At 38.7% G+C, this 144,179-nt stretch overlaps 3 protein-coding genes across 6 annotated transcripts; all 3 read right to left on the reverse strand.

Annotated features, from left to right (window-relative positions):
• Nucleotides 1-2,673: 2,673 nt before the first annotated feature.
• On the reverse strand, nt 2,674-53,297 carry PLOD2 (procollagen-lysine,2-oxoglutarate 5-dioxygenase 2). 3 transcript variants are annotated; one of them, XM_065844398.2, is made up of 20 exons: nt 52,943-53,297; nt 37,020-37,111; nt 35,402-35,538; nt 29,647-29,810; nt 28,565-28,677; nt 26,518-26,581; nt 25,651-25,748; nt 22,912-23,013; nt 19,982-20,107; nt 18,363-18,484; nt 13,442-13,546; nt 12,078-12,203; nt 10,759-10,900; nt 9,501-9,563; nt 8,006-8,119; nt 7,537-7,602; nt 6,397-6,501; nt 5,339-5,485; nt 4,975-5,100; nt 2,674-3,897 (listed from the first exon to the last, which is right to left on the reverse strand). In XM_065844398.2, exons 1-20 carry the CDS (start codon nt 53,043-53,045, stop codon nt 3,742-3,744), a joined length of 2,271 nt encoding a protein of 756 aa, XP_065700470.1. In that variant the 5' UTR covers nt 53,046-53,297; the 3' UTR covers nt 2,674-3,741. The 3 variants fall into 3 exon arrangements, 2 of the variants coding, with proteins under 2 accessions (XP_065700470.1, XP_065700471.1); XM_065844399.2 differs by lacking the exon at nt 9,501-9,563; XR_011740524.1 differs by lacking the exons at nt 2,674-3,897; nt 4,975-5,100 and adding an exon at nt 5,810-5,995 and having other exon boundaries at nt 5,376-5,485.
• Nucleotides 53,298-68,201: 14,904 nt separating this feature from the next.
• LOC136105276 (phospholipid scramblase 1) lies at nt 68,202-85,761 on the reverse strand. 2 transcript variants are annotated; one of them, XM_065844966.2, is made up of 9 exons: nt 85,616-85,717; nt 80,816-80,847; nt 79,921-80,022; nt 77,391-77,560; nt 76,372-76,414; nt 75,091-75,311; nt 74,125-74,286; nt 72,891-73,052; nt 68,202-71,678 (listed from the first exon to the last, which is right to left on the reverse strand). In XM_065844966.2, the coding sequence occupies exons 2-9, from the start codon at nt 80,820-80,822 to the stop codon at nt 71,619-71,621; spliced, it is 927 nt and encodes a 308-aa protein (XP_065701038.1). In that variant the 5' UTR covers nt 80,823-80,847; nt 85,616-85,717; the 3' UTR covers nt 68,202-71,618. The 2 variants fall into 2 exon arrangements, with proteins under 2 accessions (XP_065701038.1, XP_065701039.1); XM_065844967.2 differs by lacking the exon at nt 80,816-80,847 and having other exon boundaries at nt 85,616-85,761.
• An 11,368-nt stretch (nt 85,762-97,129) lies between these two features.
• LOC136105162 (phospholipid scramblase family member 5) lies at nt 97,130-112,438 on the reverse strand. The gene is made up of 9 exons (XM_065844761.2): nt 112,192-112,438; nt 111,383-111,609; nt 108,667-108,818; nt 104,294-104,336; nt 103,175-103,395; nt 102,052-102,213; nt 100,889-101,050; nt 99,880-99,958; nt 97,130-99,793 (listed from the first exon to the last, which is right to left on the reverse strand). The coding sequence occupies exons 2-8, from the start codon at nt 111,393-111,395 to the stop codon at nt 99,920-99,922; spliced, it is 792 nt and encodes a 263-aa protein (XP_065700833.1). The 5' UTR covers nt 111,396-111,609; nt 112,192-112,438; the 3' UTR covers nt 97,130-99,793; nt 99,880-99,919.
• Nucleotides 112,439-144,179: the final 31,741 nt, after the last annotated feature.

The raw sequence follows: 144,179 nt of genomic DNA on the forward strand, positions 1-144,179 counted from the left end.
CAACTGGGACTTCCTGGCCATTGTAAATCAATTACTCATCCCTGCAACTCTACAGTTAGCTGTACTAGTGAAAATCTCAGCTCTAAGAACTGCCAACATCAATTCTACAGATGCATTTTATAAAGGCTCTGCCCTCTAATTGATACAGTATGGAATGAAAATATCCCATAATTAAAAAAAATAACAGTTAAGCAATTTACATGACACCTCACTCACAGACAGCTGCTTAGACAGGTATTTTGTACCCTTTCAGTCAGAAAAATAGCAGAGTAGTCTATGCTGGCATGCAAGAACGTGCTAATTCAAGGAAGTAAAGTTTCAAAAAATAACTTGCTTCTTTCAGAACTGAATCCACTAGAGACCAGATCAGAAATAAATCAAAGGAAACTGCAATGGAATATATTTTATAAAGCTTATTGTAGTAGTTGAAAAGAAAAATCTGAATAAATCCTTTCAAGCAGAAAAACAAAAACAAAACTAGTGCATGCACACAGGAGGAAGGAATTATATGGGTCTTTTCTAGACCTTTCTGTCTCTTCAAGAAAATTTATTCATCTCCTTATTTCTTGCACTCTGCAAAAGAGAAGCTGTTGTGGAAGCCCTGCATTGAATTAACATTTATTCCATGAATACAGCAGATGTGGGGGAAGAGTCATTAGAGAAGAAAAATGCACAATCACATAGATTTCACTATTTTTGCCTCACTGAAAAATCTATTTTCTTTTGGGACGTGACACAGTCTTATTCCTTATTACTGTGGAACAGTAGCCCTTTGGGGAACAAATGGAGTGACAAATACATACTGGAATTACTTGTTGCACAGTGATGTTAAAGAAGACTAAATTTGTAAAATACTACTGAATGCCCTGAACATTTTTTAGGAGTATCGGAGTCAGAACAGTTTATGATTATGAAATAAAATCAACCTATACTCAGTCTTCTTTTGGTTAAAAAATATTAAGAAATGCCCACATACTGCTATCCTACCTCTTACCCACACCACAGTCTCAAATTCAAGGACTTAAAAGTGAAAAATAAAGCTAGAGAAAAGCAGAACAAATCAAATACTTTACAAATGTCTCATCTGTTGCAGAGCACCTTCATGTCCCTGTACTCCTGAGGTTTCTCAGACCCTGCTGCAACTGAGGTTGCTGCTTTCCTCCTGATGCATTTATCGCCTATGCCCCAAAACAAACTTTGTTAGGAGACACAAGAGTCTTTAAGTGCTTTTTAAAGAAGTAATGAAAATTATGAGTAATTTCCTAATAGTGACAGTTCAGTTTAGCCTGTGTGAGCTCGTGTACTCACATGCCAGAAGTACAGCAAAGCTTTCAGAACTAATTCAGGTGAATTGTTAAGAACAAACTTTCCTCTGGTATTTATCAGTTCCTAAAAAATCAGACACTTTCATACATGTTGTCATTCAGCTGAAAGGCAGTTGTTAGGCTTTTGCAAAGGCTTCATCAAAATAAAAAAGAAGAGAGAATTTTAGCAATGTAAGCATGGTAAACACATTTTTCTCTTCCAGCAGATGTGCAGCAGAGTAAATGAAGCATTATGAGTCACTATGTGACAGAGTAAATTAACAGTTGCAAACACAGATGTTTAACAGTAAGTAAAGCCCTTACCTATACGTTGAAGAAAAACACACACATTAAAAAAAATCAAATGTGACTCAGAACTAAAAAACAAATAATTAAAATACAAGTTATGTAAAAAAAAAAAAGGCAAAATAACTTCCCCTGTGTGTTTGTACAAGAGTGTATTTTTGTGTATTTTTTTTTCCCAAGAAAGCTCTTTATAACAGTAAACTGTCTGTAACTGATCCACTGGTAAAATATTATTCTGTTCTGAGTTAGCCTAAAAGACCACAGGCAAATGCTCAGAAAAAGGTGATTAACAAAGGCTGCTTTCATTCTGCAGGCCTGAAGACCTGTAAAGGTTTGCCTAAGCATGGGCTACATAGATGAGACACCACTAAGGTTGAGGTGTTCCATGTCTGGAAACAAAGTCAGAGGATACCAACCTCCAAATATTAGCGTGTAATAAAGAAAAGTTGACAGTCTAAAGAGAAATGAAAGGACAGCAAAGAACTTTGGGTGAGAAGCCATTCCTTTTCAAGCCAGTCCACTTTAGTACATTACTGAAGTTATCACATTTTGATGTGTTTACTTCAGCATAACTAAGTCCAGCTAGAACCCACTCCTCAAAACAGCAGAACATGGAAATGAGCAGACATGCTTATTTTCACTAATGGAATAATCTCTGAATTCCTCTCCCAAGCCTTTCAGCTCTAAATAAAGCTTCTGTTTAAGGAATGTGATTTGAAGTTTCTTCAAATATTAGCAGGTAAAAAGCAAACTACTGATTAGATAATAAAAAAGCTTCTATATAAAAAGTAAGGCTGCTGCAGAAAACAAGACACATCCATGCTGCTGGGGTTGTTCTGAAAGTGTACTGCACTTTCTGTAATGTACGCAGGCACCACCTCACATGAGAAATAATTTCAATAGTATAACAGAGTAAATAAGCCAAAAACTGACACTTAGAGAAACTTCCAATCTAAATACATATGCGACCCCTTAAAAATATTCATCAATAAATATAATTTCTGTAAGAACAATAGCAACATGCAAAGAAGCTACCTAATACAGTCAAGTAAAAGCTGTTACATTAATTTAAAGTTACCTTTTATTTTTCACAAGTTTTTCCAACACATTGTGCATTTTGGCATGGTAGACTTTGAGATAGTTTGCTTCAAGTTTCTTTAAATTACAAACAGTAGATACAGTAGGAATATTTTAAACCGATCTCTTCAAAATAAACGGCAAGTTAAGACCCTTAGCTTTAAAACAGAGACTGCCACAATTTCATTTTCCTGATACAAAATTCAAGTAATTTTAAGTAAGAGTATAAAATTGTCTTTATAAAACATACAATTCTTAACATTTACCAGCATTCTGAAAATAAACATCAAATTTCCAGTATCAATTGGGTGCAATTACATATCTAGAAAAATAACTCATTTTAAATGAAGGTCACTTAGTGAAGAAAAGTAAATTTTCAAGAGGAGTTCTCCAAACAAATGATAAACCGTTTTCTCTTCGCTAAATTATTTCATCCTTGTTTCATCTGCACAATTAATTTATTTTTCTTCTAAAGGTGTACATTTCAGTATTGAAAATGAATTAAGAAAACAGGCTACTGAGATGTTTCCCCTTTAATATATACCAGCATATGGAACTATTACTTATGCCCAACAGCCCTACACAAGATTAACTTGATTTTGGTTTTATGCTGTGGTTTTCAATTGGTTGGTACCACATATATGCACCACAAAAACTTTACTGTGTCACTTCACTGAATGAAAACCATAATAAATAGATAATTTTGTATCAAGAGTTGTTTGGGTTTTTTTTTCAATAAATGGATTAATTATAAAATGTTTTTCCACTTTCCTCCTTGGGTGCTCTTTTTAGACAGCAAAATGGAAAAACAAGCAGGACATGTTTACTTTGTGATTCAAGGCTCAGAGCAGATATTGAGATCTCTTCAACAGTTTTACAAGATTTTCTTTCTTTTATTTTATTTTCTTTTTTTTTTTTTTTTTTTTAAGCCCAAAGTAACTTTGATGTCCAAGAACAGTAACTTGAAGTTTCTTTTATCACCATCTTCCAGAAGAAATCTATAAATAAATGTTTGTATAAAGAATCAAACATTGTTGAAGAGGGGGGAAAAAGATTAAGGATCAATAAATGATACTGCAATGTATCTAGTGCCATTCAAGATAGGAAGTCCTTCATGTAAATGAGTGAGTCTTCCTGGGTGCATAAAGCTCCAGCCTTTCCTGGGAGACTCGATGGAGCAGTTGTACCTCAGAAACTTACAGCCTCCTCCCTGCAGCCAAAACAAAGGAAAACAAACACCCAAACATTTACCTTGTATTTTAATTAAGTTACTTTTTATTTTTCCACAACTTAAAATATTATGCTATTATTACTAGGTTGCTAACAATAATTTTTCTTTACTATCCCTACTAACAAGGTTATTTAAACAACATCATCTTCAAAGCGAAACATAACAGACATACATTTGGAATCAAAGATTGCCCCTTGCTTTGCTTCAGCATTCCCCAGATAGCAACTCATTCAAGCAGCAGCTCTGACAAACAAATCTTCAATTACGTTGCTGTGGATGATACTAGGGAGAAGCCAATCATGTTCGCAGGCTTTGTTCCAGGACTGCATCCCTATCCAGGATGGCATTTAAACAAATCTTAAATAAATTGATCTGGCTGTTGCTTTGACACTGAAGGTGTGTCTTCTAAAGTAGTAAGTTTGGTAAACTCATGGGTGTTAAGTAGGACTGTGAATAATACAGGTTTATAAACAAGTAGGTTAAGTTTCTCTGCTAGTCAAACCTGGATATAACTGCCATAAGCCCTGCCTATCTCCACACTCTAGGGATTGTTTCATTTGAATCAATATCAGAGTAGAAAGCAATCTCAAAAGACACCAAACCAAAACAAACCCAACAGTTGAAATTTTTCAGTCTGTGGCTGATCTAAAAAAGGATCATTAAAAAAAACTGTAAAGAAAATAAACCATTTGAGACAACCTGGGACCATTTACAGTATTTTGAAAAATTGGTTTTCACTGTACAGAAATTAAGCATTTCAGAAATGCTGAAAGTAAAATGGCTAATGTCACCAAAGTTGTTCTTTAAACTCCATCTCCCCCACTACCTGCAGCGATTTTGACCAATTCAGCTTGACTGCATCAACAGTTCTGGATCCTGCAATCAAGCAAAATCAGTACTTATCAAAAACCACCAAGGAATAATATATCCTAATTCGTGACCCACATCTTTTCCTTTTCAACATGGTCTTTAAGTATATCCATCTAGGCTCTAGTTTGGAAATAATATAGGTGCTCAAAGGACAACATTTTTTAAGTCAGTAAGTTATCAACTTACTTGAAAGTCCTCTCCTACTTTGTTGAGAGCGATGTTGATTGTGAATGTAGAGGAGTCATGATGAGGTCTGAGTGACCGTTGTCTGTCAGGGCTATATTTTACAACAAAATTCAATAAAGCAAACCCCTGAAACAAAATATACAGTCAGATGTCAACATGTGAACTTCCAAGTCACATACAGGGTTCTTGTTTTCTGTGTGGTTTTTTTTTTTTTAAAGATGAGTAAACAATTCAACAACATTCACCTATAACTAGTTCTACATTATGTATAAGCTCCCCAATCAAACAAAAGTGTGTATTAAATAAAATACTTAGAATTACTCATGCCATACAGTAATAATCTGCAAAAGTTTTAAACACATACCTTGGTATAATAGCCAGCAAACACTTTTAGCGTTACCGGTGCAATGAACTCTCTGATGAAATGCAGCCATTCATTATCCAGTCCAATTTGCTTCATATGAATATCATCAGTTGGGACATTTTCATAACCTCCAGAAATACGGCTGTCCTAATGAAAACACCATAAACGGCTTTGAAATATGGACATGGAATGCTTCTGGAATTTCTACAAATATTTATTTGAAATGTGTAGAATCACAAAACGCAAAAAGCAATGCTTTAGTGGGCGCATGTGAGCTTGCTGTGCAGTAGTTTCACAGCTAACTGCTGTGGAAAAAATGCTGAGCTATCCATGAGCAAAAATTGGAAATTTTTTAAAAGGTGAGTCTATACTTGGATGTGTTGCCTGTCAATAAGCACTTCCTGGAGTAATGGTTTTATTTATTGAGATGCAGAGGCAACTGAAGTTATACCAGATCAAGAGAGTACAGACCTCAACCTGACGTGGTAATAAACGTTGAAATAATTTGAAGATAACAGTATGTTAAAATCCTTTCTGGAGGTTCCTCTCTGCAGTAAAATAATGACTGTAATTTATGTCATTTCCAAGGTACCAAGTTTGTGAATATGACAAACGTTCCTCCGATTTTAGCAGTAGTTGCTGAATACCTTGAACTTTCTGCAAACAAACACAATAGCTCATAACATTTGTGGGTAACTGCTTAGGTGGAAAAGTCTGACAAATTAGTACTTAAGAGGTAAATGAGTAAAACTTCTCTGAACATTTATCAACAACCATTCAAGAACAGGTTTGGACAACTACCAGACAATTACTGCAGCAAGGACACCACTGCTGGTGTCTGAATTTGCTAGTTCAAGGTTCATTGAGGAATGTCACTATATTTACTGAACAACAAGCTATGTGGTAGACTAAACGAAGTATTTTATACCATGAAGCAGATGTATTGGTTCATTAGCAATTGTTGGAGTGTTTGTTTGTTGCAGTACGCTGTGACATATTATTACAAAGGTAAAAGCTACTCACTCATCAAGGTCATGTTTATATATGCTGATACTTACTTGGTGTTTTCCACCAGACCATTGTCCAAAATGTTCCATTTCTTCTACCAATTCATCACAGGCAGTGTCAGAAAATATGGGAAACCAAAACACATCTGGACATGGCTACAAAAAAAACCAACAAAAAAAAAAAACACAACAAACAAACAAAAAGAAAAAAAAAACACACAAAATCAAAACCAAACCATTCATCTCTTTCAGTAGAGTTAAACTTTAACATCTATCTTATTTTCAACTGCTAAAAAAAGGACATCTTCACTTTTCTTGGTCACTAAAGAATATCAGCTGTTCTAACCTGAGCCATAATTCAGATACATTTAAATAATAATATAATTTTGGCTTGAATCACATGCACATTCTCACAGAACGAAGCAAAAACTATGAGCTACCTTGTGAGTCACGGCCCAGCATAAGCAATGGCATCAGTGCACCCACAGATCCTGTGCCTTGGTTGCTTCAAATAACAACTCTGATCTTCTACATTACAAGCTATTACAAAAACTGGTTTAAAACCTAACACTATTTTAAACACAATTTATTCTGGCTTTTTAAGGAAACACAGTTTATTAAATTACTGTCCCTCATTGTCACAGAACTGATCATCCACCACTGCTACAACATCATCCTAGAAGCGCTTTGTCTAGATCAGTTGCATGAGAGCGAATAGCCAGGCAGACAGAAAATTTTAAAAAATAATTTAAAAAAATCTCTTAGTATCCAGCAAGAGGCTTTACATTGGATTAATGGTTGTCAGACCTTAGGAATCCATAAGGACAGGCACAACCCAAGGAAAGTGTCTGGAAGAGCCTGCCTTTGCTAGATACCAGGAAACATAGCAATCTGCTGTAGAAATTCTATTAGGCCTTCTGCTAGTGGTATTAGCTAGTTCAAATAAATAAGCTAAACACATCTGTATTTTGGTGAAGGCAGTTACTTGGATGACATTATTCTGAACAATCTAGCAGTTATTTTTTTGATTCCTCTCATGTAGTTTTCAAAATGGCAAAGATTCAGTTCTGACTCAAATCATCACACAGCTGTTCAGCCACAGACCAAAGAGCATTTCCATGGAAATACTTGCTGTATGCCACTTTATTATCAGCCAGTCCCATACATTTTAAGGAAACTACTTATACCTACCTGTTCTACTATATTATCAGTGAAGATCTTTGAGTAGTTGGGATTTATATAGGTTTCCTTCCAGTCCTAAAAACCATGATTTTAAAACATTAAAACAGAATAAATTAATTTATAAGTGACAAAAAATAATTTATCCATTTGCTCTACTGAAAGCTCTGGAAACAATTAAACAATTTCTTATACCCATAAATGAACTGGCTCTCATCAGGTCAAAAGTCATGAAACCTGTTACATCAAGACCATATGTCCAACTCCTTACTCTGGTCATCAGTTGGCTTGTTGATATGATATATTGTCGTTTGCTTAAACAGGTGGCGGAAAACACCTTTTAGTACACAACCAGTATTTAGCGTATAATAACCAAATGTTCTCCACGTAAAGTCTTTAAATCCCAAGTCCTTTATAATACATAAACTTTATCATTTTTTTTCAAATCAAACAACTGTTTCATCAATAATTAGATACATACCACAGGATTTTCAAATATCTGCCAGAGGTCATTGTTGTAGTGAGAGGTATTGTAATTGGCTGTAGAAATAAGTCTTCCAAATTCATGTCTGTTGGTAATGTACATGAAAACACCCTACACCAAGCAGAGAAAAATGGCATTAGCAAAACTGTCCATCTTAGCAAAAAAGATGTTTTAAGAAAGCCTGTTTGCTTATGTCTGTGCTTTCATAAAATATATCACGTGCTTGTACATACATACTATACACGTGCTGTTCATTTAAAATCCTTAAATTTTGCATGGTTAATTCTAATCACCAACTAGTGTTCATAATTCCTTCTTTACAGGTATTTGGTTGAATTTATTTTCCAAACATATTAAACCAAAACATATACTGTTCATAACACAAACCCACATGCAGTTATAGAAAGGAAAAACAGAAAAGTAGTTGGTTGTTTTGTTTTCCAGAAAACCTAAGCAGACACACTGGAAGCACCTGTTTTCAAACTGAAAATACTCATCCAAGAAAACCAGCATCTAGGGTTTAGTTTCTCATTAAAAATTGAAAGAATAAGCTAACGATAGACAGGCTACTGGAAGTCAGAACAAGAAACTTATTTCAGAGTATTCACTACATGATCCGCTGATGAATTAGCCTGAAATAAAAATATAGTGGCAAATACAGCATAAAGTAATATTCAGATCATGGTACAAAACAGCTGAGCACTGTGAAGTATGTTTGCCTAAGCAAACATTGCAAAATATGTGCAAGATATCAATATGGTAAGATACAGCTTTATTGTCAAGCTATTAACAGAAGATATTAACAAAACTCTCTTAATTAGAAATAGTAGGAGAAAACAGTTCCTTTTAGAGAAACTTAGGTTTTGTGGGGTCTTTTTCTAAGTTTACTGTTTTTCAGACTAAAACCACATTTCAAAAGTGTTTGTGACATTCAGATTTGCAGCAGATGAAGACATTCTTATTTGGATATTTTGGTATTTCTGTATATGTTTCTGTCTGAAAAAGAGTTAAACTGTTAGAAAGATGATTATTATGTTAAACATGTGCCCAGTTTGGGGCACTTACCAAATCATAAAATAGCTGCAGCATTGCGAATAAGAAAGGTCTGGGTCAAGAAAAACAGCTTAAAATGACACCGATTACACAACAGCCCTGTGTGGTCACCAAGGGAGCCTGGCAGAGCTGCTGGCGACTAGAGCTGTAGTCCTTCCTAGGACTGCGGGAACAGTTTTAGCTACAAAGAAAGGCTTCAGCACACCTGGACCTCAGGATCCCTGAGAAACCTCCCTGAGGAAAGGACAAGCCTCTCTAAGACATTTTGAGCTGGTCATGAAGAACGTGTCCCTGGCCAAAACTTGAACCTTGAGAAGACTGAAGAGAAAGGTAAAGCAGTACTTCATTAGAGTAAGTGGACAGAGGAGAAGTATCTTCCCATGGTAGAATAATACTGCACGTAATAATAACTAATCAATTAAAAAAAATAAAGCAACACCTTTGGGGGTCTGAGCATATGGAATGTTTCCGAAGAGGGGGAGTCTTTTTCCCTTTGTAAACTCTAAAATGAAGGAGAATCATTACATCAGTTTTCTGATACATAATCTTTCTCTTTTCTGACTACTATTAGGTTTCCACAGTTACATTAGGGTAATAGCAGCCTTTGATCAAGAGCTGATATGCCTTCACAGACAACATGCATCATCAAGCAAAGCTCCTAATACACATGTCAAAGCTGTTTCCACCAGCCCCTTCTTATCTGCTGCAATACAAAAACAAGCATGGACCAGACCATCTTGCAGCATAGACTGGGAAAGAGGAGAAGAGAAAGCAATTTTTTGATGAGCCAGTCAGATTAGTTTAATGAGCACAAAGGAAGCACACATTTGCAATAACTCAGCTGAGAAGGTTTGAATACAAGAGAATGGGATGGGGATGTTCTGAATAATCAGTACAAAGGAGATCATGCCTTGTTATGAGGGAATAAAAAAATTAATACTTGCCAACTTTTCTTGTTCATTTCAGCAAAATTATTTTTCAATGCTATAGTGTCTGGAAATAGGTCTGGTTTAGGTTTTATTTGTTTCTGTGCTGAAACTAGTGTAAATATCAGTAGAAATGTGGATTTACATATTCATATTTTTACAGTACAAATACTTTTTCTCTCATTACTTACAGCTTAATGCAAGTAACAAGTTTCTGATACAGTTTTAATCTATCTGGAAAAATCAATGAGTAACTCATGCTCCCTAAGAACATACGTACAATTTCATAAATCACTTAGGCTTTTTATATCAACACTGCCCATCATTAGTTCAAATATGTATCTAAATATAAAACTGCAAAATATTCCAACTTCATCTGCTAGAAGTTTCACACTGTATAAAAACATGCATAATAGAGATGCTCTAAATGCATTGATAAGTTTGAAGTCACAAACAGTACAGAAGTTGAGCCCTCTTTCATCCTGTTGAGGTTGCATCAACAAGGAAGGTATTTTAACCTCAACAGGAATTTTCAGTCCATTTAAATAAAAACCATCACGCAGTCAGCGCACCAGTGCCTTGCAAACACTTCTGTTCTCGACAATTTAAAGAAATACATCTAAAATGCTCTACGTCACAAAAATTGGCCAGTACTTTGAAACAGAAGTAAAAATAAAATATCCAAGATCAATCAAATGAAGCAGTCACGTGCAGCAGGACATAAAGAAGGCTGTGTGTACTTAACAGCAAGCTGTTATAGATACACCTTACCATTTCCCTGGCATTCCTGCAGAGAGCCATATCAGGATCCAACTTATCACGCATAAAGTAGTTCTTTTCTTTCATCTCAGATCTAAGAGTTTGTCCTTTAATTAAGTATATATTAGCCATATAAGGAATATTCCATACTCCTCTGTAAAAAAAAAAAAAAAGGCAAATAGTTTAAAGCCGTGGAAACTAATTTGTTGCCTATTCTATCAAATCAGCATCTCCATATTTGCTGACAAGACTAAGCAAGTTTTAAGGAAATGCAGCTGAAAGGTTCCCAAGACATTTGAAAAACCTACAGCTGGACAATGTGGACATCTCAAACGTAGGCGTAGGCAGTAATTCATCTTTTATGAAGGATTGTTAAAAAAAGTAGAAAGGTCAAATTCTCTAAAGAGTCATAACTACAAACATACTTCATGTTTCCATAGTTAAGACAATCTGTCAAACCCTTCTAATATTGTTCTACACTACCAGATGGAGAAATTCTAAAACAGAGTTTTAAGTGAGTTTAAAGACTTTACTGAGGCTTCACACTGCTGGTCTGACCTCCTCACACAAACACCCACGGATCACAGCAGGCCACGTATTCATGTCACTTGGGCCAATATCAACAGAGAAGCACTGCTGTGACAATGCTCACTCTGCAGTTTTCCTCCCTCCCAGCACCATGAGCACATCTTTCAGTGCAACTGAAAACGAGCCAGTTCTATTCAAGCAGTCAGTCTGTTTCAAGACCTTTTTGTTCTTCCAGGGCAATGAAAAGGCATCACCACATGGGAAAGTCAAGCTTAGAACAACTTACATCACATTCATCTAGGGGAAGGAGAAACCCCAAAGGCTACGTGACAAAAATACTTCTCAAGAGCTCATTGGGATACATCTGACAAAATATACAAGAAGAAACACATGAAAAATTACAGTCACTCAGCTGATTAAATATTTGCCCCAAAGAGAAGTAATTTGATGAAAGCACCAATAATTTCATTTGACTGGTTCCTGGGATAGAGTTTTGAGTTTGCTATTTGTTTGTCTTACCATTTTCTGCATTATGCGCGGCTAGAGCAACCAGACACAATCAGACAGGCACCAGCAATGACTATGTCTACTACTAATACCAGCACATAGTGTTAAACACTTTGATTTTTTTATTCAAACTGCAAATGGGGGAAAACAAATGCATTCCTATGAAACAGAAAAAGGTAAACAATAAAACTAACCTAGGCTATTCAGTAATACGAGATTGCATGAATATGTAAGAATATGTTGCTAATAACCATACTGGGTGCCTTGACTTCAAAAATTAGCTTACAGTTACTTACATTCTGTTCCCTTGGACAATATCAACATAATCTTCTGATCGAGCATAATAGCCATCTGGACTCAAAGCACCCCAGAAATTGGACCAAAGCTTCCCATGACGAGTTACAAGTGGAGCAATTATCTTTCTGTGAAGTGACATATTGAATAAGAAAATATAAACTGCTACACATATATTATATGTCAAAATATACTAGCTTTCCTCAGTTTGGACTTCAGTGTAGTTAAAACACCAATGACTGTCAAGCCTTGGAACAGCTATTCTGAACTTAAGGTGGAAGAAACAGCATTGAAGTAACCACAGAAACAACATCAATGTAACTGAAGCAAAGACTCTTATAAATCAGAGGTGGCTTGATTTTCAGTCAAGAAAAAAAAAAATACTGCCCATAGTATAATGACAAAAAGCATCACAAAGATATCAGAAAAAGAACCAAAACAAAACCAACACACACTACAGCGAGACCTAGCTTACCCAAAACTTAGTAGAGTCAGAAGGGGAAATGTAAGTTGACCAGAATAAAATGGCACTTTGTTTCAGAGGGTGCCTACTGGTAGATATATTTTGCAAACCTTCTGTTTCTTCCACCCCGTGTACCTGGCTTTTAGCCTCTTTCTACAACAGTAAATATTACAAGGAATATAATGCAAAGGACTGACAGTCACATCTTTACTTAAGCTCCATCCCTTCTCACTAGTAGGTCAAAACAGACATTGACAACTTATCTTTATGTGACACACCTGAGATTCGCAGATTTGTTATGACCAGGCAAACACCACCTACCTACCCAAAAAGGAAACTCTCAAATTGGCAGGAGAAAGTGCACAGTGAGCCCTGTCTGCTGAAAGGTATTGCTGATGAAATCACAGCTTTGTATAGCATAAAAGATTGCATTAATACAAGGAGAAACTGATCATCGTAGCTGCTTAATTTCCAATACCTTTCCACTATTCTATTGCACCTCTGATCTTAAAAGAAAGTAATAATACTGCAACACTAGAGCCATAAACTCTAGAGTTTTTGTTTGGTTTTTTATCGGGGCTTTTTGTTGTGTGTGACCAATTTTGAAATCATTAGTCAGCAAAATCTTAAATCATTACATAAAACCTGCTTACACCATACCATTCTCCTCAGAGGAACTTTGAAGCATTTGAAATTCACACCAGGAATTGTTGCTTGACAGGAACAAAATGCCTTGTGAATTGCTGGCCTCCAAGCCCACTGTGAACTATGGCAACCAAATACCACAGTTAAACAAAGAGGATCTAACTGCAAGGAGAGATGAGATCTTATTTTTTCTGGATGGGACCCAGAAAATCCCTTCAAGTTGGAGGAAATTCTGCAAAATCAAGAGATATACTACACCTGTTCTGTTCTATCAGTATTCGTAAAGTTTTGGGGTTTGTCAGCACAACATCTGCATCTATGCTGAAGTAATATTCACATGCTTTATCCTGGCGACAAAGGTCCCTAAAAAGACAAAAAGGAATGGTAACTCACAGATGTCCAGAAAAGAGCCACAAACAAAAACCCAAGAAAAAAACAATCAAAATAAAACAAAAACAAACAAAAAACCCAAACCAAACAAACCCCAAACCAACAAAAAACAAACAAAAAAAACCCCAAACAATCAACAAAACCACAACCAAGTGCTCTACTCATACATTACATTAAAAGCCCTGTGTAGTGTAGTATAGTAAAATAAAGGTGTTTTTGGAATACAGTAGTGTGAGGAACTAAAAGAAGATTTAAAACCAGGGATCACATGCCTTATATTTTTCTTTTACTAAACTAAGTGATCTCTAACCTTTACCAAGTTCAGTAAGAGCTACTATGCACTGCCCCAGTAGAAAACAAGGCAGAGGGAGGGCAGGGGGAGAGTATGGAAATCATGCCACTAATTTATATAGCTGGATATCAGTACAGTCACTTAATAGTGAAGTATGAGCTTATTAAGTAGGCTTCTCTAGTAAGTAACTGCATGTGGCTATAACACTGTCTGGGCAAGGATGCTACAGATGTGATCTGCTGATCTGAATAGTAATTGAAACCTTATGGATAGAATAAGTCAAAAAGTATAAAGAGACCTTTTCTTAGTGTTCTTGTAACTGACAAGAACAACACAGTTTTTAAAGAGAAATATAAAACAATTGCACAGGCAGTGAACAGAAATTACAAAAAGGAACTGAATTTGTCCCATACACTATTTCTATTATTTGCATAGATTCCCACACCTTCAGCAGAAAGCTTTGACCAAGCAGAAGACATTCTACTATAAATATAAAAGACACATATTTGTATAATTCTGGCACGGTACACATGCTAGGCTAAGATCTGGTATAGTGAATTCAGCTTTCCTATGCCAAGAGAATAGTAGGAGATTATAGTCAATCAAACATACTTTTAGAGGAAGTGGAACAAGCAGTAGCTTTCTATCATGCAGGTGCTATTGATTTTGTCTATTTTCCCTGGTATTATTGACAGAACTTGCATTATTTCCACCATAAAAGCTTGAAACAAGAAAAATATTTTATTTTCTTTCTTTAAAAAGTCTATAAACACTGTTTAAGTTCCACATTAATTTATTGCCTGCAACTGTTTTCTACAAAGATCTGTCACTTCAGGAGATCTGACAAACAGTGGATATGAGGGGGTACAGACAAGCCAAGGCAGCTGCTGGCTGCATGCCAGCTCCTCCGTTCCGCCCCCCCACCCAACACGGCACTTTATCGGCATTTAGCCCATCTCCTGTAAGAGTTACTACTCATCAACTTCTTGTGGACCTTTTTGTTCAAGCTTTTCTCTGCTCAAAGGACTCTAAAGCTATGACTTTGTTGGAACTATAGGAGAAGGCAGAGCTTTTTTATTCCATAAATTTAAGCTATCTTTCATTATCAAACTTAACCACTAAAGATGCAGTAATGATTTGAGACAAATTTTTAAAATACCCAAAAGACCAAAATGGTCTTCCCACTCTGTTTGGACACACACACACAGTTTAAATCTTTGGTCAATCTCTAGTTTTGCTTTAAATGACATCTCCTTCACTGACAGTTTTGTACCTTCATATAAGATTTTTTTATGACAGCAATTTCTTAATCAGCACTTTCTTCCATGATTGCCCCAGCTGAAAGCAATAGGTTTTATTTTGGTCATAACATGGACCAGCAATTAAGTCTTTATGGCATTTTCCATTACTAGCCTATTCTGTTCAAAGCTTTACAAGTATGGAACACAATTCACATGTAGCTTTATCATTAGCCTAAGTACAACCATTAACCTGACTTTTATATTGCACTTGACATTAGCTATTGCATTTCTTCCAAAAAATATTCAGCTCCTTTAGCTTTGTTCTGTTAATGAGGAAACTAAACCTGACAGACTATAGACTCCATGCCAACCCAGGGTTCCAGCCACAACACTGGCCAGCACCTCCCCAAAAGCAGCAAAAACTTTGGTGCTAACAAAAGTATGAACGGTATTAATGCTTTTTAATTACAAAAATGTGAAAAATAAATAACAAATAGAACATATTTGTATTTAGTTGTAGGCAAATGTGACTGGAAAAATTAATAAAGTAAGCCTATTCTTAAAAAATTCATGCATCTTCTCTTCAGGCTTTCGGTGCTGTCAAGTAGCTTTCCCAAGGAAACAGAAGTAATCCTGGATATTCTTACACTTTAAAGTATTACTTTCTTACAATGTATGTTAGCCTCTCCAGATGCAGAAATCCCAGATCATACATGACACTATTTATTATGTGTATCCAGGTCACAGCAAGGAACAAGTGGAAAGTGCTTTCTGGCAATACTCATAGGTATAGCAATATACTTCCTAACCTAAATCCAATGGCTAAAACTTTCAACCTGCCTGTTTTACACTCCACATGCTTATAAGCTAAGACTGAATATTGAAAAGGAAGTTATATTTTTGTACGTAACTTAAAACGGTTTCAGTGTAATAATTTAAAAGCTTTAGTAAAAGGCCAAGATTTTTTGTTGGACGTGTGAAGTCAAGCTCAGCAGATCAGTTCACAGTATTTTGCAATCGGAGCGATGTTAACGTTGCTTACAAACCATGAGCCCATCTGGAACAGTGACCTCATCTGAAAAGGAAAAGCGTCACTGCTCTTCAAACTTTCCACTGAGGTATTCCAAGGGCTGAGTTGTTTATAGCACTGAGACATACAGTCTACTCAATTTCTTTACTATTGAGTTACTTACACTTTCTTTACACATAGCTTGAATTTGCAATTAATCAAGATATAATTTTTATACTACTCATAGTTTGAGAATACAATTCCCAATGTGAACTGTGAGCCCAAAGGGAGAGCACTCACACCTTTTGACAGACCTATGAAGTAAACAGTGCCCCAGATACAAGTCTGCAACACTCATTGAAAGACTGGGGGACATTGCCTGCCACTTAGGATTACATTTTGCACCTCTCCAGATAGTCACAACAGTATAAAGAAACTCTTATCACCCATCACTAAAAGGAAACAAGTGTAGCCACAAAACAGATAAATGACTAATGTCTAGTTTTTCATCTCAGGCTTAAGACTGTTACCACGGTTACCACACTTGGAAGCTACTGAAATCAGATATGGGTGGGAAAGTTGTTTTTCTTCTGCAACACTCAAAGTTCAAAAAGGTTGACAGGTTTAAAGATCTTTTGGTGAGATTTAGTAACAGTATAGAAATTGTCTACCCTAAAAATTCTGCCATATGGTGTCTATATAACAACAAAGAGGACCTGGTGACTCCAGAAATTCCACCTCAGTTACATGTAACATATAGTGCTTCACAAAGTTTGCAAACACTGTACAACTGCTTTAGAGACCATTAGAAACAAAGAAAGAATTATTTGTAAACATGCTGAATGGCTGCTTACCCTACCACTGCACATCTGCAGTGTTTCCTAGAAAGGCTACGGGCAAGGTTTGGACCTCAGCCAAATATCAGCTTCCCAGTGGCTTCGGCACAACAAAACCCCATTCAAACAAATAGCCAAGAACACCTCAGAGACTCAGGATTAATTCCTCATTCTTTCAGTGGATGCCATGAATATATTAAAAGAAAAAAAAAAGGCTTTTTGAAAATAATTTCTCGGTTCTGACGCTCATGGAAAATTTGCGAGAAAAGAGAATAGAAGAATTATGCGAGAACGATGCCTGCTCATGGGTCACAGCAAGGTGTTGGTGGGATCCTGGTCTGTAAAACTCCATATTTTGATGGAAATACTGGGAGAGCCATGACAAGCTCTGTGATAGCTGCAGGCACTAAGGAAACCCCTTTGCAGGCAGGTCTGAGATGGAATCTACACTCCAAGGTTCAGATTTAGGCCTGGCAAGTGCCAGGTTAAAAAGCTAAAGAGTTGGAATTGCTAGTAAGATGGGAAGGAAGAAAAACATTTAAAAAAAAAAAAAAAAAAAAAAGGCAAGACCAAGGAGATAAAATCAGTTCCTTTGCAAGCCCTGTTTTTCTCCTGAAAGCAGAAACTCCTGCTAGAGCACTTCTAAAGGATATTCCTGTCTCTTTATGCCATAGAAATAAATATAATTCTGTCAGCTGTATGCCCAGGTCCAGCTTTAACCATATTTTTACTTAAATGATGGCGGACTAAGACAAAAAAGTACAGATGTTAAATGCATATCCAGTCCAAGAGGTGCTTCTATGCCATGAAATCCCTTTGTGATAAGTTAGCTTGAAAAGGTTTTGGATAAAAAGAAAAACCAAATAAATTTTTTGAAGATAGACTGCAATTAGAATTTCCATTTACATTTGCACCTGTTTCCACCTTCTTCTTTTAAGAATTACTGCCATATATATTTGTCTGCATAAACTTTAATAGTTCGCTGAAATATATAATCTATTTTATTTCAACAGCATTCTTTAAAAAAATATTTAAACTTTACAGTTTATGTTCCTCATGTTTCAATATATATCCATTTGGCCTAACCATAATGTAAAAATAATCTGACAACTTTCTTTGTAGCCTACTATTGTCTATACTTTCACTAGAAGACAAGATGACAGACTATCAAAGTAGTCTAAACCAGAGAGATATTTTCACAGCGACTAACAGCTTTTTGTATCAGACAGAAACCAGAAAATACTCCATAGTTCATATCTTACATCTAGAGCTTGTTCTACCACAAAAGCTCTCACTTTTTTATCTTAAGATGTGAAGTTGTTAGTATTTAAGATGCAAAATAATATACATAAAGGATGAAAAACATGTTAGTGCATGCATCATTATAACAGATTTATAAATTAGAAATTACATTCCCATGTTCCGGGCTTCTGCTTGACTCAGATTTTCTTCAGGTCCAACAATTTTTATATTTCTGATAATGTTCTTGGCTTTTTCCCAGAATTTCTTGATGTGCTTTTCATGGTAAACCTCCTGTAATCATGTTAACATTGTTTATAATAAATTAAAAGTACAAGTTGCTGTGAAATCATAAACATAGTGTCCAAGAACACATTGTATTCTATCCTAAACGAACAGATGGTAAACAGTATTTGAAGATATTCCAGTATATCTGCCATTAAAATCAAGCCCTTCTGTCCAAAATTTTAGCAAAAGAATCCAACATCAGCAATTGAAGCTGTACATCCAGAATAATGATGCAAGACTCACAGACTGTTTATGTGGTATTTTTTCAAGATATTTTTTTATGATCTTCAAAACCCATTCTGCAATGTCAGTGGCACACAGGAGGTTTTTATACCATCCCAGATGGCTTTAGAGAAGGAGCTGCTACCTGTACTCAGGTGGACAGTCACAGCCATTGTTTCTTTAAAACACAGTCACAGTGATTGCTTCTTTAATTCATAATTACCCTACCTCTAATTTAAGAGATCTCAGCTGCATGCAATGCTTCCAAACCAGTGCCCTCACTTATAGCTTTTGCATATTATGGTTGACTTCAGAATAATTAAAATATTGGGTGTTGGGTTCCCTCCTGTGATAAAGAGTTGTTCAGTCTTTTATATTTGTTTCAAATATCATATGACATCTGACTGAAGCAACAAAACCTAGCAGCGCCTACAATTCCTATGTGCATATCTCATTTATACCTTCAGCGTTCCCTTAGAAAAACACACTGAAGGCCTTAAAGATAAGCTGTATTTCTATTACTCAGGCCTTTTGTGCTATGGTATCAACAGTAATTCACACCAATGAAAAACGGCAAAATTATAATATATTCTTCCAATTTCTCTTGCAGCATTTTTTCCAAAAAACCTACATCTGTCACCTCATTCATGAAAACAGCAATACTGAAGTCATTGGTGAAGTATCAGCAACATTAGATCATTAGGTAATAAGCAAAAAGCATTCAAAAAAATATTCAGAAAAGCAACTCATCTGTACTGCCATTTAAAATATACCTGGACACACCAGTCTTTCCCACACCACCCAGCAGGAGCACCAAGAGAAATATAAATACACTGGAGTATCAACAAGATGAAAACCAAATCCCATGTCAACTCTTGGATAACACTTACTAACAACATGCTTTAACTTCTGGTTCAACCCTGAAGCGGCCAGGCAGTCAAACTAGATCATTGTAGGTCCCTTCCAACAGAAACTATTCTTTTCTTAGTCTGTTATATTTTCTTATGACAATTAGTACTGCTCCCAGAAGCATATGCTTAAAATACAATTTTTTTCATTACTAAAGAATCTAAGAATTTATTTAAACAGACGTCAGTAAGCACCGCCACAATTTCATTTAATTAGTGTATTTTTCCACTTCTGCATACTAAATTCTGAGATTATCTCTTCCTATGCAGTTTAACTGTGTACATATGTAGAATCCATACATTCCCACACTCATTTTCATTCACATCATAACTTCCAAATTGAAGCTTTACACAATAGTAACATCATACTTACATTATTATGAATGAAGATACTGAGTGTCTCCTTTGGGTAGTCCAGAGACAACAGTCTGTCTAAAAATTTAGGTAGGAAAGGGGTGGGTTGTTCAATGAAAACACCAATTTTTACTCTTGGATATTCCTAAAAAAAATGATATTTTGACACAACCAGTAAGACTTGCCTCCTGTCTAAGATTAGTTATATTAAAAAGCAACTAATGTCATGTTGTAGGAACTTAGGCCACACAGCTTCCAAAGAATCAAAGACAACTAGCTCAAAAGTGCTATGTCCCATATTTATTTTCATTGACTTCATTAAAAAGGCAAAGATAATGGATTTAAACTCTCTGAATTCCAATAACAGAAACAGGAAGTAGAAAATAATGTGTTATGGTTTTCAAGAGTCTTACCCTTAAGAAAAATAAACCAGCAAAAAAGTATTTAAGAACTGCATGGCAAATTCATTTTTTGAAAGCAACCTACCTATATATGTTAAGTTTACAAGAAAATACAAGGAAAACCAGGTTTTTATAAGTAGTTAAAGAATAAATACCACAAAATATTTAACTCATTTGTATGTTAAGCAAAAGACTACAATATCCTTCCATACAATAATATGTGCTGTTTCCCCCAACCATTATAAGTGGGCTCTGCATTACTTCCCTAGTCAGTGATTTCATCAAGACCTTTGATGAACTAAGTAGAGCTTCTCTCCTTGCATCCAAGGATGCTGAAGTTTTATGCATCTTATTTTAATGTGAATTCACATCTTTTGAACAGTCGCATTAATTCCTGCTTTGCCTGTGCTTGATATAGAGATCATGACCACTAAAACAAACCTAGACAGCACTTTTGTGTATTTCTAAAATATACTATTACATTATGCAAGACAAAGAAATCTGACCTTCAAAGGCCTCCGCTCTTACACAAAGAAATGCACTGATTAAATAAAGTTTTTTTTCCACCTCTAAAGCAGACAGTTAGCATAAACGTCTAACCCACTACAAGGCTCGGAGAGAAACCTTATATGAGCATAAAAGGCTGCAAGTTAGCTTTCCTTAAGCAAGCCAACACCCACTTGAAAAGTGTCTGGATAAACCATCAGTGCATGGTGAGATTTCACAATGTCACTGTCTGCATTCGAAATCCAGAAACATACTGGCAAGTGCACCGCATCGGAAGCATTAGGAAGCAATGTTTACCCTGACTGCTAAAGTTAAGGTCTGTTGGTAAGCCCAGCCCAAAACATTGAATCCACAACACCTGAGCTCATTGAGTTAAGGATCCATTCATGCCAGAATTCATCTAAAGGAACTCAAAGCCCAAAACCTAGTTGGTATCAACAAATCCGATTCTGTATATGCTTACGAGAACAACATGCAAAATGCTCAGAAGATATGAACGTATCAATGCAGAAATTTAAATAAAACAATATGGTAAGAATTATTAGAAGCACAGAGCTGGTATTGCTCTTTTCAATGAAGATTTCTTGTTAAGTAGCAACCAGCCAGGCCTGAACAGAAAGCACTTTCAGAAAATGAAGTATTGCTTTTACTCAGAAATGCCTGAAGTAAACACTCCCGCTGAGGCCAAAGAAAAGTCTCGTTATTTCTGCTGGCAGAGTGGGTGAGGTATGAAGTCCAAAGAATTAATTACAGTAAGGAAGACACATTCCAAGTAGATGCACATAAACTATAGAAAGCTTTCCAGTAAAAAACTGCAAGTTACTTTCCATTACTGGCTTTAAGATTTAACCGCTCCCCAACAATGTTTTAATTACCAACACCATTAGGAAAAACTCAGACAACTTCTTTTGTTATGTAAAATTTATGTTGGGAATGCAAACACTATTTCAGTAGAACACCATTTGAATGTTGTATCTTCAAAAGATACAAAAAGAATCTGAAAGTTATTACAAATCCAGCAATAGCTTTTAAAATTTATATTCCAGTCCATAAGCTGCTTATTGTCCAGAAATTCTTTCACTTTGTGCTTTCATTACAAAGATAACAAACCACTATTTCTTTCATGCTATCCTTGACATGACCTTCTAAGACCCGTTCTCATTCAAATCTTCAATACATAACAGATATGAAACAGCTGCTGGAAACAGCCGGTTAAGAATAATCAGAATGTTCTTTTAAGTACAGGGCTTACATCTTCCACATGGTACATCTTGGTATTTACTCTGCCTAAAATTTACTGAGTACAAGCTGATATCATCATAAAGACAATGAAGACATCATGCTGGGAGCCAAGGAGCCGATGTAAGTTCCCAAATATTGGACACACACACACCCCATGTGTACCTGTATGTTTGTCCTGTAAGAATTCTGAAGATTGTACTGATATCTGACTTCAATTACATCAGATTTGTTCTACAGAAACATATTTGCATATACAATACAGGTATTTGTATCATCCTTTACAAGCTAAAGCAGTTTTGACTATTTCTCTGTATCTCTCAGAAAACAGTAAGTGTAACCACGTTACAGTTAACTATTAACCTCTAGCTGTAAACAGAAATTGTTGAACTGATGCATATCCAGTTTTTTTGTAGGTCTGCACTTAAAAATCTGAAATACGTAAAGAGTATTTTATCTATCTCCTCAAAAATTCTAATTATTTACTTGAATCTTACATGACTCAAAATTGATTGATTCAAGCTCAGTGAACACAGGTAAGGATCCGGATGGCTTTTGGGGACTGCATCATCTTCAGTAATATTGAGGAAACCTACATTAACATGCATGCATAAAAATATTTCTAAAAGTAAATAAAAATAAAAATTCCATCTTTAGTTTCATATACAAGAAAACATGCCCCAAAGCATCTACAAGACATAATATTGGATACTGAAGCTACTTTGCCTCAGAAATCGCTGTACACCTGTACACCTATTAACTGCATTCAAACAGGTTTTGTTCTAGTGAAAAGTACTCTTACCGTCACTGTTGACAGGTCTAGTAAGTCTAAATCACAAATAGTGCAACCCGTTTCCCGTGTCCAAGCATTAGGAATGTAGTTTCCCAAATAATTCAAATGAATCTGGTGAATAAATGAACAATTCACATTAATGAAAGGTGCATGCAAATGGTGATTTGTACCTTTTAAATAATTCAGGCTTATTCATTGAATCTCATACCTACAGGAAATTGACTGTATTTTTCAATTTCCAATTAAAACAAACAAACAAAACAAACCACAAAACAAATAAGCATACAAAAATAGCTGGTAAAAGCTTTTTCTTCTTCTTTTCATTTACAAAACAGGTTATATTCTCCTAGCATCTACATTTGTTTTTTCAGTTAAACCAAAAATCTGCTGCAAGTATAACTACCAACTAAACGCTTTTATAACTTACAAGACACAGATTACAGATTATACTGGTCTCAAATCTGCATGGCTCGATTTTGATGGGAAAAAAAAAAAAATCTATATAGTTTATTCTTTCCCCGAATCTAAGAATCATCAATACATCAAAACACAAAGAGTGACCACATGAAAAACACATAGAAAGTTTAGAGGATACATGCCCAAACGATGTATTTTTGACAGGTTATGCCAAAATTCAGAAGCCAGCCCAAGGGACACATTTTAAAGCAGCATCTAGCTTCTTAACACGTTTCAAATTGGCACTGAACAAATTATGCACTTTTTCTGTCAATGGGCTGCCCTGTCCTCCTGGATTACACAGGACATTTGTGCAGAACTTTACTCTTCTCCAGTGCCATTTGCAATGGGTAAAGGATCTCATCTGCTGGGGAAAGTCCGCCTGAGGAAGGCTACTATTCATTCCTGCTCTACTGCTCTCATAAAAAACTGGAAGGAGAGAATATTATTTTGAATAGAAAACACTCCAGTCCAATAATCAACCTGGGTTTTATCATATTTTGGGTGTTTGTTTCTGCATGTTGAAAATAATTTCAGACACACCATAAACAGAATTACTTGAACTTAATTTCAAAGATGTACAATAAAGTTGACAAAAATTAATATTTCATAAAAGAGGCAAGCACTTGAGGGGAAAAAGGAAAAAAAGAATTCCATGTCAGGATATCAGGATAATTTGGTATCCATTTCAAGGTGTCTCTGACCAATGCTATTTACTAATCTGCAAATTGAAGAGATCAAATACAAACCAGAAGGTTCTTATAAACAGAACTTCTATTATCTGGAGTTAATTCTGGGAATTACTTTCATATTAGTTTATTTACCTACCAGAAAAAAAGTTTTTCCCATCTATTACACTATTGTCATCTTAGTACTACTCTATATTTAAAACAGACAAATCTAGTCACATTGGCAAAGTCATATATAACAAGTTTCCTCTCTGCTTTTAAAACTACATCATTATATGCAGAGATTGAGTTTTGTTTAATGTAGCGTAAATTGTGTTAGTATAAAGAGTTCCAACCTAAACTGCTTGCCCAACTGTAAAACACAGCACCTTTCTTTTCACGGGCAAAGTGTCAACAAAGCCAATGATGAGAGATAACTTGAGGCCAAAATAACTGGAGCAACATGAAAGAAATTGGTCACATATTTCACTGCTACTCAGTAGATATAAGCCAAAAGATAACAGGATCATTATCTTCACTAATTCCAAAGATGAAATTCAGTGCAAAAACTAAGCAGCAGCAGTTATTGGGATATTAATGAGTTTGAAACTTTATTTCATTCTCCCAGGAGCAATTTTTCTGAAAATAAGGAGCTGCAGTAAGGAACACATATTCAGAAGAAGTTAGGCAGTATCCATGCCCAATCCTTCAGACAACAGAGGCTACTAGAAATTATACACCTCTACACTTTTTTTACAATGTAACAAAAACATGCAACTGCCATATGATCAAAACATAGCTGTTTCTCCCAGAGAAACTGTGCCAGGTCTTCTGGACCACTGAATCCTTACACACGGTCAGAATCTGCCAGAACAGCTGTTCCACAGGGCAGACAGTGCTCTACAATGAACCAAAGCTCAGGAACCATGAGTACATCGCAGGCAGTGATCAGTGACACTTCTGGACAACACCCTCAGACACATGGTGTGAACTGTGGGGTTGTCATATGCAGGGACACGAGTTGGAGTCAATGATCCTTGTGGGTTCCTTCCAACTCAGAACAGTCTATGACTTCTACAAAGATGCAACAACAAAAACTAGCCATGCGTGTGTATATGTATACACACATACATATATATATTTTTGCCTACATACAATATATTTTTTATATATGTGTATACAAACACACACCAAGTTCTGCAGTAGGATCAGATGTGTTACTGTTTTGTACCCCAGCCTGCAACTCTTGGTCAGATTTCTTTCCCCCTGAAAACCTGTTCTTCTGATTATCATTTAATAACCAGATAGACATTCTTCAGTAGCTTCAAGAACTGTTTTGTGACACTGAACAAATTAATATAAGCTTACTTGCTTCTAATATCTCACGCTACAATAAATTTGGAAGCAGAATGAGTTGTTTCAGCAGTGACATCAAGTTACAGTGACAGCAGAATAACATGATGGAGAGAGCTAGTAGAATGGGTTTATCTTTGCAATTCTTATTAAAATTAATTGGAAATGAGCAGTGGTTGTGTGCTATGACTGTTTCAGACTCTTCCATCATTATTTTGCCTCTATTAAAATTGACATCTTTGCACAAAAATAAAAACAAACTGCCACTCACTTTAGTTGGACCATTTCCATGAACAGTGATCGGTAACGTGTCATACACTGAATTCCTTGCTCTCACTTTTCCTTCTTCAAATTTCAATAGAACTTCATCTGCAAATCAATAAAGATCATACAGTAATAAAAGTTTATAAATAAAAGCTAAAATTTCTGAGTTATTTCAGTTCTTACTGATACCTTGCTGTCACTATCATTGTGAATGTTACTTATTTGGAAGTTTTTGTTCATTTTTTAACTAGATCTTCACTTCTAAGCTCTTTATGCTAAATAAGGTTACATCAAACTTCAGAATTTGTCATCAGCAGCCTTCAGTATTTGAATAAAATCTGCTTTAAAAATAAAACTAATTTTGTGGAAATGCTATTTATAGAGAAATTATGGTTATTTCAGATACAATAAAAAGTTGTTCCATAATTATAGGTTAAAGGTAAGAAAGGAAGTTTGCACAGGTATCAGTTTTCAATTGAAATTCATGACAACTGAATAAAGGAACTTCTACATTATTCCACATGCTATTGCATTATGTACAACTTTTTCCTTAAGAACATCTAAAACGCAATTTTAATTACCATACTCCTATAATTAACTTTGTAAAAGGTAGATGGAAAAATGGTTCTTTGCATTTATTGCTAACTTCATTTATTGAAAATTATTTTTTCTATTTTAAATCAAATATTTTAATCAATGGGAGAAATCAATTAATATTAAACCCAAAAGACTTGTAACCAATCTGGTAATCAGGTTCACCCATCCAAATATATCTTTAAAACACAGATATGTTTAGGGAATGATATTTACAGTTGAGCAAAGAAACCATTAATAACAGTTAATAAAACACACAATGTGCAAATCCCATGCTTACCAACAGCTCCATTTAGGGTCTGGAAAATTGTACATTTGTGATCCAAAGTAATGTTAAAGCGTTCCTGAAATAAAAGTACTAAACATGTTAAAGCATTTTAAAAAGCAATGTTTTTAGAGTAATACTGCAGTTATAGGGCAGTAGCAGCAAGCAATCAGGCAAAACTATGTATTCAGCTCTTAGATATAATCTTAATTATATATTGTTAAGTTTTTCTATATTCCTGAGTTGTGCACCCCTACAGCAATCAGTTTTATGTATACAAAAACTTTACCAAAACTTGAAGGATAAAGGTCATAACTTTCCAACGAAACTACAATTTGGCAGTACAAGATAAATAAAATTTGTGTCTTGGCCAAGCAACAAAACATACTGTGTTTCTCAATCTCAAAAATACAAAAGCCAAATTTAAGTACTATGTCAGAAAACACTAGCGGTTTTAAAACATGTTCCTAATATTGTATTATTAATCCTACCTAGCTGCTTATTTAAAGTACCACATTTTGAAGTTTTAACATGTGGATCAAAGCATATAACGCTTAGAACACTCTTAAAAACTCTTATATAGATAACACACTCTGTTTTGGTCTTCTAAGATTTTGTTACATGTTCTACAGCATAGGACATGACCATACAGATAATAGTGCTAATGTATAACACAGTATCCTATACTATGCCATGGAGGCATTTTGAATTGCAGCGCAGTTGTGCACTGTGCAGAAGTACACATTTTTCTCTAGAAGACAATCTGTTTAGACAGCTAATTATATTTCTTCTGACTTTGGTGCAGAGTCAGCTTTAAAGCCTCTACACACCGTCCTTTCAATTGTATATCTAGCTTCTGACTTAGCTTGTGTAAGATGAATTTGAACATTAAGGGCTGGAAGGAATGTCCTATGAGGAGCAGTTAAGGACTTTGGGTTCATCTAGGCTGTAGAAAAAAAAAAAAAGGACTTAGGGGTGACCTCATTGCTGTCTACAGCTTCCTGAGGAGAGGACGTGCAGAGGGGGGTATGAGATCTGCCCCCTGAGATCCAGTGACAGGATGTGTGGGAACGGCTCCAAGCTGTACCAGGGGAGGTTTAGACTGGACACGGGGAATCTTTTCTTTACCAAGAGTGGTCAAACACTGGAAGAGACTTCCTAGTGAGGCGGTCGATGCCCCAAGCCTGTCAAGTGTTTAGGAGGCATCTGGATAATGCCCTTAATAACATTAATTTTTGTTCAACTCCTTGAAGAATACAGGGCTGACCTAGGTGATCATTGTAGGTCCCTTCCAACTGAAATATTCTATTCTATTCTAGTAACTGTGTCTAAACATGCCTGATTGTTTCAGGCGTAACTTAATGGAAAAATATATATGGATTTCAGAAACTTCACAACTGCCCAAGCTCAAAATCAACCTCGAAATTCCGCAATGTCATATTCTAAAAATCTTTTTGCATCAATACATTGTTAACTTTCCTTAGCCCTCTTTTTCCAGCATCAGGGCCACGCCTCTGACATCTATCATGCTTTAATGCTGCTACTCAGCAGAGAACTTTGTTAAGCTAGGGCACTGAGAGGTCTTCACCCAAAATTTACAATGCAGGTATCTTGAACTTATCTGCATAAAAAGCTGAAGAGTCAGAGGCAGCTGCAGGCAGGATCTGAAATGGCAGCAAGCCAAAATATAAAACACTGGATCAGCAAGTAGTTCAGTGACACCCTGGAAAAATGCCACATTCTCCAGCCGTCAAACTGCCAAGTACATGGCACCCTCATTGAGATGAATGTGTCCAATCACATCCCTCACACCTATTATTTCTAATAATGAAGACAACCTGCTTGGATCTGCAGATAGTATGAAATAATAGATCAAGTCATGACCCTTTGGAAGTCTGTTCATCAGTCCTACAGCAGGAACCTCCAGAGAACAAACACAACCATCAACACAGCACTCCGGAATAAAGAGACAGCACTGCTTTTATTTTTATCTCCTGATGTTTTATGAGGAGCAAGATGTTATTTCAAGAAGAAAGAAATGAGAAAGCCAGTCACTACCTACCCTTGCCAATGGGTCAACATAGATTTTGGTGTAAAACAGCTGGTCATCATCATTATCCTGCAGATTCCATTGCTGCACAATACTATTTATATACGGAGCATAACCAATAAATCCTGCAATATCACACACACATAAGTTATTTCCATAAAAAGCATTACTCTGCCAATGCTGTCCACCAGTCAGGAACTTCATTCTGACTGTTTGGTGCCAGCAAAGTATTAAATCTATACAACTTGGCTCAAAATACAGTTTTCTTCCTGTGATATGTACCAGTTCTGTTGTGAAGGGTTTATAATTAATGGTTATTTTTATATTAATGTTATTTTAGGTGAAAAAAAATAGGAAACGGATCTGTTTAGGATGGCCCTGAGAACTACAAAGCATGAGATTAGAGTACTACTGTTCCCAAAAAGTCTATCTGTGGAAAAAGTTTCATTTTCATCAATCACTTGCTTCTGGCAGAGAAGCCTGAATCTAATACTGCCAGAATTACAAAGAGAATTCAACTCAAAACCAATATACATTAAGTTTAAGCCAAAACAAAAAAAAAAAAAGATAGGGCAGATAGGTGAGTTACAGAAAGGAGGGAAAGGAACAGGTACAGTCCCAGATCTATACATTGTCCAGCACCATGTACCTCAGAGAAGTGACATTCTGTGCTCTGTAGCAGCTAAACCACATTAGTCAGGAGATTCTGTGACCCAGCTAAACTGTGCCTTTAAATAGCACATACTGCTTTGACTGGGCTTGTACACTAGATTGTTTCTGAAGTAGATTCAATCAGTGGCAAATGGGTCATCCCTGCACAGCATTTCACTGCAAGGCACAGCTGCTTGTTAGGCAGTTACTTTATCTGCCTGCTTTTTTACATGGGATTGACAACTAATACTATGTAAGTTTGAATGAAAACTATTCTTGAGCACAGAAGAGGAGCTATTCCAGTGGGGAGGGAGAGTGGAAGAGGAGGATGGCAAATCCAGTCCTGGATTTTATACTTGGGGAATTCAAGAACAGTTCCACAAACAAATACATAAATCAGATAACAGAAGTGAGCCATGTTCAAGTTCAAGAATCACACTTGCCTCCTGAGTTCAGGAATCGTTTTCCACTCCGGACAACAGGATATTTGTCAGCTAGCCTTTTATCTGGCCAAATGAGTCCATCTGCTGCAAACACCACTTTATGATTAGTTTCCTGAAATTTCTTTAGCAGCTCTTCAGGGCCTCCCGCAAAGATAACATCATAGCTAAAAATACATAAAAGATATCCATTAGATTATTTTTAATGCTGCTGTGTTCAAAATGACAAGTGGTTGGACTATTCAAATATTATAAATCATACAGACAGTCCTTTTATTCTGATAAATGACTCTTAAATCATGTTTTGGAACCATGTAAAACCATATACCCTTCTAGGAGAAAAATTTCCATCAATACTATTTATCCAACACAGTCTCCCTTTCTTTTTACATTCTTTTTTAACCTTCCACATTTTGGAAATTCTTTTTGCTTCAGATTTTGTCTACCTTTCTCATTTCATGTATTTTGAGTAAAAAAATACATTTACCCCTTTAGAAAACTGTTTGTGTGTTTAAGAACCACAACCAAACCAAAACAAACCCCAAACAAACAAACAAACAACTTTGTAGTTGAAACAGAGTAGGACTGAAAGATTATTTGATTCTCACTGGGAAACTCTAGATGATCTTGTTCCAAAACACAACGGCACCGACTTGCTTCTGAAAAGTCTTATCATGAAGGTACTTAGATGTTTCTTAGTAAAGTCTAGTTGCCCAGAAACTTAAACTGTATAGCATCCTCACAATATACGTAATATATCATAATATTATATCCTGACAATAATAATATAACATATACAATTTCTCCTTCAACCTCTTTCATGAGCCAAAGTCTTCAGAAGGCTCTAAACTTCACAATATCTGTCTACAAAAAACTTCACCTGCCTATATTTGTTCATCAGAACTGACTCCCAGCTTCTATTGGGGACCTAACGGTGGAGGGCTCATCTCTAAAAACTGCAGTTACACACAGCCAAAGGTCACCACTAGCGCAAAACAGAAAGAAACATGCATGGGTTTGGCAAAGGTCTCATGAGAATGTAGTATCACAACCCTAGTGGTTTCTTGTTGTTAAACCATATCTAAATCAATGCCCCTGGGAAACAAGCAAGCAAGCAAGCGAACAAGCAAAACACCAACTTCAAAATATGTGTGATTAGATTATTCAGAGGATAAGGTTCCTTTGCTTGTAATTTAGATCTACATATAAAAGTCATTAATGTGCAAACCACTTCAAGGTTCATTTTACGCAGAATGAAACCATGACACACCAGTATTGGAATCACATCATAGACTAACCTCTGTCTGTATGAGAATATTTGGGTCTGATGGCAGGATCTCAGCCTCACAGCTTCCTCAGCTGAATGCACATATATCCTTACTGTATACATTTACCTTAGAAACTGAAAATCATCAGCCCTGATATAGGGCAAAGGAATGGCACAGCTACCAAAAATCAAAAGTTCTAGCCTTGACTAAGATTCCATTCTTGCAAAGTCTTTTAGCTGGGCTAAGAAGGACAGCAGTACCCACACTGGCAGTACACAGAGCTTTTTGCACTGCAATGTATTAATCAGCAGGAGTGCCAACAGATCAACCATTACTGACTTGTGGTACTTCTTTATTACAGTTCTGAAATTATTTACAATGTCCATTCTTCAAAGGGGATTTCATGCAGTTGGCCTAAGAGAACTGAGCAACAGCTGGCTTACAAATGCAAGAGAATACTTCCACCTCAGAGCAAAGTATGAGCCTTGGAGAGGAAGTGTGTTATGTTGTCTGTATAAAGTAAGTGGATTTCTGAAAGCTCTCACTGCTTTGTTTTTCTGTAACTTTGGCAGAAGAATGTATGAAAAAAAATACTGTACATTTTGGAGCTTCCCCAGTTTTGCAAAAACTGTCTGTTTCTGCCCAAATATACAGGAATACACTTCCCTCCCTTTTCCATTCAATTGGTGTAGCCCGTTTCAAAGTCAGAATGAGCCTGAAGAACAAGCAAGAAACAGGAGACAAGTTGAATACAGACAAAACTAGAGATTTGTCTGAGGCTTTAACTTAATAGCTCATGGCAGGCTGTGCTTCTCCTCTTTTACCAGGTTGGTGCTGCTGCTGCAATGACTTAGAGCTGTGGGAAGGAACCAAACACCCCTGGAACATTGCTTCCCAGGACTTTCATTCTGGAAAAGCAAGCCAAAGTTGAGCACATGCTGGGCTAGACACAGGCTCTGCTTGTGAAAGGAATATGCTACTTAATACAGCACAGTTTAGAATAAAAAAGAACAGCGCACAGCTGCAAAACTGCATTACCAATTATTGTAAACTTCACACACTAATGGATATTATGCAGGAGAATTAATCCATACATTTTCCACTAATTTTCATGGCCCTCTGTTTCGTCAAGAGGTGACTTACTGCCACCAGACCTCCTCCTAGGCAGGATCTCCACCAGCCTCCCCACCAGCTGCTTTATGAGGCTCCTGCCTTTCTCTCCAGGCAACAGGAAAACTTCTAGAGTCAAACGAAAACCTATAAATCCATCATTTGTCTTGCTTACCTGCTATGTCAGATTATGTTCAGTCTATCAAGCACCCAACTCCTACTGTAACAGAGGATTCACCTCAGGTCTACATCACTAAGAACATCACAAAATGGGCCTCAGGACTATTCTTGACAGTTTATACTGTTAGTATGGGTGATACACATTACTTACTTTTACCAAGACTTCAAAATTTGACAGGGGGGAAATAGACTGGGTAAATCCAGGAAAAAGCAGGCTGCCTTGGCAAGCTGGAAAAACTCAGATACTCTTTTTATTTATTCTTCATGAATCCTTCTGACTAAGTAGAAAGCAAGAAGGGGGAAGAAAAAAAAAAGAGGCACACACCAGTAACTTTCCACAACTCCAATCCCATTTCCTGTATCTCCCAGATGGCAGATGCTTGGGGCTGGAATCTACCCAGCTACAGGCTCAGCACTCCCAGCAACACAGGGAAACGCTGAGGATAGCTCAAGTCCTCTAGAACTGAACATGCAACTCCTGAATTCACAATTTTTACACCTACAAGGACTTGTTACTATTTGAGCTGTGGGTTAAGAGCTTAAAATACAAAGACGAGAGGGCTTACTAGTAACCAGCAATTCAGGTCCTGTATCTCATCTTATTTAACTGGGCTGTTCAGCCACACAGTTGTTTTGTCATTTACACTATACCCTCACCAGGATCACACCTTAGCCATTTTGAGATACGTAGAAAATATAATTATCCTTTACTTTCTGACAAATGTTAAAAAGAAATAAAAAAGAAATATATATATATATAAAAGGGGGTGGCTTCAAAAGTCTTCCATGATACAAAGAGATGGTTGTGGGAGTTCTGGATGAACAGTCACAGCATAAACTATTTTATCCAGTCTATAATGGCCATTAGCCAGTTCAATCTGAAATTGTCCAAAGTAAACCTGTTGTTAGCTCTTGCAAATACAAGCTGAATTTAAATAGCGTTCCATCTACAGGCAAAGCATTTTGCTATCTGTACCTAGACACAAGCTGTCCACAGAAGTTCAAACTTTTTCCAGAATTGTGAGATATATTAAAAAGTGTTCAAAAGCAAGAAGCTAACTTTGTTAAGCAAACAGTTCACTATAAATTATTTGCCTAGTTACAGTAAGTAAACCAGACATTTCCTTTCCCTGCCCTCAAGATTAATATTCCAAATGCTTCACAATTAATATAATAAGAAACACTTGAAAAAGAAAGGAAGTTTGCTATATTTATCTTCTCCAAACTTACTGCTACATTGATCAACATTTAAATTGCAAACCAGGATTCCTGGAAATGAGAAAAGCTCATCAGAATTAAAATATAACGCTAGAATGAGCAAACCATTTTTTTCTCCTATCTGGAATCAGTTCCACCAGCTTTAAATCAATATGTAGTTGGGATTATGGACCTCAAAAACTTGAGAGGCCTTAAATCCTGTGATTTTTTCATGGCAAGAAAGATTATGGCATCTGCACTTCAACACACATGGTCCTCTGTACTTTCCAGCAGACAGCTTGCCCCTCAAGAGAACAAATTTTGTTGGAGAAGAATTAGAGCTATACCCAAATCTGATAACAGATTTGCATATTTTACCATATAGGGAAAAAATACTGATGAATCAGGATAGCAAATTTGAAAACAAATAAACTCAATGTAAGTAGGAAACATTTGGGAAATATTTGATACATCTGAGTGTTTTGTAAAGACAAAAACCTCCCAAATAAATATTCAAAAGTTTCAGTTATTGCATGATCATTAGGACAAAATTATGAACAAACATATAGTATTTTTACTTTTAGAAAGATACTTTTTGCACTTACCAAATGCAAAACTGATCAAGTCAATAAAATTCAAAAACAGAACTCTTTTGTTACTTTAACTGTCAATTAACCATACAAAGAAAATATTCAGCGTAATAAGTTTCCCTTATAAAGCTTGTTCATCAACTGGCTTTCTAGCTCTATCTTCCACTTAACACAAGAGGTAAAAGAAGAAACTGAGTAGCACCTTTAAATTTGCTACCAGGCTAGTAGGCTACTCCAACTTTCCTAACCTCTTAACTTATACAAAACAACAAATGAACTTTCCAGTCAATACCACTGTCAGACCACTTTCTTGTGATGGTGTCTGCTGTACAAATCTTTCCAAACCTCTACCCTGCAAAAGGGTCCCTAAAATTCTTCATCTGACAATTTTTTTGAAGTAAATAAATAAATAAAGGCAAGTTAAAAGCTGAAAGAAAATTCTGGAGCAGACATTCCCACACAACTCGGTAACAATAGCATTAAACATTGCTTGCACTCTACTACCTCCCCAAGGCTGCCTGTCTGCAATCAGGGCTCCATGTCCCCAATGCAAGACTTGGTCCCACACCTTCATTGCAGCAATTCTTATAGAGCTGTGACGCCACTCTGGTTAACGCTAATGTGGAAGAGCTTGGCAGCTGCTGTGAGCTGGCTCATGCTCTTATCATAGGAGTAAAAGAAGAGGAGGAAGGAAAGAAAAGAAGCAGAGGGAAGCAATGGAAAAAGTGGGATTTGAACATGTCTGAGCTTCCTGTTCTTTGTGACAGGGAGAATCCTATCTGGCCTCCAGCAAGGATGTTCAAGCATAGCTGTGCTATGAGCTATAATCTGGCACCTGCAGCAGCATTGTCTCTCCATCCTTCTGTCATAGAGACAGCACAAGCATCAGAAGCATATCTGGCACCAAGCTTCTCATTTCAGTTCTCTAACATGTAAAAGAAATTCTGTTAAGTGCTTTCCTCAGGGGCCCATCTCCAGCTTCCTCCATATCACTGTTATTTCAATGGAACAAGGTCATGCTCTGGTCCCTGCTGGCCACTTTATTTCTGGAGCTGCTTTTGCTCTCCCCCATTCCACACTCCCAGCCCACAGCCACGTCCTGCCACGTCCAGCACAGCTGAACAGGGAGAGGACAAACGCTTGCCTAAAAGCCTGTCAGCTCCCAGTAACATTTTTTCACCCCCTTGAGGCAGCAGAACTACAAACAACTCTCACATCTGTAAATTCATTAAAAAAGGATTGCTCCAAGAGCAATCTACTGTTTTTATGAATGAAGAAAAATGGAGGCACACTCTCTCAAATAAACAGCAAGGGAGGAAAGCAGCATACAGTTTTCAGCATGTCGCAGCAGCATGTCACTTTTGCATGCCTACCCAGACTAAAATGTAAAGGCAACAAGACAGGTTTGCTCACCATTCAACAAACATTACAACCAAGTCCTCTTGATCAGCATAGCTTTCTATGCCTTCTTTTAGCAGTCGAACTTTCTGCCCTCCACCAATCGAGTTAGGCAGCTCACCACCTTTCCACTCTTCACCTTTTCCTAGTACCTGGAATAAGAAAAAAAACACTTTTTGCTACTACCCAAAACCAAGAGGCTTTTTAAAGCAGACCCTTATTGAAAACAGATGTTAAAGCAGAAGCAACACATTAAAGTATAACAAGCCAGCATTTCCAGCATCATAAGTTTTCCATGTCTGAAGCAGCATTCATCACAATGACATCATTGCAAAAACATGAGAGACACATTTCTTAACCAAATAAGAATTGGGAAATTGCCTTCTACCACCATTTATTCAAATGTGCCTCCTTCAGAAGAAAAAAAAAAAGGCAAAAAAAAAAAGCTAATAATTGTTTCAAAATTTGTATTAGAAAAACATTCTGAATGAGACCTTTAAAAGTGAATATAATCACTTTAGGAACAGGAAGTATAAGAGACCTTGGTGGACCAGGGTATTGCTAAAACAAATTGCAAGCTCCAGGCTTTCTGAAATCCCTCCAGAACACTTCTGTAGAAGGGAAGGATAGGTTCCCCAATGTACTGCTGGCTGCTACAGTCAGCTAAATAAAACTCCTCCCTAGCCAAGCACTATATCAAATTACATCTCAAAAAAAAGAAAAAAAACCCTGAAACTTTTTGTGGGTTTTGGACATAATGTGTTTGGAACTTATAAAACCTGAAAGAAGAGTGTTTTGGACAAATCTGCGAAGCTAATAGATGTATCCAGAGCTCAGACTTCTCAGTTGCTTTAATACAGCATTATCATATTAGGAAAGGTTCTCTCTGTCTTCCAGATTCAGTGGTAGAAGTCAAACTTCAGAGACCCAAATAATTTCCTATTTATAGTGTAGACACTGTGGTAAGTAAGCAGAAAAATTTCATAATGCCATCTGAATTCCTGGATTTTCTCTTGCAGAAGCCATTTGTGGGGAAAGTTTAGAAGAACGTTATTGCCCTTTTTCCCAAGGTCAGACAGAGGCTAACCTCAGTACGTGACATACAGAGACATGGAACAAGGCAGAAAAGGCTGGCAAGAACGATAGAAATGTTTTGTCCTCTCAGAGAATTACAGGTTCCTGGGAAACATAGTGAAACTTTCAGTTGCGATCCTCCCTCCTTCCCCACAGCTGGGATCCAGCCTCGTTTAAGGAGGAGGAAGACATCCAAAGCTCTCTTGAGTGCAGCGCCGCTTCCACAGTATTCATGCAAACAAAATCAGCCACACTGAAAAGTGAGGCTGTATGATAAATCATAACAGAACCTGCAAGTGACTGAGGACGCAGATCACAACAGCTACTGATCTATAAAACAGTTCCTAAGGCAGTGGAAGAAGCCTCCTCCCATGGTTGTTCAGAGGGGGTCAAGCAGGTAAGCAGCAGGGCCATGTAAGTGCCCTGCCTGACCCCAAGCTCTGTAATAATTTTACTTTGTTCCAGCATGCAAGGAAGCTAATGCAATTTTAGTCACTACCGCACTATTTCCATATAAAGGCTGTATAGTATGAATATTTGCTAGGAAAACATACGATACCTTTACTGTGTAGTTGAAGTGCTTTGCAGTTTGCATGAAACGGTGAAAGCCATCAGTTTCTTTAGTTGCTACAGTAAAAACTAGTAGTTTATCTGAAGGAGAAAGAAGGAAAATGTATTAATATGTCTTCAAGCCACAGTTTATAACAAAAAATGCACTGAACGGCACTGGATCTGGGGGCTTTATGACTTCCCTGCATCTCATTCAAAGAGAGGAGGCAAATACACTGTCATATTACAGGTGTGAGACATTATCCAACAAAAACTGCTATGGACAATAGTGCTGTATTTAAAATTATCCTCAAGAAGAAGAAGCAAACAAATCTATCTAGCCAGTAAACAACTAGCTCAAGACATAAAAAAAAAAAAGCTAGTATGACTACTGGACAGGAAGGAATCTTTAAAACAAAAATAACTTACTACTTTTCAGTCTGAGCTAATCCTGTGACCTCTTATCACAGGACTGAATGGTACCAGAGAACTTCACCCAACGTCAGTAACTCCCCTGAAAGTGGTTCATATTCTTCATGCAAATAGGGCAAAAACCCAAACCATGGAAGACAGTCAACCAGGACCCCAACAAGCAGCATTTAGTGCTTTTAAATCCTTGGGCAGAAAAAAGATCAAGGGTTTTGTTTGATTTTTTTGTTGTTGTTTTTACTCAGAGCCTCTGTAAATTATAGCAGTGCTAATTTTGCCCTCTTACTACATTGCAGGTAAATGACTGTGAAACCAATTTCCTTTCCATATCCCAGGGATTCTGACACAGTTCAAATGAGGCCATGAATTCCCACTAAACAGCTTCCTGATTAAACTACTGAACAGCATTCAGCACCCCTATGCAATATGCTGCATAATCAAGGTACATAATTCGAAGCTATGAGAAAGACACTCCCCCTATCTAACATCCAGTATTTAATCAGACCAGCCTGCACCCCAGAGCACACTGCAGTTCCCCAGTTTGGTCCAAGTTCAAGCAACAGCTGCCCTCTAAATAGAGCCTATGAGATCAATCCATACAAGAAAGTAAAATCAATCACCTCTAATGAGCATTCCAGACACAGTGCCTGTTGTTTCATCACTTTCCCAAAAAACATCCTCTGGGTTTATCTTCACCAGCACAGTAACGTGCTGGAAGTGGCTGCTGTGAAAAACATCCCTATTAACCCTTCAGCCTTGTTCACCACCACAGATTTAGTAGCCATCAGACACCTGAAATGTCATCCTGAGCATATTCAAATCAATAACTGCTTGCCATTTTGTTTTATTTGACATCAGCAAAATTAACACACAAGATGATGATCTGCTTCCCACTTTGCAGAAGAAATGCACCTTGCAAATTACTCATGCAATGCCCTGCAGCCAAGTACCAAAATACTTCAAGTACACCTCTGTTCAGTCAAGCAAAAATACCTGTAGGAGCACAGACTGTTTGCAGAGTAACATAAAAAACACTTGTTCTAATGAAATTCAAGTCTGTCTAAAATAGCCACAGCAGACAAACCGTGGAGACCAGTCTCAGGAGTCACTGATACTTTTTCCACTGAAATAAGGCTTAGATTCAGCCCTAGTCAACAGGTCACTTCCAAGAACATTCCTACCAGGTCAGACAGTGGTCTGGCCAGTGCATCCTCAAGAGCAGCTATAACAGTGCGCATAAGCAAGAGCAAGGATAAGACAAGCTTATATGATGTTTTCTCTGCTTTTTTCTACCAGTCTCAGTTTACGGGTTTTCCTGACCTGGATGGGGTTTCTGCACATTCTGAAACAGACGGTGACCTTGCTCTTACCCAGCACTCCTCAAACTGATATAACCTTCAAGCAGTGACAGCACCATGTGTCCAATACCCACTCCACAAAAAACAACCTTCTGTGCCTTGAGCAAGGCTCCTGCGGGTTTTATCTGACACTGCCCAAGTTCTTCAACTACAGACAACATTTGTACTTGCCCTCCCCAACACGTACAGTTTTGCAGATTTCTCCACCCTTGGTGGGTTTTTTTGGCTCCTTTCACTCAACAGAACCGAAGTAGTGAAGATTTGAACTACTAGCTCTGCTGAACCAGACTGAGACTCCCACGATACAATACACAGCAAAGAAAAAACTGGAAATACCTGAAATGCTTGAATCAACTAGAACAATCAAAACTTGGGGGAAAACAGTTTTAGGAGATAAATTGCTCTGTCTTTTTCTCACTTAACTGCTAGCAGTCTTTTGCAGACAAGAATCAGAAGAAAATCTCGTGAGCACATCTCAGCAGCACAAGAGGACCTCCATAGAGGATTTGAGTGCAATGCGTTCACAGATGCACTGACTCACAGACATAAACACAGCAATTATAATTCAATACCTTCAAAATCATCATAGGTCACGCAATCTAAAGTAATTCTACAGGAGTCACCACAGAATAAATGAAGAACATTTTATCTTAGACTATGACTAAAACAGAACAGAAGACAGAGGATAGGATTTTTCTCTATGGAACAGATTAGGTTATGATCAATTTTTTGTTTAAGCACTGCATTTTCGAATTAGAGGGAAGTGGAAAATCTGATTGTACTAGACACTGCATTGCCAAGCCAAGTGAATCCATTGTTGAAAGTTTCCTAGGTGACTGCTCAAGCACTGACTATAACTGCAGAATTTGGTTTCACACCTACCCCTTCCTGAGGAATGCTAACAGCAACTATTTCAAAAAATCTGTACTTGACGAAATGATGTAAATTACAAGATGTGAACTGCATCAGATTCCTCCCACCATCACTAAGTCTAAGTATTAAATCAACATACATGTACAGTCTGGCAAGCAAATAATAATCAACCATTCTTTTGTGGGATATTTTTACTCTCTTTTAATAGTACTCACAGGAACTCCACCTTCACATTGTTCACATATTTCAAGATTCACTATGGAGCCTGGTATGTTACTTGAGTTTTGCAAAATAGGAGGAAAGAGAAGGAGGTGCCAAATCATAAGGGATTTCAACCTAAGCTATATGAAATGGAGAAAGCTGAGCAGACAAATAACACTGTTTATATTGACATGAAACTGCAAAAGAACCTGTATTAAATTCACAGCCAATGAAGCAATCGAATTTGGCTGCTTGAGTCAGGTTTGCAAGCAGTCACAGAACAAACAGGAACCTATTTTTATAAAGGTATTATTCACATTGGAAATGTTTTCTTCTTAGCACACTTGCCAATGTTTGTTTTTTCTTTTTCTAATTACAGATGAAGAGGTTTAAAGGGCTTTATTTCCATGTCTCTGCTACACCACAGAATTTAAGGTGCTTGTGGAACTTAAATAATTTTTAAGTGCAGAAGTATAATTATAGCATATAGAGTCCATTTAGAATTTAAGTTTCCTTCTAGACTATTTATTCTTTGTTGTGGTTTTTTTTCTTTTTTTTTTTGGGGGGGGGGGGGCAGGGTGTTTTTTTCTTTTTTATGGGTTTGGTTTTTTGTGGATTTTTTTAAAGTAATCTGTGTCTCACCAAAGAGCAGAGAAACATGCTTTTTTCTTCTATAGTGTGTATGAAGAGACAATGCAAATGATAGTTACCCTGGCATACTACAGACGTTATTATTAACCAAATGAGGAATGGAGCACTGTTCTTTTCTAGATAGCAAGACACTGCAAAAATAAAAATGTAAATCCTGTAGGCTCCTGTGACTTTATTTAGATGTAAGTGACAACTTGAACCAGTTTTACTGGCAGAGTTCCACTAAGCATAACATGAGAGATATTTGTTTATTCCCGTGGAAGTTGATGACGAGAATGCTTCTGACCACCAAATACTACTTCTGATTTCTTTTTAACTTCATTCACTTTGAAAAAATATATTCCTTGTTTGCTATATTTAGGTACAACAACCCCTTAGAACACCTGTCCCATTTGGGCCTAGTAACACAAATACAAAATTACTTTCATGGACTCACAAGAGCGTAACTTCGAGTACTGCCCAGACCCCAGGGGAGTAAGCTTATCCAAGTGCCGTTTCCATTTCAGGATGGGCTCGGCTACATCTATTATAGTTGCAGCCACCCACAGTATCCCTGCTGTGCAGAGCAGGTTTGGCCACACGGAGAGCCCTGCGATGCGGAGGGTCAGCGCAGCACCAGAGCCCTGACCGCCAGCTGTCACATGCAAATGTCACACCCGGAGGTTGAGCGACTGGCTCAGAGTCCCCAGCAGCATCACTGTACCGACTCCAGGGCTCCAGCTGTGCCATAAAGACCCAAGTGCAGCAACGGAAAGCCGCCTGCAATTACTCAGACCCCAAGACACCACTGTGGCCCGGTACTCCCCAGAGAATGAGCCACAAAATTCTCAGTCTTCACAAAAACCCCACAATGAATTCTAGCTGCAGTTGAACACTGTTCCTGTTCCACCATCCACTTTGGGACAAAGCCCTGCCCTGCCCTCCACCCAGGTGCCTACCCTAAGGAGCTCTGCTGTGTGGCATTACATATAGACTCGAGCTATTCACAAACCCTTGGTAATGTTTTCCAACAAACAGTAACAGTATCCTCAAAATGCAAACATACATGAAACCAATAAGCAACAGGCGGTCAGAATGCTCCCCACCCACAGGGTGCTGGGACGCCGCAGCGGGTACAGGCTGCCCGGCGGGGCTGGGCTCCCCCGGCACGCAGCCTGCCAGAGGCATCTTGGCAGTCGCTGCAGGGGATTACCAGGCTTGGCTTTTATTTCCACAAGTAAAGTCAGTCTGTGTAAAAAGGAAATGCAAACCCTATACTAAAGTTCAATGGGAAGGCATGAATAAAAATCACTGAAGGGCATCATGCCAGGTAAGAGGGTGCTGAAGTTACTGGAGTGCAATTATGCCAAACAGCTTTCCGATAGTTACATTCGCAAAACAGCTGTTCTGTTTTGAAAACAAGCCTGAGAGAACATGAGTTTGGCCAAGAAAAGTATATCCAGTGACAAAAAGAATTCATTTTTACATGCAAATTAGGAAACCCTTTAGCACTCAAGTTGTGAAAGACAACACTGCATATAGAGCACATGAAGCGTATTAGGAAATCCAATGAAGGTTTTATTAAAACATCCCAGTCTTTCACTCAATCTTTTGTGTTGCTATCATCAGTGATCTGACTGCACCATAAATATTTATTTCCACAAATAAGAACTAGAAACAAGAGCCTTTTTCTTCAGTGAATTGCCTGGTGAGGTCTCAGCCAGGAACTGCCATGGCAGGTCTGTTCTAAGTAGCAGTGACCTCCCCCTTCTTGCACCTTGGCAAGGTTGTACGCAAAGGACTGCAGTCATTCCTTGCATGGTTCTTATTTATCTTGAATGAACACTGACAGAGACTACTATGTAATTTCTAACAGGGGTTGCAGGTACTAATACAGTGGCTTCAGAGGAGCCAAAAATTAGGATATTGCTTACAGCCACATGGGAACTGCCATTTTATCCTCGGATTGAAGTACCATGGAGTTCTCTGGAGCAGGACTGGGCTGTTAAGATCAAATTGCATCTGTGCATGCTACCACATTATGCCATTAAATCTCAGGAGATGAGATCCACAGACTGGATTAACTTGCCTTTACATTACGCAGGACCATGCTTCTCCATCATTGGGGAGACGCACTAAAGCACAACACAACTGAACAACTGAGAAAGTGTTTTCAGCCTGGATTTCTCCCATCACACTTGAAAAGCATAGTAATGAGGAATGTTCAAAAGCATGCTGAACTGAGAAGTAGCTGTCAGAGTGGCAGAAAACAGCCTGACTGACTGAAGACTTCTGATTGCCTTTCCCCTATTATTTATTGTTTCCACAGATTAACTGTTCATTTGTTTTTTTAAAAAAAAGGAAGAATGAAAATAAAAAGGGGGAAAGGCCTCTTTATTTCCAAGGCAGGCAACCTTTCCCATGTATAATCATCTCAAATTTGTGAATCCTGACATCACCATGCCACTTTCCCTTCTAACTCCTGTACTCAGCCAGTAACGAGAAGGTAACCTAGGGGAATTGTCCTCAGCAAGTTCTATTTTCCTGCCATACACACCTCACCTAAAGCACATACTCCACCAACAAAATGCATGTTCTGAGACTTTTATGGTAGACTGAGTTATAAACAAAACATTAATAGTTTCCTTGACCTCCTCATTTGCTCTGCTCCCCTAAAAGGGGAATACTTCTGTGCCTGGAGGAGAAATCGCAGTCCTTTGCTCTGCCCTCCATGTAGCTCCTTGCACACCAGAAGCTCCTGATGGGTGATTTCCAGCATGTTATAATACCAGTGTCACAGATGAGTTAGCAAATAAAAGGTTAATAGTGCAGGTTGAGCTGTGTGTGGGTCAGCTTAACAGTATGTGAAGGCAGGATCCATAACTCGGATTCAAGATCTAGAGTTTCTCATAACTGCATGATAAAACTGGTAAATTTCAGAAGAACAAAACTTCAAACACTATTCAGAAAAACAGTGTTACTATACAACTGACATCCTGTAATTTCTCTAACAGATGAGTTACACTTCTGGAAGATATCCTGGAAAATGTAAAATACTATACAATATCTTCTGAACAAGAATCTGAAAAAACAACTGATATAGAGCCTGTTGGAAAATGTCTTATTTATAGGCTCAATTGCTGTTTCCTCCATGAAACTGAATAACAGTCTGAGTTCCCAATTAATTGCAAAACTGTGAAAGAGCTTTTAAAGACAATGTAGCACAAGATTTAAGCTCACAATAGTTTAAAAAGCATTCAAAAACCTGAAATGGATCATTGGGCTACACAGTATACTGTACAGAATCAGTCAATACCATCATGATAATCAATTCTCTTCCCAAGCAGTTTTGATGACTTTACTAAAACCAATTCTTCCATATGCTTCCAAGCTACGCTGAAGCTCTGCAGATAGCTACAGGGACACCAACAATGCTAAAAAACAACTTCGCTTCTCTATTTATATGGACTTGGTATGTTCAAAACTCAAGGAACTGTCAAGCCAACTAAAAAAAAAAGAAAATATCAAAGAGCACTATCAAAATGCAGATTTCAACACAACACAATATTCCGCTTATCACTCGAGAAGGCAGTATCAGATTCTGCAAAAGGAAAATTGATTTTTTTTTCCCCTATAAACAGGAGCTTTAGGCTAAACTTAAGATTCTACATAAAATGAAACTTTTAAAAATCCGCATACTCTGAAAAGATGTCAAACAGCTGGAGACAGAAGAAACCCTTCATATGCAATGATTATAAATTACACCTACATCCATATACTTGGTTAATGTAATTCAGCAGCAAACAAAGAGATCTTAAGGATGCAACATGAAAAACACAAACTTTAAACATATATATCTGTCCAGTGTCTGTTTATATGACGTACACATGGTCAAAGAAAGTAATAAGCCAACAGAAAAATTTCCAGTCAAATAAAAATTTTGGCATAAAGAAGAAGATAGAGCCATACAACAGCTGGTTTTTTTCCCCTCAGAATTTTTTAGAAACATGACAATGTGCTGAAATAGCAAACATGGTCACGTTCTGTTCCTAGGAAAGAAACGTGCATTAGACTCAGGAGGGGGAAAGATGACTGGTGCATAAACAATACTACTTCATATTTGGAAGGTCTGGGGTTTTTTTAAACCTGATCTTGATACTATACAGTAAACTCCTGTTCTGCACAGCACACTTCACTGTACGTCTCCACTCATCCCACTGCTGATTGCTTCCCAGAGAGGCAGACTGGCTTCAAAGTCCCATTAACCTTAGCCAAGACCACCTTGTAAGATGGGATTCTCTGCAATTTAATAGCATGGATGGATTGCTGTTAAAAATATCCTTGGAGGGGAGACAAAATACGCTTGAAAAACTCATGAAAGATTGGAAAGTGATAAGATTTAAAATAAAAGATGAAATTTGAATTAACAGCTACCAAGTTAGGAACAGACACCAGTCGCCAACCACATACCACACACTGATTTCCTATACAAATACACATTCTCGTGTGAGAGGGATTTTTAAGAACCAATGCTTCAAATAAAGGCCAGATTTTGAAGAAGACGACCTTTCTGAGACGACCTCTTTTGAAAGTTTGGTCTGTTCCTCTGTATCACAAACCTCCTGTTAATCACTGCACTTCAATACATACATGTCTGACTGCAAAATACAAAGAGCAGCACAAACATTATTTACATAATTTCAAAAAAAAAATACAATGGCTAGCTATTAGCAGACTTGTACCTTCTCCACTTTAAACTAGCTGTATTAAAGTAAACAGAAGTCTGTCTTTTGATGTTATAAGCAGACTAAATGCAAAACTCATGTAGGCACACAGGTATCAGTTCTGCTACCACCTCATCCTCAAAGTGGTGCAACATGCAGAAAAAAAAAAAAAAAAAATCACTGCTGCCTCCATGCAAACAGTTTATGACCACAACCAACATTTATAGGTATCAGGGATCAATCAATGCATGAATTGTGCATGGATAATCCTTCCTGTGCCCCTCCAAGTTATTTGTAGACCTTGTTGAAGTTACACAGCAATAGCTATTGGTATCAAAACTTCCAAAACTATCCTGAGCCAAGGAACAGAACTAGTAAAGGCAGAAGTTTTCAGAAGCTGTCTAGAGAAAGAAATATCAAACTATTATTTCCCAGTTTCAGTTACTTTTGAATAGTCAGTACTGTTGCAACTTCCTCAGCCACAGTAAATCTTGCCTGTTACGGTATTCCCCCTCTTCTTATGTGTTTTAAAGGAACAAAGAAGCTGAGTTAGCAGAAATCTGTGCTTACATTAAGCAAAAGCTGCTCTGAATTTTCTCATTTATAATTTATGCTAGGTTAGCACTTGTTAACACACAGCCCCTGGACACAATGCTAAAATTTTCTTTTCCTTTTCTGCTAACTGAATCCAAACTGTAGTTTTCTAAGACTTAGAAAGAGACCTGTCAAGAGTCCCATTATTGTTAAACATCATCTGCAATCTAATTCTGCTTATGAAGAGGTGAACAGTGCTGTAGCAACTATGCATTTCAGCATCCCAAGTTTGTTATGAAAACACTGAAGATTTCTCATGCAAAAAAACTCTTTCATGCTTTCATTCACAGCCCACAGGGATGTGAACCAGCAGTTCCATGCATATTGATTCAAACAGCAAGTCTGCTGAGCTGCTGCTCACTGCCTGTCTTTCATTTCTGATGTCACATAGATACAGCATCTAAAATGTTTACATGGAAAAGACCAACTGTTGAACAGAGTCAGTTCTAAAGAAAATAAATAAAAAAACACCACCCACAGACTATATCTCTGTAACTATTTTCTGTATATGCATATATACACACACTTTCAGACAAGGATTAGTAGTTACTCCAAATATTAATACACAACTGATTGCGGAAAAATCTGAAAGCTGATTCTGTCTCAGCTCATAATTTACTTTCTTTTAATTTGGTAGTATTGAATATACGGTCAACAAGAGCTCATTAAGACCTGTATGTGCACCCATCAATCACCCGCATCAGTTCTGGGTGCCACGCTGGCCAGTGCTCCGGCCCACACTCATTCTAACACAAGATGTTCTCATTTTCGTAGCTGAACAAAACCAGATAAAAGCAGCAGTAGTCAAGAGTTTTTCCATCAGCTTCAGTGGACTTGGATGGGACTCTGCTTACTGAATCACTTATTCTGTAGTAAAGCAAAGATAAGACACGTTCCTTAGTTCTCAGATAAGAAAAAAATTAAAATCAACTGTTTGTAAATGACATCATTGCCATGCACCCAGCAACTCTTCCAGCAAGAGCTGCCTAACTTCCTGACAAGTGGGGAACAGATCAGGTTACAGCTGTTTATTAGTGCCCAGATAGCAATCAAACCACAAAAATCTGCTGGAGAGTGGGAGCGGATGGAGTCATGGCACAGGCTGGGTCTCGTCTGAATGCACTGATTGGATGTCCCTGCCATAAACTGTCATCGGGCCATGCAGCTGAGAGTGGGACACAATTAACATCAGCTGTTTAAGTGAGAAAGTTTACTCAGCTTCTGCCTTTTCGTAGCTTTGCCTTCCCTGTCTCCCTCATAAATATGTATCTAGAGAAGAGCATGCTTCTTCTCAAGCTGTTGTTTAGCAAATCCAGCTGTTTAAACAGAAGCGGTCACACACAGCACCAGGCATTGTTAAAGTCCTTTTTCCGACAGCTAATCAATCAATCCATCAATGAAACTCTGCAATAACCATTTCTCCTTAGACTAGTCTTTGCTTAAAAAAAGAGAAATTGGAGCTGGAACTGGAGCCATCCTGAAGACGCGAAACTGTCCTTCATGCCTTCACCCTGGTTCATGTTGCCAGCGGATGCTACCACCCCGATTAGTCAGTTATTTTGAAAAAGCTGCCCTACAGCTTCACATCTGGCCCTACGTCCAGATACTGGACATGGAAAATTCCCCAAACAGATGCCAAGGCCATGTAACCCTGGAAAGAGAAAAAAATCCCATACTTTTCAAAGATAACAGGCAACATAACGTCCACACTGGTGAGATACAGGTAGTGCCCTGCCTTGAACAACTCAGTCCTTCAAATCATGAAATAGCACCAGAAACTCATCTCCTGCTTCTGACACAAAACATCATGACATGTGATGTGTGACGTATATTTAAAGATGCTTTTAACACCACACACTTGACACAGCAACCCCAGTTATTCAGTTTACAGGCCTGGTTCTGATACGATGTGTGTACAATTGCTTTACAATGACATAACACAGAATTAGTAAACTGATTTCAAGGACAGCCTAAGGAAACACTTTGTTGTATTGCCGTTTCATGTGCACTACAGAACTAAAGGCAAACAATCCATTTTTACTGTTTAGGGAAAGAAAAAAAAAATTAAAATTACAAAAGCAATTCTATCATATACTGAGTATTTTGTGCACAGTTGATTTCAGTGAGAGCCCCTAATGGGCTCATTCAGTACATTAACACTTAGATCCATAGGTACAGAATTAACTCTCAGGGAAATGGCACTTAAACGCCAAACATATTTTTGTTTAACATTTTTCTGTCTTTTTTCCTTACAGTTTGTTTGCATTAGTTACAAATACTGCATATGTCAGCTTTAAAAACATACTTGCAGTTACATTGCAAGAATGAATATTACCACCAGAAAGGAATTCACATGCCATGTCTATTTTATTTCCCATTTTATTAGAAAATACACAGATCAACAGATTTGCAACTTGCCAAAGTAGGAACCCTGGAATACTTTCAAAGGGCAGACCATAAGAACTGGTGAACCAACCACTAAAACAAAGGATGTTTATTCACAGTTGTCCTATAAATTTGAATACAATGTTTTAAGCTAAGGCAGAGTTCTACTGTTTAGCCTTAAACTATTGAGGAAATTGGTCTGTAATTACTTTGTACTCCACTACAAAAAGTCACGTGTTTTAATAGAAATTATACAGTAATCCACAGGATCTTTAATTTTAGTTCAATCAGAAACAGAATTAAATTATGAAATAGGTATACACTGTATAATTTGTCAATAATCAAATATTTCAACTATTAGTGTGCTCAAGTGGAATCAATATCATTAAAATATAAGAAAAGGCACACAGGCACGAACACACATTGAGAACACAAAGAAGGCAGATTACTCTGATCATCAAATAAAATATACAGTCAGTTTCTTTAGTGGACTTACCATTTGTTTGTTTTTCCTTCTACTACAAATTGTAAAAGGAATTCTAGTTTCTGGAAATAAAAGATATCTGGGATGAAACAGTGACCTTACGTATTTAGTCTCTTCATGACCAATATAATCCATATTTTGAAAACTGAATTGACCTTGAGGAAATACTCCAGAAGTGGTTCTATTAAACCACCTAAAGCCACTTGTGGTATCACGCTGTGCTTGCAAGCACGTATTCCTTGATGACTAAGTGTCACTTATTCTCTAGAGCTACAGCATTCCCACACATACAGGCACATTCCTAATACTGATCTGTTTGGTCAAGTTGTGTTTTGTGCTGGAGGGAACCATACTCTGTGTTTAAATTAAGAGGGAACGAAAACATTCTTCATTTTCAAACTTGTTCCCCTTGCAGCTGGTCCCCCTAAACCTATAAAAAATTGACATTATAAATGAAAAAAAAAAAAGCACTTATACTTACTTATCATGACAAGGGAATTTACTTGAGCAGCATGTCAGGTAATTTATATTCCAGAATAGCAGCTCCACACAAATGGAAAGATACTGCTTTGACGACACATTGTAACAATGCTAATTCAACAGACAAACTAAACACTTCCACATAGACTGAGTCACTTTTGCTTTGGTAAGCAGTAGTGAGGGAAAAAGCCAAGAACTCCACAATAAATCACAGTTCTCCAGAATTATGCCACCAACATAAAGAAATCTCTGAGAAATAATCCCTTAGTTTCGATCCTCAACAGGAACACGTTTCACACAAACCCCCCGTCTCAGATAACCATGGCAGTCATTCCAACCTTTACACTGGAATTTACATCATCAAATCCTGATGATAAAGATCACAACTGTTTTACTTTTCCTTGTTTTAAATAGAAATGCATTTTACAGTAAAAGTTGCAGTGATCTTTTCCAACCCCACTGCATGTTGCAGAGAGAAACAATGTCACATCCACCACTGCGGTTTGTCTCCACAGCCTAATTATTCCCTCCACCTAAGGAAAGAAAGAAAAGCCTGGTCAAAAAACTCTACAGTATTTTTTCTAATTTCACAACAGAGACTGGCACTGTGCAGCATCTAAACCAGGTGCTCTGAAGAACTTGGACTGCCAACTTTGGGTGTCTTTCCAGGGAGTATTTCCAAGGGAAAAATATGTGATAGAAGAACGATTTGGCTGCTTTGCACCTCCACCGCCACGTTTGCTTACTTTCAGTTAATTTCCAAACACACAAACATTCCCACCATACATTGTTTCATTTGTTATTCACCATTAATTTCAAAACCTCTCCTCCACCACAGGTGCCTCAGAGGGAAAGGCCTATTGATCGCTCACTGACACTCACAGAATCCATTTTGGCTACCTCCAAAAAAGTCACCAGAAATGGCAACAGTAACTGCTGTACTTCCAGATGAGTCCTCACCCAGCTAGACCCAGTCGGCAATTATTGCTTGAAGCATTTGTGACACCGTGGCGGAGCAAAGCCCACTGCCCTAGAGCGCTCCCACAGCCAGCCAGGCTGCCCGCACGCCACCCACACTGCTGGGCTCATCTCTGTGACAAACCCCTCCCACCCCTCACATTTTGGGAGCACATACAGACAGCAACAAAACATGGGACCCACCTAAGACCTGCCCGTTGGCCGCTGTTACAACCTGCAGCCCCAATGACTCAGAGCAGCCCTGCACAACCCGGCCAAGTCCCCACAGCTGCGCTGGGGAACAGATTCAAAGGTAGCAAAGCCATTTCTCATGCAAACAGCTGATTAATAAAACATTTTAGGTGGGAACACTATTTTACATCTGTTGCCAAGAGCTCTGTCTGCTTCTAGCACAATGACAAATGTCTTTTCCACTCGCTCTCTGCGCGTCCTGGACTTCATTAGATGATAAGCGACATACATGCAGCAAGTACGGTGCAATGGAAATGTTTTAACACGGAAACTTTTGTATCTTCACCACAGAGCAGTCAGTGTTTCCCAGCTCAACAGTGCTCTTCTCTGTGATTGCTTGAAACATAAACCTGCAACAAGGGGGCACAGGAGGGATTTCTGCAAACAGAGTTTGCCACACCGCCAGGCTGACTGCTCGTGGCTCAAGTAACCACTGCTGTACAACAGGCAGTTCCCTTCTCTAAGCCTCTCTGAGTAAAGCAGTAAAGTCCTATTAAGAAACAATGATGCTGCTTGACAGTGGTTTTCAGACACTCCTGTTACAGCTCATTTCTTAAGCATGCAGTGCTAATGGACCGCTTTAAAATCTGACAGGCAAATTGTGTCCCTGCCTGCTGCTTTACACTGAGTTGTACAAAGTATCAAGAAACTAGAAATTTAAAAAAACCAGATTTCTAGAACTGGACACACAGCAAGGTCTGCCCCTCAAGCCATACAGCACTGACTCAGGGAAAAAAAACATGTAGGGGTTAAAACTGGAATAAAGCAAGTAACACAGCAGGCAGTGTCTGGGGTCACAGAACTACTCAACGAGTGGTTTCAATTCAGCAGAGCCTTCTACAGCTCAGTCTACTCATGTTTAAATTAAAAATAATTAAGATCTTCCTGTATGAACATCTATATTGAAATGCATCAGTGCTTTCTAGTGCTGTAATTTGTGTAGCATCATTTTTGTTATTTATATAAACGTAACAGTCTGGTTTTGATATGCTGAATTATACAGTGCTGTCTAGACTATGTGCTCTGCTTTTCACACCTTCGAACACCAGCAGGATTAAAGAACAATCCTTACTATGCCAGCTATTAGCTTGTATCAGCTTGAGATCCCACAAATACACAAACGCTTTAAAAAAATATTATTTGGATATGTTTGAGAAAACATAACTGTGATTGTAATAACTGATTTCCAAAGGAGCTTGATTCGCAATCTCACTGCTCTGACAACAAGCATAGGAGCTCAACTTTTTACTCAAAGCATGTCCCTGAAGGCTGCACCTCCAAGGGACTGTGAAGGCTGAACAGAAACGTTCACACATCCCTGCAGACTGCAAACTACACTGCACATCACAACCTTTAGAGAAATCCTCTCAGCAAAGCATTAAGAAAACTGGAAACGAGAAGCTCATTGAGTAGAGTCTGGTATTCATCAACATTTTTTTTATTATTTTTTTACACTAGTTATCAACCAAGTCAGAAGGTTTCCTATCAAAATTACAACTTGCTGAGAAAACTTGTTTCTCAAAAACAGGAGCTTCCCTCTGCACACCAGGAGAAAATTAAGCTAGATATTAAAAATAACTCGATTACACTCTTGAATAAACAAGCCAAGAAATGAAACTATTTCGGATTTCATGTGGTAATAATCTAGTGGGATGAAATACCTTTGATGCCTAGAATAGAACTCAGAAGTAGATTCTAAAACAGCACTAGAGCAAGAAATATATTTTGGCATATAGTTGGACATACATGTGCTTAGATACCTCTCTCTGGGGGAATTTCCTGTATACATTCTTTTATTTTACATGCTGAAGATAAAGTTTCTTTCTATCTTCTGGCGCCTTGAAAGTAAAGTGATGTCAAAATGCAGCAAGTAAAAAGCGAGCAAGGCTCTGCAGGACGGGAAGGGGCAATGAAGTCTTCAGCTGACTTCTGCATGAGGTAGGAAAGTTCATCAGCGGTTGCTACAGTTCAGAGAAGCAGCGAATGACGCTATGCTTTTCCCAGCCTTGGAAAAACGTGTTCATCAACACCTTGCCTCAGGGAAAGGCAAGAAAAAAATAAGGGGGAGTGGGGAAGGAGAAGAAAGTCAGGGAGAGTCACTTCCCATTAAGCATTTAGGATACTCTTTTATTTATTTATTTATTTTCCCGCAGCGGATTATGCATCTACGACCCACCTCGGCGGGTTAAAGCACTTTCAACCAAGCGGCTCCTCTCGAAAGCAAACTGGGGAGCCCCGGCCGGTGCCGCAGCCCCCTTCCCGCACCGCCGAATCCGCTCCGGCGCCGAGAGCGGCGTTTTGAAGTGCGGGCGGAGGAGGGGGATGGGGAAAAATGAATAAATCGGGAAAGCGGCTGTTGCCAGCCTCCGCATCCAAGACGGGAGTCTTTTGCCTCCCTGGCATATATTACTGAGCCGGGAGGCGCAAAGCCGCCGGTACCGCCCGGCCGGTAGCGCATCCCCGGCGCCGCCACCCTCACCGCGCCCAAACGCACCTCCCACGGGCGGCGGGACCGTGGGGAACCGGGCTCCGCCATCCCACCCCCCAGCGCCGCGCCGCCTCTCACCTGCGGGGCCGGAGCCGTGCCCGGGATGCTGCTCCGCCGCCGCCGGCAGCGCCAGGGCCAGCAGCAGGAGGAGGCGCGGCGACCGGGCTCCGCTCCACGCCATCTTCCCCCTCCACACCCGCCGGCCTGCCGCCGCTCCCCGCGCCGCCAGCCCCCGAGAGCGGGGGGGAAAGGGGGCGGGAGTGGAAAACGAAGGGAAAAAAAAAAAACGGTGCCTGGGGAGCAGCCGCCGCGCCCAGGGTGCCGCTCCTCCTCCGCAGCGGGCAGGACCGAAGGGCGCTGCCGCCCGCCCCGGGCTTTATACGGCAGTGGGAGGACCCGGGCAGCGAGGGCGCCCGGCGGCGCAACAGGAGCCGCTTGTGGCCGCCGCGCCCGGGTGCACGCGGCTGCCGCCGCCGGGGGAGGGACGAGCGGCTAGGCCCCGCCCCCGCTCCGCCGCCTGGCCCGGAGTGGCGCGGGGGAACGGAGCCGCGGGGCGAGCCTGGCTCGGCGCTGCCCGGTGCCTCCGCTCGCCGTACCTGCCGGAGCGCGGGGCCGAGCTGGCACTAGCGACCCGCTCCTGGATCTGCTGCTCGAATGGGAAATTATACTCACCTCCCCACCAAGCGTTTTGTCAGTGGTTTCTCAGGGCGCCATTCTGTACTGATAAACGTATTCCTGAAAATTTATTATTGTTCGGGAGATTGTGGGCAATTGAAGCCGCTACTCCATGGGCCAACAAAGACAATGTGAGCCTTTTGCCTATGGGTGTAGCACTGCTGACATGGGAACTGCCCTGTGCATCTGCTCCGGTTGTGAATGACACACTGGTCAAACACTCTGTCATCCTAACATTCAGGTTTCCATAAAGAAATAGCTCATTTGCCTAATTTTAACACACAAAACTGTTACACTTTATCATTAAAGAAACACTCAACAAACCACTGAATTACCAAAGGCAAACATGGTGATGATGAAGGAGGTGCACTGGCTCATCTCCACTCTTTTTCTAATTGCGATGAAATGTATATTCAAAAAATACTCTAAACAATATATTAAATGTTTAAAAGTCATGCAAAATGATAAAAGCAGATGGTAGGCTATTGGAATCAGTGTGGATTTACACCTTGGAAATATTATTTGAGGATGAAGGGCATAATCCAGAGCAAAAATTAGTGCTGAAAGCAGGATTAATGTGTTTGAGATCCACCTATATAATCATCAAATAGACACTTCATTTTTTATCCTAAATGTCTCTATGGGCCTAACAGATGTGCTTTTTTGGAGCCACAGAGGAAAGAAAAAATGGAGAAAGAAGGGAAAACTTGACCTTGGCTACTGCAACAATAAGAACTGCATGCTTTTATTTGGAACCCAGAGCAGAAATCAGAACCTGCATTATGTGCCCAGATACTTTTATGGTTAATTGGGAGAATTGATTCTTTCTGGACCAGGCAGCACACACAGCAGGGAGGGAGCCAGAGCAAACCAAAGAAAAAGACTGGGTCCTTGATCTGAAGGAGCTCCTATGACAGAGAAGGTCCAAGAAAGCAGCAGTTGGGAAATACTGAAAATGTAATCACAAGATGATGAAGCTGCAGTTGCTAATTACCAGAGAAACAGAAAAGATCCTCCAGTTCTTGGGCAATTACTCATGACCTACATTCTCCTGCCACCTCTGTCAGGCACGCGAAGATTCACCAGAGAACAAATAGGTTTTGAAGGTAGACAGTATGACCATATTTATGCACACATCCATCAACAGCTGCTACTCATTTCTAAGGACCAGCTTACGTAATTATATTGACTGCATCAGCTGAAAGCAAGCAATGCTGTGACTGAGATGATATGGCAAGTACTTCTATCTTCATTTGAAGTTCATGAAATTTAGCCTATGGAAATAAAGATGGAAAAAATAGTTACTGTATCACAGCTATAGCTTTAAGGTAGAAAACAGGTAAAAATGCACTTCAAAAGAGGTCCTCAATAGATTGAACCTCACCTCAGATCCAGAACAGCTAAACAGTAACACTTGTACTTGGAGATAAAAAGAAAGTGTAATCACAAAGCTGAAAAAAATAACTTATTGAGAACCAATTAAATCACAAGAGACATGTAGAACACAATACCATCAACCATGAAAGAAGTGACAGATTACTTCAATAAAATCTGAAGGCAAAAAGAAAAGAGCATTGGGCACCATTTCAGAATACCATGGAGATGATGTCATGGTTCCCATGGACAGGACAGGAAGCAAATGGAGCTTCAACCCTGAGAATTGAGAGTAAAATCAGCAGCTGAATATCACGTACATACACAGTGCTTTGAGAAATCACAGCCCAGCACCACGCCTCTGACAAAATCAGCGAGTTTCACTAGAAACTATAATAGACAGGACCTGAAACAGCGCTGCTGGGTGGAAACCAACAGGCATAAAGAGGAGGGAGCATACGAGAGAACTCCTAAGAGACATTTTGCTATGAAAAAGTACATGTAAACAGTAGCAGAGAAGAACTAAAAGTATTAGTGAAAGAAGGCTGTAAATACACAACCATGAAAGAACAGGAATAGCTGGGAAAGACTAATTTCTAATGTATGAGGAAAATGGGTTGAGAGAACTGTGATATAAACACAGCTCATACCTGCAAGTGCAAGCCCAGACTTACATTTTCTTGTCATTTTCCTTGGTCTCTTGAAGGTTAATTTCATTTTTGACTGTTCTTAGAAAATGCAAGCTTTGCCCTCGGAGAGAAAACAGAGCTGAAAGCTACGCAAAACACTGTTTTCAAAGTGACAGATGTGGCCAAGACATCTCCTATCCCCAGAGGTTTCACTCAGACGTTGGCTGATGGAAGGGAAAATACTTGTGCAACTTCAGAACTGAGTTCCGCCAGCTCTGCAGTGCCCAAGGGCTCTGTCTCACCCTGCCTCCGCAGACACTTGGGTTCAAAATGCTACTTTTATCCCGAAATACCAACTTCAAGGCCTGAACTGGCAGCTGGTGGTTAGCAGGGTCTTCAGCTCGCCTGATGCTGTTGCAAGCTTTCAGTACTGTATTACTGTTATAGTGTACTCAACACTTTAATCTCTGAACTGCTAGGTAGGAATTTCCCCCTAATTCAAAATAATTTTAAAGAATAACATAGTGTGTAATGTAATGTGCAAGTATGCCCATTCTGCTACAGAGGTTAACTCCAGAAACAACTCCTACAAATGTCCCAAGAAACAGTCTCACATTCTTGCTAAACTCACTATTTGCCCCTTTGACTTTTGACTTTATCAAACCTTTTTCCTTTTCCTCTGCAACAAGGCAATTGCTTCATGAGAAATGAAACAGTTCAGTTAATTAGGCATGGAGGAGGTGAGATAGTCCATTACTGGTAGTTGTGAGGCTCTGAACATGGGAGTCCAAGGGGTTTTCTTGTCCTAAAACTCCAGCAATAGTGAGCAAAACCAGAAAGGGAGCAACTGCAAGCAGTCCTCACTTCAGAAAGTCATTGTAAAAAGTGATTTTCTAACCTCACAATCAGTTGCTAGACTAATTTTTTTCTTCTTCAGACCCAGTGCGTTTTCAACAGATCAGAAGTAATATCTAGGATTCAGCTGGCACAAATTTGGGCAAAATTGTACAAGTCATGAATTGTTAGTAATTTCCATTTCTTCAGTGTCTTTTTCTCAGATCTCTAGACTGTTATTTTACAGTCTCTCTGACTGCCTGTCTGTGTCTGCCTATCCCTACCAACTTTTCCCCATCTCTTTCCTAATTGTAAGAAATCATCGTGGGGTTGGCAACTTCCATCTTCCCCAAACCACCAGCAATTTTATATTTCAAAATGCATATAGCTGGTGCCACGTGGAATGGAAACAGACAGTTCATTGCATCACTAGCCCATCGCTGCAGCCAGAGGGAGGTAGATCCTGTTGTAGGAAGCTGCCATCTAAACTACAGAAGTTTCTTATAAAAGACTTTTTTCACATCCTCTAACTACTCTTCATTTCACTGTCTTAAAAACAAACAAACAAAAAAACAGTCTGTACTCCTGCTGTGCTTTGCCTGTCCTTGAACTCATCTCACTTTGCATCTGGGCCTCAAAGTCTCTTATTCTGGAGCCCCACAAGAATACCTTTTCCAGAGATGCTCAAATGGACATGAACTTCATTCACTAATCTTACAATACTGAAGTTGTTCATTACACAGTAATAAAAACAAAAGAAAAGAAAAATATCAGGATTGGTCTGTGGAAAGCTGTGGGACAGAAGGAACTGTCAACAATTCACCAGCATTAGCATTCCAAGAATTAAAAAACAAAACAAACCCAAACCTTCCAAGGATCCTAAGTCCCTTACCTCAAGATCATAAAGAGTTTTCTAACAGATAATAAATTTGACATATAACAGCCAAAAGTCTATTTTGTCTGGGCAGAAGTCAGTCATTCCCCACATATTTTCAATAGCATCAGCCATTGGTCATTTAGTAAGAAAATGAAATCTGTTTCTCTCTCAAGTGTCTTTCTAGTTTCATAAAGTTTGTTCTGTCCATAGCACTGTGATTTCAATGCACAAGTGCATACAAACCATAGAATTAAACAGAAGGTTTTGGCTTTTTTGTTATTTCATCAATCTACTTTATTATATCAAAATAGTTAGCTGAGTTCCTCTTTGCGATTAGATTAGTAAAACACCTTTGAGTTAGTAAGTCATACCTATTTTTCCAGTGAAGTTATTTACCTGGTGGAATTTCTAAACAGAAAATACTTGTTTTTAATTAGAAATTCAACACATATCAGTATTTTACATGAGTCAGGGGTAGCTGGAAATAAACATTTGTTATTATAGAATAATAGTAATAGAAATTAACATTTCAAAGTAATAGAAAGTTTAAAAAATCCCTTTTAAGTCATAGGAAAAAAATGTTCTTCAGATATATTTAATTTAGATGCTTGTGGCTGTTTTAATTTGACCACAAGCCAATGAAACACTAGAATTAATCTACAATTAAAAAAAAATACGTTCTCACAAAAACACATCAATGTGAATGTAAAGGCCCATTCTGGCAATAATATGGCATTAAAATGTGCATCACATTGCCTAATTTAATATGTGTGCGCAAGCCTTTAATAAGGGTCTTTTCAGTACTTCAACCCTAATAAGAAATCTTCCATAGGCAATATATTTCCAAGGAATCAGGCTAAATGTTACTGAAATTCTACTCTCACCATCTGAAAACAGTTTCCCTTTGGTTCCCTCGCTTTAATTTATCCTCAACTTCAATAGGAACATTTCTTTGAGTTGCTGCCCCAGTCTTGTTATTACGGGTGTGATCCAGCCCGCTGCCAAGACGTGCTGAGCCCTCTCCAGGGGTGCTGAGACCCCACCGGTTTCAGCGGGTGCTCAGCTCCTGTCGCTGTCGGGTGTCGAGTGAATCCTTCGGGCTACAACCATAGTTTCTTTCCCAAGCCACCCAATCAGAAATTACTTTGTTTCATTCACTCATTTATTACCACAGCTATAAACAGCCCATACGAGCAAAAGATTAATAGCGTTAGCAAGCATTTCCAGGGTATAATCAGCTGTCATCCCATAATTACTCAAAAGATTGAATGAGTGGCTTTGAAATTACAAGGAGAGTTACATTCCTTTACTGACATGGAGCAGCAAGACGTGAGTGCCCATGAAAAACCACGCTCAGTTTTTGTCCTTTGGCGTTTATGACATGATTGGTCCAGCCTCGAGGTCCTATCCTGCACTACTGAAGTCAGTGAGCATCATAAGAATAAATCCTGTTGACCTGGCCTTAAACCAGGCTTTAGACCTCTGTCACTACTTCTGGTGGACAAAAATATCTGATCCTCATTTTTTGCTTTCATTGCATTCATTTTTATATGATTTATATAGGCACAAGAAACTGAGAATTAAATCCTGCAGAGTGTATCTTGTAAAGCCTGCTGATCAGGGTTGATCTTGTAAAGATTTCAGTCCCATCACCCAATAAACCATAAAATGCTTCCCAGAGCCTCAAATGAAAGGCGTTGAAACAGACAGTTAATCATAATGACTAATTTAAAGTCTTGCTTTTGTTATAGCTTAGGGATGCAGAAAAGAATATAATGGAAAAGGAACCGACATTCAAGAAAACTGTCTGGAAGAAAAATAATTTTAAACATTTACTGTGGAATTAATAGGTCCTAGTGGGAAAATGTGTGTATGAAATTCTCTGAAACTGGGAGTCTATGTGAGTTTGTGTCTATATCAACAAACTATTGTAAAAAATGTTTCTCTGAAGTAAGCCCGTGCAATTAAACAGACTGAAGTATATCATGTGTGTGAATGATAGAGCAGGGGAGGTCAGTATGTGTTTTACAATAGTTACCCTAAAGCCTACTTTTTTTGTGATTTCAGAAGCCTAGTGGAGACTCCTAGAGTGGCAATTTGGGAAAACCGCTGGAGCGCAGAAGCATGTCCCACAAGTATTCCCCTACGGGAAGACAGCAGATTTCATACTCTCTTTTACTGGAATGGTTTTGGTCAAAGTTTCTTTTCCTGCCCCTGCTCTGGGAGTTTTATGACTGTTCTGCCTGTCCACAATGATCTCATTCTCTCCAGCTGACTTGTTTAAGACAAATAGAAACTGCTGTCTGACAAAACCTAATTTTGACAGGTAGGTCTTTTTAGTAATTTAGTTTGATTTATAACAAAATTTCCATTAAATTAGTCTTATTTCCTACTTCCTGTATGACCTAAATGAAGAATCCCAGATGGCCCCAGAACAACTTCTGGCAGCATTTCTGGAACGCTGGATTCAAGAGAGAAAGAAAGGCGATTGGGCTGGCCATGGTTTGGCTGCTGCTGAAGTCCCCTTGCACAGAGCCTCGCAACTTCCTCTTTGCAGCAAGCATTGTATGAAAGAACAGGAAAGGTGAGGAAAAGCCCAGAGCCACAGGTCTGACTTAATTTAGTGCCTCTCTGGTTGGTCAAAATATCTTATGGCTTTGCAATACCTAACTATTTTGCCTCTTGACAAGAAAACCTTTTACAGAGAAAAAGAGGTGGCAGCCAATAAAAACAAGGCGTGGAAAGTAAAAAGACTATCTTTAAACGAACAGTTAAATAGAGTTACCAGGAAAGCAGAGTTTGTGAGCAGTGTCCCTGAACACGAGAAAGCAAGAAAGAAAATCTCAGGACCGAATCAGCAGAAGAATGTGCTTTCAAGCTCAGAAACATTTAGGAGCTAAACACTGCCTTTGAGGATTTTTTCCTCATCCTGTTCTCCATCTTGGCTTGCATGTGCCCATAGTTTTATTTGGTTAAAAGGGATACGAAGGGAAATTACATTCAGATCACAACTAGAAAACTTTCACTGCAGAGCAGGGGTCACGACTGTTAAGCCACACCAGTGTACTTAATCACTTATCTCAGTGACTGGTAGGATAAGCATGAGACTGGAACAAATTCAGACCTTTAACACTAAAATGGCCAAGAGTTACTGAAGCAATGAAAAAGTCTTAAGTTTTAGGCTGTGTACTGTGAAAGTGAAATGCATTCAGTCCCTGTGCTGCTTCTTGGTTATACTTAGGCCAGTGAGCACACATGCTTTTTTTAAGGCTGGGAGCTCAGATCTTCTCAGCTTACACAGGAAGGGGTGCAGAGGAGGCAAGCTTTCAATAGCAGCATAGTTTTGACAAATGCGATGCACTCTGCATTCAAGACAACCCACCCATCTGCTGTTCAGGGAATTATGGGAATAAATTGGGAACTTCCAGTAGATCCACAAGAGGACTCTTTTCAAAAGATTTTGAAATTTAATTATTTTTTAGCACATCACTCAACAGAAGGCAGATGGATCACTACTTTGCATCTTTGAAATAATTTTTCAGAAACTGTAGTCTGTGCTTCTTTAGTTTGGATGCTCAGGAAGATGAAGATAATTATGATGACTTGTCAGTGTTGGCAAAACCTGACATTGGCAGTACATCTTGCTCCTGTAGTCTGGGCTTTAGGAGAGTAGTTTCAGAGGGGATCTGCTGTCTCACTTCCAGATAATCCAAAACCTGTACTGTTCAAGGCAACATACAGATTGAGTCTATATTAGGGAATGCGTTGGAATAAAATTTCTTCATATTTAAAGCAAGCTAAACAAACTTACTTTATGTATTGTAAGAAGGCAGCAACTGCATCCAGAATGGGGAGGAACGTTGTGATGAACAAATAGCAGTAGTCACAGGTAGCTCAGAAGTGCTCAAGCTCTGTGAGTGGCTGTTGGTAAAACCCTAAACAGAATTAAGAAAGTGGCCAAAATTCCACATAGTCTGAGCATCACCTGCTGTTGAGCCTGGGTCACTGTCTTCTGCTCTTCCCTCTTCCTCAGTCTTTCTTCACTCTGTCAAAAGGATATGTGTGGTATATAAGGCTGTAGCCAATATCACTTTTGTAGGATTTAGAAGAGTAGAAATCACAGTACTCAACCTAATAATGTCCTCAGATAAATTGTGCAGACAGCTTCTATTCCAGGGTATCTAAAGGAGAAGGGAAACTTGGTAGGCACAGAGCACACATCCATAGGATGCTCACAGTAAATGGCCAGGTAAAAGCCATCCTGTTGTCATAGCAAAGTGGCAGATACAAGTTCCCTTTCTTTGTATCCCTGTACCAATGTAAGGATATTCTTGCCTTTGAGATATTCACACATTAAGAACATTCTTTATAGCCAGAAGGAAACAAGGAGAACCTTGTATCCTCTGTATCTGACTCTGGCAGGCAGCTACCTACCAAATTATCACCTCTACTAAACCCTTACGTACAAGGAAGTCTTATTTATGTGGCTGTCTCATTGTGCTTACATTCTGCCTGCTAGAATTATGCTGAAATAAGGCCTGTGGAACTCACTGTGGCTCAGCTGTAATGCTCCCCACATGTAGTGGGTAATATTGATATTATTTATTCTTGCATTTGGGTTCCCAGAGTGGGATTTGTGCACCTGATTCAGGAAAAAAAAAAAAAAAAATCAGTAATACTACCCATGTTACTCTGCTTGGAAAGGCTATGTAAACATTTTTGTTAAGCTGCTAACCAGATAGATTTGATACAAATGCTAAACAAAGCATATCCTTTTCATATCACTTCCCTTTCATGTATCCTTGTTTTCAGGATGCTGCTTCTTCACTTTTTCTACCAAAATATGCTCATGCAATGTAGCCAGAGCTCTATTAGTACTATATTAACCTGATTTTGGAATAAAAGCTCTGCAGGTCCATACATATTTCATTCCCTATGTTTCATGACAGGGACATGTGACTATTTTTAGCTCAGTCCCCTTTTTTTCTGTATAATCTTTTGTTCTGCCAGCTCTGCATGGAGATGACTCAACTGTCTCTAAGTCCACCAGTCTGCTCCAACCTGAAGCAGCGCTGAGAAACATCCACACAACTCTCCAGCCCCTTGGTAAATGCATTCAGCTATGAGCACAGCATCTCCAGTCATGTGGCCTAACAGACAGGAACATTAAGTAATCCCATTAGATTATTATTAATTTTATTACCGCTATTGGTGTGGCAAATTTGGTATTGCTTGACTCCAGAGAAGCATCAGACTCATTGTGCACAGCATTGTAGTGACAGTGTGCAAAAGCCTACAGAGCACCACCTGGGTTAGCAGGGAACTAGCAATCTGAATGATGATGTTGAGACTATTATTAAATATTTACTGAGCCATCAGGACTCCTCAAATCACTATATAAAGCTGTTGTGAGGTATTAGTATTGCCACAGGCTATTCAGCTTTAATGTTCACCCCCTAGAGATAATAGTGATAACTTCCACAGTTTTCCAATCCAACGAACAGAAATCACTTGCTCCCAAAACAAAATATGATCTTTAGGTTGAACCATGCTTGAAGTACCTACTAAAGCCAGAGAGAGCACTGTGATGCAGTTGCCAGATGAAAATGGAAGACAAGATAAAGGCAGAAAAAAATTCCCTCTAAATCACAGAAATTCAAGAAAATTCATACACCGCTAAAACCAGGCTTCTGCAAAATCTCAGTTGCAGCCTCTTTCTCTTCTTGGTACCTTGTGTGTCCGAGAGGATGAAGATTGTTGTTGTTCTAATAAGAGGAGGTGATTGAATCCTGCTCTTACACCTTCCTTCTGCTGTTCACAAGCAGCCCAGCTTGATGTATATCACTATACATTTCTTCTGTTGATTTATTACGAATAATTCTCTAGTTCTCAAACCTAATTCTAGCATTTTATTCCCTTTATGCTCTAGGTCTATAATTGAGACAGCTGGTGGTGCAGCTGAATGTAAGCTTCCATAAACAAATGCTGTGCATCTGAACTGCACTGCACGTAGGCCATCCACACACTTTTTCCACTCTGGCTGCTTCTCCCTGCAGCCAATTGTGGAAGACGTTTTGGCCATGACTCTGCTGTAGATTACTCCACATCAGACCGACATCTCATTGGAATAAGGAAAAAGCTACTGGTTAAATATCCGTGATTTTCAGCAGAATGCCAAGAGCCTCAGACAAGACGCACTCCCTCTCTCTTTTGAGAAGGCTCAGCGCTCCCAGGCTGACTTCAGAGCCCAGCTCTGTTTGTGGCAGTGTGTACTCCTCAGCTCTCAAAGACAGAGAACTTACCACAGCACTTGAAGTTTTACTGGCGTGTTTGCTTTTCATATAGTGCAGACAGGGGATATTAGTCAGGGATTGCTTTACAATCACCGTTTATACCATTTTCTCTTTCTCTTTTCATCCCAGAGAGAGCCTAACCTTTTTCCCATGGAATTTCTCCTAAGTGAGTCACAGAAGTCAACTGTTGCCCAGGCACTTAGAGGAAAGATGGATTTACGTTTTATGTGCATTTTCTGGAACACTCTTCTGTCACACCATACATCTCAATGACTAAATTAGGTCATTCCGTTGCTTTTTCCCTTTGCATTGCAGAGGAAAACAGACATGATTTATCAGTCTGTCATTATGGAGAAAGCTTGATTCTGAGTTTGTCCATCCAATTCTAACACCACACAAAACTCAGTCTGTGATTCCCATCATTTTGGGGCTCCATAACCAGAGAGCATGACTGGGCAGAAAAAGGCTTTGATACTTTGATGATTAAACATTTTAAAAACACCTAATGTAAGTGATGGATGGATGACAGCAATGAAGCAGCATCTCTCTGTGACGTGGTCTACCTCACTGAAAATACTTGGCAGTCAGCAAAGATTCAGAAAAAAAGTACTAGCAAATATGCTTTGTTTCTCCACATATGCTGTGCCCGAGATGGCTGTTCATGACAAGTTGCTGAGGGACAGCATGTGTCACTGCCAACAGGACCTGCAGCCACTCTGCACAGCACCTTGGTCCTTCCCAGCTGCCCTGACGTTGTGCCCTATATCAGTACTATAGGGAACCCTGTGCCTTTTCAGTGGTGACAGAGAAAGCAAATACTGCTTTTAAGGAGATGTGATTCACATGAATGCTTTCCAGCTTTCTATAGATTTTAAATTTATGGAATAAATTCTTAATCTTGCACTAAAATCCATTCAGGAGTTGCATATGTAACCTTTTAAACCAAAGTAACCTTTTGCACCAGTCATCTGCTCCATTATTAGCAAGGAACTGATGGAACTTAGAAGAAACTTAGTTCCACAGGCACAGAAATCTCCAATAAAGAGGGCACTGTCTAATCTAATACAATCATTAATTCAGGTATCATTATTTAGAGAATTCCATTATATATGAAAACATAACAGTCATAAGCAAGAATTGCTAGATTAACAGGTGCACCTTTATATTTCTACCTGGCTGCTTTTCTTTTTTTCTTTCTTTTGGGAGAAAAAAAATATAGTTCCTATATTTTAGCATGAGAAGAGGCACTTGATCAGTTGTTCTGACCAGAACGTCACACTCATTGCATTCCTCTTACGTACCCTCATATTATAGCCAAGAACATGAGTTAGACTAAAACATTCTGATCCTCAGGAGAGTAAACTGTTGATGCCATGCTGACAGCCTTTTAACAATAACCAGCTATTAGTGGGATTGCTGTGAGAGTTTGCAGAAAGGCATTTGCAAATGCTTTATCAATACAGACTTACTTCAGCAGCAAAAAGGACAGACAGCATCATCAACATCATGGTCTGGATGGATATGCCATATTCTTCCTCCTAGCTAAAGAAAAAGCATTTGAATCAATATGAATTGCAGGTAGGTAGCTTAAATGGAGAGAAGGTGATGGTCTGAAGGAAGGGATGAAGTTTCAGGAAGTGCAGCAGTTTTCATCAGGCAGCACCAAAGTACGTCTCCAAGGAGAGTACTATCACGCTCTCTTACTCAGTCACTCCAGGCTGCAGCTTGATTATGCTGAGATTTCAAGCCCTGATATTTTTAGCACCCTTCTCTTGCTTTTTCCATTGTCAGCAGGAATATTTGTATTTTTAAACAGTCAAATTCTAATCTTAAATGTACATGAAGCAAAAATCCCCTAATCTTTACCTGGATAGACATACTGGTGTGGCTGGATATGAGCTGAGATGCAGAGATTTATCAGTGGTGCTAGGAGCCCTCTGGACCAGTCAGGTAATTGGCTGTGACTTTGCCAAGCTTTGGCTCAATAGGATTTTGAAGTCAAACATATTGCACAGATGTTTACTGCTCATGACATCTTTTTGAAAATACAAAAACTTGACTAATGTATATTTCTGTTTGCAAATTTGGCTTGAGTTTATCTAATAGTGAAAGCTTTTGCTAAATTTCACCACGTAATTACTGAAGTCCAAATCTCCAGGAAAAACAATTTGCTGTGAAGATTTCATATTTCCAGCTTAAGAAGCATTGATTAGTTCATGTTTTACTCTAACACTACATTGTAGTAGCTCCCTTAAAGAATATATAACCACTGACATGTTAATAACTTTTCATTATTTTTATTAATATATACTTTTGCACAAATATTTCCTTCAACTAATCTTGTTGCTTAGAAAGTTTAACACTGTAAATGGAGCTTATACAACATACATAAATTTAGTTAATATATTCAGAGATTTTACCTTTCTCACTCTTTTCTCTACCACTGAAACATTAACTATTTGCTCTTTTTTTTTCTTTTTTTTTTTCCTCCATGTAAAAATGTGTGCTGCAGCACACAGGTTAAGTTCTTGTTCATTTCAATGGCTGGCTTTAGTTCGTGGTTAATTTTAATATTAGCTCACTACCTCTCATGGCCTTTCCAAAGTTTGTTCAGTGGAAAAAGAGGAGAGGGCACAGTGAGTCCTTGTCTGTGTTGAACAACTTTGCTTGTATTTCTTTTCTATCCTAATCTGGCAACAAGCAGAATATGGACATAAACAAAGTGCTGGCAACTCAACCTCAGTTCACTGAAAGACTTACATTTTCCAGGAGCCAAAAATTCTGCTCCCTGAAAAATGAGGAATTTTCTGACAGAATAAAGCAGTGTGCCTTGGTCCTGTTGTACAGCCATACTCAATGGGATAAAAAGCAGCTCTATACCAGTTAAAAAGCAGGACTGACTGCAGGAGTAAAAGAAGACAGGATTTCGCTGCTAATGTATAGGCCTCTGGCAAACATACACAACCTTTGTGGTATTAGGATTCATTTTGCTCAAATCCCCCAGGCCAAATGTTACTCTGCATCATACTGCATGAGAGAAGAGAGCTACAGTAATACCAGGAGACAGAGCCTGATCTGAAATATCAGCTGGAGGCATTGGGAAAGATCATAAAGAACTGAAGGAACAACTTACACAACATATAATACTGTTGGAGTGAGCTCATCGGTGATGTATACAACAGCTCAGTTGCACAGTGGCGTATAACTAAATAAAAAGTCGACCAGCACAAAGCTCTGCTTGTGCAAGTGCAGATACTTTGGGAAGATGTGCTGTTCAAAAAAATCCCAACGCTCAGGAGAAACTTTACCTCTTACACAAGAGGGACTATCCTTCAGAGCAGGAACATGCAACTGGAATCTCAAGTGTAGAACGCTGTTGCACTGATGCGCTGGTTATGCATAATACCAGCAGAATGTTGCTGGAAGCCACGAAGTCAAGGCAGCCCCAAGGTCTTCAGTGTCTTCAGAGTCAAAACCTACAACTGGGTTATTTAAATTAGCAGGTTACCTTTTGTTTATACTTTTCTTCTTATGAATAACTTTAATTATAGCCTTCACCATAAACTTCAGCTTCCCCAGTTTGTGTAGGAGTTGCCACGTAGCATTTGCTACCCATCGCTCACTTTTGGGGCTCAGTGCCAGCTCACAGTATCACCACAGTGCTGTCACCACCATGCCAGCACCATCTCCCAGCTTCACACACAGTGCTACAGCAGTGGTGCAGCATTTGACCACTTACCTATGCAATATGCCTTTGTCCGTGCTCCTTGCAGTCATGACACAGGGTTGCACAGGAATTTTCCCATTGCCAATGTCTCCACATCACTTCCTCTCAGTAGCACACACAACAAGGAACAGGAGGATCCTGAGCAGAAGGCGGCCAGGCCAGCAGCCCCTGCATTGCCCTAGCCCGCTCCCCATGGCATGTGTTAGTAATCACGGACCAAAGGTGGTTGTGCAGCAGAGCCAGGGACACCAGGAGCCGCTGAGGTCCTGGCACACACAGCACTAGTGTGGGCTCCCATGTGCATGTTGCTCAGCCTTGCACTAGTTTGTATTTGCTCCTCAGTAAACGGCAATCAACAAAGGAGAAATATTGACTTCCTCAGCTGCTACAAGCTGCCCTGGTTCAATAACTAGGTCAGCTAAAGGTTAAACTAGCTGAGGCATGAGCAGAAAGCCTAAATAAAAAAAAAAAAAAAAAAACAACAAAAAAAAAAAAAACAGAAAAAAACCCACACAAAAAACAAAAACAAAAAACAAACAAAAAACCACAAACAAACAAAAAAAACCCCACCACCTACAAAAAAAAGAAACAAAAAAAACCCCAAACCACACACAAACAGAAAAGCACAACCAAAGCCTGGAGCAGATTCCCAGGCCTGCCAGGCCACAGCTCACCCAGTCTTCATCATCGTTCAATCCATGCCACAGTCATGAACAACTGAAGTAATCTCATGTCTAGGGGGATAAATGCACCTCAGATGTAAATCAGAGACATTAAACCAGCAATGAAATCAGGCTGTTTGCTTTGATGTACCTGCTACAATATATTAACTTTTTTCATTAGGTAGTAAATTACGTCAGAAATCATAGTCCAATTTGAAATGTTACCATTTACCAAGCCTAATACAATTTAAGGACACTACACAGTATTTATGTGATTTATTTATTTATTTTTTTTTTAATCAAGTATGGCTTAACATACTTTCACACACATTTTTACATTTTCCTAGTGGCACATAATTGCATTTGAAGCTTAAGATTTTGCAGCTTTGGTGGGAAAGACACATCTAGCTTTTCACACTCATGCAGGGAATACATACTTTGGAGATAGTGTAATCTCAAATTCTTCCACTGAGAACATGAGAATGACAACTAGCAAAACTGCCTGTGAATCTCAGAGCGAGGTTTTAAGCAGTGAAAACGTAATTCCAGTGCTAACACTGCCACCTATTGCCACTCGTTGAACAACAGCAGGTACAATAAATCATCGTCAATCTCTGTTCTCATCTCGTCCCTATGTTTTTTGTTGCAATGCTTTCATATTTTTTTCGTATTTTCTCCTCACTGCTGCCTTTAATAACATAGCTTTATCAGAGGAAAAAATTCAAATAAGCCAGAACCAAGTAATATGTCTGCAGAACAGAGGAACAAGTCTGTTCAGAACAAAATCAGCAATGAATGGAAGTCTCCCTGTGAGGCATGACAGGGAACTACTGGAGTCCTCGAGCGATCTGATCCAGTACCTAAGCATTAGGATGCATATGTACTTATATATATATCTAATGAAAGCATATATAGAGGTCCAGACCACACAAGAGATTTCTCCACTATCTGGGCTACTCCATCCAACCTGGGAGAGCTGCAGCTTTTTCTTTGTTATTCCTCCCCATCCGATCTCTTATTATTTTCTGTAGGGTTTTTATACCTTTTTACCTCATGTTTCACTAATTTTAAGATCAAATCTTACCATGATTGCTTTTTCCTTGAAATGGCTTGTTCATCTTGTGATATAGTGGTGGTTTCCCCTTCATGCAATCTATATTCATTTCCTTGCCCTGGTCTTAAGTGGGTTCCCTTATCTGCAAGTTCCTCTGATTCCACAGCTTCCTCCCTGCATCATGCTTTCAGCTTTGCCATTTATCAATTTGATAACTATTCCAGCCACATATTATTAGCATTCATATCATACTATGCCCATTAGTAGTCAAACACTCAAGCCACACAATTTTACAATACATTTCCAACAACAAAGATTTTCTCTATTACCCCTAGCATTTCCAACAAGTTACCACTGTATCTACAGTAAGGGAGCTAAATTCAGTTCAGCAAAACCAGTTGCTTTCTTCTTCCCTGACTAATCATTTATTGTGCAGTCCCTGCTCCTGCTGTCAGCTTTTGGACAAAGTTATTCTCATTAATAAAACCAAGATGAGGTACATGAGAGATGTCAGGGATGTCCAAGGAGGCCTTTTAATGAACTTTGCTAATACAAATTAAAACATTTTTAGGAGACCAACTGTAATACAATGCACTGTAAAACAAAACTCCTCCTCTTCTCCAACTAGCAAAATCATTCTTCCCAGTTAGCAAAACCTCAATCTTGCCTAAGACCGAAGAATGAGTAAACTAGTTTTGTTTGGGTTTTTGTTTGTTTGTTGGGTTTTGTTTGTTTGTGGTTTTGTTTATTTTTTGTTTCTTTTTTTTTTAAAACACTTATAATTTTGCTTTCTCAAAACTGGAATTAACTATTCGTTTTTTAACTCAGAAACATCATATAAATTATGTCTTTCTGTGCAGTATAGACCCTAGGGTTTCATTAAGTTACTGCATCTCCTGTACAGCTGGGGATGTAAAACTTACAGGGATAATGCAGATGGAAAGTTCATTCACAGAACTAAAGAAATCTATCGCAAATCTTACTCTGTAAAGTTTTTATGTAACAGCTCCATCTAACTGAAATGGTATTGAATAACAGGCAGCATGCTAAAAGTCTTCCAGTGTTTTCCAAAGCCTGGCATTATGGATAGGGGGACAAACCATTGTATTGCATATAGTCTGATGGATTAAGAGTGGAGAGTTCTAGAGTCTGGTGATTTATTAAATATGGATGCTGTTATGGGTTCTTTCAAAATTAAGAAATATAGCTCCAAGAATGATTTATTCTGCATTTAGCACAATAAGTCTCAGAAATGAGAAAATGAATACACCTGTCTATAGAAGTTCTTGAAAAATATAAGGAATAAGTTATTCTCAATTAAATATGATTAGGAGAAAGAGATTACAAAGGTGATAAACTACTGTTTGAAAGACTGATTTTCCAGTATCTCATTAATAGCTTGTCAATAAGGCCAAAATATTTTCAAATCAATAATTTGGTTCCCTAAATGACATACCATTTTAAAGACTTTCAGAACAGTATGGATGGTTGTCGGAAGTTCGTACAATTCTTATAACACCAAGAGAGTCCAGGTACATACCAGCAATGGCACTCCTCTTTTCCTCTGCTGTTTGAATGGCCAGGAGCAATCAGTAAATTAAAAATACTGAACAAAAGGAATCTTTAGCAGAACCAGAATACGACTGAAAATATTGGCAAGGCTGTCTCCCCACAGCTGGATGCCAAGAACCGCTATAAACACATGCTTGTGTGAAGCCAGAGTAACAAACCAAAACTTTATCCATTGCTCGCACATCTAAATAAAGCTATAAATGCTAAGAGATAGACCTACCATTTCATGCACCTGCTTTTTCAGTGGAATTCTTCTGTTCATTATTCGTACCCCTTCATACCTACAGACTGACTTATAACCTGTGAAAACCATGGACTAAATGAAGAGGAAAGAGGACTGGAGAAACTGAAAAGTAACTAACTAGTTTTTCCTGACTTCCGGAAAAACACACTAGTGCACAAACTAAGGGATTATTAAACAGAAGCAACCACAGGCATTTATATTTCCTCTAAACTTTTGCTGGTGAAAATCAAAGCCTTTAAGTTTCAAAACAACCTAAATGATGAAACTAAGTTACACTAAATAAGTCATATTTGACAGTAGATTTATCACTAGATAAATACAATTTCATAGTGATTTCTGATAGTTCTGTTCACTTACATTACTTTGTTTTGAACATATACATTTGATAAAAAGTTGGAAACAACAGCATGCAAATAGCAAGGCAAAACTACTGAAGGAGGATACACAGGAAAAGATCCGGATCTCTTTATTAGGCTCACTGCTTACATTAACATTGAATATAGAAACAGTCCTCTTTTTTAGGAACTAAAGTAAATGTAATGAGTTATTTTAGAGTTGTAAATTTCTTGCAAAAAATGGCTGATGTGTATATTTGTATAAATCACAATATTGATCTGTATAAAGGGTTCTTATTTGACTATAACAAATTATTTCATCAGTTTAAAAAATAAAAAGACCATAAAGCTTTTAGTTTATAGAAATATAACTACACGCACAAGATGTACATTTCTCACATTCTTACAGGAGCTCTGCAATTCACTGGAAAACTGGGAGATTTATGTTCTTCTTCCTTCTGTACAAAAATTCTAGATTTCATTGCCAAACTCCTGCTCGCTGTTTCTTATCACCAGCATGCTCGAAAAACATGAAATCCTAAGAAGGAAACAAAAAGCAAACAAAACAAATACTTCTTAAATGCAGTTCTTAGTTTAGAGATCTCTTGGTTGCTTTGCAAGCTTTTGGAAGTACCTTCCTCTCAGAAACCTCCTCAAAAGATGAGAAGAAGGTGGGGGCACCTCTCCACCCCTCATCACCTGGGTTTCTCAGAATAGGACACCCACAGAGAGAGAAAGATGGTGACAGACATACACAGAAACTTTAAATTACCACTACCTGAAGCTATGCTTCCTTCACTCAGGATTCCTGCCCTGGCTTTTTTCAACCCAACTCAGTCCCCTCAATTTGAACTTACACTGGAGTCCATCATAATGGTCATTATCTTTAGTTCACACCTGGGAGCCCCGTTTTCCGTGTCTGGAGTCCTGGGTTGCTCACACTCACTAACACTGTACTTCTTGCACATGAACATACACAGCCAAGGAAAACCCGGGCTGTCAGAGGCTGGTTAGAACGTTCCAAACTCAAGGTGCTTCACATGCCCCTTTCCTCCCCCTCTGCAGCCCGGCCAGCACAGAAGCAGTGCAGTTTTTGAAATGGTCCCTGATGCTGAATTGCACAGATAAGTGGAAACAGGAGTATGTCGCACACTGTCTTCGAAGAGCAAAGTGAGCCACACTGCAGGATCTGACATGGCACAGAGTGCAGCTTAAAAACCCTGTATGGAGTTAGATGTGCTCTGCATCCCCGAAGTCCCTTCCATTGGCAATGATTCCTCTATGAGCATTTAATCCTGCTCAGCTCAGGGGTTCACATAGTTCCAAGGAGAGTCAATAGGACCTGACTGCAGCATTCATCTGTCCAGGTCACCAGCTCAGCAGGCTGCTCTGGCTTCAGATGGGTCTCTTGCCTACTGCTGATCTGCACTTTTCTGGTCTCACCTTCCACATGAACATGCTTGCCTCTTCTAAGGTGTGTGTAAGGAGTCTTCCCTTTACAGGGTTTCTCAGTCCTATTCACATACGAAGCTGTCCTTAAATACAGTAAGAGCTTCATGTAGTCTAGAATAAGCTTATTATCTAAAATAATTCTTTGTTGCCTTCCATGGTTAGTTTTACACACAGAAAGTTCACAACAAGTTGTCACCTGCTTCAATGAGCTCAGAGTCAAATCCTTTACCAGCATAGTTTGAACATGGAGATGAAAAAAGTCAGTTCATATTCAAGTATTAGTGAATAACAGACTTACAATAAGGAAGCAAGCACCAATCATGACAGCTTTCATTTTTACATCAAGGTCCATTGGGAATGTGATTCCAAAGTTATCTGCATCTGTAAAGGCTTCTCTCACAAAGCCAGTCCACTGCTTAGAAATCCTCCCAACAGTAGCAGTCTCATCCACAGACTTCACCTAGTTCAATATAAGATTTTAAAAAGCAACATCAAACCTATCATTCATAATATTCCCAAATCCTTTTCGTGATAGATCCATTTGAAAGCTTCAGATTGTTATTTGAATTAATGCAGTCATTGAATCCAGCTGTTGGTACCAAAAGGCAAGCCTGACTATCACAAAGTCAGTCTTAAATAGCACAGACATGAACTTAATTCTAAAACTGACTGTAGAGTTCAATGCTTTAATGGTGTTGGAAGACAGCAACCACATGCACACACACACTCTGCTGGAAGTGGTGTATTTTAGCCAAGAGAGTGAATTAGTTTCTCCTGCCATGTATCAGGAACTGCTCAAGTGAAAAATACACAAATTACATTTTTTTGTTCCAAAGCAGAGAGTAGCCCTTTGTCAACATTATGTTTTCCACAGTTAGATCCTGTCTTCAGGGTCATGTGAAAAAATAGTCCTCAAAATAAAATGATGCTAAATTTAGGTTAGCAACTATTTGCAGCATCATTTAAAATATTAAATGGTAGACTAGTGTTTCGACTGTTTCATGTGTATGAAAATAATAATGCATTAATCACTATTATTTTTAAGTGAAAGTTGTAACTCTTTAGTCATTCAAATCTATATTTTAGGTCTAAGTTATCTTTATTTACTTGAATGATTATTAAATAATTATTACATTGAATGATTATTAAATATTTAAATGAGTGCTTATAGGAAGTCATTTTAATAAGTACCTGATGTATCTCAGAATAGTATTTTTTTTGTTAAGGTTTAACATAATAGATTCTAAAAGCTTTTGCAGCTAAATATTTCAGTTAAGAGATTTGTGCGCAACCAGAGGGAATCGGTCTCGCTGAACACTGATGTACGTCTTTAAGATGTCATTCCTGGAAGTTTGACAGGCTTATCTAGAGTAACCTAGATATCTACAGAAATGATTATATTAGCATTAAAAGATTATGTACTAATTACTTAATATATACTACGGTTCAGTTGACAGGTAATAAGTCAAGCAACAGACTACTATCAAACTACTACCTGAAAGAAGACACAAGCAATTTTTAGCATTGCAAACCTCAAAATTAATGTCCTCACAACAGCTGCAGACAACACATGGGCCAATGATTTTCAGTATATCCATTTTTTTCTCATTTTGAATGGTAAACTTTGGCAGGCAGGGATGCCAGTTCTGGACGACGTAACCAACCGGTGTTCCTGGAGGTGCCTGAACTTCCAGCTTCATAGGATAAAGAAAACCTCCATGTGAATGTTAATGCTTGTTAGACAAAACCCACACTAGCACATAAACAAAACACAACAAGTTTTCCACACGTTCTGGCTTTCCAACTCATGAAGCTGCATGGGGTTTTCTGTGAATGTTGTGTGCAGACAAACTGCAGACCTCATATGCAACTTTTGCTTTCACTGAAAACAATAAGATCCTCCTAGGGCTACATGTACACAATCTATATATCTACAGTAGAAAGATCAAAGTCTAGTGAAAGAAAGGCTGTGAGCATCCTGAAAGCGTTCAGTGAAGATATCACAGGACACCGCTACTATAAACACCTCAGAAAGAGCTCTGCATAGGCTCAGATTTGAGGCTTTACAAGTTGCATCTCCCCAGTTATTTTAACAGTAAAAATCTCATAATTTCATATGTTGAATTTCACTACAGTTTTCAAAGCAGTATAGTGAAACCTCTAGCTGTTATTTTATGAAAACTGTTGCCCAACTCTGACACCATTGCCAGTGCAGATTTCAGCACTAGCCATGAGTTCCCTGATATGCTGTTGAATCAAATTTTTCCTTACTGTAATCACAAGTGGTCAGAGCAATCATCCTAAGTGTTGCAGCACACTGGCTTCTTCTCAGACCAAGGAGATCCCATGCACAAATCCCACAGATCTCTCTCCCCACAACTTACAGACCAAACCTGACTTGTTTCACCTCGTCTCTTGACTCAAGGCAACCCCATCTTAAAACTACACATGTGCACCACATCGCATCTGAGGGAAGATGGTGAGAGGGAACAACTTACCTCCTGTAAGCAGCAGGGAAAGCAGCATGAAGAACATCGGAGGGGTCTCTGCAGTGTTATCACCTCGTGGCCCAGGTTGTCTATGATCCGGAGGGTGAAGGGTCGTGATGGCCCACAGCAATTCCTGGTACAGCAGTCAGTGTCCTCTGCTGCAAAGTACACCCTTTGCCCCAGAGTATTCTTGATTTCGTATTTGTTGTTCGTTTCAAAGCCAGTCAAAACTGAAAAATAGCAACAGAACTGTTAAATTTCTGAGGTGCATCTGCTCAGAAAAGTCACAATGCTAACCCTAGAGCTACCATTTGGGAAGACAGAAGCAGCTACTGGTGAAGGGAAGCGGTGGGGAAAGAGAAGAGCCGTCTGATGGAGAAGGTCAGAGAGAAGCCACCACAGACATGGCAACGCAGAAAGGACACAGAGATGTCCGTCTGTCCCATCCCACCAAACACGGACACCCACTGCCAGAGGAAGCACCACAATTAGCAATAACACAGCACAGAAGATTCCCAGGGAAAAAGCTGAAGGGATAAGAATTAAGGAAACTTGTGAATTTTGGGATAAAGCAAGAAAAGGGCTCTAGAGGGCACAAATATGTTCAGAATGAAAAGGCCACAAATAAAGCCTCACAGTCAAGATTCACAGCAGCACAAATAGAAAACAACAGGAGCCAGGACAGAAATTTTGATTAATTTCTCTAACAGATGAAAGTACTATTTGAAGCATTATGTAAAGAAAATGCAGCAGCATTAGGTGCCAGCCAAGATGGATGGTCCACTTTATTTTTTCTGTTTGAAAGAAACTGATAACATGACTGATGTTCCTAAAGTGAACGGAATGAGGGGAGCAGAATGAAAGCAGTTCAGTTCTCTGGAATAGCAGGACTGCCTGAAAACAAGATCAGAGCTGCATGCCAGTCTATGGAATTAGATGGAGTAAGAGAGGACAGAAAAGAAGATCTTTAAGTAGAGAAGAGAGGCAAGTAGAAATCATGTGCATGAATAACATGGGAAATGCATAACCAGCTACAACTAGCTCCTAAGATTATTCAGTCACATTGCTATGTATCTCTTAAGATACAGAACCTGCTTAAAATCCTCTGCCACCCCATTTTCTCCTTCCTCTCCTGCACAACTTCTGCAGGAACTGAGACAGAGAACAGGGGCAGGAAAGATAAAAGCAGCAATCCACCTTAAACATGTAGTGTCAAAGAAAGTCTAAATTTTACTGTCCTTGAGATTACGAGATTTAAACATTTCTCTGTTATAAATACTTTTCACTTACTCTCAAGAAGTTCAATTTGCTGATGAATTAATATCTGGTCAATCTGTTCGTGTTTGAAAAATTAAACAGAATAAATAGTTAAGAAGTTGTAACTAAGAGAAATGTAGTTTTAAAAAGCATTACTGGTTCATTTCAAAATGCAGATTTATGGATTAATACATTGCCCAGAGGCAGGTCATCTACTGGTAAAGCTGTGGAAGTAGCTCACAGCGCCCTGTCTTGTCCAGGTCAATTCAGCAGAATAGTGTTTCAGAGCACATGGCAGATTTCTGGAGTTGTACCCAAGCCGGTCTGGTTACAAGCACACAGGGCTCAGCTACCTGTGTTCCCTTCAGAGCTCACGGCAGCTCATCAACAGAGCCTGAGAAATTTTAGAGCAGAAGCTCAGCTGCTGCTCAGCTCTGCGTGAAACTCAGCTAAAATCAGCCTCTCTTCACTGGTGCTTTTTTTTTTTCTTGAGTTATTCGCAAAACTGGCAACAATACATCTGTACTAAGCCTTGACATTTGCTCCCAGTGATGAGATGAACTGTACTTTTACAGTATAAGGACATATTCTGTAATATGAAAACAATTCTTTTTTTGTTACTAGCATCCTCTACATTGTGAAGTCTGACTGGCACCTCTCCTAACATTATGAAGAGGTGTGAAGAAATCATCATGTATAAAATTAAGCCCCTCTGATATGCTACAGTTGCCCACATTATATATACTTATTTATATACACCTTGCCAGATGACATTACATGTCACAAACAGTAGCTTCCGAAATGGGAAGGTGTATGATAGCCCTGTGTCCCTGGTCATTTAGCATCTCACTTGGTGGGAGAGCACTCCATGACGTGCTGCAGCCATAACAGGCATCTCCATACTCAAACTACAAAAGGCTTCAATTGTGGCTCAAATCTAGCAACATATGCAGCTGCAACAAAGCTGAATGCCTTTTTCAGCTTTTTCACAGATGCAGGCTACTTCTCAGGTGAATACCTGTTCTTTGGGGAAGGAGGAAGGGTGCAAGTACCTGTGTGAGGTATTCCAGTCCAGGAGGGCAGTTGGGGATAGGAGGTGGGACAGGCATCCAGATTGTCCCCTCCTTCACAAAGGGTTGGTTCTGGATGGGCGGAACAGCAAGGCCAGGTGGGACTCCCATAGCTGGTACCTGGAAGCCATAGCTCTCTGCGCCTGCGACACCTAGGGTGGTAGGAGAGATGCAGTTATGAAACTTGGATGTTGGAAAATAATTGCTCCCTAGATCTTTGAAAGACTAATTTATTCACCATTTTGAACTGTGAAGATCCTTACACCTACAGTATACTTCGGTCATGAATACTATAACTTTCATGAGGGAAGTTACACTGGATTGAGATGTTCTAATCCCCCCAGACAAAAACAATAAATACGTCATTCTTGAATACGGCAGAAATTTTATTCAAATAAAGATAGGCAATTCAAAAATTAGAAATAAATAAATGAAGGTTATTTCCAAGTAGAGAAGACCTTATTGAGACCTTATCACTCTCTACAACTACCTGGAAGGGAGGTTGTAGCATGGAAGGTGTTAGCCTCCTTTCCCAACTAGCAAGCAATAGGGCGAGAGGAAGTAGCCTCAAGTTGTGCCAGGGCAGGTTTAGATTGGATATTGGGAAAAATTTCTTCACTGAAGGTGTTGTCAGGCACTGGAACAAGCTGCCCAGGGAAGTGCTGGAGTCACCATCCCTGGAGATATTTAAAAGACAGACGAGGTTCTCAGGGACATGGTTTAGAGGTAGACTTGGCAGTGTTAGGTGAACAGTTGGATTCAATGATCTTAAAGGTCTTTTCCAACCAAAATGATTCTAAGACATAATACCTTTAAACACTTGAAAAGTACAAATGAGGAATTTTAAGTCTACTTTTTTTTTTTTCCCGGAATTATACCTTCTACTTATGTGACAGGAAATGTCCTTTCAGCTGTTTATCTGCCGTTTTCAAGCCAGTTAACTGTGACCTAAAAATGGCACTTCCCCATTTGTTTAATGGATTACAGGAAATCCACAACTCCTTCATGGAGGAGGTGTATAGCAAAGAAGGAAATAGTTCCATATTTTGTGAAAGTAACTTCTCCAGTTAGCACTCAATAGGAAACACAAGCTCTCATGAAGCACTTCAGGGTCTAAATGCTCAACCTCCCACCAGATGGCACAAGCATCATGGTCGTGCTGCTCACAACCCATCACATGTCCCCAGACTGTGCACAGTTGCCTCGCCTGGGTACGGTCCTGCAGCAATGTGGTCTTTGCTAGAGAGATGTTTTATGACCTTGTAGCTGAAGCTGCCAAAGTTGTTACAGAACAAGATCTATTTTTTTTTTCTCATTTAATACTTTCCTGGTAGGCAGACAAGGCCTTCAGTGTGATGCAGAGGAATTTTATGTTTTACTCAGAAGCAAGCACAACACAGAAGTCACAAAGAATATTTTTGTAAAGCTGTACAAAGGCAAATAGCTCAAGAGATGCTTATTTGTAGACTTATTTTTAGCTCAAATCAGTTCAGCACCAATGTTTCACACTACATTACAAAACATGGACATTACAAAACATGGACTACACCATGTGAAAGCTCACACTGCAGCCATAAGCAGCAGAGTATCTCAGCTGATGTAAACATCTGTGGCTTAAAACTCATAGGATCACTCACCTCACAGAAGGGTCCACCCTTATGGAACACAAAATTACTTTTAAGTCTGAGCAGAGGCTTCGCACACAATCTACTGCTGTCAGGTACGTGTGCATATACAACTATTCAAAAGGAAAAATGCTTTGCTGACCTCCATCACACAGGTAGCACATGCCCATTCCTCGCTGAATCTCACAGTACATAGAGACCTCAGACTGCTTTGCCACATGTTGCACAAGCTTTAACTTAGAACAGCACAGTAACTTACGCGAAAATTTCACATTTAATCTATAACCTATGCTTTGAGCCTGATTGTTAGCTCTTGCTTATTATGATTTGGTTTTCAGAAGGCAATTTGTAGGTAGAACATAAGAAGCTATTTATGAGTGCTGTATTTGAATGTGGAGCAGAAAATGAGATAGAGGAGAAAATTAAATGCGTAAAAATGTGAGGTATAACCACATGCAAAATACAGCAACAGAGTAAGAAACAGGAACAGAACACATGGACCAGCAGAACTGCGAGAGCAAAACAATTGTCCAGATCAGGATTTCTAGAGAAAAAAAAAAAAGTGCAATTCTGAAGGAACATGTTAATTAAAAAATCTGATAATCAGCAAGAAGCTGCCACACTTTAATTGCTTTGCATCAGTAACACCTCTCTAACAAACTCCCCACAGTGAGAAACATCCAACAGTTTTAGCTTCTACCACCACTGGTACTGCTCAGCACATACTAACATGTAGCACCAAGCAAGGAAGACAACTTTTCAGCAAAACAGAAATCAACAGAAACGCTACAGAATTAACAGCAGAAAAGTAAATCAGATATGGTTGCCCTCATCCTTCCCATAATTATTTCCTAATGATATAGTAGATCTGTCGCCAGGCAACCTACCTTGGTAACTCCCAGGTGCATGCTGCGGGTAGCCATAGGGGACTTGATTTCCTGGCGCATAGCTTACATTTGGAAATCCAGGTGCTGGGGCAGGGTTATGTGCTGGAAGAATGGAAAATATGCTTTGAGTATTGCTCATTTCCTCCTATCCTAGCATGAAAGATCCCCAGAATTGCTTCCTTTTTCAGATCAGACATAATTAAGTAGCTGTTTTCTGTATAGCAAAAGCTGTATAACAAGCTTGTGTTTATTAAAAACATTAAACATCACTATAATTTAAGGGAGTTCTGATCCTTAAAGTGCAGAAAAAAAGGCAGGTATTGCCCATTATGTCATGAAGATGTCACAAAAACACTGAATCATTTTGCTTAGAAGGGACCTCTTGAGGTCACCTGTTCCAACTCCTGCTCAAGCAAGGTCAGTTCACTATGTACCTGAAGCAGAGGTGCCTTTGTTAATTTATATTTATAAGGAGGCCTTAATTCAAACAATTACCAAGAAACTGACAGGCTGTCCTCCTGTACAGAACAGACTCCACTATATAAAACATTATCTCCCAATTTCTTCAAGTTAGGACTATATTAATGCCTCACCAGCAGACTCAAAAGGTTATAGATTTAAAAACATTTACCAAGTTCAGTTTGTAAGCAGAAATAACTTCAAAGTTTATTTATTTTATTCAACTTCTAAAATAAAGATCTGAAAATATAAGCTATATGTTTTCTAAATGATTCCATTTTAAAAAATAAATCATTTCAATTTAAAACATGTATCTATCTTTCATAATATTAGAAGGTAAACTAATAACTAAGCTAATATTACTTGAACACCTCTGAAGGACCCATGTTATCATTGATATTAACAAAAGATGACATTTTGTTTATATTTTACTCACCTTGCATTGCCGTGGATCTGCTTATAATTGTTCTGCAAAACAACATTTTTATTTCATGGGTTTTTTAATATATAATTTCACACAAGAGTTACTCAGAGTTCTCTATTATTGATAAAAGATACCTGCCTACCTAAACTGTATGGAAAAGGTGAATTATAAATACAAGCTAAACTACCTTTAAATATCGCAGCATCCTTCTAGGCTACATCTCCACCACAACATCAATCTGAATTATCTATGCCTGCATTTATGCTTTGAGGATCTTGAAATCATCCTCAATTCAGAGGAAAGCATCAGGATATGCTGGTATTCCATGGCAGTGCAGGACTACACTGTGCACCCATTCAGAAACATCACCCAAATCACATGGAGTAATTACTGCAGTAATTTCAGATCAACTAGTTTAGTGTATGGATGTTGACTAGAAAACCTGCTTTTGTAAATCCTGGAGCAGCTGTGATGCCATGCTACCAGTCCTCAGTTCTTTATGCCATTCCACTTCTGAAATGGCACTACTAAATAGCACATATCCGATTCTTGTCGCCATATGCTAATTGCACAGGTAAGTGGGCTTCCACAGCAGAGTATCATGAGTGAAAAGGCCAGCTGCTTTTCTTTCTGCTCTTCCAGGGTTGCCAAAAGGAGTTAAAAGCAGAAAGAACATTTACTAATGCCAGCATTAACCTTGAGAGATGAACCTTTCAGTCTCTGGGGTAATAAGAGAAACATAATGGCAGCAACTTCTATTAAAGACAGAGGTCCAAAATAGCCAGCAGATCCATAAGGGGAAGTATAATAAAGAATAGTATAGGAGCTCCTTTTTGGGGCTCAAAAGCTTTAAAATAAACAATAAACCTAGTTATTCTTTAAAAAGAATACAGTTAAAGTAATACTATATTTTGTCTGTTACAGTTCTTCCAACTAGTTCAGTTCAATGAAGGAGGTCAAACCTGGAAACGAAACTGAAACCAGTTCCTTTCTGCTTTTCACTCGCAGAGTAAAAGCTGATGTCAGAAAAGCATGTATAATGGTTCTGTGATGACATGTCATCTAGCTCACTTCCCAACTAATACACAACATCCTCTTTGTTTAATAAGTAAGTCTTAAGGTATTCTTTAATATGTTTTTTCTTTTACTTTACTAACAAAACCACCGTCCTGTTTTACATGTTTTAAATGGATTCTTGTCCCCATATGAACACAGGTTAAAAGATAGTAGAAAATAATTTAAAATTCCACATCTAATTTAAAAATCTGAAAGAAAACGTTCAAAGTACGTAACTAAATCTTGTCCTCCCAGTTGATAATCTAGAGTGACAAGGTTAATATATGACCATATTAATATGTTGACAAAACTACCAGCTTGTAGGAAGTAGCACAAATTAAAGATTAATTAAAAAAAGTTATTTAAACTACCAAAGATCAGTGTCTCAGTCTGTACTGTGAAATGTTCCAGCTTCCTGAACTTTAGTGAACTACTGTGAATTACAACTGAACCCTTTGCTAAAAAGAGAGCAGAGACAGAATCATATTATTTATTTAAAAGAAAGGCTTTATAGTAGCCCAGAATATTTTTTTCCACTACAACCATACATATTCACCTCTGTGGCAACTAGGATTTAGAAAATATTGATATGCTTTATAGTTAGAAAAGCAACAAAGATTTTACAAACTTCAATTCCCATTTCATAAGACATGATGCTAGTCAATATTATTTATTTTATTAATATTGTTCTTTTTCTTCTATTGCTTTTTATATAGACTCCTACTACATTCAGTTCAGTCACCGATATTAACACATTCTTAGTCATATGCTGCTTTTCACGTAAATCATTTGTAAAGATTGTGAAATAACTGAAAATTCGGAAATACCACAGCAACGAGGAACAAAAACTCACTTTCATCAGCCTTTATATTTCACAATCTATTGTTCAGCCATGATGTTACACATGGGGAAATTCGTGCCTGGTGATACCTCAGTCAAAACCAGCAGCAATGGGCAGACTAGTCACTTAGAAATGTGTTGGTTCCAGCTGCTTGGGTTACACAAAGCAATGATTTGAAGCCTACATTTTCATTTCAGTTTAATAAAATTAGGCTTTACATGCTGCTAGGTGTTATTAGTTCTAGTAGCAGTTTTAAAATAAATATAGGGAACAATCATTGAAACATTACTTACATAGCAGGGAAAAGTAAAGGTATTTGCATTTAGCTCCCAGTAATACAAAAAAAAAAAAAAAAAAAAAAGGAGAATGCTATTTCTTTGTAATGGAGTTAAAATTCCACAGAAAAATGAAAGAAGGTGCTTCAGCAAGAAGTCCATTACTGAATTAATTTCAGTTCAACAAAAACAGCAGCTGCATGAATGCCTTGTGCTACACTGACCACATGCTGCAACCTGAATTCACAGCATAAATCGAGAGGAAGTTGTATGGGAGTGAATAAGCTAGCCATGGCGTTCCAGAAGAAGCAGCTGTATATCTTTGCGTACATCTTATAAAAAGCTTTACAAGGCCCATTTAAAAGCAGTCTGATCTAAATTTGAATTTAGCCTGGCTTTAAGCAGAGGAATGCACCAGATGATCTCCCAGGGTTGTCCTTTCCAACCTAAATTGTGCTAGGATAACAAGGGTCCTTCACATTTTATTATACTGCCTGAGGTATTTGCTATTTAAATATTCCCCAAAATCCCCAGCTGAAGCACAAGAAGGATGAGAGGAGGGGCTGGACCAGGCTCTGGCTCCCAGCACCTGATTCTCACGGGCTATTCTGGGTTAGGGCTCTGCAATGGAGCCTGTGCCAGGAAAACCCAGTGAGTTAGAATCATAGAATGTCCTGAGTTGGAACGGACCCACAAGGATCATCCAGTCCAACTCCTGTCCCCGCATATAACAACCCCTAATCCCTTTCCTGACAGATTCCCGTAGTAACTCATAGCTCTTGGTCCACTCTCCCAAAGGGAGTACAGATAAGGAAGAAATACCCTCTCTTCTCTGGAGAAGGGGACATACCTGAGTTCAGTTTTACACAAGGGAAAGCAGAAGTGATTTTGCTGTGGGGAAGGAAGCACCAGGGGAACAAGGTGCGTCTGTGTGATGAGGGATGACTGTTAATGAAATACAGTTTCTAGATGGTCTGAGCTCCCCCTCCATGCCTGACACCGGCAGTGGGAAAGGCAGGGCTGCCTGCCCTACACAGACCCAGCCACCTCTCCTAGAAGCACGTGAACCCTGCAGCATGGTTTCCTGCCTCAGCCACTGCAATACAGAGGAAATGAAAGGCAAAAGAAGCGGCACACACACCCCCCACACTAAAGCCTCCTTCACCTGTGGGTTAGCAAGCTGACAGCAGACTCCCACACCTCATCTGCTGTACTGCTCACGAAAGGAACCCATATCAAGAAGTTTTATTCTTCATCCACTGTCCCTATATGCTGTACTACCTAGAACCCATATTGCCAGCCTTCCTCCTCATCCATAGGAGTTCCCAGACTATTTTCTGTGTGCTCTCAGAAGCAGCAGTCAATTGCTGCGATAGTCTAAACCCTCTCACCTAGCATCAGCATATTCAATGGGTCCCTCACTTCCTCCTTATTTTCTGAAATTGTTACTGAAATTGAAGCGACCCTCAGAGGCATCCGGGAGTCCAGGCACAGTGTCTTCCCCTCTTCAGGACTCCTGATCCCAGGCACTTAAGGACATCCAAAAGCTTTTGGAAAGGAAATCGAGGAAATAATGGTTCTGAAGGAATTCAGAACAAAACTATTCTAGTTCAGAGAAGAGTAAGGAAACTACATGCCCAGATTATTCTTTTTTGAGGAATGGCAGAATGTCCGTATTTCTTTTCAGTCACTTTCTCATTTTCATAACTATATTATACAACCAGATTTCCCTTACCCTGATGCACGCCAGTAGATGTGCTGCAACTAATTTAGAGAGGCCTTAATTCAGTTAAGCCCAGAACTTCCGTTTTTTAGCAGAAAAACATCACAATCAGTTTCGTTTCTTATCTAGCTCGCTAAAACCCTGCCAAGAGCATATTAACATACACCCCCAAGCACAAACATCACATGGTGCCATTTAAAAACCAAGTCACACCCTTTCCAAGAAGGTTTATGATTCAAAAAACAGACTTAAAAAGCCAATTAGCTGTGAAGCATGCAATTAGTTCCCCCTAGCTAGCCTTTTAGCATTTCTTTGCATTATCACATGATATGAGACTATTCAGCCACTGGATCTTAACCTTGACTGGTGGAGAAACAGTATACTTACAAATAATTTACATGATATAATTAAATGGGCTATTTTCTGCTAAAGTTAACAAAAGAGCCTTCAGAGAAGGAATGAAATGTTCTGCAAGTTGACATAAAATTATTTTGTTCTCATTCAGTAAGATACCCTCTCCCCTCACACAGAGATCTCTACTGAAACCTGGAGTCCCAATATCTGAGAGCTACAATGCAGGTCACTTCACGGCTGGGTGACAGGATCGCGACTGCCCAAACTATGCCTGCTGCTGTCACCTCTCTCGAGTGGGGCTCTCCAGTGACAGCCTCAGCAGCAACATTTTTCCTTAAACCAGTCTTTGCAAGCCAGTTACTTTCCCACATCTAATAACTAACTGTTGCTAAAGAGAGAGATTTTCTAACTTAATGCACAGTCCCAAATTGGAAAACTGTGGTCCTTTTAATCATCAGGTCCTTTTCACAGCCCTGTGATCGAAGAAAAAAAAAATAAATAAAATACCCGAACAGATAAAGCAAATCATATACGGTAAAGAAATCATATATTGCAAAGAATACCCGTTCCCAAAGCCAAGGGGGCGTCCCGCACACTGAACCCCGCTTCCAGCGGCGCCGGACCAACTACGACCCCGGCTCCGCTCCGCAGCGCCCGGCGGCCCCGTCCCGTCTCCCCGGAACACCCCGCACCGCGGGGCGGGCACTGCCCGGGGCCGACCCGGGGAGGCCGCGCTGGGCGGGCGGAGCAGCCCGGCCGCCGCCTTCCGTGACAGCGGGGGGAGCGGCTGCTGGATTTCTGGAAGGGACCACGGTAGTGAATGGGACCGGGAAGCACGGCTCGGATGTTCTGGCAGCCGCTCTCCGGGCCGTGGTGCTGGCATTGCTGGGGCCAGGAGAGGAACCGCATGGGTGAAACACTGGGGACTCATCGAACAGCTTGCTTTTGTGAGCTGAGATAAAGACAGTCTAATAGGATAGCAAAGGGAGAATACTAATAATAAAAGAACATACAAAACAAGTGGTACACTGTGCAATTGCTCACCACCCACTGACCAGTGCCCAGCCCATCCCTGAGCAGTGATCGTCTTCCCTGTCCAACTCCTCATGTTTATATACTGAGTATGATTTCATATGGTATGGAATATTCCTTTGGCCAGTCTGGGTCAGCTGCCCTGGTTGTGTCCCCTGGTGTCCCAGCGCTGGGTCATTGTAGATTTACCCAATGTTTGTTAATGGTCATCATGAAACATTCGAAGGTTACAGAGGAACTGGTATAACATATTGCAGAGGATTGGCTTGCAAATACATTTCTTTAAATGACACTGTTAAGATTCACAGGAAGTTCTGTTGTCTACAAACATGTAGTCTATATTTTTACTGTAATGGATTGTCATTTACATATTAATGAATTTTTAATCTTTAGATGCTATAAAACAAATTACATTCTAGATTTATTTTTCTAACACTTTACAGGGAATAACAAGATATTCTCCTAAGTTTTAAATCGCACTTAATTCTCTTGCTAGTTTACTCAATGTTTTTGGTTCCCAAACCATTCAACAAATATGATGAACTGAGCTTTAAAACAACAGAAAAATAGAATCTTTTAAATTTCTGTTCATATTGTCGAAAGTCATGTCATTCATTCTTCAGAAGCCTATAGATACTTTATCATGTACCATGTGTACAGGTGTAAATAAAACCTAATGAGATGCAATATGCAAGCCTTGTTTTCAAGATAGCAGAATTATAAAAACAAAGCAAAGAACAGTTGTGTTTTGTCAAAGAATATAAATAATAGATCTATAATAGCAAAATGCACTTTTGATATTTCCATCTCCAGGCTGCCAGAATGCTATTTTTTCTATATACATTCTTACTCCTTCAGGCTTAGGAGTGCTTCCAGACAAGTACTAGTTATCTATGAATAAGATGATCCTGTTTGAAAGATGCGTACGAACAAAAAGGTATGATGTTTTCACAAGAAGGGAGAAAGACAGTCTGTTCCTTCTGCATTAGGAACTATCTAGCTAATTCTTAAAATCAGTTGATCACAGTGTCAAGGGAGCTCCAATAAGTAACATAATTCTGGAATATATTTCAGATGGCATCAAATACAAGTCCATGGCCCAGAAAGCATAACAAATAGGGTTACCTCTTCACCAGATCTCACAGCTTTGAATGCCTTTGTGACAACTTACTAACGGCAGTTCAGCCTGGATCACATGTTATATAACTTTAAGTAACAGATGAAGAATTCGATGCTCAGAAGTTATAAAGCTTAAATTAGAGACTTACAGCAAGAAAGGCCACACCGGTCCTAACAGCTTCTGCAGGAATACCAGGGGTGCAGGGAAGTCCCAATCAATAACCCTGAAAGACAAAATTACCTTGTCCTCAGGAAAGAACAGTAGGAAATCCTAGCCCAGCTATCATCTCTTATAACCATCGCTTACAACCTGATAGCCCAGTTTTCTTGGCCCTTAGTCTGACCAAGATTGCTCTCAGCTACACTGAGGGCTGAAAGTTTGACAGATTGCCCTTATGATTATGTGGTTTTTGAACTTCTGTAGACATAACTCAGAACAGCCTCGGCATGAAATGAGCAGGGGTTGGGTGAGTGGCATGGCAGAGGTCCACCACAATCCCAAATTGGTGTTGTATCCCATGAGAACATCCAAACTGCATCACTGACAGAGCTGCTTGGTGTGCTGCGTGCATTGCAAAGCTTCCCTGCTATCATCAGGGAGCTGGCCCATGATGCTGAGATATTAGCTGTTTGAAAACTTGTGTACATCTGGGAAAGTTATAACAGCTTTTCTGGACTGCTGCAAAGTCAACCTTTTAATAAAATTCAGCAGAAAAGAGGAGGACCGATGCCGTGTGCAGTCTTACATTGCTGGCAGGCAGCAGTCCTGCTTTCCCAGCTCTGCCTCCCAGAGTTGGAGCTGCGCATTTGCCTGGGTGCCAGGAACAGAGCTCAGTTGGGCTCCAGCTCCTTCCTGTAACAAAGTCAAGCCCTCACAAGAATGACGTTATGATGTTGTTGATACTGAAGTCCGTGCTGTTTACAGATCCACATGTTTAATATCGACTAGAGAAGAGGAAAAAAAAATAAAAAAAAAGGAAGTATTGCTCTTTTTAAGTGGGGAAAACATCCAACCCAAAACTAACACTTTAATGCTTTCTTTTCTGTTTTAGGGCCTTTTTATTCCTCTCATAGAGTGGAAGGCCAGAAAGGACACTGTGTACTGATCACTAAATGTAAAATAAATTCTAAAGATTACTTAGCATTTCTCCTTTTGATGTTTATTTTTTCCATCTTCAAATTTAGATTATAATGCTTATCCAGTGTGTTTTTTCCACCCATCTGTAAAAAGACTTGGGCCACACAAAATTCAAGCAGTACAATAAATGTTTAAATTGTGACTGGGCTTTTTCAGTAATTATACTTCTCGTGAGATGTTAATTTTTAATTTTTAGCCACAGAATACCTGGTTACATACCTACATTCAAACTCTATGTCCACCTTGAAAGGGAAATAAATTATATTTGAAACAATTTTACCTTGCTTATAAGGCACTACCTCAGGCAAAAAAAAAACGTATTCATGTGAACTCCACAGTTACAGGAACAAGAACAAACAAATACTGAATTGTTTGGCAAAGAAAGCATTTGGAGTAACTTGGCTCGTGTCCTGAATACAGTGTTGGTGAACTAATCTTCTGCATCCTTTTCTATACAGTCACCTAATCCATACTGGAGCTGTTAGGGTCCATGTATGTCTCTGCCAAGTAAACTGCACTTCATCTAAACTCCACAAATCTGACCATGGTAATTTGTGCATGCATTAATCCCAAGACTGGGACTTAAATTTGAATCCTTAATAAAGAAAACAGAAATGAGTAAGTGCAGGTCACTTTACAGCTTTATATACACTGCAGCCTTTTTCTTCTAACTCACAAAATAATGTCTGCATTTCAATATAAAACTTTCCAAAACCAAAAAAAATCTTATTATAGTTGTACACTGAATTTCACCTGGACACCGGATATAACAAGGATTTGGGGATTTTATTTTGCTAGTTTCCTCAGGTACGTAGGAATCTAATCTAAAGCTGACTTGCATTTTTCCACACATCTGCATTGAGTCCACTAAGAGGATTAATACCAGACAGTGAGAAGTAGGCTTTAATAATTCTTTTAAGAAATGGGTATAGAATTATTTTGACATGGTTGGGAAATTAGAAATACTTGGTAGTATTTGATACTACCTCTCCTTTTTAACAGAAATGAAAGAATTATATTTAACTCAGTTCAGATTTATACCTAGAAATGTAAACTCTCTTGCCCAGCGAACATGACTTTTGACACAGGGATGGTTGTTATTTATTACATGAGAATATCTTCATCTTATCAATAGGAATAGAGATAGCACCGTATCTGTTTCTCTTCCTTTGAGGCTTTTATCAGTAGGAAAAAAACCTATTGACCTGCAGTGTCAGAAAAAAAGATGCCATGATTCACACAATGCCAGTAAATTGCCAGTCTTTGCCATATCAAATAATGCTCCACTTCTTGTCCGACTGTGATCACTGGTATTATGACTGACAGGCAGTGCTTCTCTGTTAGATCAGTGAGCTGAAATGCCCAGTACCTTTTTATTTTCTCCAGTGAGCAGATTTGATCAGTGCTGCAGGGGAACCCCTGAAACCTTTGGGAGAGAAGTTGGAATTGCTTCAAGAGAAGTGAGAAAGAGACTATGCTCCCTAATAATTTGTTCTTAAGATTTAGCATGTTTAATTGAGAAGAAAAATAATTTGTAGATCCTTGACCCCATTTTCCAGATATGTTGCTTATGGGCTGCGTATTCAGTATATTACTTACTACTATTTCAGCTTCTGATCCCCCATCTCTAGCAACTCATCTGGTCCCATGGTATCCAACACCAGAAACAGGATCAGATCCTCCACCAGCTTCTGACACAGAGGTCTCAGTAACCTGATTTGCTGTGTGGAGTTGTGTCGACAAAAGGAGCTACCTTCTTCCTGATGTCACCTAAACAGCTCTGTTTCACTTCATGCTCATGCAGTGCAGTGTTTGTGATAGAACATAGGGAAATTCACTCACACCTGTACACAAGAAACAAAATAACTTTTATGCAGCTCAACCAGTGTGTAACTGCATTTAACCTCTACAAAGGCATTGTTTGCATGCTTCAGGAAATAAGAGCAATTACCGGCAGGTTTGCCTTTTGTGTCTGTGCATGTCATCCCACAGAAGATGGACGCTCCCTTCTCTGGCTTTTGTACCCTGGAAAACAAATCCTGAACAGCAAGCAGCCTTGGCAGATGCAGAGAAAGATTTGCCGTGAGTAGCTGTTGCTTTAAACACAGAAAAGGTACAGGATGTTAGGTTTGAGTTGCACAACTGAGGGTGGTGCCAGGAAAAAAAAAAAGAAAAGGGAAGGGAAGGGGGAAGAAGGAAGAGGGAAAAAAAAGAAAAATATGCTCCCCTCCCTGCGGCAAGCCAGGAAAGGCTCCTGAGCTGCACTGGCAGCAGCCCCAGCCAAGGAGTACATGTTTTTTGTGCTATCTCCCATCCCTTCCTTGTGCACAGCTCCGAGAGGCTGGTGTCACTTAAACAGGGCATGCAGAGGAATGGAAAAGGTACTGACCAACGCCAGGACCTTCAGTTTCTGATTCAAGGGCCTTACAATGCAGATGTCCAAGCTCTGCTTGGCAAATCCTTCCATCCCTTTGCATGCAAACTGCTTCAGGGATACGGCAGGATAGAGTAAACTGGAGTCAGTGTTGTCATCTGGGAATGATGGAACAAAAGTGAAACTGAATATTAAATACCAGAAACATTTTGGTGAATAGAGGAGGAATGGTAGATCCCGACAGTACCAGAGATTGCAATGTTGACTGCTCTACCCTGCGCAGGCTTTGCTGGCAAAGACTGTACAATGCAGTCACACAAAGTACACTTCTAAATTACAGGATTTTCACAACACTTAGTACTTCTTGTGAGAGTTTGGGTTTTAAAAAGCTAACCCTAACTCCCCTACCCCAAATTATTCACATTTTAGGAATCTTATCCATAGTCAATAAATTATTTTCCTCTTTGCATTTATACTATCTATTGTATCCAGACTAGTAGCACTGTTGAAAGCAAATAAACAACTAATGAAATGTTCCAATAGGCAAGATCCACATTTTGCTAAAACATGATGTCTAATATCAGACCACCGTGTCTGCTCCATGGGTCAGACATGATGTACATGTAGTAAAAGGCAGCTTAAATCCAAACATTTTTAAAGAAGATATATTACTAGCATTATTATTTCTTTGATGTGGAACTGGGGCAAATGGATTCCATCACGCTAACAGCTGACAGGCATCTGACATCTCCCCAGTCCCAGTGTACTTCTCTTTTTTGGTTCAGTAATTAGGCCTTCACTAAGATAATAAAAAAACGTATTCAGGAAACCAGAAGAGGCAGCTAACACATTATCTCTGTATTAAAGACTTGTAACTGTGGTAACAGGACTGTTAGTTCATTTGATTTCATTTAACAATGTCAAGTCAGTCTTCAAGCCTGTAGTCTCAGAAATTAGTTTAATGTTCTCCTTTGAGAGGGAAAACTGGGTGAAAATGTTTTTAATATTGTAATATCTTTGTTAATTCACCATACAGATAGCAGGATTATACATTTAAGAGTTCCAAACCCCACAAGGCAGCAGTCCTTATATTGTTATATACACTGACCAGCAACATGTCCCCTCAGGCTGTCACTAACAATCACAATAATAATTTAAAGAAGAAAAGCACTTCCCACAGTGAACCATCAGCCATCATCATCAATCTTTCTTCAAGACATTTGAACATAAGGGAAAAACAACAACTGAACAACAATAGAAATAATACCACATATTTGATTTTGCTACTAGATGTTTTTGTGCCAAACCATTTTCTTTCTTTGGCTGAGAAGGAGGCTAAATAAAGTTTTACTGCTGCCAGTCATACTGATTTTTGAATGTCAGCACTACAGAGGAGCCAGAGTAAGCCGCTTTAGAGTCAGAAACCAGGATATAGGGAGAAAAAGAACAACACGACATAAAGAAATAGGCCATTACAGTTTACAGCATTTAGGATTAACTGTGATACCAAGAGTTTAAAATGCAGCTTGTGTAAATCCTGTTTTCTGCCAAAGGGATACTGATACCGCAAATAGATATTTATAGGCAACATTTTCACAGGCGTGACTTTTTTTTCCTAAAAAGCATAATTAATACCAGCTTAATCTATATAATACACCAGGAAAGCCAGCTCAGGCCAATTCCACACGCCCCATACTGCGGATGTGCAGCTCCCTGTGTTGAAGCTGGCATTCTGCATTTCCAGGCTGCTTAGATAAAGCGTGTTCGGTTTGCAGAGCAGGAAGTGGAGAGTTAGTTTTTTGGGGTTTTCTTTGGTTGTTTGTGGGGGTTTTAAGGTTTTTTGCAAAGCTAAGTTCTTTTATTTAAGCACCGTTGCAGGCCACACTAGATTGCACAGCAGCAATGAAGTGTTAGTCTTTGAACACTCTAGCTCCAGTTTCCTGGACAAGCGAGGAACGTGCGTGGATTCTCTGGCCAAAGTCCTCTGGAGGTGGTGCTGCTGCTGGAAAACTGGATTCACATGACGTGGTTATGTTATGGCATCTGGGGCCTTGAATTGAAATCTCTCATTTTCAGAGGTACATAAAATAAAAACGCAGGTAAGCAGCAGCCCATGGCCATGGTAATTGGGGTATCTTTGGCTGCTGAGAAGAAGTCACCTCTGCTCCCTTTGCCTGCCCCCCAGACCTCCCAGCCCCACTTGTGTCCTAGCACAGCAAAGAATATCTGGCAGCACCCAGGCCCACAACTGCTTTTGTTTACAATAGTTTAGTCTTTTGATTACCACCATTGCTTGTGAATTCACTATTATAAAAAAAATAATACCCTTTAGCTTTACATTCTCGACTAGACACCCTAGGCTTGTCAGGGAGCTGCTAACAAAGGAAAAGCTGCAAAGGGGTTTGTTTCTGATTTTGCTATGATATATACCAGTGCTTGCTTCTTTTATCAAGCTGAGGCTAACCAGGCTGAGAACAGAATGTTATTAAAAAAATGAAGTACAAGTTAATGCATTTCATAACAGACTCATCTGATAAAAACATACTGAGGACAGTAAGGATTTCATTAATTAAGAAGATAATTAAGAAGTTGTAAATGTAGAAGGGTCACTATATCTGCAAGGGTTTATCAGTTGAATTTACAGGTCAATTAAGAACAAGAATAGAGGAAACTCAGCACAAGGCACTGCTCAGAGGCACTGCACAGAGAGCTGTGGGATTTGGGGAGATTTGGAAGCTGAGAAGGGGAAAATGCAGGAAAAGGAAGACAGAGAAGATTTACATCAAACATAAAACCTGTTCACTATGAAGACTGAGCCACCAATGTCAAGTGTATTAGTAGTTATATTGTTTGTCTTACCTTGGATGTGGAGTAATTACACATGAGGAAATTGCTTACCAAAGCAGCAACCTCACGCTCAGGCCAGGACCATTCCTTAGAAATCTCAACCATAGCTTTCAGGAGATTCACATTAAATCCTATTATATCTTACATCAGGCTTCTCAGATTTCTTACGCACAGCCCAGGAGACCTTTCTCCCTGGTTGCTCTATCACATGGTATTATAAATTGTATTTGCTATCCAATTCTTTGTTCAATTGGTTAATGTAATTGAGCTGCTGGCTGCAGCTGACGAGGAGATGCTCCATCCTCTCCCATTAATGACGTCTCAATACAGCAAGGCCAAAGCAGGTACCTCCACCCTGCACGAGTGAGGACAGGTCCTGCTGGAAGCTCCTGGCCCAAGGCTGGAGTTTCGTGTCCAGCTGTGGCAGGTTAGCAGTGTGCTGCTGGAGGGGACTGCACCATCTGGGGACATGCCAGGCACCAGCCCTGCTGAGACAAATGCTGCTCCTATGTGCTGCAGGAGGAGGTTCAGTGCCCTGTGGCCCCTGATCCTGGGAAAGGGCCACCCTCTCCTGCTGGAGACAGGAGGTCCAACCCCTGGACTTGCAGTTCCTGCAAGGTAGATGGGATGGGTTGGCCTGCAAGTCTGGTATGCAGGTTTCTGAAACAAATGTGCTCCTTAAGCAGGTCTCCAAAACTGAGGTAAAAGCCACTTTTACTCTAGTATTTATAATTATTCTATGTAGTTCTTTATCAATAATCTTTCCCAGAATTTCAAAGCATGTCATTTCTGCCTAAGTGCATTAATCAGACTTTTCTGTGGCTTTAGAACTAGAACAAAAATTTTACACCAGCAGTTATTTTCTCTGAGTTAATAATATAAAATACTTGCTTGTAGAGCTACGTACAGTTACTGGGGACTCATCTGACAAAAGGCTATCATGACCTGCTCTAAAGGCTAACCTTTATTTTATCCGGCTTTGAATGAAGCCCTGTGGTTTTAATGCTTCACTGTAGTGTTGGAATTCTAAACTCTTCCACGTCAACCAAGACCAGAATTAAGATGATGTTGCTTTATAAACAACAGGCTGAACAAAGCTGTTTACAAAATTTAATTTCCAAGACAACATGGGAGAAGAGTGGATTCTGATCTCTTTCTTACAGGTGTTGGCTTTGTTTTGTTTTTATGTCATCTGCTATGATATATCTCCTTCAGGAAAGGTTTCTATTTTGATTTTTTATAGTAAAGCATACAAGGTATTTCTAGTAGTGATCCTTATTTTGATCTCAGGCTGTGTTTCTTATTTGGATACTGGCTGATATCCTACAGGCCTTATTAAATACAGCTTCGCAAAATGATTCCTGATACCAAATTGTAATTCTTCATGGGTCTAGAAATTACATGTGGATAGAATAACAATAATCATTAGCCTTATCCAGAAATTCCCCAAGTTTCTGCAAGCAATCCATAAATAACTAAGAAAAGGCTTACAAAGCAATAGTGGACCTTGACACAGGCACTGTGACATTTTCTTTCTCTAAATGTGCTCATCTGAAACAACAAAAGTATCCAGGTTCATTTCTAGATAGAAACAAATATTTTTAGAGACAGAAGTTGCTGCCAACAGTAGCATGTAGGGTTTTGTTGTTGTATGTTTGGGCTTTTTTAATACAAAAAAAATCAGTAATGTAAATAGAACACTTACCTGATGTTTTTAGCATCGAGCAAAGAAGTCCCTCAAATTAACTTCTTAAAGTGGAAAAATGCACCAAGCTAATGAGTCCTGTTGAAATTACTTACAGGAAGAATTTTTCCTTCAATACTCACCCTACTGCCAGAATAAAAACATTGTTAAACATTCTATGACTGGCCTATAGAAACCTAAAGATGGAAAATGTGTGACATGTGCTTCCCTGTTTTCCAGCCTTGCGTACCCAAAGTGCAACTTTCCCTGTAAGTGATGGAAGAGAGGATGCCCCAGCCCTGAGACGGCTGTCAGGCAGCTCTCACCATTGCACCCTGTGGCTCTTGGTTCTCTCCTGCATTTTTTCCTGTATCCTATTTTATTGCACATGAAGACTAATCTGTCAGTCTTTACCAGAAAGTAAGCCTAATTTAGATAAACAACAAGCAAAGTTAACAAGGTCACTCAAGTAAGTGGGGACTTTCCTCCCAATTAGGATTTTATAAGACAACTCAGATGTTCTTGTCAACCTTTTTTATTACATCATTATGTGAGGATTGAAGCTGGGAGATGCTGGGTTCTTTACAAATAAGAGCACACAAAGTGCTCACTCATCTTTAAGCAGTTGAACAGTCTCCATGCTTACCCTGCTTGCCAATATCTGTATCTTAGGAGCAGTTCTGTACCAGAGCCCATGCAATAAGAAGCACTCAGAACTGAACCCGTAGCCTGTGAAAGCACTGAATTTGGGTCTATACAAGATTTCCTATTTTATCTATTCTTTATGAATGAGGACATTAAATGGAGGAGATAGATTTTCATCCGTGCAATTCAGTAAATTTATTTCAAGATCAAGACTGACCACCCTTTTTTTTTTTTTTTTTCCCCAAAACACACATCAAAGTCTACAGAGAGAAGTACTTTCACATCCACCAAATTATTATATGGCAAAAATATCTCAGGACTTACATAGATGCTGTGTTGCCACTTTCTTCCAAAAAGCGGTTGACCTTCCCACAGAAGATGCAGTGGTGTTGTCTGGGTTTGTGGCACTACAAGTCCCAGGACAGCACAAAGCAATAGTCCATGGTGACATCACATGGGGGCAAAGTTATTTTACCCATAGAAACCTCCTACGTTTCTAGGGACCCCACTGCAAGGCAATCTCATTTAGACACTCCTTTAGCACTTTCTGTTTCTGCAGAAGGTGGGGAAATTCCTGGAACTGGGGCTTCTCCTCTCTCCACCTGTGGAAGCTGGTGAGGTACTCCAGATGGAAAAATAGGTTTTGGGCTTACCAGAAGAGCTCACTTTGTTGGAGACTGGATTCTGCCCATGGATCTATGAGATCTTATAAAATATCAGTTAACAATAATTCAGCTGTAAGTTGCAGACAATAAAGATAAAGCAGCACCATGTGACAAAGGTTCCGTAGCAGACAAAGAAAATATATCTTCTAGTTAAGGGTAGAAATCAATTAGGGCTTAAAGGTGTGCTAATCTTTAATCAGCATCCTGGGTACAGCTTGTGATCTCTGGAAAGCTAAATACTACAATAATGAACTGTTGCTGCCATCTACTGAACGCAAAAATTATATTCTACACAGCTTTACAATTTGTCTTGTGATCGACCATGAAACTATTTGCTTGGCTGTATTGAGTAAGATTTCCGTTTCATTAGAACAATCATGTTTCTTTCTAGAAGATGTTCAGGACAATAATTTGTCCCCACTTTGGGGAATACTGAATTGTCCTTTAGAGGGCCACTCCTAGCCCATAAGGGAATTGTGAAAGGTGAGATTTGTACAGAGCATATGTAGCTCCTAAAATGTGAAACACATTGTTACTAATAAGAAAGAATTACTAGATAGAGCTGCAGGGTTTTAAAATTTTATTACACGTTAGTTTTTATTTAGTAGTATCACACAGAACCCCTTCATCTTTGCTGAGGATAAATGCCTGCCCTTGTATGGCAGCTGTGATTTAGACAAAAGAGCTTCCAGTTGAAAAAGTGCTGGTGTTGGCACTGAATTTCTACCTGGATGCTGAAGGGTGGGACCGAGATCAAGCAGGCTGCTACAGCAGCTCTAGCCAGCAAGAGCAACCCCAACCCCAGTGCTTTGTTTTATCCAGGGACTGAACCTGTTCCTGTATGTTCCAGAAGCTGGGTATAAACAGAGGCATTCAAACATACTCTTACACGTGTGCAAGCACTACATTAAAAAAAAAAAAAAAGTTGTTGTACTAACACACTAAACAGCAACAAAGTCACTAAGTGCAAGAAATACAGTACTATAATCTGCTTTAAAAAATAATATATATATATAAATATATCTAAATACTCACATATTTCTTACCTACAAGGTATATTTGTGGATAATCACAGCCAAATTCAGCCTGGCAGGTAAATGAGACCCTATTCTGTGTTGACTCAGTGGTGGTTGGACACATTTGCTTCAAAGGTGTCTTTGGCTTGTTAAGGGTTGCAAGAAGGCTGGGAAGTGCCGAGGACGAGTGGCAGGTGACAGGGAAGCTCGCTGGTCACACCTGGCACTGCGCTCACCGGGGCGTTCGGACACACACAACTCAAGTGCAAGAACATGGTTTTGCATGAGAGCCAAGACTGTTGGCTGCAATAATAGTCACTTCTGTCTAAGATGACAAAGGGATTTAGAGAGATAATATAAAAACCTGGCTCTGTTTCTCAGTCTGCATTAGAGTAAGTCAGGAGTGAACTGACTAAATTTAGTAGAATATCATCAACGTGAAACTAGTGAAACTAGCAAACTGGCATCTGTGTTCTTCTGCAAAACTATAAATTTCCACACGAGGGAGCTTCTTGCCCACAAAGCTCACAGCTACTGCACAGGGTGCTTCCTCCTGGGAAAGGTGACAGTGATGGTTCCGTCTGAGTTCTCAATTTCTGCAGATTGCAGCTTGATTGCACTGCCAGGAGTCACAGTGAGAGCCAGTAATGAAACGGTTAACAGATAATGATGATTGTCAGAGCTTGTTAACGACAATTATTTCCAAGACATATGTAAATCTGTATAAATACCTAAGTGTGGTATATAATATAAAACATACTGTTTAAATCTATAAGCATTCCTGAGTTAATTTTGCTATGGGAGTATTAGTTGCAACTTCCTGATTTCACCGTGTTTAAATTCATAACCATGAACATTAATTTAAAATTACTCTAAATATTTGTTGAGAATTAATCACCTGATAAATTTAGCTCTTTTTCATTTTTATGAATTATTCATTATCTCCTCTCCTTTCCGTTGATATGTTGGTTATTTACGAGAATTGAATTACTAGTTCACACTAAAAAGGAGTTCAGCATTCATGGTGATTTGTAAAATGTTCCCCTTGGAAACTTGACTGGTGACTAGGATAGTATTTACTTTTGACAACAATATTGTATGGTACTAGTTTGCTTCTTGAGAATGTATTGGAATTTTCAAGATAGGCGTAAGCATGTTCATACAGCAAATATTTTGAAACAAAAAATTCTCTGCTTGTCTTGCATGTTTATCATGGATGTTCCTACAAAGGCAGCTTGTATTAGTAAAAGCCTGTTGGTAGGAATGTTTGGGAAAGTATGATGAGGTGTGACTGGAGGAATGAACAGCTATGTAGAACTGCCATCTGAAACAGAAAAAGCTCCTGTTGCACAGTTCCATCGTGGAAAATACCTGAGCTTGTCAAAGGAAAAGAATAATTCTGTGCTAGGCTGGCTTCAGGCAAGGCTGAATGAACATTTATCAACCACCAGATATTATTAAGAGGAACAAAACTTTGAAGGAAAGTCTTAGTAGATGGGAGTAAGAATCCCTAACATTAGACAGGTCAAATGTGAAGTGGTTTGTGCATGTCTAGCACACAGAGCACCATTTCTCAAACGTTATGGCCTGCATTCAATAAGGGCAGTGGAAGACCAGATTTTTCTGAGCAGACCTTATGTTCCAGACTATAGTACTGGAAGACTAATTTCTGGCTGCCTCTCATTAAACAAATCTGCCATAAAATTAATTTACTAGCAAACATCACTTCCCTTCTTTCAATTCACTGAAACAGATAATATCTTGAACTTCCCGTTGGGTGATGTCTTTATATTTGTTACTTTCAGCCTCAGTTTGCTACTATTAATTAAATAACAAATCAGAAAATTATTTCTAAAATTATAAAAAGCAAAACCCCTGGAACACACCCTCATGTGGTTAGTAACTGGTACCAGCACTTGCAAAACATCAAAGGCTTCTCTAAACATAGACTTTCATCAGTTACGCTGCAAGCCTTCATCTAATCTTTCATGATTTCCCATGCAGAAACATCAAAAGAGAAAGAAGAGAATTGCACTGTTCCAAAGCCACAGTGCTCTGTGTGAAAAGTATATGTTTAGCTACAACACACATAAAATGTAAGTAGGAAATTGTTATTTACATGAGACATATTTTAATAAACTTCATCATTAGGTCCCTTTCTTTTCCTATAAGGAAGGAGGATTTGTGCAGTTCAAAATCACGTCCAAATCTCAGGGGATTTCTGGAAGAAAATGAAAAAGAATTAGAAAGTATCTAACATATAAGTCTTCAAAGCAAGAAGATAAATTTATTTTCATTTTTACTTACTGAAACACATTCTGCATATTTTCTTGTTTCTGTCATCTTGTTATAATCCATCCAAAGAGTTTTCAAAGAACATTAAGTCCTACAAATAAACAAACTGTGAACAGTAAGGAAGGTAGGAAAATGCAACAGTTACTATCAAAAGTCTTACTTGTAGGCTTTTTTACATAAAATAATTAGTCAATTATTTTCCATTACTCTGTCACTGAGCAACAGGAGTTTTGGAGGACAAAATCTAATAATCTTAAGTGTCGTGAGAGTTACATTTCTGACCTAATAAAAGCAAAATATCTGGATTGTTGTTGCTATTTTAAAGCAAACACTTTGCAGTGAATAGTTTAAATAGTTTTTTTCCTTTAAGATTATATTCTCTGATGTAAGTATCACAGATGATTTTGAACCATTGCACGTTAATATTAAGTCATTAGTATTGGCAAAAGAGGTACACAGGAAATATAAATTTGTAATTCTAGAAAACATGATTCTTAAATTCATCCTTGCCCCTTCTGATGAGTATTCCCCTTTCCCACAATTCTTCTCTTACTGTTATCTTCGCAAGGAAACTTTTGTAGGAAATTTCATGTAACCTGAAGCTCTTACATGCAACACTTAACAGAATTATTGAAGTGGCACTCACCATTTGAAATTATGATTGGAAATAACATAACTTTTGTTCTGGTTCGTACACCAATTCAAACACAACAGATAAGAAGCTTGGGGGAGTCTGGTAGGTTTGACATGTATGGCAATTAAGATTATTGAATCACATGTGGAATACTATTTAAATGTTTTAATGAACAAAAATGTTAGGAATCTAGAGATGCTCAGTAAATAACAGAAAAACAAAAGCAGCTGTAAAAATTAAGAGGTTTTCATTTAACTTATCTTTTAGGTAATGGGTTTGGGTTCTCACTGCACTTATGCTTTTAAAGGATCCCAGCTGATAGCAAAGGCCCCTTTGGTCCCAGCCTGCCCACCTCTGTAGATCTGACTCTTGGGTTTGCATACTTACAATGAGGAAACAAGCACCAATTATTACTGCCTTGATTTTCACGTCAAGATCTACAGGGACTTGGATCCCAAAGTTGGCAGTGTTGGTGAAGGCATTGTTTACAAATCCAGACCAGTACTTGGAAATTTTGCCAATCGTTGACATCTCATTGAGAGCTTTTACCTGCACAAATAAAAAAAAAAAATAGTAATACACCTAAATGTAAATAAATAAAATACACACTGATTGTATCTCCACAGAATTAGTGACTGTGCCCTGACACACAGAGCATGCTATAATTGTCAGGTGGTTCTTTCATCTTTATCATTGAGGTGCTCTGTTAGTGTCAGATTTGCCTTTAGGAGTGGCACACAAGAATGGGTCTCAAGTTTGGAAACATCAGCAACTTTATGAAAGTTTACACCACTCTTGCTCTTTTTTCACAATGAAAATTTTTTTCCTGTCTTATGTTTCTGATGTGCTCCCAGTCACAGTAGTACCATTGCTGTGGACCACTGTCCCTTACAGCTGACAGATATGTTCTTAATTATGTAGCTATCTGCATGTTTCTCACGGTATACTGAAGTCTTCTGATTTAGCTAACGAGCTGATCAACACAGCAGCTCTTTTATGATTCCTTAACTAAGGCAAATTGGTCACATCAGAAAACTCTGTCCATGGTTTCTCTGAACATCTCCCATTCTCCTTCTCATCCCTTAAATATTTCAATGGCTCCTCAGAATTATTTTTCTCTTGGTGAATACTGTCAAATGGGTGCAAACATAATGGACAGTAGTCCTGTCCATGGTTCTCAGTCTGAGAATAATGAAGGCAGCAGATTCCATGTCACAGGCATTAAGGGACTACAAGTCAGGTACCAGTGAATGCCTGTGGGATGGAACCCTGAGCTGAAATCAAAGGCTGAGCAGTCATGAACAGCTGGGACAAGGACTTAGCTTAGCAACGTATTTATTTCCCTGATGGAATTGTCACTCCTGTCCAGAAAACATTTGTGGAAATCTGATTGTAGAAGTCAGGAATTCCCATGCACGTTGTTGTATTTCTGTTCCATAATTATAGCAATTTACATAATATTTTTAAGCTTAGAATAACAGGATTTTTGAGTGAGAAATGTATTCAAAGTAGTAAAACTTTAAAATTCTCAACACTCATCAGAAACATACCTCAAAGTCAACATCTTCAAAACAGCCACAAGTTACATATGGGCCAATTATTTTTAGTACATCTTCTTTGCTTTCATTCTGTATAGTAAACTTAGGCAGAAAAGGGTCCCAGTTCTGTACAACATATCCAACTGTTATTCCTGGTGGGGACTGAACTTCTAACTAGCAAACAAAACAAAAAAACCTTATAGACTAACTTTATAATAGTGTATTATTTCTATAATGACAACATGTATTATTTACCTATTATAATCATAAATAATTTTGCCAAACTGTGAACTAGATGGTACAAGGCTGTCTGATGGTGTTTTTAAATAGTGCACAATATGAAGCTCAAAATCTGCACCAGAAGCTAACATCTTACATGTAAGATTAGATAAGAGCCATGCACTGTGAAGTCTTTTTTACTGTAATCTGAGTATCCAATAAGCTTTTTTATATAGCGGCTGTGCTACAAAAAGACCTTTTAAAAAAAAAATCCTGATACAGAACTGAAAAAGTGGTTAGATCAGTTATCCTATAAAACATTTTTGTAAAACAAGAACGATGTCTGAATAGAGGAGAGTCAAAAATAAGGAGAAAAAAAATCTCAATAGAATCTGCATTTGTCACTTAAAGCAGCTTGCATTTAAGTTCTGCAATTTCTCAAAGATACATGGCCTTAAAGAGGCAGAGTCACAGAGCAAAGCATCAGCTTCCTCTGAGAACTGCTTCCCGGTCCTGCCCACATGCACCAGTGACATCCAGTGATTTTCCATCCTCCATGCTCTGGGAGCAGAGTGGGTGACGTCTGTCAGCAGCACCAACAGACATCAGCCTGTGGCAAGGCAGGCAGTGTTGTAGGGTGTTGCCTAACTGGGGAAACATCTGTATCATCAGATACAGAGGCTTTGTTTAGTATGTCAGCAGAGTAAAGTCCCATGGGAGACAGGAGGCAAACTAGGAATATAGCTGTTAGAATGTTTATCAAGTTACTTCTAAACAAAGGCCCCACGCAGTGCCCCAGGCTAAGAGGCGGATGTGAATTCCCTCCTGACGACCTCGCAGAGGTTGCACAGGGTTTCACTAATGCTGTGCACAGACAGCGAGTTGCTGGGGCACAAGGCGATTAGGATTCACTCACCTCTTGCAGGAAGCAGGGGAACCAGCAGCTGTTACATCTCAAGGGTCTGTTCACTGTGATCACTTCTCGGCCCATGTTATCAGCAATCCTTATGGTGAAAGACCTTATGGGCGAACACAAATTACGATCAAAGCAACCATTTTCTTCCACTGCAAAGTAAACTCTTTGTCCCAAATGGTTTTTTATCTCATATTTGCTGGAGGTCTCTGTGCCAAGTATGGCTAATAAAGCAAAACAAGTAGTACATTACCTTAGTATAATGTTAGCATTAGAGTTAGCCCTTACCAAGACCCACCAAATTCAGCTTTGCATACAAGTTTGTAGTTCTGGTCTTCTCTGTAGCATGTATTCTAAAAATCTGTAGAACAGAGACTCTTTAAAAATTTTTTTGAAATAAGGACACAAAGAAGATAGACAATTATAAGGAAATAATAATAATGTCAGGTCTGTATTTTGAAGGAACATGTAGTTCAGACTTTTATTTGCTGTACACTGAAGTACATATCACAAAACAGAATTCAGATGCCGACTTTTGGGTTGAGCTTTTTCTTATTTTATCATCTGTGAAAAGTAACAATATGAAGCTGTTCCACTCCTTCGCCAAAACTTTCACTCAGTGAAATGACCAAGAATCAGGCCAAAAACATTTTGAATGAGAGAAATACATTAAAAAAGTTTTACTTGCAGATCTTAATAATTGTTCAGTATTTTGAAATTCTAAGAAACTATGTAAATAGAAAACTACTATTCTTCATTTTGTGCCTTCTGATCTTTCCTTATTTGCTTTGTTTCTCATAGCATGTTAATTATTGTTGAAGACAATATGTTTTTCCATGGATTGGAAAGATGAACTTGAATAACTTTAAGGGAGAGGTATCTGATGTACAGACTTTAGAACTGGTGTAGAGATTACTCACTGTAATTTCTCTCTCCTCATTGGTTTTCTGAACAGGTGTAAAGAAAGTGGATTTTCACCACACTAACGCTGCATTAGAGGCCCAATGCAAGGTCAGCAGGAGGCTTCACAATGACTTCAACAAGGTGAGGGCAAGATTCAGAAACCTCTTGGAGACATCTGTATACCAGCACTCTTAAAGAACAACAAGGATTGCACCATACCTTCAAGAAGCTCCACCTGCTGATGAATAATTATCCGGTCCAACTGTTTAAAAAAAAAAATAGACAAGATGCTGGATGTTGGAAAGGTCTGGGGCTGCCAGTGATGTCTATTTATTTTTATTGCTCATCTCCCTGTTATTAGCATTTCTTTCCTTCCAGAGGTGCGCAAGCTGGGTGCCCTAGGAGTATCTCAAGTGACACTTTGGTCATCTCTCTGAAACGATCACTGAAGAGCGTGACACTGCATGCTGTGGTCATGTAATTCATCCACAGTTTTGAAGAAAAATAACCCTCACTGGGGGAAATGAGAAAGCCAACAGAAATGAAAAGATGTATGCAAGAAGCAGGAGCCACTTCTCACTCCTGCTCCTCCCTCCTGGTCTTGGCAGAAGGGAAGTCCCTTAACCCCAAAGCTGAGGCTGGTGCTGGGCACCACAGAAGTGCAGGGGTGAACAGTTTGGGCTCCAGATCAAAATGCGCTTCAGCCACATCCCCAGGGCCCCGCTGGAGCAGCCCAGACGGACTGTCAGGTAATGCCAACAAGACACACAAGCTTTAACGCTCCGATTTCAGGCACTGGGAGTTCTGCACCCTGAATCTGGCAGATGGTCACGCTGAGGTGCCAGAATGAGCAAAACAACAGCTCCCCAGAAAAATCCTTGTCTGGCTGAAACTCTCTGCCTCTGTGAGCTGGTTACAAATGCAGAAGGAAAACTGTTTGCCGTGGTACCCAGCTTTTCTATGCTTATCATCCCTCTGACATTACTCTTTTTTAGAAAACGGTCATTAGTATCATAAAACCAGCAAGACTTAATTTCAGTCTACCTTTCAGTTTTATGTGACTTTTTATGCCTGTTTTATGTGATAGTTTAGGCTTTGCTAATTTATTTTCCCTAAATTCCTGATGGGCAAATGATTGGCACAGGATTTTGCCATTACTCACAGCTGCAGACAGAATGCACACAACGACTTTCTGAGACCAACATATCACAGCTCTCCAGCGTCTGTATATTTTGCAATTGATAAATCTTGCGCCTGGTATATATTCAAACGGCTGCAGCCATTTGTCAGTTCTAGTCATCTCCTGCAGCTAATTCACAGGCTGCAAAGAAAAGCTAGTAAAGAGAAATTTCTTTATCCTTTTTATTAATCTCAAAAAAGTTTATGCCAGTAATTGAAATAAGAAAAAAAATATTTCGACTTAAAATTTTTCTCCCAAGAATCTTTGCTGTTTGTAGTCTAGATTTCGTGAGATATGTGAACTCTTGGTGCACATGGGAAGTGCTCTGCTGATGAAAAAAGAATAAACAAGTTAAAGATGGCAGGGCTACTTCAATATTTCCATATGGATTTCTTTGTGTCATGTAGACTGTCACATGGAAAAGAAAATTAATAACCCTGAGCAGCTTTGAGTGATTTTGGTCTGTATATTGGTTTATTGTGTACAATGTATAAACAATGATGAGAGGGTGGCAATATCACTTGTCAGGCTTGCTTGTTTTGCCTTGCACTGTGTTCTGCAAGGCAGTTATTCTGATGTATCTTTTATAGAGGCACTTGTGGATTAAGGGAGTTCTGCACTTGCATTTGAAAGCATCTAAACCCCTTTGGTTTACAAGGATCTGAGTCCTCTTGAGCTCAGATGTGTTAAAATTCTTTCTACACAGCTAATTATCAATATTCAGTTTTGTGGGCATTAAATTTGCATCTGATCAGTCTAACCAAGTATAAACTAAGAAGCTTATTAGAAAATTGGTTAAGACTGAATAGTGGCACAACAAACTGTTGAGCTACTTGGAAAACTCTTTTCCAAGGTCTCATCTCTCTATTCCTACTATGAGGAAAAGTTCCTTCGATTTTTGTGATAGGCGCTGGCCAGTTCCTCAAACTGTGGCTGTGATCTGGAAGATGATAATGAGGTTTGGTTAGCTTGTTTTATAGGAAATTGACTGAAGAGTGTAACTTTTTTGATACTGATAGAAAGCCTGGTATCAGTTTGCCAGGGCAGAAGTAGTTTATTGCACCTTGAACAGCCGACCAAATCGCTCCTCAGCTTGGCTGACTCTGGGAGTGCACTTGCAGAGTGAAATATTGCTGTCTGGCCTTAATGTACACAATAGACATTTTATTTTTCTCTCATTCAACACTATATATTGTGCCTTCGAGTTGCTCTTTAGAATAAGACTGTAGGGATCTCTCTGAGATTCACTAAATTTGGATTCTTGTTTCAAATACATCATGGTCTTATTAGTAAATATATTCAGCTTTCACAAATCTGTCCAGATATCTTCCCTGCTCCTGCTAGAGGTAATCCCAGAACTTCATTTCTACTTTTTATCTTGCACTTATTCACAATCACTTTCTATACAATCTTTCTTCTGGTAGTATCATTCAATAAATTGTCTCATTTTCCCACAGGTTGTTTACTCTTCTAGGGGTAAGAGCTGTCATAACTCCCTCTCTGGTACCATCTTCTTAGTCTAAATATGAAACACTCACAGTCTTGTTTCAAAGCACTTTCTTTATTTCCCATGTCCTTCCAGTAGCACCTGTCTGTGTCTATTTCAGTTTGGACCAACTTTCCCCAATACACACACAACCAGAAGGATACTCAGTGTTCCAGTGTTTCCAGTGGCATCAAAAATTCACTGTTCTGCTAGAAATATCTTCATTCATATGAGAATTTCGTTACATGAAAATCTCTTAGTCCATCAGGATAAATCCCAAGGGACTACCCTGGCAGCTGTGAATCCCACGTTCATTCTGCAGGCAGCCCTCTCCCTGCTGGTCAGATCTCCTTTCTGCTGCAATCTATCCTGTCTGAGCTTGTTTCATTAGTCACACAGCCAGTGTGACTTCAGCATCACACACCAAAACGTTCAGCAACACATGGAAGCTCTAGCTGTGGGTATATGCCAATAATCAGCATTGCACACATGCTTTCTGCTTTTCAGACTGCAGAGAAAATTGAAAATAATTAGCAAGGGCTGCAGCACAGACACATGGTTATTGGGCTGAGAACAAGCATGAACAAAGTCTTGAGTTCTTGTTATAGTTCTGACAGCCACTTGCTCTTTTGTCTTTATGCCAGACACAAAGCTTTGACAAAATGGAGTAATAGAATTTGCTTGCCCACATTGTGTGTGTAAATCTGAGGTATAATTCATGTTCATAGAGGAGACTGAATATGTAACCTGCCAAGTATTTAACTATCACAATCACTAAAAAATGTAGCTCACAGTCTGTGAGCAATGCTCCTGTAATTGACAACATATAATTTTGTGCATGGGCACCATGAAATGAAAATCATAATTCCATATGAAAAATTGTTTCTGAAAGGTTTCCCAGTTTCATTATCTGTCTAGATAACTTAGCTCCAAATATAAAATACAGTCAATTTCTGCTCCTGTACAAAACTACCAGAAATCTATATCTAAAATACAGACCTTGAGTGAAATAAACATTTCCCAGCACCACCAAAACACAAACACAGCAGAAGCCTGTGTATCAGAATCACAACCTGAGTGCACTAAGGGCCACATTCTGTTCCTGTCCATACCAGGTAGGATGTATAAACTGTCACTCAGTGTATATAAGAGCGGTCAAATCCAGTCACATGTGAAATGCAAACTGGAGGCAGTGTCAAAGCTGCAGCAGGAAGCAACCCTCCCTGTAGAAAAATGCAGGAAGAGAAGGAAGTTCTGGAGCAGAGCTGCCACCAGCGCTGGTCTGAGGGCCAGGAGCCATGAGGTTTCACAGAGTGAGATGGACACCATGCCCCTTGACCCCACACAGAACAGATGTGGATTTGTAGCCACCTGGGTCCACGCTCACAAAGTTGTCTCCTTGGCAGCTCGCCTCCCCAGGACCTTACCTCTATCTCACCTGGACAGCATTGCTCTCAGCAGAAGGAGTTTGCTCAGAAAACCTTCATGTTCCTCAAAGGATGGGTGATAAGGAGGTAAAAAGTCCATCACACACTGCCTGTTTCAGTCTTCCTGGGGCCAGCTGGAATTTGATAGTCATTGCCCTGAGGGTGAACTCTTAAGGAGTTGGAAGGAAACTGGGGTCAATGAAAGGGGTAATACTATGACCTAGAAAAAGTCCTATAGAGAAGAAAACCATGATTTTGGTGCAAGGAGAGCTGCGTGCACAACAAATGGATTTTTATAAAAACGAATGGCAGAAACAAAAGAGGGGCTTGTCATTCCTATGCTCCCTATTTCATAGTAATATCAAACAACAATAAACCCTCTCTGTCTCAATCTGCTCGTCCCTCAAGAAAAGAAGACCCAATCAACTCTATCCCCTAAGGTATCAAAGAAGTCTACGAAGAAAACAAAATAATTCTAAGATTTGGGAAGATTCAAGACCTGGGTCAGGTACTCCAGACCAGGTGGCAAGTTATGAGTGTGTGATGTTTGCTTCCAGAGACTTGTTGGTTCAACAGGCTTATTCTCTTCTGGAAGGTCAGAAGAACCAGGGAGATAATCCTTGAAGACTGGGTTATTTTGTCCCTTAGATTCTGCAGGAAAAGAAGAAACAAACAAACAAACCAACCAATCAGAAATGAACAGGGCCAAACAGCAGTTAGCTGCTTGGATCAAAACTAGAACAATAACGTCACATTCTGCCTGTGACTGTATCAGCATTTTAGCTCAGATCAGGAGTGAGGATCTGAAATGAAACTCCTGATGGCCCCACACTTCAAGCATTCTGATTCACTTTGTAAAGCAGTTTTGGAGTACACAAAGTGCAATCACCTTAGATGAAGCTTAACCCAGATATGTGGTCTTGGAGGGCACATAATTCGCTCTGACAGCTTGCGAGCACTCAGTCTGTGTGACAAGGCTGGAGCTGGTCCAGAATCACATACAGGGTGGCCACAAGATCCTCAGCACAGGCTGCTCAGCCCAGCTCCATGTGAGCTGCCCTGCATGCAGGTGTACACTCAGCTGCTGAGGGCTTGCCCCAAGCAAGAGGCTTTCCAGCATCTTGAGGTCATGCGTATTTTCTGTTAATTAGGGATAGCCTTTCCAGGGATCTCAGATTTCCCAAGCTAGATGTTACAACCCTGGTATCAAAATCTAAACAGCCTCTCACAATGTATTATTCATTATTATCTTAATGAAAAGATCAGATATCATGAAGCTGAGTTTTCTGGTTTGCAATTGCAAACACATCCTTTAGAACACAGTGGTGGTTACCTTGGATAGTGTGGCTAAGGTAAGGAGAGCATTTACTGATACAGGCACCTACGTGCCCACACCCAGCCACATGCAAGGCACTGCTTCCCACAGTGCGGTGACCACCTTTACCATTTCATTCTCAGCAAATCCTACTGGGTTTACTATGAGCATCTTTCCACAGCCTGCAGTAACACTCGTTCTGCCAGAACAAGAAAGAGCAAGCTGAAGCTCTCTGTATATAAGCGGCAAATCCTCATATTAAGCTGGACTCCCGTGTGCTGGCAGTAGAACAGTCCCCAAAGTGATCATTTTTATCTTATGTCTGACAATACTTAGATATGATGGGGTTTGAGGTCCAGAAGGAATTTTGGCTCTAAGTCTGAAGCTCTTTTTAGGTGTTGTGGGTTTAAATGAGATCATTTAGTATTATTTGAACTCACTGTGGCCAATTCATCGTTTAATCATATTTTGATCTTAGTTTGTCTTTGCAGCCACTGCTTTCTTTCAGTCTGAGACAGGAAGAAGTAATGCCTTTGAATTTGTTGCTGGCTTTTAAAAATGTATAACTAGGTGATAAATATTTTATATGCTCTTCTGCATCATTTTACTTCACAGAGTTCTGTTACTGCTGTAACTCTTGTTGTTACATGAAATGCCATGAAGTGACCAAGTGTTAGTGTTATTTTCAAATAATAAAGAGGAAAAAAAAGACAACAAACTGCAGTTCTACCTGTCAAATTTTAAGCAATACAAAAACCAAACAGTAAAAATATTAAATATTGATGAAAATCCAAGCTACTCTGACACTTTGTCTATTTTGTGGATGTCTCCCCGTTAATTTATGGTATGGGAAAACTTAAAAGTTACCATATGACACAGTGAGCATTCTGCACAAACATGATTTGTAGAATTACTTATTCCTAAAAGAAGTAAATTATCAAGTTCCTTCATTATGAAAACCATATTACACAACATGACTGTTTTTCTGCTTCTGTTAACTACTATGCATCAAATATATATAAATTAGGTCTCTTTTCTATGGCTAAACATAAGCAAAAAAAGAAGTATATTACAAGAGTACAATAATGCTGCAAAACCTGCTTGCCGCTGTATAACTTTTACTGCTGTAAATGCAGAATGCCTTGAGCATTTTGGGGGGCAAAGAGAGGTAAACAAACATAAACAGGCATTGCTGAAACTCCCTGGGCCAACATCTGCCTCTGTGTGTCACAACAGGGTCACATCTATGGAGTTGCGTTCATGTTAAGAAAAAACAGATTTGCGTCCTTCTACTTAGTTTAAATATTTGAAAACATGAAGAAAGTGAATTTAGAAGGCTGGTTAGATCAGCATACTGCAGTGTTTGTCTATAGCCCTGAATTCACAACCAGCTGCTGCTAGAAGACAATATATGACAAAGATGAACCCAGATAGGAGTAATCTGATTAAACTCAGTTATTCTTCAGATATTTATTTTCCTGGTTAGCAGGACTCTGGCCAGTTTTAAAAGTGAAAAGCATTTGCTGATTTGGTATTTTCAAAATGGAATAGGAAAGAACTGTGCAAAAATAGTAGTACCCTTGGCTCGGTGCCTGCCCTTCCCACACATTCTCTGCTGACAGGATTAAGCATGAAGATACAAACGCTAAATTTTCTGACTGAATACAGATGCTAACATTTTGTAACATATTTTATTCAAATAACATTCTAGTATAGATTTTAGTCTCTTTAGGAGCCTCTTGAATGCTGAAAAATTAAAGGAAGCCAAAACAACCGTGCTTTGGCTGCTGTGGTTTTAGCCTGAAACTCTCATTTCATCAGACTGCTGATTGCTGGAAATGCACAAGACTCTATTTTTCTGTAAACATGATCTAAAAATACAGACTATAGATGCACTTACCTTGAGAGGCCATGAAGCTTCCTGAGTTACTTCTTCAAAGGAAGCCAGGTTAAAAGAAAAGGCTTTTCTTGTTGCAGCAAAGCGAAAAAAGAGCACAGCATGCACAAAACTTCAGAAGGTGTCTGTCTACTTCATATCAGCTTACAAAGAACTGGAGGAAATGTATTGCCTTTCTCATGTTCCAGAACACTGCATTTTATGTCGATGGACAACAGGGGGAGATGATGCTGACAAACAAGCAAAACATTATTCATTTCAAGTGGTTTGCACCAATGGAAAGAGGGAAAAAGTGTTTTGTGAATACAAAGAGGCAAAACTTCAATGTACCCACTGTCTAACTGAGCACATTAGACCTAAAATTCTGCTTTATAAGTATGCATATATTCTAAGACTATACAAATCCTAACTTTATAATTCAATATTTATGTTTCCGTTCCTTCAGGGTATCCAGTAAAGACAGAGGAGCTAATTACCCGCATTTCCCTATGACTGGACCCCAATCAACATCTCACATACACAGAGCAGGAAAAGGGACCTCAGATTTCTCATCATATTTTATCTGTGTAGCATCAGCCTCCCCTTACAAGGGATTGTCATGCCTGCACCTAGACCCAGAAGGTGTTCCTGTACCCCCCACCATGCTGGGCTCTGCTGATCCATGTGAGGTGTTTAAACTGGATTTGGGGAATTAAAATGGATTGGCTGTGCTTTGCTCCAGACAAGTACCTTCCATACCAAAATGTAACACATGTAATCACCTGCACTGTACTTAGAGGAAAGGAGGAGGAGGGAGGGTAACCTTGACTTACCAGCTCATATTTCTGCCTCAAGTGCCCAGGTCACCATGGAGATCATCATGCACATGGGAGCTGCAGACAGATGTGATACATGGCTGCAAAAATGGCAGAGTCTATGCACAGAGCTCAGCAGAGCAGGGTGAGGTGTTTGGGACCATTTTCTGTCCTCCCTGCTGCTGCAAATCACACTGATTTGAAACGCACTCTGTAGGAGCAGGTCCAAGCAGATTTAATTCCAGAGTTAACAGTTCAGGAACATGCTGACTGAGGCTCTCTGAAGGAAGAATACAGAAAACCCCTCTAAATAAATAAATAAGCTGATTTTTATTAACTATGTTAGTCCACACAAAGGCTCCAGGTGTACCTATAGAATGTGTGAAAATTTGGCTATGCAAAATTTTCCAGGAGTTTATCATTGCTCACCTGAGAAGTCCCTGGGTGCAGTGCCAGCACACCCTGACCCAGCAGCCAGTTCCTGCTGTACTCACTCCTGGAAAAGGAGAAGGAAGCCAACAGACGAGAACTTCGGTTGCTGTAAAATGGGCACTGAACAAATCCTTCTGTACTGGAAAGAAGTTTGACATCGCTACAGATTAAGGATGACTAAAAGTTTTTGCTTCCTTTCTCCCTGCCAAAGATGTGCTGCTTTGGAGCAGGGAATCTAACCTGGAAAGGAGACACAAAGCCTAAAAAAAGAAGAAAAAAGGAAAGGAAAAGCTCTGGATAAATATAGTAAACCTAACCTTGAAAAAGACAGATGAAACCTCAGGTAAGATGGCACTTGCCTACCTTTAAAAATGAAAAAAGACTGACTTTAGCTCCCAGAAATCCAAACAAACAAACAAACAAAAAACCCACAATAATTCTGTCAGTGCATAAAGCAAGTGTAGTACGGTAAGAAAAAATGTACCTAAAACAGATGATGCATATATATGCTAAAAGATGATGTTTGAAACATTTATAAAAAGCATTTTTGAGAAGTCCAAACAGCTCGTTTGCTGACCTGGAGGAACACATGGACACTGTTTGATTCTGAAGCAATAATTTTCGTAGATTACATCCATAGATTTCTTGAGGATTTGTAAAGGATAGTCTTGCATTGGCATCAGTCTTTACAAATAAAACTATGTCTTTAACAGTTTATTTAATCTGAATATTTGTTAGTTTGGGGGAGTGGTGGTGGTGGGGTTTTTTTCGTGCTTGTTTTTTGTGAGTTTTTGTCATTGTTGGTTATTTTTTAAATAAGTACTCACATAGTGGTAAAAAGTTACTCCAGCCGTGGTAAAAAGCAGCATTGCTAGGGACTTCAGGACCAGAGGAGAACTTGATCATGTTTGCCCAGGCAAAAGTACAGACATTCTTTCATGCTATTTAGAAATGCACTAGAAAAACTATTCAAGAAATCAGGATAAACATTAAAAGACCTGTATGCAGCTATTTCTGTCCATTTGTTAAGGACTTGAGGAAGCAGAGTGGCAGCACATAAAGTGGGACTCTGACAGGATACCGAGCGTGCTGCCCTTGTTCCTTGCAGAAGGCTCTCAGGGACCACTGCCCACACTTGCCCTGTCATTAGGGTGTTGAACATGCTCCCTTCCTCTGTATGAATGTGCTGAACATCTGTAATGCATTCACAGGTATAAATAAGACAAAAAGATTTAAAAAAAGAAACTGAGCGTGCATACATGTATTCCCTCTACCTGTAAAATATACTCATTCCATCCTATGCTGTAAAGCTTATAAAAGGTGATGGGCAAATCCTCTGAAGATGCAAGTTAATACAGATCCTTTGAATTCAATGAGACTATTCAGATCAGGGCAAGCAGTGCTTGGCTGGAAGAATTTATACATCTTGAAACTTCCTTTTTTCTTTAAAGAAAAGTTACATCACATCTTTTCTACAACTACCGCTTCTTCAAAAGCATAGAGATCCATCCCTGCTAAGCTGACTTACAAACATCCTTGTAGTTAATGGTTATTACATAAGCATGTAGAAAATCTATCCATGGACTTAAGACATCATTGTAGCAGATGGCACAGAGCCATAACACTGAGATTCCTCCAGAAAGTATATAGTATTAGTCAGACAAGTGGATCAATAGAGCAAAGATACTGTATGACTCAACACAGGTGCTGCTTTTCTGGAGCCTAATCACTCTTCTGTTTTCTACAGGCACCACAGCCAGAGTATTGCAATAGTTTCACAAAATCCACCTTCACTAGAGGTCAGAGGCATCAAGAGAAAAACAGGAGACAGTAACAGAATTTAAAGTATTAGGAAAAACTGTCTGATTTCTTGTCCTGGGTTCTGCTGCTCAGAAAACTGCCCTATAAACCTGATGCAAAATATTTGCCCTTATACGCAGCAGCGAAAAGATGACACTGCCCTTTCCCCACTGTATCACTATCAGCTTCCCCAGGTCAGCAGGAACTGCCTCCCCCCCATCCCCACAACCTAAACAAGTTCACATGAGACAGCTCAGCTCTTCCCCACCTGCCTCTATGCGCCGTGCCACCCAGCAAGCAAGTTAAGGAGAGGGCACAGGCACCATGAAATGCACCTGAAACCTCACTGAGCAATGCCTGAGCTTCCCTGCTGCTTAAGAGGGGTGATCACTAATGCCCATTTCCACTTTACATTTATTTTCTTCAAAGTATCAATTGTCACCAGCATTAAAATAAATTGTTATTTTATTTTTTTTTAATAGGAAATTATAGAGCCTTCTTCCCTTTCCTGGACTTGCCTTTAGCACAGGGATAAATGCTGAGCAGGAACGTAAGGATCAGACTGTGATCCTGTGCGATAAGAAGCTCCAAATTACAGATTTCTACCTAGTTTTGCTTTCTGCGCTGGGGAAAAAAAAAAATCAATTTGTTAAATCAGCTACTGTCTAATATGGATCTCACCTTGAACTTTGGTTTGTGAGGCGTCTCGCTGCAGCTTGTGTCTGCAGGAACTCCTCCCCTCCGAAGACATCTGCAATCATACTGAAATACCCGGCTCTGGCCGCGCTGCCTGGCAATGCCTGCACTGACAACACATGCAGTACACACGGCGCTGTGGAATGGGCGCCTGGCTATTCCACAAGGTGACTGTTGTGTGTGAATTAATAGAAAAACACAATTTTAAAATAACTGTTCAGCCTTGAGTTCTTTATTTTCCATTTAACTGAACTGTGATCAAAATAGCAATCTTAAACTGATTGTTTAAGAAAAGATCAAGAAAAAAAACCCTTTCAAACACTTGTGTTTAGAAATGGCACACAGGTAATGAATATGTATTAGAAATTTTAACATCAAGCCAGCAAGTATTGATATGGGTCAGAGCCTGAATATAGATGTCAGCAAAATACAGCAATCAACTGGAAATTCATAAACCAGCTTCCATACCCCATTTTGATACAGTAGATGGAGAAGGCTTTGGGGTTTTTGTTTGTTGTGTTTTTTCAGGGAGGTGTTTAGTTTTCAATTTTGTCAGGAGGTTTTGGGGGGCGTGGGGTTTTGTTGTGTTAGGCTTTTTGTTTGGTTGTTTTTTAAATCACCTGTGAAATCTTGTTCTCATGAAAATGCAGCACACCATGGAGCTGTGGGCACTGCTGCCAAGCACCGCTTCACACGTTCTGGTTTCCTAGCAGTTCTGAAACCACTGCCTGAAATGGTTAGTTCAAAATAGTGAATTCAACCCCAGACCCAAATATTTCAACTTGAATCATATTGAACAGATTCTAGGATAAAAGCAGAGGAAGCGTGGCCATGAAGGGGTTGATTTATGTAAGCTGACCAACATGATTTATACAAAAATAAGGCCAGAAAGGAGCGACGTGTGAGACCTGAATGTATCTTGCACCAAAACACATACCAAACCTTCACTTTGGTCATGGAGAAATTTTGAACCCAGTCTCTCACCTCTGAGTTAATTTACCCTAATTAATGAGCACTCTCAGGGGTTTTTTTTTAAATCTATCCTGAAGCTATTCTGCTCCAGGTAAATATCCTTTAATATTAATTGGGTTTGAAGGTCAGAGAAAATAACTTTATAGTTCTGTGGCAAATGGACTCTGGAGGTACATATAAGGTTCACTTGCTTTAACTGTGTGTTGGAAACAAAGACATTTTATGCCTCTTTTCTGCATACTTTAGTAAACAGTACTGTGATTAATCTATTTTGAGAAGATGAAGTGAATTTTACCTGATTTTGTTTTTATTTTGGCTTGAAACCATTTGTCAAGTGCAACTGAAATTCATGAACAATCTCAACTTCTTTTTCCTTGTTAAACACAGATTCAAGAGTAAGAGAACTGCATCTTGCCCTTCCTCACACATAACCAAACCTCTGTGAACACTTTTCAGGCTGAAAGCAAAGAGTAGGCATTCTTCCTAGGAAGCCATAGGCTTTCACAAGACTAAGCAAACTGTGACTGCTCAGCAGCCACTCACAATTAGATCTAGTGCTTGCCTCTAATCAAATTTAGTCATTTACCCCAGTGATAAAATGAGATAAAGTACTCAAGCAATATACACTGGTATATTAATAAGATTATTTCTGTCTTCTAGTACATTGAATGACAGAAGTTTTGAGTACAAATGCAGCTAACGCTTGGTGACAATGCAGAACTTCTTTGCTGGCCTTGAAAATTCATAAAGTCAAATTAGAACCATTGTGCTTTGCTGTAGAAGAAAAACTAGTTCTTCTGTCATACTTACCTCTCGTTTTCCCTTTCTTTACACTGTGAAACATCTAAATTGGAAGAAAGTATTTTGCAAGGTCAGAGTACCAGAAAACACTGAATATATTCTAGCTGTTTTTCCTTCTGTAAAAATGACTGAAGTCAACATTTGCACCAACCATCACATCAACACTCTGACTGCTCCAAAACTACACTCAAACACAGCAAGGGGGATGACCAGGAGATTCCCTTAAAAAGCTCCACACAAATTAAGTTACTAACTGGGAAATACCCAGATGACCACAGTATTTGCTGTTGGGTGACAGCTGCCATGTATGAAAGACATTTCATTAAGGTGCAATAAGATTTTGGCAGTCATTATGATGTCTGCCTGATAATTGAGTTTTGCTAGTTCCATTTCTGAAAAAACAGAAGCAAACATTACTAAATTATTCTAGTAATCTACTGAAGTAACTGTTTACAAATTAATCCCTACTAACACAGATCCAGTGACCCAGAGGTGAACAGTTTTGGAGTCATTTAGAGCACAGGAGGTGAACAGCCCTAACATTCCCATGAAGGCTACAGTTGTCCCAAGATGATCAGCTGATCTCTTCCACATCTTTGAAAAGTCACTATTCAATATTCTAATTCTATATTCAAAGTAAATAAAACATTTTTCACTTTTTGAGGAAAGAAAAAGAAGTGAAATGGATAAGACATCCACAAGATTTAATGACATAATGGTAACACTATTAGAACATAAAAATTAATTTCATTTTCCCTGAGGTATCTTATTTTAATTAACAAATCCATGATCCTGCTCTATTAATTAGCATGCTGGAAGAATAATAAGTTTCAGATGAGTTTAATTCTAATAAAGCTTTTCATCCCCTAAAAAAATAATAAAAGGAATTAAGGATCTCAATCCAATTTGTTTTCTACATTTAGTAGCAATGTTTAGAAATTCTACCCAATAGTACAGCACAACTATTAGGAACTTATTTTAATTTGAAAATGTTTTGCTTTTGAACTTATTGCATTTCTGGCATTCTACCTATCAAAGGAACAGCACTGGCTCACTAAGAAAAGTAATTCTTGCAGGGTACCAGGCAATTTTACTTTTCATATTATGTCCTATATGAAAACAATGACTTTTTAAGTAGTTATTGAAACAGAAGAAATGCTTAATCAAGATTATTATGTTTTGAAACACAAAATAATCCGTTCAGTAGTCCCCAAGTGGCTGCTGTACCACTGGTCAAATCACACTTTTTATAGACATACTAATTCATTAGTCTTCTCACAGCAGCTCTGGAAAATTTTTGTCTGTTTGTGATTTTCTGCTTTGTTTTGTTTTTCTCCAAGTTTGTTTTATATTCCTCTCTCCTTGTATCACAGTTCGCTTACAGGTGAAAAAAATCAGAGCAAGTTTTTCTATTTATTTCTGATTCCCGAAAGCAACAAATTTGTACTTTTAGATTCCTGCAAATCACAATGCAGATTCCCTGTTATACGCAGTAAAAAAAGAAAATAAAACATTAGCAAACCACCGAAGACTTAGGTTGGTTAAGATAAAAAGCGAAGGAAAAAACTTTTGTGTAGATAAAAAAATGTATTAATGCTCATAATTTCAGAACTACTTGTCCTGTAAAAACAGCTTGCTGCTTTGACCTAGCACCAAACAAACAAATGAGAGCACTAGGAAGTCATGTGTGCACAACTTTTCAAATTAGTACATCTTGATATTTTGCTTATGTATTTCAAAATACAGGTTGAATATTTTCAATGCTTTACTAAAGAACAGGTCAAAATAGTTATTATGCAATAGAAAAGAAGATATACTAATAGAATATGTAGAAAGTGTTGAGCAATATAAAACCACAGGTTATAACAGAAAATGCATGTGAACTTCACTAATATTGCTGCCAGTTCTGTTGCTGCACAGTACCTCTCTCTTCCAGCAGTCACGGGGAGCAGAATGGCAGGAACTGCTCTGTGCCCATAACAAGATGTTCTCAGAGTTCAAGTTGGTCCTGCTGTCTCCCCATCCCAGTTCCCTTGGGTTTAACCTGGGCTACTGTGTATCCCCTGAGATCCCTAAGTGACAGCCTGGTGCTGCTTGCCTCTGATGCATGCAGGAAAATGATCGATACTCTCTCTAAAGATACTATGAGCACAAAGAGTTCATTACCATAGAGAACAACTTTTTGAAAGAATATCTAAGGGCCCTCGCTATGTTTGCTTTATTTTTATTTTCAACTCCTTTCCGTCTCCATGTGGTCCACTGAGAAAGCCTAATTAGCAGGTCCTTGTCATATCTGTTTTTGTTTCCTCAGACACCTAGTAGGAATCATTCTTTGAGTTTATTTTCAACTCTTTGTGTCTCAGGCATGGTAAAACAGGAGGAAGTTTCTCAGTAAAATGATGAACAGCACTATCACCTTATCATTTGTCTTTTTGAAAGGCTTCATAACGTGTTTGGTAGTTTACTCAGAAGAAACACAATAGTTAACAGAAACAATTTTTTTTTCTCAAGAAAACAGGGCAATCCTTTCAGAGATTCATTGCTCTAATAATTTATCTTCTTGGAACAGCCTTAATCATGGAAGACTGAGAACACAAAGGCAGGAAACATCCTTATTTCTTGCTTCAGGTTTTTGAATAAGGGTCCTAACACCTCAAGATTGAGATTTTTGCTGTTCTGGGGATTGGCACAGGTGGAAGCATTCATTTTCTTAAAAAAATATATATCATCTCTTTAATGGAATTCATAAATTATTGCTTAATAATAGACTAAATAGCATCTTAATTATTCTATGCTTGCCAGCTCTCGTACCTATTGCATATCATGTAAAAGTACAGAACTGCAGCTTCCAGATTTGTTCAAAAGAATGGGAAGTTACAAGAAGATTCCCACCCCCCCATCACTGCTAAACACACATGCCATTTTCATGTGGTAATTTTACTAATTCATACTAACACTTATAGTTTAAATATAGTACACAGACAGAGGAAGAGACAGTACACCAAAACCAGAAAGTGTAATGAATTATAGCAGCAAGAGATGAGAATAGTCAAATATTGGATGAAATTCTGCTCTCATTTACTGCAGCATTATAGTTTATTTTGGTGACTGGTATGTGAATGTGGCCTCTTCTATAGTTTTCATTATACAAAGAATTATACATTTTATAGACTCCAACATTTGGTTAATGATTGCTAAATGTAGCATTTACAGAGACATTAGGAAAGATGGTATTTATTTGCAATTTTATTTCCCTCATAGTGAAACATGGAATCCATACAGCTGTACAATGAAGATTATTAGAATTGCTAGAAATGAAGGCCTCCTGGGAAAAAAAAATATCAATAGCATAGTTTAACTACATGAACCATAATTGCATTATTAGCTCTGCTGTGCACTACCACAGGAAAGCTAATGACATGATTCTGAAGAAGCTTTATAGATTATAGAAAACTATATAACCTCTTGTGGTCCCATTGACAACACAACCAATTCGAGATCCCTGCCATTATAGGAAGGAAAACTGTCCCATTTTTCACAAACCCCATGCATATGTCTTTTCATGGATTTTAAATATTAGCTGTATATATGCCCATGGACCAGTAGCTGGAATAACCATTTCTTTAACCTTATCTGTGGCAAATTTAGCAGTGAATTGTGTTTTCAGTCCCAGTACAACAAATTAATGACTGTTGCAGAAGGAGTGATGAAGAAAAGAGGTTCCCCACTCCAGACACGCACTGGCTGTATCTGAGGCAGCAAGAGGATTACTATCATACACTGTCAGTGAAATGAAATGTCTGGTTTTTTCCAAGTGTACTTACTGCTAAATCAATCTGCCCACAGTTTACTAGTGGGCTTGCAGCTTAAAAGCAGGTGACTAAACAGTTCTCATTACATTCTGACAAAATGCAGAAGTTACTCCCAGTAAGTCACTCCTGCTTTGTCCCTGTATTTTCATCTCCTACATGGACCCCAGTTTGCAAAGACGTAGATACATGAAAAACCAATTACTTTTTCAGTAGTTACTGAAATAGAAGAAATCAAGATTATTAAGTTTTGAAGCACAAAATGATGCAAGACACAAAGCTAAAACTTTGGGCCTATGAGACATCTCTTTTACACAAAGCCAACTTGCTTGAATAGCCAACTGGCACGCATTTGCTCTTGGCTTCTTGGGGATCTGCAACAGCCAATATACATTTTTTCTTACTTTATATACGTATTCATAGGCACCTGTGGGTTTGCTCTGATTGCTGCCAGTTCACCACCATGCAAATATCAGCAACATATTATTTCACTGAGAAGGTTTAAAAGTAAATTTGTGAGCTCCATGGAAGCTGAAAGAGAAGCAACCCCAGGGTATTTTCGCCAGCGACAGCTCAAAGGCGGGTGTAATTCATTTCATCCATTTTAGATGTTGGATCTCTTCACCACACTGCACAGAGCAACCCTGAGTGTTGCTCTCGTGGTTCCTGTGCAGATTCAGAGCAGGACAGCCCGACTTGTCCCTGCTTTCAGCTCACAGCACCTGTACGTGGGCAGGTTTTCTCCCTCTCCTGGGTACAGTGGTGTTTCTGCCCTCCTTGACACCGTGAGACCATAAAGGAATTGAGAGTATAAGGGGGTAGACTTGCCTTTGAACTGCATGTGGGAAAGCAAGATTAAAAAAACTCTGAATAGGAAAAGAGCACTAATTTACCTGCAAATGTCCTACCATTATTTACACATTATCTTGTGTATAACTCACCACTGAGGCAATGTATCACTCTGCAAACCTTTTAATACATTACACTCACTTCTGCTTGAAATGCTTAGCTTACTGAATGAAGCACTGACTTGCTAAATGAAGTCCTGTAACAAGGGAATTCCTAAATGGTCATACAATTATGATAGACACAAGATACAGTCTTATTTGCAGAATTTATTGGAAAACAATGCTATACGAATATCTGGAGCTTTTTGAAGTGGGTCTTGAAGAAACGTGCATGTTTCCAGGTTTACGGTTTCCACTGTCAAATGCTGCTGGGTTTACTTATCTGTGGTAAAATGTTGCCATCAAGTGGCTATTTATTGCATTACAGAGCACCCTCTCCCCTCTGGGGCAGGCTGCTTGCCTTGCTTTAGGTGATGACTGTCTGGTATGTGAATGTATTAACTCTGCCGCTACGAGTTATGCAATTACATTACTCAAAACCACTTTTGATCTCAATTGCTTTGGATCTCCAAAAAGAAGATTTAGAGCACCTGAATTAGCAACATCTGACAATTTTATTTAAAAAGCCAGCCAGATTTTTCCTCTATAACTGAGAAGCATGACATGTAATTCTAATTCTACTAAGAGAATGTAGGGAAGCATTCCCCTTAACACTCTTGTACATACTGCCTTACAAACCATAGGGGGCATTATATTACCATGGTTTGTTCTTCTAATTTATCAATTTTGAATGATGCTCCATTATTGTAATATATATATAGCTCCCAAAAGCCCTATATTTATACCAACTCAAGAAATTCAGAAAACTGTGTTCTACATTGTTTGCTGTTTCAAAAATTCTTTTCAGGGCATCCAAAGAACAGGATAAACACCTTTCCATTTAACTGCAACTTAATTTAGATCCATTTACATGCTCTGAAATGTACAGCTTAATCTGTAAATTGGCAAAGATCTGTTGTTGAGTGAATGTACAAAGAAAGCATGGGACTAACCTTTGGAAGAGATAAGAAAGGTGATATAACTTTAGAGTCCTGAGCTCTGCATAACAGCGAGGGAATGCTCTCATGCTGCCTTCGAAAGAAATGCAACTGCAGGGGTGATGAGAGAGGGCAGGATGGCTCTGGTCGAGCTCTGGTCCATCTCTGTGTTTGCATGACACATCAGGCATAAACAGGAGAACCTGCAATCTGCAATAGCCAGCCAAATTACTTCGGCTTTTTCACCAAGCCTCAGCCAGTGCCGGGGACCAATGGCAGGTTTGTGCCCTGGGTGCCATCATGCAGGAGCCTTCAGGCAGAATCATGCATTTTCTTCTACAGCTGCAATGATTTAAAACATCACTATCCCTGTTCACCTCTCGTACAGCTGCATAACTGCCAACATGAGGACAGATCTGTAAAACTGTGGTTTCCCCAAAACTTTTTCAAGTCTGCACTCCCGTTCGCTGGCACAGCTCACACAGCTGGGTGGCTGTGGAGGGAGGATTAATGTGCTGATCGTTACAGCTGCTTCCAAAGCCCAATTTAATGGTTTTTGCATGCTTTCTATGGAAGGAAGTTTTGAGGATCTTGTAAACAGCAGAATTAAAGGCAACATCAAAACTGGCTCACTATTTTTGTTTATGGAAATTATCTTAAAGGCAGCAAGAATGAAGCCTTTCAAATGTAAAATTCACTGTGACCTAGCCCAAGGTTAGGTAAAAAAGCAGGTACTAATTAGCAACCTTGGTACTGAATCTAAACTTATTTTAAACTTTAGTCTCACAGGAAAAGGTTAACTGAAGAACAGATCCTCATCTCATGTAATTGACTTTCCTTAGGTTAGGAAATATAGGAAGAACTGGAATGTGCAGAGTTTGTAGACTGCTTTAACAATCAATATTTAGAGCAACTCAGAATGAATGCCACCTCTTGAGGATGAGATTTGATACCCTCTATGACATCAAGAGATCTCCACAGTTTCTTGTTCAAATGAAGACTTGCAGGAAAAAAAAAATATATATAGGAGAAAGGAATAAAATCAAAAGTACTAGATTGCAAAAATGGCAACTGAGGCTTGGGTTGGGGGGTGGGGGGAAGTAATATCAGCCATTTTTATTAATGATATTTAGAAAAATTCAAGCTTTTAGTATTCATAAACTCACCACTAATTATAGGCTGGCATGCTGAGGGGAGAAAAGAGGGAACTATAATGAGAAAGGTAGAAACATTTTGTAGTAAAATATGCTTTTCTGAACACCTGCAATAACAAACTAGCCATTTCCTACTAAGATGGTACTAAGATGGTCCCCTCAGTTGAGAACACCATCCAGTTTCTCTCCCATTTCTTCTAGTGCAAAGAAGCCTCAAATGCATAAAGGATGCACTTACACTTTTTGGTTTATCACGCTTCATCCACCGAATTCTTGGAAGAAGCTTCTGCTGAAGAAAATAAAGCCAGCTGCATCTTTCTAACTGCCAAGATTGTCTGATATCTCTAATAAAGGTGAGGTGTGATGACTTATTGACTATTATTCCCATGGTTTTTGCTATCTCACAACACAAAAATCTAATACAGTACTGAAAATGCAGCAGAAGTAAACCTCCAGTAGATGAAGAGTGCCAGCTCCAGGAGCATTAGGAAAGTGCTCGTTGTGTTTCACAGAGGCGTAAGTGACTGAACAAGGAAACAGTTCAGTGCTCTTGACACCTACAAAAACATTATCAAGAGAAAGAAAGAGATGAGGGCCATCTAATTGTATAATATTAGAAGAATACTTGCATAATTACAGAGCTACAGTGACAGCTGCTTACTATGGCCGCTATCATGCACTGCAGGTGGTGATTTATCCATAGGTTTCCCATTCATCTGAATGGAAAATGGCAGGCAGTGGCCTCTCAGCATCTCCCATAATGGCAGACACTTGAAGCAAATACCACGCGCTAGGTCCTCTTTTTAATTTTTGGGGAAGGATATGGACTCGCCTATTGCTAAGTGCCAATTTTAGGGCTGTATTCTTTATTGTGAGAGATGTCACAGGGCAAACAGGAGACAAGCAGGGAACTTGAAGTTCCTAGGACTGTTTATTGCAGACCTGATTTCTGGATGTTTCCCTTCAGATTCATTCGCTATTGACTGCATTTCACAGGAGATGGTAAAGGAGAGCTGTGCCATTTAAAATTCAGGACTTTAAAATATCAGCAAATGTGAAGACAACTGTTGGTAGTTTGAAATAATAATACGTATCTACAAAAGCCGCCTTTGTTATTTTATTTATACCTCAATTATGTCACTTCTAAAAACACAGTTTGGAAAGAAGGGCATATCTCAGTGCATATCCTTTCACCTCCTTCATGCATATGAGTATACAAAATTCACCTCAGGGTCAGAAATCAAATGGTTATTATGGCTTCAGAAGGAACATCACACATGCAGTGCTCTGTGGTGTCTCACAATACAGTCTCTTCATCTCTTCAGTTACCATCCACTCTTTATTAATAAGCAGTGAGCTCAAAACAGAGCAAAGCTTTAATCCTATACTTCTTTTGAGCAATATGGTGTGCTAACCTCACTTGCTTACAGCCTTCTCTTAGTGGTATCCACATACTATATGCTTATAGTAGTGTTTGATTTCTTATTATTTCCATTTAAGAGTGTATATTTTTAAGTTTTCCATAGTGTATTTTAATCACTTGTTGAGCAATGCCATCATGGACTTATTGCTTCAGTCTTATCATGCCTGGTGAGCTGCCAGACCTTCCAGCAACAACAAAAGCCAGTTGCAGCCACGCCGATTATTCTCAGTGCTGTTAGGAAAAGCTGACAGACTCACTTTGTCACTTTTGCAGCTGGGTGGCATTTATGAGGTGTGTTTCATGTTCTCACAGCACTAGCTTGCATCACAGAAAAGCACAAAACTATCATTTTAATTGGAGTAATCATAGGTATCAGTCTTGCTACTGTATATTACATTAAGTTAATGAACTTTGGGACACATTTGAACACATCATCATGATCAGCCCAATTCATTATAAACTGTATGCCTCATTTACATGGGTTCCTACTTTATTTTACTGGGGATGGGGTAGATGCATCTTCTGCAATCAAGCTCAACTTTTCTTCCACACGCAAATTATTACTTCTGAGAGACAGGCTGAAGTGATAAAGGAAACCAAACAAGTATAAAAGGAATATATAGTTACACTGAACTGGTGCTGTATTCAAGATTGGAATACTAAATATGGAGGAGGCATAAAATAAGGTTTTGAAAAGCTGTACTTTTTTTATTTTTTTCCCTTCTTTAATCCTTTTAATTACATGTTTGTCCTGGAGAGAGTGATGCAGCCTTTCTTACCATCAGTAAGGCTTCTTACCAGCAGTACTCTCCTCTGGAGCTGTGCTCTGCAGCAGACTGCATACAGGAAGCAACCCACCTTGCAGCTTTTGGTTCTTGTTTCCCTGCCCCACTTCCCCTTAGAGCTCAGCTTGATCTAAAAAGAAAAGAATCACAGCTGGTTTAGAGTTAGAATTAGCTTGAAGGAAAAGCGAGCATCTCAAAAAGCAAAAACCTACAGAAAAGTCAGCCCTCACTACAGCTTTCTCTGAACAATCCTGTCCAACAGTTGACTAAGGAACTCTCCCATCATATATCCCTTCTCATTTTGCTTGCTGTTACATATAAGACATATTATTTCTGAACCAGAACTCACTTATGTTTTTTTATGTAACATATCTAAGACCACTACTGACATAGACTTTAGAGGTCTGTAAGGCCATTTGAGAGAAAGAAGCAGTGCTTTCTCTATGTGCTGCTTTTCCTTGGAGTTGTCAGCCAAGCCACCTGTAAATTCTTCTGCTCCATTGTACCTCGTGTTTCTTTACTTCACAGATTTGTCTTTTATTATGAAGTCAGAAAGTAGCAAAGATTTTGCAGCTTTCATAATTTCTAAATCTCAGGTTTTGTCAAGTGCTCTGTCATCCTGAAGCTGATCCAAACAAACAGTCCTGTAGGACAGAGATTTCAGCATATATGACTCTGCTAATTTTACCAGTGATGGAGCATCAGCCTTTGTATTCCTAAAACTTTGTTATCTATCTGCACACACTTGCTCCCTTCGCATGTTTTGTACAGTAATGAGAAGATGACAATATTACTTGGTTATAAGACAGTGGGTGGATAAGAGTAAAAAAAAAAATTAAATGAACAATGTGAATAATTAAAACCACTTCTCTATCTACTGAAGGAAAAGAAACCACAAAGATGAAAGTGAGGTTGCTTGTTTTATGAGTTGCCTGGCCAATCAATACCATCCGTCCACAGCAACTGTATAAACACATCTCCTCAGCAAAGCCTTTGTAGAGCCACCTGCACCCTGATCCAGACTGAACCTCGGTGACTTTTTAAACATTCTCACGAGAAGTTTTCTTCTTTCAGTGAATACAACATACTGCATGGCTGAGCAAATTACTGGAACATATGCAGTGGTAGTTTAGAATTTTCAAGCAGTTGTATAAGTTGTTGTATTGTGGGTTTGTTTTGTTTTTTTCTAAACCAATGCTTTGTTTTAGCATTTGAAACCCACATATTCATTTCCATCCATGTTCCAACTGGATTTGTCAAAACTCTTGCATATTGTGCAGTTTGAGTCACAACAGGCTAATTCCCCAGTCACTGTAAATCAGTTTAGCTGCACTGAACTCAGTGAAGAGAGGTGGATTCAAGCTAGCTGAGGGTTTAGGCTGTTACATTTTAAAGTTTAAAAAAAAAAAGTGCATCTTAAGCAGTTATTTATTATTGAGCTGATGGGTTTATTTATTTTTTTGCTATGTTGGACAGAGTCATAGGAGTGAATTGTGACTGCAGGAGGCAGGGGGTCATGCACACAAATCTCGTTAACAATAGTATTTTTCTTGAGATTTTTTACAATGCCAATGCCATCTAATCAGTCCTAACTTTCATGTTTCTGCATGCACAAACCAGAAGGAAAAGGACTTAGGGAAGGTGAAGTGAAACTATTATGCAAAAAAAAAAAAAAAAAAAAACAAAACCACAACACAACAGCCGTACTTGATTTTATCACTGAACTCCACAATCCCCAATCGACGTGAACCACAATACTTAACATTTCACACATATTTCAAGGTAGTTATTACCTTGACCAGTCTGCTCTGAGTCCCCATGTTTACACTATAGAGAAGAGGTGTCATACTAATTTTCAGCAGGGGCCACATCAGCCTCATGGTTGCCTTCAAAGGGCCAAATGTAATTTTAGGACTGTATAAATGTAACTACTCCAACATTTGTGAGACTGACACCCCTGTTCTGTAGTCTTCCCTTCAATACAAAGATTGAGCTTAATATAAAGGGTCTATCTTGAAAATCTATTTTTAAATCCTACCTTTGTATTAAAGATAAACAAATTTTATTTTGGCAATAGTTTATTAAAGATATTTTTGCTTTTCTTTTTGGCCCAAAATCAGCAGATGTTTTTTCCATTCCTTTAATAACAGAAAAACAATAACCCGCAACTGCTTAATGCATGTGCATAAAAGAGAAAAAAATCACATTGCATCAGATTCCTCCTCCTATTTTTCCAGAGTTCTATTTAATTTTGCAGCTCAATTCTCACATTGTGCAACATTTGTCTAGAATCAGGGTAATGCAGTGCACGGAGGAAGAAAGAATTTAGAGAAGTTGCACAAATACGATAATATTTTCAGTTAGTCTTTTTTCTTTTCCCTCTCTGTCCAGTCATGCACATAAGAATACTGGTGCCATGGATTCAAAAACATTTAACTTTTTTTTCCTGCACAACACTGGCAGATCCCTCATCAAAAGTTTTACAATTAGCATATATGCTTGATTCTCAGATATTGTCATCCATAGGTGGATTGGCATAACTGATCTTTAAAGTGGGTAATGTTACAATATCAACAATGACACAGGGACACAGAATACACAGAAACCCAAGAAGAAAACACTGGCAGATCTACCAAGCTTTCATGTAAAACTTCCAGTATTTCTTTGCTGTAGCTCAGTCAAGAGATAACATTCATTAGGAATTCTTTTTGCCATCAAGGCCAGGAGAAGGGAGAAAAAAAAAAAAAAAAAAAGGAACCAAACTGTGAAACCACTAATTCAAAATCAATTTTGTCAAAGGAAAAGTCCAATTTTCTTCGCCTGCCTTGAAAGTGAAATAAGCAATGAAATGTGACTTCAAAGTTCTGTAGACAATATCCATTGGTACAATAGAATGTGCTGGAGTTGCACAAAACAGTCAAAATATTTGATAAAACTTCCTTCAGAAAAATACTTGCACAAAGTGATATGCAGTGCATCCCATAAATATCCATGGGAAATATAAAAGGAGGAAAGGAGATTGAAGCATGAAGAACATGTCAGAAAACTTGTTAAAACTTGTTTTTCTAGTAAATGTCAAAGAAATCTGTTACCAATACAGTGAGATTATCAGGCTCCACACTTACTGGTTAAGCAACTCTATGTTCCTTGCCTACACAAAACCTGCAGTGCAGTAACCACCTAATAATTCATTGGTAGATGTGTCAAAAAAAACCAACCAACCAAACCAAACAAAAAGAATACCACCAAACAAAAAAACAACCAAAACACAACCACCCAAAACAAAATACCCTAAAAACATGCAAAATCTGCTCATAAATCTGTAATTATCTTTCCTAGAACAGCAAAACATTACTGGAAACAGCAGCTAAACAAATACCTCAAATTCTTACCTCTTAGTGACCAAAAGTATAATACAGCCAACTTTTTGCCTGTAAAAATGTGGTTGAAACAGCTTACTTGAGTTTAGAAAAGCTTTTTCTAGCTTGGGAATCTTTGTTCCAATGGCATCAGACTCTGTGCTTGCCTGTGCAGAGTGTGCACCAGCACACGCACCGAGCCCAGGTTGTGGTGGTAGGTTAGGTGGCATCAACATCGCTGGCTTGAGGGGAGTGTTTTCCTGCAAAACCTATTGTTAACTTTCCACTGTATAGCTGAGAATACTGTTCAAAATCATACTTTCTTCTAACAAAATAAAATAAACATCAGGAAAAAGCACTAAAGGATATTTTTAAACCCGAATTCAAAGATGCTGCTGCCAAGATCCTACACCACGCAATACAAAAATATGTCTTAACTGATAACATCCCACTGTTGCATAAAATCATTTTGAAAAAGCATTTTTTTCTGTCACCTTGTCTGACAAGCTTCATGTATTTTATTTATATGTAAGTGAATGGCAGTTAATTGTGTCCCAGAGGATGAAGTATTAATGATCATTTGCTTCCCACCGTGTGGCCTGTCATAATTTTGCAGAAAGACTGACAGAAGTAACAACCAATCAGTCTGTTAATACTCACCTGACAGTGGCCATTCAGTCCATTTTGACCAAGGTCCTTTCCCAAATCCTTAGGTAATTTTCATTTTTTAAAAATGCACTTTCTCATAGCATCTGCAAATTGCTAGATAGAAGCAGACTAAACAAACCATATACTCCTTTTGTGTAGCAGTCAGACTTCTATCTCAGCAGGTGTTTCCTGGGAAAAAAAAGACTTCCAATCTGAGAGCCCATTTTGGTCAGCAAGAATCAATCTCTAAAACATTCAGCAATTTGTTATATCAATATCTTAACATGGAGGATTCCTTGCAGCATATGAGAATTAAATCCAGTTCTGACAAGTAAATAGAAGGCAGAATTTTTTTAAATAATAGTTGAAAGTCAAATGTCAAAAAATCCCACAGATTTGTAAAATGTGATGTCATTCGTTTATCTCCTCTCTGCAATGCTGCCTGCTTCATTTTACCTTGAGGCTTGTGCAAAAACCCAGATAAAGACAGTTGTTACCAACTCTGACACACAAATAACCTTACATTTTATTAGCCATTTTATATCACACAGCCCCACAGTAGATGCACTCTGAGCTATTAAGAAAAAGTTTGGAGAAAATGATTTCTGAGTGTTCGGCGAGCACAAGGTACAGATGATTACAGAGGAGATTAGCAGATGCTGGTATTGACAGTCAGCTGCCATACCCCCACCCCCACCTCCAAGAAGCACTGTGCTTTTCCCAAGCAACTGCATTTTATTCTTATTGGCAGAAAACCAATACAGAGTCCAAATATCCCTGAAATTAGCTCTGAAAGCAAAAATTCTGACATGAATGATCCTGGTAAAAATAAAAAACAAGGAAGAAAACTGAAGGAAAAAAAAAACAACACAGTGACAGGTGCACATCAGCTTGAGACAAACCCTGCCTCCTGGGTGACAGATAGGTTGTGACAAGGTGTGACACGCCTGATGGACCCTACCTGAAGGAAGCAGCATCTCCCGTTATCGTCACATGGTGTGCTTCTGAGACCTAACGACAGTTAATATCACTCAGGTGTTGCAGCTATAACATTTTGATGTAAATTAAATAGATACATTGCATCAAAGGCATTTGTATAAATAGGGTAAGAAAGAGAAAGATACTTGTTTGCTGCCTGCTGTTCTTTATATGCAAATCTTAGTATATTGCATGGCAACATACTTGCCTTCCACAGCCACATAAATGTTTTACTGTTTTATGAGATGTTTGCAATAAATGTGATTGATGATTATTTTTTTTTTCATAATTGCCTATTAGAAATACACTATTTTAGTGACAAGTTCTTAAGGGATATCTCAGTTTCAAAACTGAGGAGAATGAGAGGTACTTGTACCAGTAACTGGGTTGTGCTGGTAACAAATGCCAAAATGCACATTCAATCTGCTGGTTAATTTTACTCATACACTTCTTTAAGCTTGTTAGCATCCTTTCCAGGTTTACTGAGTTTTGCATTTCAATCAGATAGAAAGATGTATAAAAATACTGCTACTGTACCTTAGGGCAGGCAAATAGCTTTAAGCTACACACACAAATAGTCACAAGGGTGAATAGCTATAATTATATTGGAGTGCATCCAAGAAATCAGCTATTCTGTTTATACTTCTTGCCTCTTTGAATTTATGTGCACTTCAAGCAAACATACTGTAAACTGATTTTAATTCTGAAACTCTTAACCTTAGTGTTGCAGCTTATTGACTCTTTTTCATACAATTGCTGTTGTGCTGGAAAATATATACATGTTTGGGTAAACTTTTATAGGAGAAAAACTCCTGGACCATTTGTAAATAACATTGGGTATCACTAATAGTCACTTCCAAATGCAAGAAGGTTAAAGATCTCTGGCCTGCAGCTTTAAATTCAAATTCTGACCATTATTTTCATATACATCGTCATTTTGGAATGCCAGGTCAGTAGGATTCTTTCAGCATAAGCCACATCAGAGGGTGGAGACAGCTGCATGAATGCTCTAAAGGTCGTACATGGATTTGCACTCATTAGTGGCTCTTGTAATACATTTGTTGGAGGTTTGGCTCCATTGTTTACATCAGGTGTCTCCATAGATAAAAAGTGGCAGGAAAGCAGGATTATAGCTATTAGCATGAAGAATATGGATTATGTTCCAGGAGGATACACAATTATATCCCTTGTCTATATCCTGTTTACATAAAATCAAAATAGTAAGCATAGGCAAACCCAAGATCATGTGTTGTGACTAAACTACGTTCAGGACCTGCTCACAGTCATGTCTTTGCTTTGGCTTTTGTTGGGATTTAGAGCTTTGATTTTCCTAACATTAAGAAATAAACAATCAGAGTTCTTTTTGCACCACTAGCAGTCAAACTTGCTAGGAATGTATTATTGCTGATGAAAATGCATCATCCACTCATTAGCAGTGTCCACAAAATATCAGTAACGTATCAAGAAAATCACTTGGCAAATGTAATATTCAATAAGTACGCAAATAATCACATAGCACAGAAAAATCTTCTGCAACATTAAACTACAAGAAAGTAATTCAGTATCATTTATCAAACTTTTCAAATACATATATAGTTCAATTAACTCTTTCTAGTTAAATTATAGCAAACTAAAATAGCGATTGTAAGATAATAAATGAATGGAACCAAACCCAGGACTTTCACATCTGTGAATTATTAGTCACAGATTTCCATAACAATACATTTTTTTCTTCTAGGTTAATTCAATTAAGAGGAAATTTGTCCAATTTTTTGCCAAATAAATTAGATTTAACATATTAACTTGGGAAGACATCAGAGGAAATTTACTGGGTTCATTAGGCTTAGGAAATTAAGTTACAGAAAATTGTTCTTCCTTGTAATAGATTTAAGCAGCAATACTTAGCAGTCTGGCAAAGATACACATTTCTCATACAAATAGATATCTTATGACTTGAAATAGCCACTAATTCTTCGCAACGCCTGCAGTCATGTTTTTGTAAAGGAAGCTCCTACTTCTAAGAAGGTCTAAGACTTCTCAGGAACTCAACAGAATAGCAGGTAATGTTAATTGCATCCACAAAAATGAAACACTTGCCCACTATCAGGGGTAACAGTAGGTGGGGATACTCTGAATAACTGAAAAACTTGGGTAACAAGTTCTCTTCAGCATGAAATAACACAGCAGCAAGGCACTCAGGGCTGGGCTAGTGAGTACATTAGCCCTCACTCAGCTGTGCTGGTCCTTAGCACCAGCTCCTGGACCCCCAAATCACCCAGCACCTGCTCTCTGTGCTCTCCAGTGGCCAGGGCAAAGGGGGACAGCCAGCTTGACGCACTCAGTGCCTATCCCAGGCTTAGTGTGGCTCTTCTGAACTCACAGCAAGATTAATCCACAACCTGGACAAAACTCCCATGATAACTAACCATATGTATTGAGGTAGAGAAGTGCAAATCCACTGCCTGGGATGTGTTCTGGGAGGCTGCAGATGTGATGGGGAAATGCCAGGTAACCTACACACATTAAGCTACAAGAGAGTATTTCAGTATCATTTATCAAATTTTCAAATACACATATAGTTTATAGGCCCCTTTATATAAGCCCTCCTACAATACTTCCCTTTAGCCTCTTCTGGTAACAAGTTAAGCAAGGTGTCCACTACATAATTCTGTGCCCCTCTTTTCCTGTGCAGAGAAGCACACCAAGCAGAACTATTTTGTAGAAACTCATTTGTGAATACATTATCTCCTGTTGAAAAAGAAAAACACTGAAGAAATGAGAACAGGTGGGAAGTAATTTTCTTGCCTTGTAAGGAGGTTCAAGACCAAACCCTTTTCCAAGTTAAGCAAAGGAGGAAGCCTGCCTTCCCATGGGCATATCCGAGGCTATGACAGCCCAGAGCCATTCCTAATCAGAATTAGGCTAAAGAGTTCAGTATCTTCAGGGAGAGAAGGTAGTTACAGCTGTTTCTGACAGCTCAGAGGGTGCAACAGAAGAGATGTTAAGAGCTCTATCTAACCTCCAACCTGCATAATGAAGAGAAGAATTTGAGCTACTGAGTCCTTCTCCTGAGCAGGATGACAAAACTAGGTAGTGACCTTTTGGGAGAGCATTGTCAAGTTTCATTAAATTCTATTCTAGTGGTACAAGTGTTTCCAAAAAGCATTATTGTAACCATACCGTATTTCTATGAATACTTGATGTTTGAAAGCTTACACCTGGCATGAAATTTAAAAAATGGATTAAAAATTCTGAAATAGAACTGCCATACGCATGAAGCAGAAATTGGAAAGGTTTGTCATCATCATCCTTAATTCTATCAGAGAGGATTTGATACAAGGTCCTTCCCACCGAAGTGATTTATTCTGTCCGTATAAAGATTGATCTAAGTAGGAGAACAAAGTGGCAGCTTCCTCCTGATGTCACAGGCATAGTTAAATCTCAAATGAAATGTAGTCTGGTTTCTGTAGCTAAGTTTGGCCAAAATATCACAAATTAAGAATTTTTGTTGGCACAAAACCGCCAAGGGACACAATACTAATTTCTTAATTTAAACACTTAGATAATGGGGATCACACAGTCACAAAAATTCTGTTCAGAAACAGCAGTGTAGATTTCATAAAACATCCTGAGTCTTTACCACCTAAGTTTGCACCGCTAACTTCAGTATCCAGTGCTGGCACTAGGCTAGGAAGAGACATACCTGTGTTCAGAGGAGGCTTATCTGTGGCCCTCAGATAACTTCAGGTAACTTCTCCTAGCAAGGCTATTGCAGGGACAGACTTTCAGCAAACAGGAACAGAGCAAGACAGACCTGTACTGATTGATCTCCACTGCTCTTGGGCCGGTGTTTGTCGACTTAAGCTTAACTTTATTTTCTTCCAGACATATATCAAACACTGTAACTGGCGTTGTTGCTGCTTCCCTTCTCTATGCCTTCCTTTCTTCAGACAAATTGTCTTTTGCCTTTTATTGCTCTCCCAGTTAGCAAGCAGATAATTTGATTTGCAGAAGAACACACAGAGGACTCCTAAAGTGGCTTATTTCAAACTACTAACAGTATCAAAATAACATTCCAATGGGCAACCTCATCTCTCAGAAGAGTTTAAGTGCAATCCTGCAAGTATCAAACAAATAGTACTTCATAGGATGTGCATAACATGGCATTTAAAGAAGTGGTACAATCCATGAGTTTTAAGTTCTTTATTTGGTAACAACAATAATTTGATGATTGAAACATTCTGGTGTGTCATACTGGCATAACTGATAAACAGGCAGAACAGCAGAAATGTGGTATGTGAGGGCTATTTTTTCATTCTCTGCCTCAACAATATTTTTACATATTATTTTTGTGTTTTCTGTTGTTTCCATCACTGCCTTCAAGCATAGGCTGACAGATGCAACCACTGGAATACTTGGTGATACCTAGGAATGCCTGCTTAAGGAGATGGACAGAAATGGGTGGGGTTTGTGGCTTTTTGAAATTCTAGAATTGAGAACTAATGTTTGAGAAGAATACAATAAAAGGCCATGAATGCTGTGGGAAAGCAGTAGATTATCCTTGTAATTTTAGGCTCAACTCAGTCATATTCCAAAGATGTGCCTTTTTTTTCATTATAGATTGACTGTGTGGCTACAATGCACAGGGCTGGAAATACTCTTCTAGTTAAAAGTACTTCACCTATCTAGTAAAAGAGTAGTTTAGATCAATAAGGTTGCAAAAGCTAGCACAATATGAGAATGGGATCTTATAGGAAGACGGCCAGCCAAGAAAGTACAAGTGAAGACCAAATTCTGGCCTGACATTCTGCAATCCTTTCCTTCTCCCATTTATCTAAATAGATCAAAAAGAGTCAAGGTAACACAAGAAGCTTAACAACAAGGACTGTCCTACTAAGATACAGTAGGATATTTGACTATCCCAAGGCAAGCACAGCCAAAATGAATCTTCACTTTCTGATGCTACTACTAATTTCTTATGCTTCTTGTCCTGTGTCTAATGATCCACTTCCCCACTTGAAAACGACACAGGTCTAAAACAAGTACCTGGAACATGTATAAGTAACATACAGATCTGTATAATTCCTTAGTGTCTTGTACTTGGATAAAAACTGTCAAAGAGCAGCCCAAAAGGGAAAATAATCCAGCGTGGGGTGGCATTATTACAGCTGATTCATATTTTGGAGCTGGGTGGGTAGAAACTGTTAAACTGGAAGATTGCCCAACTAAATTATGCTGGACATTTACTTGGCTATTTGACCAGTAGTTCCTTTCTTATCTACTGCAAAGGGAACAAGCCACTTTCTGCTCCTCTGATCCCAGCTGAGATAACTTTTCTGTAGCTTGCTCAAGATAACCCAGTAAAGAGATCTGTTGTTTTTCAGCTAAGAACTGAGAAGAAGAAATATTCAAACAAATATTGGTTGTATCCTTGAATTTTGTGAAAGACTTGCTTGAAACTACTTTAAACATCAACTTCATCCCTTATAAAATGTCACCTCTACAGTACTTAGTCCTGAGCTTGTACAGCTGGCGCTTTGACCTAGGGTAGCAGATTGTGTAGACTGTGTAGCATATATTTTCAGGATCTAGGTAAATAAATGCACACTATTATATGAACTTCTTTACTATTACTCCTTGAAGCACTGAGGATTGGTTAGGGAGAAATACAACACTTAAAGATTCAAGTTTTCTAGACATATTAGTGGTGTCCTAGAATATACATTGCGGTGTATAAAACCATTCTACACATTTGATGAATATGCTTACAAGTGACCATCTGGAAATTATCAAAATTCACAGGAACTAGAAAATATATACACAGTGTGGTTTAATTATTCCCCACACTCCTGTATCATCTCCCATATTTAGAAGACAGAACCACTCGTATTTATTTTTAAAATACTTGAGCAGAAGATTAACCTTTTAGAAAGGATGACTAGAATATAAAGAACCAAACTAGACAATAGTGCTTTTCTATTCTTGGCCACCCACCGCCCCCCTCCCTACCTACCCAGTGCCATGTTCCCATTATACAAACAAATGCCCCTGTCCCCACGCACTAAGGTACAGGCTGTCTCACAAGATACCGTCATCCCTGGTGAGCTCAATTTGACAGTTTGCCCATGCAACTCAAATAATCTGTGGCCTAATGAAGGCTTTGCTTTTTCTCTCTCTAATTATCACCTCTTTATTGACATGCATTGGGAGGCCTGATTCAACCTCCTCACTCCAGTGCCATGCTAAATGTTTTCTTTCTTTTGAGGTTTACAAAATACCTGGTATTGTTACAAAATATCAGCTAAAACAGTGAAAAGTATCATTTCAGTTTGGGGCTGTCTTTTACTGGAATATAAAAAGCCCAACAGTTTTCAAACAATTACTTTAGGCCTGTGGGAACTGAGTCATTAAAAAATAACTTTGTGGCTTCCATGATCTAATGCTAGTAGAATCATTAAAATAATGTGTCTTATATTTCTTAATATGTGAATTCTCATTAACATGATACATCCGCTATTACAATATTCATCTCAAGTTTGGTGCCAACAATTTCCAGAGTGACTTCCCATATAAAAAGGGTGATTGGAGAACTAATAATTGAAACAGACATTAACAAAGATAGCTTGATTACTAGTAACCAACTCCAGTACCTTCCTATGGTAGCTTAAACATGAGGGTTTTTTTCTACTTGTAACATTTATTTTCTTATGAAACTTTGAAAATAAATAATGAAAAGCTAAAATTGTTACTGTACGTCAAAGTGTACAGAAAAAAAAGCTTTTCTTAACTACTTTTATTTTACTTCTTAAAGGAAGACTGCATATTTCAGGTAGTGTACACAGAGTAGCTTTGCCTAAGAAACTATTTCAAGGTTCTGTAAATTTTTAACAGTGCCCTTTATAAATGTTTCAGGGGCTATAGAAATGAGACAGGCCTATAAGAAATGTAATGGGTCCCTGTTTAGCCATTTGTAATGGGGATTTAACTGCTTTGTTTGTGAGCTTCAGCCAAGAAAACAGATTACCTTCATCAAGTACTAATACTCCAGAGTCAATCTAAACTCTGCTCAGCTATGGAAAGGTATCATGGGATGCCAATAAGTATTATAAACACTAATCCAGCAAACCTGTCAGCTGCTTTATAAAAAATTGTATCTAAATCCAAGCTCCAAGTTCAACTCTGTTCTTCCATGTCCAGAGCTTAAAAAAAAAAAAAAGTGATGGATCATCAGGGGCACATTTAAAAATTCAAGACATTCTAGTCATAATTGAAAACCTTGCAGTGAAAATGATGCTCTCTGAACACCAGCAAGCTAAAAGCATGTGTTAAAGATTGACAAAATAATTTCAAGGCCTCCAAAACTGCATCATATCCACTGTTTCCATCATGACAATTTCCTCCCTATATGCATCGTGTCCAGCTCACAGGAACAAAGCTGTTATCAGCAGAGGGTGGAACCTGCTCATCCAGGACACCCAGACCCCATAGGGCAAGTCAAAACAAGAGATTCATCGCCATTACTCCCTGTGAGCAACCCTGCTGCTGTCAAACCTGAAACAGAGAATATAGGAGTTGAGAACGAAGATATGCCCCAACCTCGTCTCCAGATTTACCTGCACAAAGAGGACACAGAGGCTTTTTTTTGCCCTTCTGCCCCCTGTCAGAGCCAAAGCTGCTGCAAAGGAGGAGGATGCGTGCTGCACCGATTGCCTTTGCTCCACAGAGCAGAACAGAAAGAGCAGATGCAGCAGAAGCTGAGTCAATACTCTTCACGGGACTGCTCTTCAAGGAGAAGCCATATCCCCCCTTCTTTTGTCTTCTGGACTAAATAGTATTCCTATTTCTCCTTCAAAAACCGTTTTTTCCTTAAACCAAGCAGAGGAATGATATGTAGGCATAAATCTTATATTTTCCTAGAGTAGCTAATCCATTTGGAGAGAAGCCCTGGGCCAGGCAATTCTCCTGGACTGGAGGGTGCTCCAAAACCTGTGCCAGCCAGGACTGCTCCTGGCAGATGGCAGCTGGGGCACCTTTCAGGTGAGGTGCTTCTGGGGCGCAGGCTCAGACAGTCGAGGAACTGAGCAACGTGATCCAGTGAAACACTTCAGGGTCTTGCTTAACTACCCTTGTTTTCTCATTGACTTTAGACAGATGGTGAACATGCCTTAGCAGTCTGTTAGACCAGGGACAACACCACCATACTTTGGAAGGTGGAGCCCAGCCCGAGGAATTCTGCAGTACTGATGCCTCATGCATAAAGAAAAATTTCCTTTCTCCATGGCTTTTAAGCTAGTACCTCTTATGACCACTAAAAAAAAGAAAAATGAGAGAAGGAATGCCTCATATTCTTTATCCTTCATTTCCATCTCCTTACCTGAAGCAATTATTTACTAAATATTTGTAATAACATTATCATTTTTATAAAACAAATTCTTCTGAATAAGTTTGGGAAGTTATAGCAAGCTACTACCATGTAGCTCTCCTGTCTACCTATATATTGTGCGCTTGATAGTAAATATTCCTATGAAGAAGAGTGTTTAGTGAAGGAAAAAGAAGAGTTATATATGATTGGCATATGGAAAAATATAAACAGAACACTATTTGCATAAGAGTACATTAGGAGAATCTCTTTTATGTTTATTCAACAAATGCTTCCTAAAAGGTTTTCCTCCAAACCAAGCAATTTAATTTTCTTTTTAATGTTATTCTCAGTGGTTATAAACTTAATTAGCTTCTTAAGCTTCACATTTATTTGCATTTGAGATAAATGTAATCTCTTCTTGGTATAACTTTTTGAAATCAAAATATGGACTTAAAAGGTGCAAGTTTGATTAGTGGAAGAGATACTGTAGCAAGTAATCATAGCAATGAGATGTTAATTGGTGTCTGGGTGGTTCTATTCATAGCAACAATAGGCCATAATAACACCCGGTGTCCTCTACTGTTCAACAGTATTTTGCCTTCTCATTTATCATACTGACAATTATACTGTTCTCAAATTTCCTGCCTGTCTTAACCACAGAAAGGCATATAAAAATGAGTCAGGCACCTGTGATCTTTTTGAGGGAGACAAAATCAGAGGAATGTGCTGTAGTCCACCTTAAGCTCCTGTTTTGGTTTTTTTTTTTCCTGGAAGTTAGCAGGCTGGAAGCAATCTAATATTTTTTTCCACAAAATAAAAAGTTGGGGATTTAAAAAAAAAAAAAATAATAATCTGCTGAAAATCCTGCTCCTTGCATTTCCCGTAACAGAGCTAGGAGCTGCAGTGGTACTTCACCCAAGATGAAAGGAACCAGGATGTGTGCCAGGTGCAGTCCTACTTACCTTCAAAATGCACACAGTAAAGGACAATATTTAGGGCTTGATGTAAGAGCCTTCACCCACCAGCCTAATTGCTGTCACTTTTGCTCCTCTCTGCCGTTTTTTCCAACCACATCAGATTTTCTTTATTTGAGTAGAAAGATTTTCAGTGTCGAGATTCTCTGGTTAGAAGCTCAGCCACAAGGACTCTTAAATTTAGGTTGGTTTGAATTACACGTCAAATAATCATCCATGACTTAAAGCAGAAGCATGTAGGCAGTGCAGACATCCATTCTCAGTTTCTGCCCAGTTTGGTGAGTCCAACAGCAACATCATTCATTCCCAGTGGTCTCAGGCAGCAGGAAACGTTTGTACACGATACATGTAAGCAGGCACAGACTGAGTGATAGACAACGCTTTGAGAGAGAGACTGAGGGCAGAATGAAGAAATACAAGAGCCCAGAAAAAAAAGCACCCCTGTTGCAGTCGCTTTTTCGCTGAATGGTATTGTATACTTACAATTTTAATTTATTATTTTTGAAGTGAGTGTTGCTCCTTTCTCTCCCTTCCTCCACTTCCATCTGCAGCTTCAAACTGCATGATCAAGTTTATGCTGAACTGCCTTTAAATTCATAGTCCTTGCATGATATTTGTATTATTTAGCCCACAGTGTAAGTTTCTTTGAGTAATTCAATTTCACTGATACTTCTGTTTTTCTCTTCCTAGCAGAAATTTGTGATTTACTTTAACTACCTTCCTTGCCATTTTCTGCTAATAGCATTCCCTTCAGTGAGCCACCCATACTTCTCGGTCAGAAGCCTTTTTCATTTCCCCTTAGAATTTTGATATTTAATTCATCTGAACATCTGTCACTTTTGAAAGTTACTGCACGGATAGAAAGAGTCATAGAAAAAAAAGAACAGCAAGTTCCCAAAATCCAGAAAAATACACATGCGGAAAAGGAAAAGGACAGCCTTGCAGCTTATTTGAAGTTTATGAAACAAGCATGAGCTTCACACTTAAGAAAAAAAAACAAAACAAAAATAAAACACCACTTTTGCACTAAGTGCATCATCCCTACTTGGCATGCAGACCATGAAATTATACTATGGGCTGCATTAAGAAATGAGTGATGAAACCAGCAAGTTCCTCTGTTTTTCAAAGGACAAGTCACTCTGGTGGTTTTAAATGTTTACCTTCCAAAGACTTCTAAAAACCATATGAAATTAAATTATATTCCATTACAATTATAATGAAATTTTGCTTTCATTTCATACACAACAATCTACATTTAATGGATTAACTAGTCCATTCTGAGATAATGTACTTTATTTGACTTACAGTGAAAATGAAATTGAAATAGAAAAGGAGAGGATAGACTTTTTCTTTATCCTAAAATTTTTGAGTAGATGAAGTCTGCTTATCAAGAAATCCAAAAGTTGCCCTGAGAGTTTATTACATGACAATACTTCACAAACTATTACTGCAAACACTTTGATGTACCATCAAAGCAAATAAAGACCCCTTCATAGACAAATGACAGTTCTTGCAAAGAAATTCTTTAGATTTCACCCAGTCTCTAAGAAAGTCTTGGCACTCTGGTACGTATTCCTCAGCATTTTGAGAGCCTCAAAAGGAAAAGGATCGATCATTCAAAGTTGGCAAGACACTGATGTCCATATCAGTGAGGTGGCCTTAAATGCTGCTTGAAATATCAAGCCCAGAGAGGGTTCCCCACTTTTGCTCTCTTATTTCTCTTTAATTTAAAAAAAAAAAAAAAAGCATAAAGAGTTTTTAGAAAATCTGAATCCAGAAGAGTCCCATCCACATGCTTCAGATCTTTGATTTCTCATTATCAGAGGAAAGTTTCATGCTTCTGAAATATTATATCATTTCAGCAGTTAGAGAGATTTTTCCTCCAACTTGTATATGTGGGAGCTGTATTCTCCTCATAGTTCTGTTCATACATATTCCAAACCCAGTGTCAGCTGGTACATACAAACCACTTAATCTCCTAAGATAAAGAAACAATTGACCTAAGGTAGTTTTCACTACTTCTGTGAACTGCCTGGAAGCAAACAACTCTTGCATGTAAAATAGGTTTCTGATCCCCTGAAATTGATTAAATAAAACAATTACAATCAATTAAGACTCTTCAAATGGTTGCTGCAATCCAAAGAAAGAAAAAAAATCAGCCAGGTGACCTTTAGCATTAATAGATGCCGGAATATTTACATATTAAGTTCATACAAAAAAAAAAAAAATACTCCAGGCCCTAATCCTAAACTGATGTGAATAAATAAACCTGAATATATCAGAACAACAGGGAGCTCAGAGGGTTTCAGCAGCTGAGAGTGTAGCACTTCAACATGCTCTAGGAGAAAAACGCATCAAAGGAATAACTAAGTATTTAATTCCAAAAATGTGAAAAATGAGCTGTTGAACTACAATTGCACTATGCAAAAATACAGAAAAAAAAGGAAGACCGCAAACCTACAAAAGAACACACAACGGATTCAGCTTCTGTACACCCAACATTCCTCCTCAGAAACCCTGTGAGCATATGGATTTCCTTCATTTTAAGGAATGTGAATTAAATCTTAACTTCTTTCATATAAGTAATTTCTGTATAGGTTTACACACACCTTCAGGTTAGAATGTACAGATTAATTACAGTTGCGCCCAAGAACTGTCTTACTGCTCTTCCCTCATAGCTTCTGTTGATAAGTGTGCTGACTAAATTTAATTAGGCTGAGTTTTTTGTTTACTAAAATAAAGTTGCTTAACAGTTTAGCAGAGTTTCTTTCTGAGTACAAAAAAGTTCATTTTTTAAACTTGTTTCAAAAATATCTCCTTTCAGAATACTATAACCATCATCTTTAGAAATTAAAAATAGGTGCTGTTCTCTTAAACAATATCTAACAAATACTGTTTTCACTTGCTTCTCCCTCCCTGGAGAGTACAAATTCCCACAATTTGTATTTATGTAACTGATTAAAAAAGGCATCAGGATTTAAAATTTACCCAGTTATTAACAATTTAAAAGCCTGGATTAACTCACTGGTGAGAGGCTAAAGCAAACACACTTGCCAGTGCAGGAAGTGCTTTACATATAAGTTGTTGTGACTTCTTCAGCATAGGGGAAAAAGAAAAAAAAAGAAAAAAAAAGTGTAGTTGTTGTCCATGTACTAAAATTTATTGCTCAACTATGTTTGAATCTTCCAGAACCCCTTACCAGAGTTTTGCCTGAGATGCTGCATTGCTTGACAATTCGCAGAAGTGAATTTTTCAGACTATTTCTAAAGAGTGTTCGAAAAAAAAAATGTGAAAATAATTGCTTGGATCACAATGGCCAGTTTTACCATCTCTTGCATGTCTGGTAATCTCCAAGATACAAGCGTCAGTGTTTATTAGGTATTGATGAAGAAATTAATGTTTCCCCAGAATAACAAGGGTATAGAACACATTTCATCACTTCCTTAGAGAAAATGGCATTCATTGTTTTATGATTAGTCAGTTTGGAAAGCTGAGCAGTAGGAAAGACTTGCCTATCTCCATCTCATTTTCTGTAAATAAGTGTTGGAACCAGTAGGTATAGTGTAACACCAGGAAGAGTGATTCTGAAGATCTTTCGAGGTCCCTTCCAATCCCTAGCATTCTGTGATTATACACTGTCCCCAAAATTCAAGCATTTCATTTTGACTTAGATACAAAAATCTCTTACAAGACTTATGAAAGTGTCTCTGATTGTAAAGAGCCAGGGCTGAATCAGCACTGTTTCACTGGATCCTTCTGTAAGATTAGACAATTCTTGTTCACAGTATAGTGGCAAAAATATCCCTGTTGCTCAGAGGATTATTATGTCTGCACATGCTGCAAAGATGCTCATTTCTCTTTCCTTCCTACATATAAAGCTGAGTGTCTCAAAAATATCTGCTGCTTTCCAGTTATTTGTGTCTCAGGT

Source organism: Patagioenas fasciata, chromosome 9 (assembly GCF_037038585.1).
Source record: "Patagioenas fasciata isolate bPatFas1 chromosome 9, bPatFas1.hap1, whole genome shotgun sequence".
Lineage (NCBI taxonomy): Eukaryota > Metazoa > Chordata > Aves > Columbiformes > Columbidae > Patagioenas > Patagioenas fasciata.

Bases quoted from the DNA above. Each gene is read 5' to 3' on its own strand.
- PLOD2 (XM_065844398.2), bottom strand. From the start codon at position 53,045: ATGGCGTGGAGCGGAGCCCGGTCGCCGCGCCTCCTCCTGCTGCTGGCC. The intron at 20,108-22,911 runs GTAAGAGTACTT...CATTTTTTTTAG, and splicing joins TAGACCTGTCAACAGTGACG to GAATATCCAAGAGTAAAAAT. The intron at 5,486-6,396 runs GTAAGTATCAGC...TGTTTTCATTAG, and splicing joins GGTCTGGTGGAAAACACCAA to GACAGCCGTATTTCTGGAGG.
- LOC136105276 (XM_065844966.2), bottom strand. The intron at 77,561-79,920 runs GTAGGTTGCCTG...CTACCACCCTAG, and splicing joins TGCACCTGGGAGTTACCAAG to GTGTCGCAGGCGCAGAGAGC. The intron at 73,053-74,124 runs GTTTGCAATGCT...ATATTGAACTAG, and splicing joins GTGAGGACATTAATTTTGAG to GTGAAGTCTGTGGATGAGAC.
- LOC136105162 (XM_065844761.2), bottom strand. The intron at 104,337-108,666 runs GTCTTGAATCTT...TTTTTTAAACAG, and splicing joins GTCTGGAGTACCTGACCCAG to TTGGACCGGATAATTATTCA. The intron at 99,959-100,888 runs GTAAGTATGCAA...GTTTATTTGTAG, and splicing joins TTGGTGCTTGTTTCCTCATT to GACTTAATGTTCTTTGAAAA.